This window comes from Grampus griseus (genome assembly GCF_964374135.1).
Source record: "Grampus griseus genome assembly, chromosome: 1".
In the NCBI taxonomy this organism is placed as follows: Eukaryota; Metazoa; Chordata; class Mammalia; order Artiodactyla; family Delphinidae; genus Grampus; species Grampus griseus.
In genome coordinates this window covers 55,915,873-56,060,051 of record NC_139017.1, presented here as the reverse complement: position 1 = coordinate 56,060,051, position 144,179 = coordinate 55,915,873, and the positions used below count along the sequence as shown (strand labels likewise).

Sequence of the window (144,179 nt, the reverse complement as noted above, 5' to 3'; positions counted from 1 at the left end):
GACCCATGACGGACATCAGATCTGGCAACAAGAGCCATCAGCTTGTGTCTTCTGGCATGGGGGAAGGAGTATTTCACTAGACATGTCCAGAGCCTAGAGGAAATTTTTTTTACTTCCCTCGCTACAATTCTACTCTCACTAATAAACTTTCTGGTTTTCCAGGTTCCATGATACCAGAAGAGGGACTCCCAGACAGAGAGTCAGAGTTTCCAGACACTAGAAAGGAATATATCACCTAACATTATGGCTGTTACGTTAGTGTCCTACAAGTTTGGTCAGTGTGAACTGTCATCAAGACACTCATCATCTTTGGGAAATTGAGAAATTCCAGTTTATGAAAAGGGCTGAAAAACAGTCACTGGGCATTGATGATCCACCAGGTACTCTACCAAGGAAGGCCTGCCAGAGCAGCTAGCTTCTAAGCCATACTTCCACTCGGTCCCCACACTGTTACACACTTCTGCTTGTCAAATCACCTGTCCCAATTTTGGTTACACCAGAGTAGCCATATATTGCAGTGGCCTCAGTTTGAAACATGACCCTATTATGTACTAAATCACCTTGAGCAAATAGCCAAGGCTTATGTGCCTGTTTCTTCATATGAAGTAAGATGCTAACTGCATCTACCTCACAAGGATGTCATGAGACGCTAACATACAATAAAATACTTCAAACAGTGCCCAGCCTCTAATTGCTCAATAAATAATAATTATGAAAAAAGCAAGTTCTAGGTAGGACTATGATAAAATTAGTTTAGTCCCAGTCTCCTGACTCATTTTGGTAAAATATGAGGCATAATTTAAAGAATTTGTCAAGATTTTGTAAATATTTCTTACTTCTCCATTTTTGTCAGTTTCTTTTGGCCACAAATTTGTTTCCACGTAGCAATTAACAGTCATTCCATGAAAACAAAAAGGGCTTCTGGGCTTTATTTCTTGAGGTCATTAAGCATGGTTAAAGAAAGCTGAAGAGGTAGTTTCTCAGATAGCTTTGTAAGGAGAAAAATAGATGGGGTAGTGGCAACTGTGAAGAAGAAAGGAATATAGGAGGAATCCCATAAAGCTGAGGGAAGAAAGGTGTTCAGAGGTGTTACTGGATCTCAAGATCTTATGAACCAGAGCTTCTGACTTAACTAAAGGTCGGCTTGATGCTTGCTCTCAGCTCTGCAAAGAGATAGTCGTCAATCCTTCAGTAGCTAAAGTTGTTTGTAATACAAATAAGCTCTTAGTTAATACCCAAAAATGTGCAAGATATGCTTTTTCAAGGACGTTCTCTTAGGAGATTGAAACCCATTGTATCTGATATATTTTTTGGATGATTTAGAACACTGATAGAATTTTTGAAAATTCACTCCAAATTCCAACAAACATTTCTGGGTCTTCAGCATCTTATGAAGGTTCAAAACCAAGTTGATCTCTTGCTTTGATTTCAAAATCTCCACTAAGCATACTTGAAAAGTTGTTTTCTCTTATCCAACTATATTGGGTGGGTTTTTTTCCTCCTACTCTTTGGCAGCACAGCCTAAGAGTCCAGATTTTGGGTTGGACTGTCAGGGCTCAGTTCCCAGATCTACCGCTTTTTGATGAGTGACCTTTGGGCAAGCAACTTAATCTTTCTCTTTCTTCCATTTCCTCATTTGTAAAATGGAGATAATAATAATAATACCGATTTATAAGTCTCTTATAAGAATTCGATGGCTTCCCTGGTGGCGCAGTGGTTGAGAGTCTGCCTGCCGATGCAGGGGACACGGGTTCGTGCCCTAATCCGGGAGGATCCCACATGCCGCAGAGCGGCTGGGCCCGTGAGCTATGGCCGTTGAGCCTGCACGTCTGGAGCCTGTGCTCCGCAACAGGAGAGGCCACAACAGTGAGAGGCCCGCATACCGCAAAAAAAAAAAAGTCAAAGTATGGTGAGCATGTAATTTTATTTTACTTTTTTTAAATTAATTAATTAATTTCTATTTTTTTGGCCACTCCATATGGCATGTGAGATCTTAGTTTCCCAACCAGGGATCGAACCTGTGCCCCCTGCGGTGGAAGTGCGGAGTCCTAACCACTGGACTGCAGGGAATTCTCAGCATGTGATTTTTAAAGATATTGAATATTATAACATAGATTTATCTGCCTAGCCCCCTTCTTCTGGTTCCATGTGGTCTTGGAGTTATTAATCAAGGTCCCCATTTTCCCAACCACAGGGGTGGGTACATGCCGCAGGTTGGGCCATACCCTTCCTCTCCTGGACTTTCCTGCATACTGTGCTGAGAATGGGATTGAGAGGGGGGAGCTTCTCTTGCTTTTGCACTATGGACTATCAGAATGTAGCCCTGGACTACTAACCACATCCTCCCTCCCCTTTCTGCTACAGAAGAGAATGATGCCACGAGACAAAAAGTAACAGTCCTAAGAGATGCAGAGAGAATAAATCTCCCCCTGCCTAAATAATCCAACACAGTTACATGAGCCAATAAAGTTACCCATTTAGTGATTTGGACTTCTACCACCCACACGTGCACACAAAAATCCTAGATTTTCCAGCATAATTTCAATTTCAAACATTCTGTTTTATTGTTCCCACAAATACTACCACTACTACTAAACAGCTACAGTGTATACTGCTTTGTATGTTCTAAGCACTGTTCTAAGCATTTCATATGTTGTAACTCATTTAAACCTCCCAACTATGCTATGAAGTGGTATTATTATTATCCTTACCTTACAGATAAGGAAAGTGAGAAACAAAGAGATTAAGTAATTTGCACAAGACCACATAGATAGAAAGTGGAGATAGGATTCAGATCAAGGTAGTATGAATCCCGAGTTCATGCTTTCTGTGCCTCATGGTGTGTCAAATGGCCACTGATCATATAGATGTTGGTAGGAATTAAACTCTCTGTAGTGTACCCTAAGAAGAAGATAGGGAGTGGCCCATATGATACATGTATACTAATTTAAGAATGGGGAAGAGGGAAGGACACATAGGCCAATGACACTTCTATAGCTACTAAATGGAAAGCATGCCAGAAAATTAGTTATCAATGATTTTCCAAATAGATAAGTTCCTTAGATATTCTTCTCCCATATTCCATTCATTCCTCATGCCATTTTATGTTCTCTAACCCTTTTCCAATTTTAGAGAAGTCTGGCACAATTTTCATTCATTTCTGGGATTCCTGAAACACTTGATACCTCTACTATTTTACCTCCCTTTTACTCTGAAACCCACTGCATTTTGGCTTAATTGCCATACCCTCTTCCTTATGAAACAGCCCTGGAAAAGGGTGCCAAGAGCTTCCTGCTCACCAGGTCCGTTGAGCACGTCTTAGTAGATATGTTGCTTGATAGATACTTCTGTTTTTTTAACCCGTTTCTCTAGCCTTCCTTGGCATCCTCTCCCTTGGTGTTTGGGCCACCACCTCTCCTCATTCTCTTCTTCCATGCTGGCTGTTCTTTTCAATCTCTTTGTAACATCCTTTTCCTTTTTACCATTAAATACTGATAATCCTATTCAACTTTTTAAATTCAGGTCAGTGTTATTTCCTCCAGAGAGGCTTCCCTGTCACCTACACCCATAGAGTTCACCAAACCTTCATCTGGTATGTATCTGTTGCCCCTCTTGTGCTGTATTGTTATTTTACTTGCTACTTATATCTCTCCTGCTTTGGGTTGAAAATTCCTACAAGGGATGATGTTTTATTCTTATCTGTACCCCAGCACTTAGCAAGTTTTCACCATGGAGTGGATTCCCAGTAAATGTTTCTGAATGAATGAATGGGCTTGTCTGGTTTTCAATTGTGGAATATCTGCCTATTATGACTCAACTTGGCCTTTTTTTCTGTAAAACAGGAGAGACATTACATTATCATAAAGATGCCTGGAGATATAAATTACCTAATAACTCAAAGGACACTTGGATACCCAATAATGAGCATCCCATACCTAGTAAGTCTGAATATCTGTTTTCCTGCTAAATAAATCACTGGTGATGTGTGTGTACTTGTGTGTTTACAGGAAATTAGAGAAAAGTAGGCTTTTAGTACCTGACACAAAAATCAAAACACCTGATTGCTAGTCTTGGCTCTATGACTTAGCCCAGTGACCTTGGACAAGTTATTTAATCTGAAGCTTGAATTTTTAAAATGATAATTAAAATTTCTAGCCTGCCTACCTCATAGAGCTGAAGTGTAGATAAGATGGAAGAAATACGAAAATGCTTTAAAAACTGTTTTATGTTGTTACATTGGTTGCAGAAAATATAAACACACTCAGATTATGTCAGGTAGTAAATGGTTTATTGAAAGGATACCTGGGGAAATTTTTAAAAACAAAATAAAGCAGAAATCTCAGCCACTAGTTTCAGCCAACCAGGGAAGTGGAAAGTGGCACAATCATGGGGTCACACAAGAGTAAAGGGAACCTGAGTATAGCTGAAGTGGACAGAGACTGTAATGTGGTTTCTGAACTGGAAGTTTCTTCAGGGTCTGGCACAGATAAAGCAAGAGCTTGCTAATCTCTCCTGAGTGCTCTGCAATTGACATGATGTCTTTTCTCTCTGTCTCTTTTTCTTTCCCGGTGACTTTCTGCCTTTGATCCTATCAACTAACTGACCCCCTAAGTCTATAAATCAAACAACAGATAGATTGTTGCTAAGGTCCTAATGGCAAAGCTCTCTGCTCCAGGTTCTCTCATAAGAAGCCAGCCAGCCAACAGTTGGCTGTTCTTGGGTCAGAGGCACTCCCCTGGTCCAGTTAGTGGTGGCCGTGGGTGATAGAGCCAAGAAGAACAAACACACTCATTTATGTACCCAAGGCTCTTGCTTTAGCTTAGCCACAGTAGGATGTCACAGTAGGATTAGGCTAAAGGGTCAAAGGGAGAAAGGAGTGTTAAAGGAGCCCAAGGACTAGGGGTTACCCGGTGGAAGCCTGCCCAGAAAGCAGCTGGAACCATGAAAGAAATGGCTGATGCCTAAGATGCCACCTGAAGCAGTTAGAAGGGGGTTTGATGAGAAATAACCTGGCTTCTTTTCCTTCCTGCTCTCCAAACTCCTCCCCTTAGGCAAACATACCAGGAATCCAGCTGACACAGGAAAGTAAGTCTTCCCTGCGATACAGAGAAAATCAGAGAAGGGCAAGAAATGGATCTGAGGGCAGAGAGGTTCAGGACCAGCTCTGTATCTTATCATTAACTGAGTCAAATCTTCAGTTTACTTGGGGATGGCCAAGAGAGTCAACACTGTTATAGTGTAGATCTAGTACGTTGGAATGAGCAGAACTGGCTTTGAATCTTAGCTCTGCTATTTATTCTCTTTTATTTGGGTTGAGTTACTTAACCCTTCCAAACCTGTGTCTCATTCTGTAAAATTGTGATAACAATACCCATCTTCCAGGATTATAAAGATTCAACATAATGAACATAAAACTTTCAGCACAACATCTAGACATGGGGAATGCTTTATTGTTACAATGATGATAGTGACAGTGGTAGTGGTGGTGATGGTGATAGTGGTTGTCCCTGCCACTAGGATATGTTTAATTTTTGCATCTCCAATAGCATGTCTTAGAAGTTTTTAAGCTGATTAAAAATATAGGCATCACTGGACCTCTGAGTAACTTTATCAATATCAAGGTTACCTGCGGTTAAAGAGTCTAAATTGGAAAAATGCCATGGAGGTTTCTGCATCTCATCAAAAAAAAAATTATGAGGTGCTTTACACATATAAAATGCTTGCCTATGTACATGGTAACAGTCATACCACAATATTAACCATTTAAGATAAAGTACAGGGGCTTCCCTGGTGGCGCAGTGGTTAAAAATCTGTCTGCCAATGCAAGGGACACAGGTTCAAGCCCTGGCCCGGGAAGATCCCACATGCTGAGGAGCAACTAAGCCCATGCACCACAACTACTGATCCTGAGCTCTAGAGCCCGCGAGCCACAACTGCTGAACCCACATGCCACAACTACCGAAGCCTGTGCACCTAGAGCCCATGCTCCGCAACAAGAGAAGCCACGACAATGAGAAGCCCGCGCACCACAACAAAGAGTGGTCCCCGCTCACAGCAACTAGAGAAAGCCCGCGCACAGCAACGAAGACCCAACACAGCCAAAAATAAATTAATTAATTAATTAAAAAAAAGAAAAAGTACAAAGCATATGTAGCTAAGGGACTGTATCTTTGAAAATGCAAATATATTTGAGTAGACCAAGCAAGCAATTTCAGGGGAATTATGTGACTGTGATTGTGAACAAGTGATTCATCCATTGTGATGGATAGGAAGTTAGTGGATAGTCTAATTGTATTTTGGTGATTTAACCAAATTTTGGAAAAGTACTCACACTAATTTCTTTGTCATTATCTGGAATGTCAAGTTCAAAATATCATAGGGTTTATTTATTTATTTATTTATTTTAACTTAAACCTCCTTTTATTAGCAAATTCCCTGAGAGGAGAAGACAGTGCTTTCGGTTCTCTATTCTGATGTTTCTATGACTTCTAAATTTTTCAAATTTTAAAAATTGTGTAATATATAATGTACATAAAATAATGAACGAAATTGTACAGTTAAAGAATAATGATACAATGACATGTATGTATTCACTACCCAGGGCAAGAAGCAGAATATTTCCACCCAGGAACTCCCTTATTACTACCAAAGTGAACACTGTCCTCAATTTTAATTAATGTATTAATAGTTCCTGTTTTCTTTATATTCTTAATCACTTGTGTATATATCCTTAAATAGCATATTATTTAGTTTTGAATGCTTTTGAACTTTAAGTGGAATCATAGTGATTACATTCTTCTAAGATTTGCCCCTTTCACTCGACATTGTGAGTCACTCATGTGAACACAGCTCTAGTTCAATTTTGCATCTATATCGTAAGTTGACCTACAATGTTCTTTTATTGTATTGTCTTTATTGTGTTTTGAAATCAAGACTATAGCTTTCTTTTAAAATGAGCTGGGAATCTTTTGTTCTTTCTTGGTTTCTGGAAAAAACTTCTACGAAGCAAGAATTAGTTGCTCCTCAAATGTTTAGCAAACTCACCCATAAGAATATTTTGACCCGTTTTGTTTTTATTTTTGTTGGGGGGAGGTCTTAACTACCATTTTAATTTCTTTAAACTTAATGTTTATTCAAGTTCTCATGTCAATTTTGAAATTTTATAGTTTTAGATATTTTTGTATTTAATTTAGATTTTCAAATTTATTACATATGGCTGTTGTAATTCTTCACCATCTTTTAAGTGCTCTCATGTCTTCAAGATTTCAAAAATATTTTGACCAGCTTTTCTAGTTCTCAAAAGAGGGTTGATTTGAGCTCCCTAGTCCATCAGTATCAGAAATAGATGTTTCATTCTATTTTGAATCTGCCTACTCTTGATTCATGCTTTAAAGTTTTATTTCTCCCTAGAAACATTAAAATTACTTACAGATTTTCTGTGTTGAATAATTCAACAACTGAAAATTCCATGGATCTGACTCTGCCATTTCTGTTCATGATGCCTTATTATCTTGGGTGATTATTGCTTATTGACATTATTATTATTTTTCTTGTTTTTACTGTGAATTATACTTTTTTATTTGAACTCTCAATGAAATTCTTGAGGCCTGGGATGCAGGTAGATTCCTCCAGAAAAAAAATTGCCTTTACTTCTGTCAGGTGTCTAGAGCAAACTAGTCAAGAGCCACTTTAAATGAAATGATTGGCTTGAGATATTTTTGGCCTACTCAAGAAGTGAGAATTCAAACTATAAACCTGCAAAAGGGTTGGCTGGTGGTAATCAATTTTCAGAGGAAAATTTCTCCCCTCCATTCATCACCAAAGTTTAAAATATGTAATTTTTTGCAGTCCCAAGGAGGGAAGAAGCATTCATTTATAGTTCATCCTAATACTGAGGGTACAGCCCTCTGGATCCTGGCTTTAGGAGGGAAAACTCTCATGTTAGACTTTATATTTTGACTCTTGCTTTGTCTTTTGTGCCCCTAGTCCTTCTGGGCCATGGAAACTGAGTTTACGAAGAGAGGAAAATTCAGCAAATGTTCTCAAGGAGAAAACTCTCAGAGTTTCTTGTAAAGCTCAGAGCTCCTGGCTTTATTCAGAACTTGGTCTGAATATTCTTCACTTTCTTGCCAGCTCATGTATATATACAAGATCATTTTTAAGAAAATATTTAACCAACGAATTTTGTTGCTTTCAGCAGGAGGGTCTAAGTCACTAATAGTATTGTTCTCTGTTTATATGATTAAAAAGAATCATATTATATGCATGGTTTCATAACCTGCTTTTTAATATTCATAATGTAAAAAGAACACTTACCTAACTTAAGGAATATGTGTCTGCAATCATTATTTAATTATTTATTCATTCAACAAATATTTCCCGAGGCCCTAATATACAGACATTTTTTTGTCCCCAATGATACAACAATGAATAAGACACACAGTTGCTACATGTACTAAACTTAAATTCTAAGGGAAGGGAAATATTAAACCTATTATTGCACAATAAGCTATATAGTTACAAACTTTTCTTATCAAGAAAAATTAGAGGCTACTTTGAGAGAGCCACTCAATTTAGACTGAGAAATCAGGGAAGGCCACCCTGAACAAGAGACATTAGAAACTAAAGGATGAACAGGAATTAGCCAGATGAAGAGTGAGGGGAAGAATTTCCAGGCAGAAGGAACAGCAGGTATGAAGGCCCTGAGACAAGAGGGAGCATGCCATGTTTTGGAGATGAAATAAAGCAAGAGAAGCTGTAGTAGAGATCAAAGGGGAAAAGAGTGAGACATGAGCTGGAGAAATTGGCTGGGGCCAGAGCATACATGGCCTTCTATTCTGCATTCGTCAGCTCTGGATGCCACAAAAGCCTGGGTGGCTGAAGCAAGAGAAACTTATTTTTTTTATTTTTTTGCGGTACGCGGACCTCTCACTGTGGCCTCTCCCGTTGTGGAGCACAGGCTCCGGACACGCAGGCCCAGCGGCCACAGCTCACGGGCCCAGCCGCTCCGCAGCATGTGGGATCTTCCCAGACTGGGGCACAAACCCGTGTCCCCTGCATCGGCAGGTGGACTCTCAACCACTACGCCACCAGGGAAGCCCAAGAGAAACTTATTTTCTCCCAGTTCTGGAGGATGCAAGTCCAAGATCCAAGTTCCAGCATGGGCAGGTTCTGGTGTGACTTCTCTTACTGGCTTGCAGACAGCTGCCTTCTTGCTGTGTCCCTATGTGGTAGGGAGAGAGCTCTGGTATCTCTTCCTCTTCTTATTAGGGCACCAGTTCTGTCAGATCAGGGGTCCACCCTTAATCCTAATTACCTCCTTAAAGGCACTATCTCCAATACAATCCATGGGAGGTTAGAGCTTCAGCATATGAATTTGGGGCGGGGGGGGGTACACAATTCAGCCCATAGCATATGCCATGGATGTTTATTTCAAGTGTGATGAGAAGCCATTGAAGAGTTTTGTGCCAGGAAATGACATGATCAGTTTATGTTTTGAGAGAATCAGTGTGCTTCTTGAATTGAAGACAGAAGAGGAGAGATCAGTTAGGAGACAATTGTAATAGCCAAGATAAAATATGGCAGCTGGGACCTCTTTGGTGTAAGGAGTAGAGAGGATTCAATGCATTCTAATACAAATTTAGGAATAATCAAATAATTGTCACCATTTAGTGATTGTTTGGATGTAAGGAAGACCTAAATATTGAGGAGGTGTCTAGATTTATGGCATGGGCACATGACTGGATGGTGGCATAATTTACTGAGGTGAGAAACACTAGAATTGCAGGTTTGGAGCAGGAAGAAGATAAATGTAAGTAAGTCTGTTTTGAAATGCTGAGTTTGAGATGTCTACTAGACGTCTAAGTGAGATATCAAGTAGCAGATAGATCTGGGATAATGATACAAATGTGCAAGCTGGTATTTGAAGTCATAGGAGTGGATGAGATTGGACAGGAAGAGGGAACAGAATAGAGAAGAACAGGGGGCCTAAAACTAAGCTTTGAAGAACATAATTTCCTCACAACACTCTATGATGAAAATTTTTAAACATAAGGAGTCACACTGTGAGCATCCATATACCTACCACCAAGATTCTACGATTAGCATTTTACTATATTTGCTTTATCCCATATCTATTTATCTGTCTGTTCTTCTATCCATCTATCAAGGCATCTTATTTTTTGATGCATTTCAAAGTAAGCTGTAGATATTTGTACCTCTCACTCCTAAACACTTCAGCATGCACATCAACTAGAGTTCAAAAGTTATTTAAGGTTCTTTTTTATTTTTATTTTTTTAAACATCTTTATTGGAGTATAATTGCTTTACAATGTGTTAGTTTCTGCTGTATAACAAAGTGAATCAGCTATATGCATACATATATCTCCATATCCCCTCTCTCTTGCATCTCCATCCCCACTCCTTATCCCACCCCTCTAGGTGGTCGCAAAGCACCGAGCTGATCTCCCGGTGCTATGCAGCTGCTTCCCACTAGCTATCTATTTTACATTTGGTAATGTATATATGACAATGCTACTCTCTCACTTCATCCCAGCTTACCCTTCCCCATCCCCGTGTCCTCAAGTCCATTCTCTACATCTGTGTCTTTATTCCTGTCCTGCCCCTAGGTTCTTCAGAACCATTTTTTTTTTTTAGATTCCATATATATGTGTTAGCATACAGTATTTGTTTTTCTCTTTCTGACTTACTTCATTCTGTATTACAGACTCTAGGTCCATCCCCCTCACTACAAATAACTCAATTTCATTTCTTTCTATGGCTGAGTAATATTCCACTGTATACGTGTGCCACATCCTCTTTATCCATTCATCTTTTGATGGACACTTAGGTTGCTTCCATATCCTGGCTATTGTAAATAGTGCTGCAATGAATATTGTGGTACATGACTCTTTTTGAATTATGGTTTTCTCGGGGTATACGGCCAGTACTGGGATTGCTGGGTCATACGGTAGTTCTATTTTCAGTTTTTTAAGGATATGGTTCTTTTTTAAGTTGAAATTTACATATAATGAAATGTGCCAACCCTAAATGCACTATTTGCTGAATTTCAACAAATGCATACTTGCCTATTTAATGCAAATTCCTATCAATATTTAGCCATTATGATTACCCTAGAAAATCCCTGCAAGTCCCTTTCCAGTCAGTCTCTATCCCCTCTTCCATAGAAGCAACCATAATTCTGATATTTTTCCACCAAAGATTGCCTTCTGGAACTTCATATAAATGGAATCATACAGTATATACTCTTTCTTGTATGTAAGGTTTCTTTTATTCAGCATATTATTTTTGAGATTCATTCCTGTTGTTGCATGTATGATTAGTTTGTTCCTTTTTCTTGATGAGTCTTATTTTATTGTATGGCTACACCATGGTTTGTTTAGCTTTTCTTCTATTGATGGACACTTAAATGCTATTTCCAGTGTGATACCATCATGAATGAAGCTGCTATGAGCATTTCTGTATAAATCTTTGTGGACGTATGTTTTCACTTCTCTTGAGTAAATATCTAGAAGTGGAATTGCTCGTGAGTCAGAAGGTCGATAGATGGTTGCTCTGGTTTAGTTTAGTTTCGTTTTTGTTCTTTTGTGATAGAATCTTTATTTTACATGTTAGTATCATAGCACAAGAATCCATCCCAGGCATTGTCCTGATCTGAACCCCCACCCATTATATTTACACAAGTACTGTTCCATGATCATTTGTGTTAAATATATGTAAATATAGAAAACTCCTTCTGTATATCCAGCTAATCTAGAAGCAAAATGATGTTTATAGACTTGCAATCCTTCCCCTAATTGAAATTTGTTTCTGGATTAAATATGTCTGAATTCTTTTGAGGTCACATGACGAGGAAAATCCAATTTACAGTCTGCAAAAGCTACTCAAGGAGTCAAGAAACTCCCTTGCATGGACAGGATTTTTGGATCCTTCTATAATAGTATTTTTTAAATAATTTTTTAAATTATGAGAAAAAACACAAATTAATTTACCCCCATAACCATTTTTAAGTGTTCAGTTCAGTGGTGTTAACTATACTCACGTTGTTGTGTAACAGATCTCTAGAACTTTTTCATCTTGCAAAACTGAAACTCTATACCCGTTAAGCAACTCCCAACTTTCCCCTCTTCCCTCCCCGGCAACCACTACTCCACTCTATGTTTCCATGAATTTGACCTAATCTAGATACCATGGAACCATACGGTATTTGTCTTTTCATGACTGGTTTATTTCACTTCACATAATATCCTCAAGGTCCATCCATGTTGCAGCATGTGACAGGATTTTTCTTTCTTTCTTTCTTTCTTTTTTTAATTTACTTTTGGCTGCGTTGGGTCTTCGTTGCTGCACACCGGCTTTCTTAGTTGCGGCGAGTGGGGGCTATTCTTCGTTGCGGTGCACAGGCTTCTCATTGCGGTGGCTTCTCTTGTTGCAGAGCACGGGCTCTAGGCGCGGGCTTCAGTAGCTGTGGCACACAGGCTCAGAAGTTGTGGCTTGCGGGCTCTAGAGCGCAGGCTCAGTAGTTGTGGTGCACGGGCTTAGTTGCTCTGCGGCATGTGGGATCTTCCCGGACCAGGGATCAAACCCGTGTCCCCTGTATTGGCAGGCGGATTCTTAACCACTGTGCCACCAGGGAAGCCCTCCTTCTTTCTTAAGGCTAAATAATATTCCATCTGTGTATATACCACACTTCCTTTATCCAGTCATCAGTAGAGGAACATTGGACTACTTCTACCCCTTGTCTAATGTGAATAAGACTGCAATGATAAATAAATTTTTTTAAAAAGACTGCAGTGAACATGGGTGTGCAAATATCTCTTTGAGATCCTGCTTTCAATTCTTTTGAATATATACCCACAAGTGGGATGGCTAAATCATAGATGTTTTGTTTTTATAAGAAACTTCCAAACCTTTTTCCAAAGCATTTCACACTCTTACTAACAACACATGAAAAAACTAGTTGCTCCATATCCTTGCAAACTCTGTGGTCAGTCTTAGAACACCAACATTTAAATATCTAATAAAATAGGTACACCGGGGCTTCCCTGGTGGCGCAGTGGTTGAGAGTCCGCCTGCCGATGCAGGGGACGCTGGTTCGTGCCCCGGTCCAGGAAGATCCCACATGCTGCCGAGTGGCTGGGCCCGTGAGACATGGCCGCTGAGCCTGCACGTTCGGAGCCCATGCTCCGCAAGGGGAGAGGCCACAGCAGTGACAGGCCAGCGTACCGCAAAAAAAAAAAAAAGGTGGACCGACTAAAGGAGACTATGGAGTAGTAGAGAGATGGGAGAGAAACCAGGTGTGATTACATAAGAAGGCAAAGGAAGAGAAGGTTTAAGAAAGAGGGACTGATCAAGATCTTCTCATGTACTTTTGCTCTGCCTCAAATACATCTTCCACTCTATAATTAGTAATTTTTCAGCAAGCAAATTTTATCATTTCCCTCCTTTGCCTTTCAGACCTCACATTGCTATTAAAATGGAGTTGCCAGGTTTTGCAAGCAGGATGTCCAGTTAAATTTAAATTTCATATAAATAACAGATAATTTTTTTAGTGTAAAGTATGTTCAGTGTAATATTTGGGACTTATGCTAAAATATTGTTTATCTGAAATATAAATTTCAGGTATATATCTGAAATATACATTTAATTCAACATCCTGTATTTTATCTAGCAAATCTATCAAAATAAAGTTCAAAAACTCCTACTTTGGCCTCCAATGCCTACCTGCCTACCTCTGCAGCATCTTCTTTGCTAGACTGCTTCTGAATCTCTACACTTTCTCGTAGTCAAACAAGAAAATTCTACAAACTTTCTCACAGGCTTCTTCTGCCTCAGTGCACTTGCATATGCTGTTTTCTCTGGCAGAAACATTTTGCTTTCTCTCTTTGCCTAGCTAAATTCTATTCATGTAGCTTTCAACTTAACTGTCAGTTTTGGTTTTCCCCTTGGCCACGAAGCGGCATGAAGGATCTTAGTTCCCCGACCAGAAAAAGAACCCATGCCCCCTGCAGTGGAAAGGCAGAGTCCTAATCACTGGACCAACAGGGAATTCCCTAACTGTCACTAGGACTTCTCTATTCATCTCAGGCTAGGTCAATTCTCATTGTTATATATGCCCTTTGGCCTTCCAGCTTGTGGTTATTTAATTATTTATATGTATTTTATCTTCCCTGCTAGGCCATAGGCCTCCAAGGAAGACACTGCCTGTCTTGTTCATTGCTGTATCACCATAGCATAGTGACTGGCATAAAACAGGTTATCAAATATTTGTTGTGATTGCTTGTGATAAAGTGGATGCAAATTAATTTTGTTTTGTGACTTTTATATCATCAGTTGAGAACATTTGATGCTCAATTAGATGCTGCAGAAACGAGGTTACAAATCTCTGCAGAAAAGAACCACAAATGAACACTTCAAGTACAGGAGTTGAAATACTTTTGCAAAAAATTTAAAAATAATTCTTTTTCCATGTAATTTTACCAAAGAGGAAATGCTTGATTAGGAAGATGCCTGTTAGCAAAAGGAATTCAAGAAAAAACAAAAAGCACTTTGCATTTGTCATAATTTTTAGCTAAGAGAGATATTTATATGGAGGCTTTCCCCTTCAGAAATCTGTGAAATATTAGTTTTTAATGTAGACACTAAACATTCTTGGCAGAATGAGAAAAAAAATCAAATTGAAAGCTTGAGAGGAGTGCTGATTATTTGAGTATAATCAATGAACTGAGTAACAGAAGGAAACGTAACTTAATATACCTTCACTTCAGTTTAAGTGAAATGGATACAGATGTACTCTTAAGTTTTGAGACTGTAATGACTAGAGTCATGAAATCAGGGCCCAAAGAAAGAAAAAACATGGATAACTCCATTAAACTGAGTAAAGGTCAACTATATGAGAAATGAGAAAATGGATTATTTCTGCAAACCCTTGATTTCTGTACCCTTCCTCTTGTATGTTAAACTATCTCAGTGGCTAACTTAAGCAGAAAGGGAATTTTCTGGAAGAACACTGAGTGGCTCATAGTTTTGATTGTAAGGAAGGGAATTGAGGGAAGATAGATGGCCAGAACCAGAGCTAAAGTCAATCCTGAAATGGCCTGGTAAGGGTACTACTGCCATGACCAGTAGATGCTGGACATAACCCCAGGGATTGCTGCCATTGTCCCATCAGATTCTGGGTATCACAGGTGTGAGTGGGATGAATTCTACTTACTTCTGTGTAACTCAGTCCAGATTCAAAGTTCCAAGTAAGAGCATCCAGTCTACCAAGCTTAGATCATTTTCCCTCACCCTAGGATTGCTGTGGGGCAGAGGTGGGAGGAGGTGGTGGGTGGAGGGCAGAAGACAAATATCTGGACTTTCTGGCCTGTAGTGGGAGAAAAGATTCTGCCACCCACAAAAATTCCCAAATGGAAAATTCCCAAACAGTGTAAGGAGGGGAGGGTAAGATGATGAGCAGCCACAAAATTATAAATATCCATTATATATGTCTATCTTTCAGGGGTATGAGGAGATATAAGAGAATCTTGCTCTATCTGACAGCTACTATTGTGTCATTTCTACAATTGTAGGCAGTAGGTTACTAAATCACCAATAACTTGATTTAAACATATCCATATATACATGTACACACAAGCATACAAATTGATCGATTGACTTTTTTTTCTAAGTTTACTATTCATATAGAGAAAGGGAAAGCTTTTTCTTTTTTCCAGGTCAAATAAAGGGAATATATCATAGCCCCTAACCTCAGAGGATAAATTTGACAATAATGTATTCTGATGAAATTACATTGAGAGAAGGCAAATTCAGCCATGTGGAGAGTCATGAGGTCCCATTTAAAGGACTCCTTTAAAAGATGCTCCCTGATCAGCTCGGTGCTTTGTGACCACCTAGAGGGGTGGGATAGGGATGGTGGGAGGGAGGGAGACACAAGAGGGAAGAGATATGGGGACATATGTATATGTATAACTGATTCACTTTGTTATAAAGCAGAAACTAACAGACCATTGTAAAGCAATTATACTCCAATAAAGATGTTTAAAAAAATGTGTTAAAAGGGTAGATCTCATATGAAATGTCCTTAACACAAAAACAAAAATCAAAAAAACAAAAGAGCCTAAGGAAATATGTGGTGGTATGTCTATTACCTTGATTGTGGTGATAGCCTCATGGGTGTACGCATATGTGCAACCTCATCAAATTGTATACATTAAATATGTGCAGTTTTTTAATATACCAATGATACCTCAGTTAAGCTGTTTATAATTAATTAATTAATTAAAGTTATGCTTAAAACTATTCCAAGATTTCTGGAGGACAATTAGGCACTATTATAAAATCTTCAAATATATGCATAACTATTATCTAACAATTCCACTTCTACAAATTTATCCTAAAAATGAAACATATGTTGAAAGATTTAGCAAACTTTTAGTTGTGAATAATTTCAGTGGTGTGATATATCTCAAATAAAAATGGAAATAAAGTCTCAACAACAGTGGAAAAAAACAAACAAAAAAAGATGTTCCCTTATACAGCTTCTTGCTGAAAAGGAAGATCTAATCTGGGGCATTGCTCTCCTCTTCACATTGGTTCCTGAATGAGCCCTTGTGCTCCTTTGATTTTATCTCATATTTGTAAATCAAAAGCATTAGGAAAATCTGCCCACCTCTGAACTCAGTTTCCCATTTAGTCTTGTAGAGTCATCTGTATACATGACAATTACTCACACGGGATTACTTATAAATATTATGTCGGTGCTGTTGTTGTTTTAGATTACTAATTCCTTGGAAAGGCAGGAGCTCTGTCTGTTTAATTAATTGCGTTTAACACCAAACATTGGTCATTACATGTAAGGTTTTTAAAGCTGCTGTTGGACATTATAATAATAAAAGACTTTCGCTGGCTACAGCAAATCAAATCTCTCTTCACATAAGACAGGTCTGACAAACAACAGTGTGGGGGCCAAAAAGAGCCCACCACCATCTCTTTATCTCTGTTCCTGTAAATAAAGTTGTATTGGAACACAGTCATGCTCGTTAGTTTACATACTGTCTATATCTGATCTCGTGCTATAATGACAGAGTTGAGTAGTTGTGACAGACTGAAAAGACTGTAAAGCCTAAAATATTTACTATCTGGCCATTTACCAAAAAACCTTGCTGACCATGGATCTACTTCAGTGGTTCTCACCTCATATAACAGGATGGGATCCTCTGTAAAATCCCAAAAAAGAAAAAAATCCCTGGCCCCACACCAACACCCCAAAAGGGGTCAAAAGGTCTATGGTGGGACTTCCTTGGTGGCGCAGTGGTTAAGAATCTGCCTGCCAATGCAGGCGACACGGGTTCGGTCTCTGGTTCGGGAAGATCCCACATGCCGCGGAACAACTAAGCCCGTGCACCACAACTGCTGAGCCTGCGCTCTAGAGCCCGCGAGCCACAAGTACTGAAGTCTGCACGCCTAGAGACCGTGCTCCACGACAAGAGAAGCCACCGCAATGAATAGCCCCCGCTCGCCGCAACTAGAGAAAGCCCGTGCGCAGCAACGAAGACCCAACGCAGCCAAAAATAAATAAATAAATTTCTTAAAAAAACCAAAATGTCTATGGTCAGAGCTGGAGATAGACAGCTTTTAAAAGTTCACACAAAATTGAGAATCATCAGCCTAATGCAATACACAGTACCTAGTATAATTTTAATAATTTTCATTCATTGGCTATTAGATATCAGGCATTGCTCTAGACACTCTACATGTATTTTCTCATTTATCTCCATAAAAACCATCTTAGATACATTTTACAATCCTTATTTTATAGTAAAGGAAATGGAAGTATTCTAAGGTTAACTTGTACAAGCTAACACAGCCAGTAAGTGGAACAAGAGTTCGCACTAGGTTTTTCTACCTATCCAAGATTGACAACAGAAGAAAAATACCCAGGTGGAAAGAGACTCTGACTCTTATCCCCTGAGATGTGCTTTTTCTCTGGGAGAGCTGTAGGTATTTCCCATTACTGATGCTACACTGACCTGCATAAGAATGAGTGGCTGGGGACTTCCCTGGCGGTCCAGTGGTTAAGACTTCGCCTTCCAATGCAGGGGGTGAGGGTTCAGTCCCTGGTTGGGGAGCTAGGATCCCACATGCCTGGTGGCCAAAAAGCCAAAACATAAAATAGAAGCAATATTGTAACAAATTCAATAAAGACTTTAAAAATGGTCCACATTAAAAAAAAAAAAAAAAAGAATGATTGGCCTAAGTATGGCTGTAGAACTCTCCTGTTGATAGAAGGTAGCACAGCTGAGAAAAGACTGGAACATTCAAATAAGATGTTACTCAAACCTAGAGGGTATCAAAAGGGAAATAAACTCATGGAGTAACATGAAGCTAAGTATTCATCTTCAATGAGGAGCGCACCATAGGAACATCTTTCTTTCTGGTTCGTGACCTGCCTCCAATTTGTAGAGCTCATCTTTAATCCCTAACCTCTTGGAACATCGTAAAGAACTCTGAAGACTTCCCCACGTCCAGATTCTAGAAATTAAGGCATAGAGCAAAAGGAAGTTTCCTTTCCATCTTGCCTAAAGCACAACTTTCAAATTCTGGTTTCCTGAATGATTTATACACCAATGTTCAACTTTTTCTTAACTGGTTACTCATGACATGACAAATCTAATAATTTCTAAGAAATATTGAACGTCCATTTTTGCTAGATGATATCATTTGGTTACAATATGTATTTGACCTCAGTGTATCTATAATTGCTTATTTAGGCAGAGCTCTAAATGATCTTCAAATCATTAACCCTATAAACAAAGTTTAATCCTTTCATACTAATCTTGGGTCTGTTCAAGTTCTGGTACTTGTTTTCTGCTAATTCTCATTGTGATGTGACTCAGATAATTTTGATAATCAGTTTTTTTAAAAAATTCTAGTATCCTATTTATTGTTGCTAATTTATACCCCCAAAAGCATTGATATTTTATGATGCAAGGAGTAATCAGAAAAAGAAAAGCTTCAGATTTCATTGGGTAGATTTAAAATTGTACCCTCATAAGGGTGCCTTTTATTCATAAGTATGATACTCTAAAAATGAGCGTTTATTATTGTTATGGGCTGAATTGTGTCCATTCATCCCACACGCTCCCACCACCAAAGTCATATGTTATAGTCCTAACCCCCAGTACCTCGGAATGTGACTGGATTTGGAGATAGGGCCTTTAAGGAGATAATTAAGGTAAAATAAGGTCATATGGGTAGGGCTTAATCCAACATGCCTGGTGTCTCTATAAGAAGCGATTAGTACACAGACACAGTGAAGACCATGTGAAGACAGAAGGAGAAGATGGCCATCGACGAGACAAAAAGAGAGGTCTTGGAAGAAACCAAGCCTGTCTACTCTTTGATTTTGGACTTCTAGCCTCCAGAATTTTGAGAAAATTTCTGATGTTTAAGTTATCCAGTCTGTGGTATTTGTTACAACAGCCCTAACAAACTAATACAATGATGAAAACCAACAATATTCCAGTGAGTTTTGCCCAAGTGAAAAGTGGAGCTGCTTTCTCCTATGACACTGTTTAAAGTAATGCCTAGAATGCCCCTCTCTGCTGAAAGTTGTCTGATGTCTCTTTCATAAAGGGGTGCTGTTTACTATCACCCTGGAATACGTCTCAGGAGATCGGTTAAAATTCAGATATTCTCAATTCATAGAAGGTAGGCCAGTTCAAAAGCAATTTCAGGCAGGACTCGGAAACATTTTCTTTAGCTCTTTTAGAATCAAGTCTACAGGGACCTAGTTCCAGAAATCCCAGAACTAACTTGGGCTACATCTGCCATGATCACTTTGGATTGTTTCCCTGAATCTAAGGCAGTCCCTTAGGTTTAGTTTGCAGTTACTGACTTGGGCCTGTTTTGGGACTGGACTCTAAAGATTAAAGGTAGGTCAGAAACTATTGACTTCCTCATATTTCCTTGGGACATCTTTATTTCTTACTCTACAGATTTATCTTAATGAACACTGGTAAGAAGAGTGTAGACTGGGGGAGAAAGTAGATTATGGAGAATCTATGTATAGGAAAAGAGGAGGGTGGGAAGGGGAGGACTAAATTGGCCTCCCACACTTACTTTACCTAAAGCAATTGAGAAAATCCAAATGACTCAGCTCCAGTACCCCCTATTTTGTGCGTGTGTTCCTGTTTGAGGATGTCATTCCCTCCCCATACATAAATGATTCACACTGGAGAAGTCTCAGGGCCTAGCTGTACTTTAATAGAGTTAATCCAAACTCTATTCTCATATCCTCCAATTAGCCCTGTATTAAAAGCTGATTGTACTTGTATGCCTCCGGGTACAGATCTAATACATTGTATTGACATCTGTTAAAAGGTATGTTCTATGATATTAGAATAAAGATTCCTACTAGCTTTTCCTTTTAACTTTCATAGAACTTTATACTTTTTAATGCAATAATCACCAAGCTATTTTGTACTCTAGTAGTTGACATGTACTTCTCATTGTATTCCTTGTACTAGATTGTTAACATTTCTTCAAGGCAGGGACACATGACTCATTCATTTTTGAATTTTTTCCTCCTATTCCACTCCTTCCCACTCTCTGACCCCCTCCTCAATAACATGGCGTTTATCTATAACAAAGAGTTGTGCAGATACATGATCTAACTTTTCTTAGTCTCTGTTTCAGCTGTCGCAGTAAGTGGGTTGGTATCTTAGGTCTTTTCTAGTCCTATACGACAACTAATGCTTTAGGTTGATAATTACACATTCCAGAGCAATTTGAAAGCATGTGGTAACTTAAAAAATCACTTAGCATAAACGAAAAAGCATAGGCTATTCTAAATAAATAAATAATCAAAGGAAGAACATTATAGTACAGGTATATCAGAAAATACATTTAAAAGATTCATAAGGCCTTATTAGCATTAATTTTTTTTTAGGGTTCATGCTAAGAGCAAAACTGTATTTGGTTACTTGTCATCCTTAATTGACTGATCAAGAAACTAAAGACTGGGCTTCCCTGGTGGCGCAGCAGTTGATAGTCCGCCTGCCGATGCAGGGGACACAGGTTCGTGCCCCAGTCTGGGAAGATCCCACATGCCGCGGAGCGGCTGGGCCCGTGAGCCATGGCCGCTGAGCCTGTGAGTCCGGAGCCTGTGCTCCGCAACGGGAGTAGGCCACAACAGTGAGAGGCCCGCATACCGCAAGAAACAAAAACAAAAACAAAAATACATCTTTAAGTAGGAAAAAAAAAAAAAAAAGAAACTAAAGACTATAATGACATACCTAAAATGGGTTTTTAAAAAACATTTGAGTACTTACTATGTGCCATGTGCTGTTCTAAATCCTTTACATGAAATGATGCATTTAATTTTCATAGTATATCAGTGGTGGAGGCCGAGGCAGAGTCTAAATTTCTAGAACTAGATAATAAAATATAAAATAAAACCAAATTGTTTAAATTGTGTTAAAGCTACAAAATAGTGATTTCTAAGCACAAATGACTATGAGACATTTAAGCTGTTTGTCTTTAGTAATTCATTCTTAGTTAGCTTAGCTTAAGGTACTTCTCAGGCACTATTTTGCTGTATTAATACAAATTTCACTGGATGAAAACAAATTATACAATTTTAAGACTTTAGAAGCTAAATATAATTTAAATTTTAACATAATTATTTAATATTCATATTAACTCTCAACATCCTAAAAACTGTCACTATTATTTAACAATAACATAGCAAAAATTTTAAACAGCAAAATCAGGAAAAAAGAGCTTAATTCACCACCTAAAATTTTTACAGAGTTAATTTGGGAATAAAACCCAGAATATCTTTTTTTTTTCACTGAATAACCATATTATCTTTCTTCTAAATAGACTCAGTCTCAAGGGATAAATTATTCACTGTAACTTATATGTCTACCTTATCTGGGGAGTTCAAAGCATAGAAATGACTTTTTGTAGATTAGCTTTTATTGCAAACACTTAAGTGTTTTCTTCAGAGCTGCTCTTCTCCTTTTTTTGCCAAATTTTTGTTTAATTATACCATTAAAATGAATTTTGGGAAGCCCCTCCATTTTAACCTTATTTTTAACTGAAATATTTATGAAATAAAAACAAATTTAACTTAAAAATCATATTTTTTTAAGGGAACATTGAAGGGGGTCTACCTGTTGAGGTGTAAGTATTAATAGTTCAAAGAAATTATATTATCTAGGTTGATTCTATTGAAGGTTTCCTCACCTAAACAGGGAAGTTGGCATGTTTGCCTAGCAACAGCCGCTAAAACCTTCTGTTGTGGAAGGTTCCCTAGGAGTGAGAAGGGAGGAGGAGGAAAAACTGGAGGAACAGATTAATCTGTTTTTTTCCCAGCAGGGGACTGAGGCCTGGCTGAGGGATAGCCTTTAGATTAGCACACACTAACCTAATCCCTCCATGGTAGCTAGAAATTTGCTCTTTGTAGGACTGGGGTTACTATTTAGCGGGTTGAAGAGATGGTTACAGATTTAGCCCACTTCAAAGAGAGTAAATTCCAATCAGCAGAAATACATCAATAGGTCTTCTAAAAGAAGCTGAAATCTGAGTAGCAGGAGGGTGTTAGCAACTAAAAAGAACTCTTCCCTGCTTAGAGTTTAGGAAGGTGTGTGATATATTATTTACAAATAATATAGGAACACTAGCTGTTACAGTAATTGAATTTATCACCTTAAAAGCAGAAGCTTCTCTAAATATAGTACTTCTCTTGGTATTGGGGATGTATGCAATGAAGAAAGGACAGGAAAGCGAAATCTCTGCTCACTTGGCCAGACCTGAAGAAAAAACAAAAAAAAAGCAGGGGGAGGGTGATAATGAACAAGAGTATTAGCTGGGTGCTTACTTGAGGACCATCTCTCTCCTCTATTCTAAACGATTTATTTTGAAATTAGGACTGTATGGTATGAAAAGAATTCCATTTCTCTCCTTTCTTAAAAGCAAGGGTTTGGCTAAACCGAATTGTCTTGAAAGGGGACTCCCATTTTACCCAAAATGAAAATGGCTTCTTTTCCATAATGGAGAAGAAACTTCAAATAATCATAAGGTTAGCTTTAGATCCAATAGCTCTTCTAAGGGCTGAATCTTTTTCTGTCCTGCCCCAGACAGCTCTTAATTGGTCTCATAGGCCTGGAGAGACGTTTTGGGGCAGTGAGTGTCCAGGCCTTTGGGCTGTTTACCCCTGCTGGGAGGCTGAACTCTTTGGGGTAGTCTGTGAGGGAAATGACTAGGGCAAAGCTGGTGTGATCAAGAACCAGGATAAAACAGGATACGAACAAATTCTTCTGGGGTGGAGGAGGAGAGATGTGAAAAAGAAACAAGAGCAGAGGGACGAGGCTAAGAGAAAGCCAAGGGGGAGAGGTAAGCGCGGGATTGGATGGAAACGTCAGAAATTTTCCAATTCACCATCTGGCCACTTGCCCGCTGGGCGCCGAGGCGCTGGTGGACCAGTTCTTCTGCTCAGGGGGTGGTGCGCTCCGGGTCCAGGCGGTAAGCGACACCACCCTCCCTCCCGGGCGTTGGTGGCCGGTGACTCAGAGGTTTGCTCCCGCGCCCGCCCCGCCCGTCTGCTTGCCCCGCCCCTGGAAGGAGGGGCCTCACTCTGGTGTCCGCCCCAGTCTCTGGGGCGGGCCGGAGCCCGAGGAAGAGGAAGGGGACGAGGACAACGAGCGACGGGGCGGAGGAGGAGGAGGAGGAGGAAGAGGAGGCAGACCAACAAGATGGCCCCTGCTGCAGGAGCAGCCTCAGCAGCAGGTGGGAGGCCGGAGGCGGCGCTGGCGGTGGCAGCGGCGGCCGTTGTCCGGCGGCCTGGGACAGAGTCAGAGTCGACGGTGGCATTGGCGGCGGCGGTGGCTGCCGCGGCGGTGGCGACGGCCGCGGGGACTCGGAGCTGAGAGGAGCTGCTGCTCGGACCAGCGCGGTGAGCGAGCGGCAGGCGGCGGCGGCGGCAGCGGCGTGGGGAGCCGGGCGGCTGCGGCCCGGCCTCCGTCGGAAACAATAGGCAGCCGCGGCGGGGCAGGGGCTGTCCTCGGCCGCCCTCGGCTCCTCGGCCGTAGCGTCCGCCCGCCCGGCCTCAGGCCCCGCCGGCGGCCGAGGGGCTTGTCAGTGCCCGGCGTCCTTTAGGCCTCGGGCCTCCGCGTGCCGCCTGGAGGGCCTGCCGGGGTGGGTAGGCCGTGGGGGAGGTGCAGACGCCGCCCTGGTCGAGGGGAGGGCGAGGGAGGCTTCGGCCAGAGGGAGGGGGCCACAGGGCTGCCCAGCCCCGCTGTTCGTCCGAGGACCTTGGCGGGAGCAGAGTGCGCTCGGGAAATGCTTTTTGGACCCCCAGTCTGTGGGGGTGGGGGAAGTGAGGGCGTCTGTAAACAGGCGCCGCCTGCACCTCAAGGCTGCTCCCTCCCCCTCCCCCCTTAAGCACTCCGGTTCTTCGGCCAAGTGGGTTTTACGATGTCTGTTTCCCTGGAGCTACTGCAGATCGAGCCCGATAGTCTTTTTTTCTTCCTGGCGGCGCTAGGGAGGTTGTGTTTGCAGGTGTTTTTCAAAAAAATTTAAGTGCAGCAACACCAACAATTCTGCCAGGTAAAATGTGATTATCAAGGGATGGAGAGAGATAGAGGGCTGAAGGATGTTCCTCTTTAAACATTTCTAGGCATCAGTTCTCTCTAAACATCAGTTTTGCCCACGTCCCGGTGAGAGTGGAACTAGGGCTCTTTTGGAACAGTAGATAATGTAACTCTTGACATCCCAGAATAGTCCCTGAAACTGGAAACAAAGCCGCTTGCTGGCAACGCGAAGACAAATTGTAATGTTTGAATAGAACTTTTTTCTTCAAAGGAACCGTTGTGAATTATTAATGTGCCGCATAAGAAACAATGTTAACTAGCATAAAATGGACCTAATGAAGCATTTTTTCAGGAGACAGAAGAGGTTCGTCTCCAGGCTAGAACTTCTTGTCCTTTTTTATAATTTTCAAAACTAGGAACAACTGTTCTGTATTGAATGTTTAGGCTGAAAAAGAGACAGCTCCTCATTATAGTTGCCCTGCATAGTGATTTCTGAAACTTCAACAGTTAACTACTATTTCTCCTAAACTTAATTTCTCAAGACATCTACCATGTACCTTTCCAAGTGAAGGGGGAAATTATCCAAGTTATTTCTATGTCAGTTTCTATACGTATGGAGAATTTATATTAAGATTGTTTGGATGTCTCCAAAAGACTGCTTTCCACTGTTTAATATTAAATTGCGTGGTCCGTTTAGTTTGTGTTCTTAAAAGGACCTGTGCTGGGCAGATAAAATGCCAGTTAATATCTTTCACCCATTTTTAAGGTGAATTTCTAATTAGAATTGTCCGTATCTGTTGTAATTCAGAGCGTTTTAAGGTTATATGAAGTTTAATGGGAGGCACTGGGCCTTGGTTCTTCCACAAAAGTTGACAGTAAGTAGACTAGAAATTGGATAAACGTGGAGGTTGGACTGTTTTATTGTTGCTTAAGATTGAAGTATAATGGATGAATATGAATGACTTTCATTTTAAGCCTAGTATAAATAATGTGGATGTTTTGACTTTTTAGGTAGGGGGGAAAGAACAACTTTCACATGGCTTCTGCTGATGTGAATTTTCTGGGAATAAATTTCAAAAGGGACTTTTTTTTAAGTATTCAAAGTCATGATTTAATCAATCAATTTTTTTGGCTGAATTTTGTTAGTTGGTACAGAATGCAAGTAAACTCTATCTCATAATGATAACTTAAATTTATCTGTGACTCTAAACCTATTAGAATAATTGTAGTAATGTATGAATTTGTAAGTGGTCAGTGTGCTTTGTTGTGAAAACAAATCTTATGTTGTGTCAAGGACTAATTTACCTCATCATTTTCCTAAAAACAAAGATTTTTAAGTGTTAAGGTTTTGTGTTTGAAATTAGATGCTGACCCAGCAGTCATTGAGTCTGGGTCCCAATTTATGCTTGATATTGAATTCTGTTTTTATTTGTGTCAGACTGTTTTAAGATGTGATCCCTCAGTTGTTATGTCTTCAATATCAGTGTTTATTCCGATTATGTCAGTTCAGATTTTCTCAAGTAATATTTAAGAATTTCCTTCCAAGAAGTTTTGGGACCATAGCTTAAAAATTAGATTTGTATTTTCTCGGTAATATTAAAAGTTAATATATGTTTGTTTCATTTGGAGAAATTTGAAAGGGTTTTTTTTGTACATAAAAAATTTTAAATAACAATTTTTCAAAGTACATTTGTTAAATGAGTAAATGAGTAAAAATATTCTCATTTATTCCTCCTAATTAGTCTGTAATATAGGAAGAATCTGAGGCTTAGGAGAAGCTAAGTAGCTATAACTAGCAAAAAGGCCGCTTAATTAATAGGCAAAAAAGCTTACTCAAACCGAAGTCTTGTGACACAAATTAGATGCTTTACTATTGCTACTGCTGCCATATGTCCCAAGGTTAAACTTTGAAGCATCTCCTGTATTTACGGATTCCTTTTTTTTTAAAAACCATGAACTGTGTTTTGTAATACTGTGCTTGCCTTCAGCTCTAATATCTTTTCTATTATCATTATTTGTACACTGCCAAATTATTCACTTATAAGTTTGAGAACGTATTTACTCTTGTGAATTAACAAAAGAAGCACTTATATTTGCTTTTAGCAGATCTGAATGCCGTAAATATAGAAACTCATACCGTTTACATAGGGCAGATTTGTGGTATTGCTGTAATTGTTTCATGGCTTTAATTTGTTATATAAGCAGTTAGCTAAGTTGTACCTTTGAAATAAATACTTAGGAAAGTTTTATTTTTTTATTTTATTTTTTTAATTATTTATTTATTTTTGGCTGCGTTTGGTCTTCATTGCTGCACGCAGGACTTCTCTAGTTGCGGCGAGCGGGGGCTACTCTTCGTTGCGGTGCGTGGACTTCTCATTGCAGTGGCTTCTCTTGTTGTGGAGCGTGGGCTCCAGTAGTTGTGGCATGCGGGCTCAGTAGTTGTGGCTCACGAGCTCTAGAGCACAGGCTCAGTAGTTGTGGCTCATGGGCTTAGTTGCTCCATGGCATGTGGGATCTTCCTGGACCAGGGCTTGAACCCGCGTCCCCTACATTGGCAAGCAGAGTTTAACCACTTTGCCACCAGGGAAGGCCCTTAGGGAAGTTTTAAAATGACTTTAGTAGCATTCGGTAGTGTTAAGTCAGGTCAGCTAACATTTGGAATTCTTCATTTATAATTTTTTAAAGCCTTAGACCATTTAGAATTATGCGGTATTTTCTATCTCCAGATTTTAGAGCTTGAAATGGAGTTTGGTGGGGTCTAATCAGTCCACTCTAACATATATCTTGCCAATGGTTGGCACCCAGTAAAGTGAAGAATAAACTGATAAGTGATCCTTGTTTGGTGGACACTTCGGAGCAGGATGTTCCTTGGCAGGGTATACTGACCTGGTTTAGTTTTGGCTATGTCCATGCTCAGGAGTTGAGGTATTCTTTGGGATTGGATTCAAGTGGATTTAAATTCTCAAATTGACCTGCATCAGAACAGTCACAGATTTCAAAATCAGCCTGTTGGTTAGGATCTTCTTTAAGATCACCTTCTTTTTTGTTTAATCCTGGAGTCTAGACTGGATTTGGACTAGCCTTGGAGGTTATAGCATAATATTAATTTTTCAGCCATTTATATAAAGGAATTTTTCTTACTCCAAAGTTTTTTAATGTTGATTCTATACGTTTTCTCTTTTTTTAAATATTTATTTATTTATTTATTTTTATTTGGTTGCGCCAGGTCTTAGTTGTGGCGTGCGAACTCTTAGTTGCTGCATGCATGTGGGATCTAGTTCCCTGAGCAGGGATCGAACTCCAGCCCCCTGCATTGGGAGCATGGAGTCTTAACCACTGCACCACCAGGGAAGTCCTGATTCTATACATTTTCAAGTGTGAAGTTTACTTAATCTGAAGTGATGTTGTGCTACATCTCCAAGACAGTTAGCTTTAGCATATTTATTTATATCCATTATTGGTCAGATTTGTGTCTGTTTACTTCTTATATTCTTATTTATTCTTTATGTAATGTTAGACATTTCTTATCAGTTCACAATATTTTCCTGATTGAGGTTTGAGAAAAGAATTCTAGTAAAAAATTTGAGTTCATCTTACATGCACAGTTGAACTGACTCAAATTATGTTCTGCCCTAGAGGAATAAATGTCTTAAGGTTCATTTATATTTATTTGAGATTGTTTATAAATGTATGTTTGATGTTTGTCAAGCATTTTAGCACTGATATCAGTACACACCCATTACTGTGCATATAAGGTAATAATTTAGTTTGTAATGCATTTTTTCCTAAATATCTCCAAGATCTAAATAGCATTTGAATGTGGTAGCAGTGTTTTTGAAGAAGAGTTCTACAGTGGTCTATATATCTTAACATAAATTTTTTTTTAAATGGAGGTTTAAATTGCATAACATAAAATTAACCATTTTAAAGTGAACAGTTCATTGGCAGTACATTCACAATGTTGTGCAACCACTACCTTTATCAAGTTCCAAAACATTTTATCACCCCAAAAGGAAACTCTTGTGCCCATTGAGCAGTTACTCCCCATCCCCCTCTCCCCCAGTCCCTGGCAACCACCATTCTACTTTCTGTCTTTATGAATATTACCTAAAATGATTTTGAGCCAAGATTGAGCAAGAGTGCTATGTATAATTGAAATTGCAGGAAAAAACTTTGGGATATGATTGTTAGGAATCAAAAACCACCTCATTCTTTACATTATTCTCTAATTACAGTAGGCATGCTGCCAGGGATTCTTTATGGAAGAAAAGTTGGAAGTCACAGCAGTTCGAACTTTTCATCTTGATCACTCCAAAGAAGTTGTACTTAAGCTCTCAGACTCATTAGTATTTCCTCGTTGAGTTGTGAGAATTAACTAAGTTTTAATGTTCTATACAAATGTGAGCAATGAATAGTCTTATCTATAGCTTGTTTGGCTTTTGTTTTTTCTTAATATATAGAAGAAACTTGGAATATTAATAGACAAGGACTTATATGAGGTTATATTAGAAAATGATTGTTAGATTGAAACTCTTTAATCTGTATGAATCTAACTGTATTACTTTTTTTGGTTTTTTTTTGTTTTTTTTGTTTTTGGCTCCGTCGGGTCTTAGTTGCGGCACGCAGGAATCTTTTGTTGTGGCGCACAGGCTTCTCTCTAGCTATGGCACATGGGTTTCTCTCTAGCTGTGGCACGCGGGCTCCAGAGCACACAGGCTCAGTAGTCGTGGCACATGGGCTCCAGAGTGCATGGGCTCTCTAGTTGTGGCGCGTGGGCTCTGTAGTTGCAGCGCGTGGGGTTATTTGCCTCTTGTCATGTGGGATCTTAGTGCCCCGACCAGAGGTCGAACCTGCATCCCCTGCATTGGAAGACGGATTCTTAACCACTGGACCACCAAGAAAGTCCCCTAACTTTATTACTTTTATTCAGCTAATCTTTGAGCCTGTTTAGAGTTATGATTTGCCTGACACTCTGCTTGTTGAATAAATCTTTGAATCCTTGGTCTTGGGTCTATACCTGACTCTCTCCAAAAACATAGACACTGTTAACAGAAGCAATTGGTTTGTAGCTTTTTTAAATTGTTTGTTTGATTGAGGGAGAAAATAAACAGGCTTTTTTTCTTTCATCTTTGACTTAAATTCAAAATTAGGTACTTCCCCTAATTAAATTTAAATCTTAACATTTATGGTGAGAAGTGAAATACAGATTTTATGTTACTATTAAAGATTTGTAATATTTTACAGATACAGAAGCTCTAAGTCGGGAAGAATTTAAATTTTAATACTAATTTCCCCCCTTTTAGGAAAATTTTATTTAACTATTAAATTTAGTTATAAGAACAACTTAAAAAGTGATGGAAAGAATTATAACGAATATTTAGAACTCAATGCAGTAAAATTCCTGCTTTTCTTTAATACTGACTTTTTTCAGGAAATATCAACTCTGTAAATATTAATATTTCTATGTTTATATACATCTGATTAATCTTTAACAGTAATTTATTAGAAAGCTAGTGTACTAAATTAATACATTTAATCATAAAATAACATCTTTAAATGAGGTTAAGTTTAGAGATCTATGCTTGAAAGTATGGTTTAGTGGAACATATGTGAATGAAACAGGATCATTATATTCTTAGCTTTATTATAGAACAGTATGTCATCTAACCTGATCCCAATTTAGAATAAGAAGTAGACAAAAAGACCTTTATCACAAAGTTAATGAACTAAATCATCTACACTAAGGCACTGGCTTAGAACCTCTCTTGCTCTGTACATAATTCAAAGAAGCTTGATATTTTCACAGCAGAATTTAATCTGTTTTCTAATTTCACAGCAGATTAAAACATGCAAATTAGATGTGGGAGTGAAGGTACTCTAGGTAATATGGACAGCAAGAAGGGTAATGAGGTAAAAATCACATTAGCATGGGACAGTTTAATACAGGGACATTTTTTTAGACTCAGAGTATATCATTAATTAATTATTGTATTCTGCTATATAACCTGTTGTTCCTGATGATAGATTCATTGTGGGAAAATTCACTTATGTTTTTGATTTTGGGAATCATAAAACTATATAAAGAATATATTAGAACATACACTTTGGAGTCAGATGTATCTAAGTTCCCATCTTTTATCACATAAGCTTTATGATTCTTCATCTCTAAAACCAGAAATGGTAATATCTTCTTTGAAAGGATTGTTTTGCAATTTAAATGAGTTAACATATATCTATAGTATAGTACCCATTCAATAAATGTTGTTTTCTTCCTTAAATTTTGTTTAACAAAATCACTTTAGAAAGATATTCATCTAGAATATTTGAAAATTTTCTGCTGTCAATTGTTAGTATTCAAGATACAATTAAACTTTGTGTATTTATGGAGTTGGTGGTCAGAAATGAAATACCGTTCTCATTTTCTTTCCACATCAGTCTTTCATTAATATGGACCTGTGCTGTTTAATATCAGCCACTAGCTACATGTGACTACTTAAATTTAAAATTTTTAATGGATTTTTTTAGAGCAGTTTTAGGTTTATAGAAAAATTGCACTGAAGGTATAATTTCCATATATACCTTCCCCCACAGTTATTTCTGTTAACATCTTACATTTGTTATAATTGATAAACCAATATTGACAAATTATTAACTAAAGTCCATAGTTTACATTACAGTTCACTCTTTGTGTTGTACAGTTCTATGGGTGAGATTGTCTTCTTTCACTTAGCAATGTACATTTAAGGTTCTTCCATGTCTCTCTGTGACTTGATAGCTCATTTCTTTTTATTGCTAAATAGTACTCTGTTGTATGGATAAACTTAAGTTTTAATTAATTAAAATCAAAATTTTAAATTCCTCAGTTGCACCAGCCACATTTCAGGGGCTCAATAGCCACATGTGGCTAGTGGCTACCATATTGGAAAATGCAGATATAGCACATTTCCATCATCTCAGGAAGTTCTATTGAAGAATGCTGATATAAACCAAAGTCCCGTTCTCCATTTATATTCACTCTCACAGAGAACTTACCATTCACATGGCCTCAATTTGTCCTAAGCCTACCTTTTCAATGTTTTTGCTTGTGCTGCCAGCAATCCTAAACTTGACATAATTTAAAATCCTTTACTCCCTCCAAAGAATCAGCCTTTCCAGATACTGTCCATTATAATATGGTTTCTTCTCAGGGCATCATCTTTTATTCCACGCTTCTTGTCCCTAAAATCTGGAGTCATCTTTTTCTTTCTTATTTTTTCTCTAAACCTTTTGAATACTTATCAGAGATGAACAGGTCTCAGAGCTAATAACTGGCAGAGTTGAGATTAGAATCTAGAACTCCTTTTTCTAGTTCTCTCTTGGGATCTCCACTAGTTGGGATGCTTTTACAATTAATTTTAAAGTTGCGGTCACTTTTGAAGAGATTATTGGGGACTGTTTGATTATGTACTATGTAATTTAAAATACTATAAATCAAAACTATAGAGGCTATAGCTATAGATTTAATAAATACTAATGTACTCATTCTTTAAAAAAGTAGAACTTGAAATGAAGAAGTTTATCTTATTTCTTATCTTAAATAAGAAATTTATCTTATTTCTCTATAATTCAGTTATTATGGAAAAATATTTTTTCTTCTGTGTGTGACCCACTTTACATAATAAAAATTAATTGCCTGTACTAATATGAATTGCCTGGTAAGGGTGAATAGAATTTAACTGAACATTGTTGCCATCCAAAATTCTCTGTTGGTACTGATTTACATTTGTATTCTATTCAAATTCTTTGTAAAATCCAATTTGGTTACCACATGAACTTGTACTTTCTTAAACATTATTTAAATTATCATGTTAAAGTTTCCAGAGCTCTTTTGCCTTTATTTTGGGGTAAGCTTTACCTCTACTTTTGCTGAAAATAGCTATACTGTGTAAGGTCTTGATTTGATCTTCTCTGTATACTGGTTATGCTTGCTCAAAAGTTCATTTTTGTGGAGACATTCTGTTAAAGAGTAGTTGTCTTCCATGTTTAAGTACTGTATTTAAAAAAAAAAAAAAGCCTGAATTTTAAACTTCATTTTGAAATGCTTTCCCTGTAATTACTGCTCTTAAAACCCATGTTTTATATGTCAGCTTTTACATTAATTACTGTTTTGATTAAAACTGTCACTCTTTGCTCGAATCTGTCCTCTCTTTAAATTTATTAAAAACTTTTTTAAAACATAAGGCTCTCCATATATTTAGAAAAGCTGAGTTATGAGTTATCTGAGTCAGTTTTTTCAGAAATGTCATTTTATTATGTAGGTTTGCAGTTGACAAAATCTCATAAGGGCACAAAAGTCCCTTCCAATATATTCTCTTTCTACTGCGTTAGAAAAAATGAGGGCAGGAGAGAGAGAGGGTTTTTTGAAATAATAAAATCCTTAGGATAGAAAATGTAATATTTAAAACTCTTTAAAAGCATGTAAGAGTAACTTGGAATATCACAAAGCTTAGAACAGATAATGTCATGAAAGCATCTTTGAATATTGAAGTTGTAGTACCTATTCCCATAGTGATTGACGTGCATTATTTAATTCATTGTTCTCAGAGTGTTAAAACTTTAAGCATCTTAAGTGTATCATGACAAAATGGTGAGGGGCAGAGGGGAAAGAATGGGTGGGGAGCAAAATCCTGTCAATAGAATCTCCATTTTTGAGAGAGATTTCAGGTTCACTTGTTGATTTTTTTTTTTAGTATTCTTTTTTGTTTTTAAAAGACTTGGTTGGTTGGTTGATTTGTTTGTTTTAGAGCAGTCTTGGGTTCACAGTAAAATTGAGAAGAAGGTACAAAGATTTCCTGCATACTCAGCTGCCTCCACACATGCATAGCCACCCTTATTATCAACATCCACTGCCAGAGTGGTACGTTAATTACAATTGATGAACTTACATTGATGCTTAAAGTCCATAGTTTATATTAGGGTTCACTCTCGGTGTTATACATTCTGTGGATTTGCACAAATGTATAATGACAGGTATCCATTATTATAGTACCATACAGAATATTTTCATTGGTTTAAAAATCCTCTTTGCTCTGCATATTCATCCTTCCTCACCCCAGCTTCTAGCATCCACTGATCTTTTTATTGTCTCCATAGTTTTGCCTTTTCCAAAGTGTCCTATAGTTGGAATCATACAATATGCATTTAAGTTTCTTACATGTCTCTTCGTGATTTGATAGCTCATTTCTTTTTTAGTACTGAATAATATTCCATTGTCTGGTTGTACCACTGGTGGACATCTTGGTTGGTTGCTTACAAGTTTTACAATTATGAATAAAGCTGCTATAAATATCCATGTGCAGGTTTTTGTGTAGATACAAGTTTTCAGCTCCTTTGAGTAAATATCAAGGAGAGTGATTGCTGGATCGTATGGTAAGAGTATGTTTAGTTTTGTAAGACAATGTCAAACTTTTTCAAAGTGGTTGCCCGATTTTGCATTCCTATCTGCAATGAATGAGAGTTCCTGTTGGCGCCACATCTTGGTCAACATTTGGTGTTGTCCGTGTTCCAAATTTTGGCCATTCTAATAGTGTGTAGTGGTATCACATTGTTTTAATTTGCATGTCCCTGATAACATATGATGTAGAACGTCTTTTTATATGTTTATGTGGAATATATAATATTGTATAGTTGGACTCATGCAATATGTAGCCTTTTCAGATTAGTTTCTTTATCCTTATCTTTTTAATCTGTCACTTCACTTTTAGCTTTACCTCGCTTATAGGTAGTTTTAAGAATGTGGTTAATTTTGGAGGTATACTATCTTCTAAAGATTAAGTACCTGCATTAAAAAATTGAACTCGGGCTTCCCTGGTGGCATAGTGGTTGAGAATCCGCCTGCCGATGCAGGGGACACGGATTCGTGCCCCAGTCCGGGAAGATCCTACATGCCACAGAGTGGCTGGGTCCAAGCCAGGGCTGCTGGGCCTGAGCATCCGGAGCCTGTGCTCTGCAACAGGAGAGGCCACAACAGTGAGAGGCCCGCGTACCGCAAAAAAAAAAAAAAGATTGAACTCATCTTGTGATGATAGATTCAGCTCTCTTACCTTTTATGTGAATTGTCCAACACTATCTTTAGAAATATGAAACTTGCTACAATCAAGTAGTGATATTTTTCAGTCATTTAAAATTGTTGAACAAATATATGCCATACAACAGCATACAACAGTATGGACTTCCTCTTATAGAAAGAGTTTAGAATGTATTGGGAACATCAGAGGGGCAACCTAATATACACTGGGCTATAAAAAGATTTCTTGAAAGAGCTTCCTGAGTTGAATGTGACTTAAAGGATGAATAGGGGTTTAACATCCCAGATTTAGGGGAATACTTGAGCCAAACAAGACCTAGAGTGAAAAAGAATATCTTGTATACAGGGAAACCTTCATACTTTTGTTGCTAGAGTATAAAATACGAGGCAGATGGTGGTGAAAAATAAAGCTGGAGAAGTAGGTGGGGGCCACATCCCGGGGATCTTGTATGGCATGTTCAAGCACTTGGGATTGACTCTGCTAAGGCAACATCTAAGGGGTTTTTAAAATTTTTATTTATTTATTTAGTTAGTTAGTTAGTTAGTTTTGGCTGCGTTGGGTCTGTTGCCACACGCGGGCTTTCTCTAGTTGTGGCGAGCATGGGCTACTCTTTGTTGCGGTGCATAGGCTTCTCGTTGCGGAGCATGGGCTCTAGGCATGCGGGCTTCAGTAGTTGTGGCACATGAGCTCAGTGGTTGTGGCTTGCAGGCTCTAGAGTGCAGCCTCAGTAGTTGTAGTGCACGGACTTAGTTGCTCCACGGCATGTGAGATCTTCCCAGACCAGGGCTCGAACCTGTGTCCCCTGCATTGGCAGGTGGATTCTTAACCACTGTACCACCAGGGAAGTCCCTAAGAGTTTTTGTTGATGTTGTTTGTTTTTTAACTTGAGATAACAAAATACATGCACTAAAGGGCAAAAATCATAGCGGTAGATCTTGATTACTTTTTACATATATACACTTGTGTAACCACCACCCAGATCAAGATATGCAATGTTTCTAACACCCAAGAATTCTTTCTACTCTTTCCCAGACAGTACACTCTCTACTGCCTCCCAGCTTTCCTAAGAGTTAATTCTGACTTCTAGCACTGTAGTCTGTTTTGCCTCTTCTTAAATGAAATCATGCATCATGTCTTCTTTATGCTTCCTCTATAAATTAAATTCTACAGTAGGTGCTATTTTGTATCTGGCTTTGTACATTGTAATATCTGTGAAATGTGTCCCTGTTATATGTAACAGTGGACCAATTGTTTTATTTTTATCATTGCTGTATAGTATTCCATTATATGAACTTATCACAGTTTATGCATTTTGTTGATGGACATTTGGGTTGTTTGCAGTTTATTTTTGGCTTTTTATGAATAAAGTTGTTATGAACATTACTGCATAAGATTTTTGGTGGACATACTTAGTCATTCCTCTCATATAAATACATAGCAGTGGAATTTATGGGTCATTAGTAGACTTTGGTTTAGCCTAAGGAGATACTCCCAGTTTTCCAAAGTGAATGTACCAATTCACACTGCTGTCAGCATTGTATGAGAATTTCGTATGCTCATATCATCTTTAATACTTGGTATGGTCAGTAAACTTTTTTTTAGCCATTCTGGTAGGCATGTAGTAGATTCCCATTGTCATCGTAATTTAAATTTCCCTTGTGAGTAATGACATCTTATGACTCTTAAATAAGCGTATTATACACTTATTGGCCATTTTGATACCCTCTTTTGTGAAAGAGGATCTTTCAAGTCTGTTGTCCTTTTTTTAAAATTTACTTATTTTATTTTAATTTTATTTTTGGCTGCGTTGGGTCTTCGTTGCTGCGTGCAGGCTTTCTCTAGTTGCAGTGGGTAGGGGCTACTCTTCCTTGCGATGTGCGGGCTTCTCATCATGGTGGCTTCTCTTGTTGTGGAGCACGGGCTCTAGGCACGTGGACTTCAGTAGTTGTGGTGCGTGGGCTCAGTAGTTGTGGCTCATGGGCTTAGTTGCTCCATGGCATGTGGGATCTTTCCGGGCCAGGGCTCGAACTCGTGGCCCCTGCATCAGCAGGTGGATTCTTAACGACTGCGCCACCAGAGAAGCCCTATTGTCCTTTTTTTTATTGAGTTTTTTGTCATAGAAGAAAACCATAAGTGAATGACCAGCAGCTGTGAGGAGTGTGGATGAAGGCAAGAACAAAGCTAGAGACAGAGATCAGTTAAAAGGTTACTGTGTGATCCAGGTGAGAGAGACTGTATGCTGTATGAGAGCAGGGACTTTGTTTCATTCAGGGCTACATCTTTAGATCCTAAGACACTGTCTGGCACATGGTAGGTGCTCAGTAAGTAATTTTTGAATGAATGAACACAAACTTCAATCAGGGAAGTAGAGATGGAAAGGAAGATACAGATTTAAGAGATAATAGAAAATTTTAATAGAGGTAGAAGAGGACGGAATCTAGGATGATTACCAGATTACCAGGTGTGTACATTGAGTGTCAAGTTGTATAGTGATGTAACTAAAGAAACGAAGGCTACAGAAGGAATTACAAGTTAAAAAAAATAGGGACAAGTTAATTACCATGTGACCTTGCACATATTACCTAAGGTTTGTGCTCAGTTTCTTCAACTCTAAAATTAAGATATAATGATATGTAATATCTAATAATAGGGTCATTGTGAGGACTGAGATAATGCATGCAAAATTTAGAATAGTGCCTGTCATATAAAATATACTCAAAAAAGATTAGAGATAGAAACAATTGAAAATCCCTGTCTTCATGGAGCTTACATTTTAGTAGTGGTGGGTCCACACTGTAACAAAATAACTAAAATAAAGCATATTGGATGGTGAGAAGTATTGTGGAGAAAAATTAATCAGGAAAGAGATGGGAAGCACAGATTGTGGTGGTAGTGTGATTAGGGTTGAGGGATCAATTTTAAATAAGGTGATCAAGTAAGGCCTTCCCTAAGGGAATTCACATAGTAATATGTGTAGGGAAATGGGAAAAAGGTTCAGGGTTAGGAGAAGAGCGGGACAAATTGTTCGTAATTTAAGATAAGAAAGCAAGGCTCCCTATTTTACCAAAGAATAGAGTGTAATAATAGTAGATTTATTTGTTTATTGTGGAAACCCACAGCAGTTAGGCTTGTCCCATTCTTTTATCCTCTCTTCCCTGTAATACACTACATAAACCTAAGGACGAATTTATACCTTAAAAGATCTTCGTTACATATATTGGAGGAAGTGTTTTATGTTTAATTCTGACATTGTAGCAACAAATCAATAGGTTCTCTAACAGTAGCTACTACTTGGGAACAGCAAAATATCTTCCTACAATTTATATAACTGTTTCAAACCACTTGATATGTGTAAATGACATACATTACTATAGGCTTCTGTGTTTGGACTCCATGTAGCAATTCGTTCATTCTTTTAAAATCAAAATGAAATATTGTCTGGGATGACAGTCTAGAAGTAGTTCTAAAATGGAAAATGAGTCTATCCTTTTTTTTTTCTTTTTAAGCATTATTTTTCAAGTATGCGCAATTGAAAATCATTGGAAATAGTTGGAATTCTTTCAGGCATATTCCATAAAAATAAACAGTGATAAAAAAATGTCCTTAAACCTTGGCCAGTAGATTATGGGGACAGTTTAATAATACTAACATTATTGTTATTTTACTATTATTAAATATGTTAGATTATATCTTTAACACAAAAATTCCCTAGGTCATAGTATACACTACATATCACCCAACCATTGCAAAAGAAGTATGCTCCATATGCAGCTTGCCTATTCTGAATAATCTGCATGTTTTCTCTTTGCTGTCCTGTTCTAGAATCAGTCAGAGCCCTATGGTATCTACCAAGTGCCACAAGGAAGTCTAGGACACAAGCTCCCTCAGAAAAAAAGCAGAAACAAGTAAAAGTAAAGCAGTAGGGGCTATTAGTGTGACACATGTGCTGCTTTGTTTTCTTGAGTAAAGAGGGAATTCTTTGTTCCCAGTTTTTGTTATTGATACTTGTTTTTTTTCTTCCAGTTCAGCACCAGAAATCTGCTACATTCCAAATCCAAGTGTCATCACTACTCCAAAATTGAGTTCATGAAGGGTAGCTTTCTAACTGTGGTAGATTGAACTGGAGTGTTTTGTAACAGCTTAGTGATATAAATGTAGAACAATCTAACAAATATGTTGAGTGAAAGAAGCCAAAATACAAAACACATACTGATGATTCATTACATAGAATTTTAAAACAGGTAAAAGTAATCTATAGCATTAGAAGTTAGGATAGTAGTGGCCTTTGAGGAAGAATAAAGAGATAATGATTGGGAGGGATGGTGAGGGGACTTTCTGGGGTGCTGGTAATGTTCTATATCTTGGGTATACAAGTATGCTCACTTTGCTTACTATGTTCATTGAGCTGAACACTCTTGATCTGTATACTTTTTATGTGTGTATGTTATATTTCAATACATTAAGTATCTTAAAATATTTATAAGATTAAGATTAGGGCTTCCCTGGTGGCGCAGTCGTTGAGAGTCCGCCTGCCGATGCAGGGGACATGGGTTTGTGCCCCAGTCTGGGAAGATCTCACATGCCGCGGAGAGGCTGGGCCCGTGAGCCATGGCCGCTGAGCCTGCGCATCTGGAGCCTGTGCTCTGCAACTGGAGAGTACACAACAGTGAGAGGCCCGCGTACTGAAAAAAAAAAAAAAAAAAAAAAATACAGCTGCTGAAAGTTGGAAGACAGTGGGAAAAGTACAGGATTTGGAGTTGGACAAGTGTAGGTTCAAATTACGACTAGATCACTAAATTATCCAAGTAACTTTTCAGTTTTCTTTCTTTCCTTCATCGATAAAGTAGAGGGATATCTCAGAAGGTTGTTTGAGGATTGAATGAGATGATTTGTAAGTGCTTAGCACTCAAATCGCACTCCCCCCTCCCACAGTTTTGGGATAGAGGGGGAAAGATTTGAGGAGTATATAAAGAAGTTGTAGGTAGGTGAAAACAATTATAACTTGCTGAAGATGACTAAGGTGATACTGGTAAGGGAGGTTAAGTTTTTCTTTATATCGTAACCAGTAAAGACCAACAACTTGGGAGTATTTGAATCATTTTCAATATTAAGAGTTAATAGTGCTGCCCTGGCACGTCGACATGGAGGACTGTTACACAGATGACAATTTATATTCGGTTAGAATGTAATACGAAGTTTCAGATAGATTTAAATTGAGCCTAAGTAGTACTTTTTTTTTTTTTTTTTTTTTTGCGGTACGCGGGCCTCTCACTGTTGTGGCCTCTCCCGCTGCGGAGCACAGGCTCCAGACGCGCAGGCTCAGAGGCCATGGCTCACGGGCCCAGCCGCTCCGTGGCATGTGGGAGCCTCCCAGACCGGGGCACGAACCCGTGTCCCTGCATCGGCAGGCGGACTCTCAACCACTGCGCCACCAGGGAAGCCCAGTAGTACGTATTTTTAAGTCTAAAGGATTTGTTATCCATGCTGTGCTTTGAAAATATTACCGTTTTGGTACATTTGAATGCTCTTCCCTGTAGTTGCTGATAATTTATGCTGCAAGAATAAGGAGCTAAATTTAGGCATGTTGTGTTTGTGAAGGTACTTATATATATTAGTAATTTTTAGGCCTTAAAAAAAGAGAATAGATTCATTCTATGAAAACTTTGTAATTCAACTGAGGGAACCTTTCACATTCCAGTGTCAGTTTTTCATTCAGTATTACTCGTTTCTCAAAAGGCTATGATGAAATTTATAAATGTAAAATTGTGTCTTGATTATATAAACAATCAGATATCTATTATTGATTAACAAACCACCCCAAAACTTAGTGGCTTAAAACAACAACCATTTTATTTGCTTACAATTCTGAGTTAGTGCATGGGGCTAAGTTAGCCACAGGTGGTTCTGCTGCTGGTCTACACTGAGGTCACTCATGCAGCTTCATTCATCTGGCAGCTAAAATTGGGGCTGATTGTTCTAGGGGTCTGAGCTGGGACAGTTTTTCTCTGTTCTGTTGGTCTCAGCTCAGGTCTAGCTCAAGCCTTCTCACATAGTGGCACCATGTTCCAAGAGTGGAAGTTGCAAGGTTTCTTGAGGCCTATGCTGTGAAGCTCTCCAAACATCACTAATGCTATATTCAACTACAGTATTCAAAATAAGTCAAGGCCACCCAGATTCAAAGTGTGGGGGAAAAGATTCTATCTCTTGATAGAAAGAGCAGCAAAGTCAAATTACAAAGGGGCATAGCTACAGGGATGGGAGGAATTGTGGCCATCCTTGCAGACTACCACAACAAATGATTAAGAAACCTAAAGAGAAGGTCTTAAAATAGTAAAGTTAGACAAACCTGGGTTGGAATCTCAACTCTACCCCTTACTGGCTGTGAGACCTTAAGAACATTGCTTAACTTTTCTGGGCCCTGATTTTCTCAAGGGTGTGATAATATTTTGCAAGGTTATTATGAGTATTAAAAGTTAATGCAAAAAAAAAAGATAATGCATTTTAAGTTTTTAGAATGTTTTGACCCATAGTAAATTCTATTGTTATTTTAGAATTTGCCATTCCTTTAAATCTAGATTTGCTTGTATTGCTCACTTATTACCTGAACCTGTGATAATCTCCTTCAAAGATAAGAATGCCAGCATAGTTTGCTACTAATAAGTGGTGTCCCAGAGGCCCTCTGAAAGATAACGAAAATTGAGAAGTTTTTCCTCTGTTTGCCAGCTTTGATGTATTAAGACTCATTTGCTCATATTAGAAGTTGTCTGCTTAAAATATAAAACGAAAACCTAGGTTTTATATTTGGGTACCTAAGCCTTGAGTTATCTCCCCACCTCCCTCTTCCAAAGTGGAAATGTGTGTGTTCATTGTAAAAAGGAACTGTCAAGATTTTTAAAAATTGCATTTACACCTCATAAACTAATTAATATTAAACTGTTTGGGATATAAGAATACTTGGGTTTTTAAGCTTTTAATGTCTTTTGTTTATAAGTTTCTGTTTTGTAGTGTTTAGGGAAGAAATCATCTAAAATTGGCATCACTTGCTAATAATATTAAATTCAGAGTTTATATTTTGGCCACAGAGAATTTGTCATCATGTTGCTGATGTTAGGTATCTTTTTTCCCCAGTGCTTAAGGTGGAAAGTAAGACTATTGATTTGAGACTTTCTTCTTTTTTAATATAAACAGTTAAAGCTATAAATATCCATCTAAGCCTTGCTTTGGTTGCATCCCATGAGTTTTGGTATGGTGTGTCTTCATTTTCATTCATTTCAAAGTATTTTCTAATTTCCCTTTTGATTTCTTCTTTGACTTACTGGTTATTTAGCAGTATGTTGTTTAATTTCCCTGTATTTGTGAGTTAAAGTTATTTTCTGTTTGTAATTTCATTCCATTGTATGCAGAGACTATAATGTTTATGATTTCAATCCTTTTAAATTTATTGAGACTTGTTTTATGGTCTAGCATATGATCTATCTTGGAGAATGTTCTGTAAGCACTTGAAAATAATTCCCCTGTTGTTGTACTGAGCATTCTGTGGATGTCTTTCAAGTCTAGTTGGTTTATAGTGTTATTCTTGTGTTATATATTTTTGTTTATCTGTGCATGTTACTTTTGGAAAGGCCCTAGGTTCCTTCCCTAGCAGCTTTCTGTTAGCCCAGTTGACTTTCTATTGGCAAAAACATAAATATTCCAGCTTGATAGCTTTGCTAATGTATATTGTCTGGCTTCTTCTGTATTAGAACCATAGAGAAAATAGCAAGAGAGGAAGAAAACCCAAGACATTCTCTGATTTTAAGGAACTTACAGTCTAGCAAGTAGTGGCTTTCTCTGTTGAGGATACCTTTAACATGGATACCACATAAGAAATTGTCACAGTAATCCAGGTAAGAGAGATTGGCAGCCTAATGTAAGGATTTAGGAATGGATGGGAAGGTTTCAAGAAACATTAAAGAAATAAAATGAATGGGACATGATGACTGATTAGTTGAGGGGGGGAGCAGGTTTGAGGAAAAGTGAATAGTGAAGGATGTTCCCTATGCTTCTGTCAACAAGTAAGTCGCTCAATCATTAACATAGGGAACAAAAAGTTTGGTAAAGTTGAGATGGTTTGAGACCCCAGTTGGACATGGATGACTAGTAGCCAACTGGTTATGTGACCCTGGCACTCAGAAGAGAGGCTTGAACTTTTGGAAGTCATCAGTATCTAGTTGGTAGTCGAAAGTTGAAAATAGTTGAAGTCACTGAGGGAAATTTTGTAGAGAAGAGAATTGAGGAAGGAATTCTGAAGAGCCACATATATTCCAAGGATGGGCAGAGAAGGAGAAGCCTTCAACAGGGACACGTAAGGAGTGGCCTGTTAATTAGTGGAATACCTGGACAGTGTGCTGTTATAGAAGCCCCAGAGGGACAGCATTTGCAGGAGTAACTGGTCAGCATTATTAAATGCTGTATAGAAAGAAAGGAGATAAGGACTGAGATGTGACTGTTGTATTTCATAAGAAGGTTGTTGATACACTTGTTAAGAATAGTTTCAAAATCGTGGTTGGAATAAAGTGATAGTTTGCAAACTGAAAGGTGTGGGAGAAGAGAATAGAGACTAGAAGAAGACAGGAACAGGGACAGGGATTGAGTGACTTTTTTTTTTTTTTGATTAAATAAGACAGGGTGGAGATAGAAATGTGGTATGTTTTTGGTTTTGTTTCTAGTTTTTGGGTTTTTTTAGCTCCTCTGCAGAAACATTTAAGCATGCTGGTGAGGAAAGAACTAGTAAATTGGGATACATTGAAAAAACAGAATATTAGTGTTGTCCCTTAAGACAGCAGTCCCCAACCTTTTTGGCACCAGGGACCAGTTTCGTGGAAGACAATTTTTCCGCAAACTGGGTAGGGGGGGTGGGTTTGGGATGGTTCAATCACATTACATTTACTGTGCACTTTATTTCTATTATCATTATATTATAATATATAATATATATATTATATATTATATATATATATATTATATATATATATTATATATATATATATATATAATATATATATATAATATATATATATATATATTATATATATTATATAATATATATATATATTATAATATATATATTATATATATTATAATATATATATTATATATATTATAATATATATATTATATATTATATAATATAATATATAATATATATATAATGAAATAATTTTACAACTCACCATAATGCAGAATCAGTGGGAGCCCCGAGCTCGTTTTCACTTGCCACTCACTGATAGGGTTTTTTATTTTTTTTAATTTATTTATTTTTATTTTTTGGCTGCATTGCATCTTCGATGTTGCATGTGGGCTTTCTCTAGTTGCAGCAAGCGGGGGCTACTCTTCATTGTGGTGCACGGGCTTCTTATTGCGGTGGCTTCTCTTGTTGCGGAGCACAGGCCCTAGAGTGCCTGGGCTTCGATAGTTGTGGTGCGTGGGCTCAGTAGTTGTGACTCGCAGGCTCTAGAGTGCAGGCTCGGTAGTTGTGACGCACTGGCTTGCTTGTTCCACGGGATGTGGGATCTTCCTGGACCGGGGCTTGAACCTGTGTCCCCTGCATTGGCAGGCAGATCCTTAACCACTGCACCACCAGGGAAGTCTCTGATAGTGTTTTGATATGAATCTGAAAGCAGTTGATTTATTATGGTTTCTGTACAGTCAGACCTCTCTGCTAATGATAATCTATATTTGCAGCCGCTCCCCGGCGCTAGCATCACCATCTCAACTCCACCTCAGATCATCAGGCATTAGATTCTCATAAGGAGCGTGCAACCTAGATCTCTCGCGTGTGCAGTTCACAGTAGGGTTTGTGCTCCTATGAGAATCTAATGTTGCTGCTGATCTGACAGGAGGTGGAGCTCAGGTGGTAATGCAAGCAATGGAGAGTGGCTGTAAATACAGATGAAGCTTCACTCGCTTGCTTGCCACTCACCTCCTGCTGTGTGGCCCAGTTCCTAACAGGCCACAGACCAGCACCAGTCTGTGGCCTGGGGGTTGGGGACCTCTGTCTTAAAATGTCTCAGTTTCACTGGATTTCTCAGGAGCTTTATAGATTAGTATTTAACAATCTGAAATATAAATTTATGAGACAAGTTAAGTTTTCTTTTCATTGTGACCATTTTCCCCTACATTCAAGATTACTGAGGACTTGCCAATCAGATTTGTCATTGTGTTTCAAGATAACTTCTGGGGATAGGTGGAGCAAACTTCCTCCTTAAAAAGGAGCCGTTATTCTAGCAGGAGGATGGATTTCAAAATGTGACCTGAGAAACTATTTAAAGTCTTGTTTAAATATTTGGCCTAGCCTTCAAATTTTATTCATGTATCTTTTGTATTGGGAGTGAGTTATCTTTATGGTTTAGAAAAGAGCCTTAATTAAGCAGGCATCAGTTTTCTTTCTTTTTTTTTAAGCTTATTTTCTTTTTCTTTTTTTTAGGATATTTAATTTTTAGAGTAAAATGAATTAATACATAGAAAGAGCTCAAAACAGTTCCTATGCATTGTTATTGGTGTTGTTATTGTTTTTTAGCAAGTGTTATTATTAAGAAGAGATCAATTTTCACAAAGAAAACAATTTTCAGACACTTGCATTTAATTTGAAAGCAGTTGACATGATAACAGATCAACTAAAATGCTTAGCGTATTCCAAAATGTCTGATTTTGGTTATTAGTTCTTATTACGTCCTTGATGTTTGGACTGCCACTAAATGGTGAGGACATATTTACATACAGTGTATGTAATATTCAGCAGAATATTAATGCAAAAACTGAAAAAATAACCTTTTCATGTTTTGCTATAACAGGTCACTTTCCCTGCCTACTACCTCACAGTTCCTTTGAAGATGATGCTTTTGAGTCTGGCCTTTTCGTTCTACTACCTCTTTAATAACTGATGTCCTATTCAGTGGAGTACATTTTACACACAGTGTGGAACTTTGCTATATGTAGAAGAGAAACCTGGAGCTTCAAACTATGTACACAAAGTTAGAAACTGTCCTTCACTTGCAGTGTTTCAACTTCAGATCAGGCATTTTCTCTGTGAATGGTTTTATTCTTCCTTACTGTTTCTTCTTCTAAATTTGGCATTAGGTTGGAGGTAGACGTGTTTCTTTTTGTCTTTCTGAACACTAGGAAAGTAAGCCACCTAAATTAGCCCTTTGTAGCTTTCTCAACCCTTCTTTATCAAGTTCTATTTTCCAGGTGTTTCCTCCTCTAAATCAGAAGCCCTTCTCTTTATACTTGTCCCAAGTATTTGTCAATATTTGTACTGACATTAGTGTATTAAGTTATTTATATCTAGGATGATGTGTACAATATAGGGTTACAATTCAATCCGTTTATTTTAGGAAGAAGTATTTTTACAATCAAAATTGGGTCTTCACAGGGTATTATTGCTGGAAAAACCTTGAACATCCAAAAATCACACTGTTTCATCTGTAAATTAATTAATACTCTGCTGAGAATTATAACACTGAGTAGTGTTATAATAAGCCTTCATTTATTTTTATTCTTTTTGTTTTTATTTTCTGCTTTAACTTTATTTTTCAAGATAGTTAACATTTTTCTCTTCTCTGATGTTTCCCTGCTTGTTGGTTGCTATGGAAGTGTCCCAGAGAAATGGCAAATTAAGTTAAGGCCAAAAATAATAGTTAAACGCATCTCATGGGGTAGGATGGGATCAAAGGAGATCCAAGATTTTCTTCGTAGAGACAATAAGGTTTTGTTTGTTTGATGTAATATCTTACTCAGGGCAACTTACACTTTAAATTCACATAAGAACTGAGTTTTAGTTTCAGCTCAAAAATTTATTAGCTTTGGGCAAGTTATTTAATGCTGCTGAAGCTCAAAACAGGTATAAAATTGGTATAAAAATGCCTCAGAGGAGTGACTAGGCCAGAGTAGATACTTGATGAATTTCAATTTTCATATTTCTTCCTCTAAATCAGAGACACATAAAATGAACCTTAATAGAGGAGATGGCAAGTAATAACTTTTTAACAATTTTTAAACTGTCAGTTTGTAACATTTAAATGAAATCTTCAAAGCAAGTATAATTTATTTAGTAGGGTTATTGCTGTGCTCATAGAACAATCTGAAAGGTGTCTTTATATTTTTAAATTATTACATTAGGGCTTCCCTGGTGGCACAGTGGTTGAGAGTCCGCCTGCCGATGCAGGGGACGCGGGTTTGTGCCCCGGTCCAAGGAGGATACCGCGTGCTGCGGAGTGTCTGGGCCCGTGAGCCATGGCTGCTGAGCCTGCGCGTCCAGAGCCTGTGCTCCGCAGCGGGAGGGGCCGCAACAGTGAGAGGCCCGCGCACCGCAAAAATTACATTAAAAATTTGAAAACTAAGAGTTTATAAAAAGCGTTTAATGACTATTTAACAGTTTTATTAAAGTATAATTTACATACTGTAAAATTTACTTATTTTAAGTGCACAGTTCAGTGATGCTTAGAAAATTTTCAGAATTGTGCAACCATCAACACAATTCAATTTTAGAACATTTCCATCACCCCTAAAAGCTCCCTTACCTTAATGAGTATTAACTTTCACCTGTAAGTGGCACAGATTACAGAATTTAAAAGTACCAGCTTGTGAGTTAGGCTGGACTGAGTTTGAATCATAGTCCTGCCACTTACTAGCTTTATGTCTTTGGGTAATTCTCTGAATTTTGGATTCTTTATCTTTAAAATGGAGATAATAATTACATTACAGTATTGTGGTGAACATTTACTTAATTAGATACAGTATATAGAGCACTGAAAGTGCTGACACCTAGTTGGTGCTTAACAAATAACTGGTTACTGGTGGTGATTTGTATTGTGGTTTAGATTTGTGGTAGACATTTAAATGAGAGAAGCAACTGAAAACACCTAGCATAAGGCCTGACACATGATTTACTTTCAGAAACCCAAGCTCTGTTACGCATCGTGTCATCATAATTTTGTCTGTAGTAGCTCTTTGGGAATTGGTTTAATCACGCTTAAACCTTAAGGCTCACAACATGTAGTTGTTTGTTATTTTGCAGAGGCATGGATAACAAGGCAGCTACGAGACTTAGAGTTTGATGTCTGCAAACTAGTCACTTAGCTGGTGGAATGAGTCACTGGTCTTATTGTTTACTGTTCATGGAAATAATTTTCTTACTCTGATAAGATCTTATTTCTTTGTAAAAAAGAAATAAGCTCTGAAAAAAGTCTAATGATCATATTGATTAATTTTATTAACATAAAAGTATAGAGATTTTTCTTTTGAGTTTTAATCAGAACTTAGAAGTTGGGATGACGTAGTAAAATGTCAAATGTCAGATTCTGTATTGTAGCTCCTATCAATGACATGAAGAAGGCAAATAAAACAACCTTTTAAATGCTGTCTATGCACCCACCTACTGGTGTAAAAATGTATATTTTTGGGGGGAAGTTATATTTTTTTAATTTGGGCTTTCTTCAAGGTTGGACTGATTGCTATTTAATTTGTGTGTATTCTGAATTATCTATTATGAATTATGAACAGTAAGATCACTAATTGTTGTCATTTACATAGGAAAGTAGACCTTATGGTAAACTAATGGGAAAGTTAACCATTGCTCTGAACACTGAACAGCAGAGTCAGTCTTGGATTTTTTAAGACATAAAGAGGATTCATCATTCATGCTCTGTTTATGATTAGGAAGGTTCCAGTAGCATTATTCCTAATGAGCTAGATTTGGGCTGACCCCTAACACATAACTATTTATCTGCAGACGTTGAGCACATGTGCATTAATTAATAAAATTTTTTTTTTTGACAAAACCTTACTCTGAAGAAGTTTAAAGAATCTGAATGTTGGTATTTAGTAATTTTATCTCATATGTTTACTCTTGACTGAAAGAATGTTTGTTTATTACATCCACAAAGCCATATGTCCTGTGTGGTTTAGATATGTTTTGTGGTTGAACAACTGTCTTTGAGAAGCTTGGAGAATGTTTGGAAAGATGACTTTGGAGAAAGATGTTTAAAGAATGAGGAAGTGGAAATTCTTCTTAGACCTAATAACTACAATTGATGACACTTTGTAGCCTTTAAAAAATCTTTGGTTTATGACTTTGATGATTGAAATAGAATCATCAAAGAGCGACTTACTGTTCTTAACCATCAACTTTCCTAGGCGAAATCAAACTTTTAAAATACTATTTTCCCCTTAGTCTCTCAAACCTATCTTTATGGTTAGACAAATGCTTATATTTTTAGTGACGATATGGGTGCTGATTCTGAATGTTAACTCTATCAAGTTTGTTATATATCTCTAAGAACTATTTTACTGGAAAATTTAAGAGGTTAGAACTCTATACTTCATTTTACTAGGTTAATACAGATGGAAATGATACATAAAAGTAATAAATTATACTAGTTCTTTGAAACATAAATTCTAGAAAAGTTATTAAAGCGTTTTTAATTAATTTTAAAAAGAAATAAGTTTTGATGATTTGGCTGTCCAAATTTGTAAAAGGTCAATTTTATAAGGAAAAATATTTTGAATAGCCTTATAGTAATTTATCTTAGAGCCTAAATTGTGTTCTAAATGTGCTCTTCTCTTATTTTCATTCTTTCAAATTTTTTGCACTTATATAAGTAATTCGTGATTATATACATTTTGTAAGTTGCCCAACTGTGTAACTGCTGTTAAGTTTGTTAGGTATCTTTCCAGACCTTTTTCTTCATCCATTTATATTCATTAATACCAAGACTAATACATAGGATTTTTTTCCCTAACACAAATGACATCGTATTTATTGGTCTTAAAGTTTTGCTTTTACTTAACGTTTCTACATGCTTAACTAATTCTCTTTTTAATTATTCCATATGTTTTCATAGTATAGGCATACCCTGTATTAGAAACAGTAAAGTGGGTCACCTCCTGCCTCTTCAGTGCCTTCACATTACTCTTCACATTATGACCAAATACCAAACTATGAGTTAAAAGATCCTGTAGTTTTTGGTTCCTTCTAATTCTTTAGTCTCATCTCATATCTTTCTCTTTTGCTCTCTGTTTATTTTGTTTTGTTTTGTTTCTGGCTTCCCTGTTGCTTTGGTTTTTTTCAAGCTCCCCAATTGTATTATATTCTGTCTAGTCTCAGAACCTGTGGTTATGCTTTTCCTTTACCTAAAATCTACATACACATATTACGTATTATTCTTTCCATAACTTTTATTCAGCCTTTGTCTTCAAATCTTAACATAAATATCACTTCTGCAGGGAAGCAATACCCTACCCACAACCTCACCCCCATTTGGTTAGATTATCTCAGTTAAATGTGCTTATATCTCCCTGTCCCTTACCTGCATATCATTTACCATAACTTGCAGTCATGTTATTTAGTTGTATCATTATTGTTTGTGTAGCTAATGAAGGAAATAATGTTATCCCCATGCAGACTTGGAATGATTTGCTAACTATTTTTTATCTCCAATACTGGGCATGTAATAAAGACCAATAAAAATTTTTTTGCAAGTAGCTAATGTTTAATTTTTACTGGGAATGGAAAAAAGATTTCTGGGTATAATTTCTCAGAAAAACTGGTTTAATGAAGAAAGAGAAGAGTTGTAAATAGTAGCATTAAAATCCTTTTTTGCCACTTAATATATATTTGTAAATAAACCAATTTGGATAAAGAAACTAAAAGGAAAGTATAATGGCTTATCTGTGGAGGTGGGGTGGGAATGAGGACTAGAGAGGTGGGAGACAGCCCTGGGAGGGAGATATTTCACTGTAATTATTAAAATTATTTTTGACCCACGTGATCATATATTACTTAATCTTTTTTTAAGAGTCTGATGAGATTGTGGTGTAAATACAGAGAAAATATATGTTCTTATAAATTATTGCTTTTATTTTTTCTATATTCTTAAGTTTTCGACAGTTATTTTATTTCAATATGCCTGGATCAGTGATTCTTATCTTCCCTTCCCCTCCCTCTCCAAACAAAACACATCTTTAAGAATCTGATAAGTCATGGATCTTATTCCTAGAAGAATGAGCATGTTGTATATAAACAGCTTTATGTAGCATTTTCAAGGTTGATGGATACCTTAATCTGTGCCAGATATTGTTAACTGTAGTTTTAATATGCAATGATATTTTTTAATCTTTCAGATATTCAGTGATGGCTTTATGTTCAACGTAATCCAGTGGGGGAGCAGGGGATACTAAAAGTAGGATTCAGGAAACTTTCTGATCCTGGCTCTGCCATTATTAAGCTGTATGACTTTGAGTGAAGCTCTTTTACTTGTCTTTGGTATCCTCCATGTCAAGTTGGTATAGTGGAAAGTGCATACACTTGAATGTCAAGTACTGGACTGAAGTTGATGTGTTTTGACTTTGCCACTTACTACCTGTATGACCGTGGACAAATTCTCTGAATGTTATTTTATTTCTCTGTGAGAAGAAGGAAAATGATTCCAACTTCTTTGGGTTTTAAAGATTAAATGAAAAGAGGTGTTTGAAAAAGCTTAATAACACTTATTACTGATAGAGATAAAAATAAATGTTAGTTACCTCATCCTGAAAAATTAGGCTAGAACTAGATGTTCTCTAAGGTATCTTTTATCAATGATTTAGGATTCTGTTTTAAATAGTTCTTGTTATGACAGAATAATTTGGAAAATTTGTTATAACAGCACTGATCTGAAATCACGTGGGAGAGCAGTGAGGTATTTTAAGTCTGTAAAACTGATGTTGACCATATTTTCTGCCTGTTTTCTGTATTCTACTGTGCTGGATATGTAGTAAATCTCCAAATACTTGCTGTAATTCTAAGATTCATGAAACACTAATGTAGGTTAGACTTTCTTAACCTGGAGTCTTTAAATACCCAAGAGATCTATGAATAGATTTTCACAGGTCTCTGAACTCTTTGAAATGCAAAATTTTTACTGTGCCTAAATTGTAGTGAGAAACAAGCTATAGCTTTCATAGTGAACAAGGCAGATTAGGTCTCTGTCCTCATGAAGTCTACATTCTAATATAAGATAGACATTGAGTAAACAAATAAAAATATAAGAAAGTATAATTTATAGATGGTAGAACTATTTTGTAGAGAATTTAAGTACAGTGATGGACTAGAGAGTGACTTAAGAGATTATTTTAGCGTTTTAAGTGGTCAGGGAGTTCTGAGGAGTTGAAATTTTTGGTGACATCTAAATGATAAAGAATGGCCTTGAATTCAAAGATTAGACAGAGAGACTAGCTAGTACTAATATCCTAAGATAGGAACAAGTTTCACGTGAGTAGCTGAAGGATAGTGGAGTGATGGAGACAAGTGTTAGAAACTGAAGTTGGAGAGAGAATTACAGGTCTTATCATTTACGGCTTTGTAAACCAGAATATAATATCCAAATTTTATTCTCAGTGTAATAGGAAGCCATTTCAAGATTTTTAACTGGAGAATGATGAGAAAAGGAAACTCAAGATAGAACCCTGATAACTCACTTCAGCATTTAGGAGTTTAAGAGATCAAAAACAATAAGCCAGTGAGTTGGCAAGGATGAGGGGAGTGTGGTTCATCGACACTTTCAAGAAGGAGGGAATAGTCATGTTTCATATCTTGTTGAGAAGACAAGTAAGATTAGAACAATGACCTAATCATTAGATTTGTCAACAGCGTTGTCTGCCAGAAGAACGAAATTACTGTGAAGTCAATAAATAGCTATTAGGGGACTTCCTTGATGGTCCAGTGGTTAAGAATCCACCTTAGAATGCAAGAGATGCAGGTTCGATCCCTGGTCGGGAACTAAGATCCCACATGCTGCGGGGCAGTTAAACCCACATACCACATCTTAGGAGCCCACGTGCCACAACTACTGAGCTTGCACACTCTGTAGCCCGTGTACCACAACGGAAGATCCTGCATGCCACAGCGAAGATCCCGTGTGCTGCAACTAAGATCCAACACAGCCAAATAAATAAATAAATAAATATTTAAAAAAAAATAGCTATTAGCAGCTTTGTGACACTGGTCTTTTCCTTTTTAACTTTCAAAAAAATTTAAAATTCTTTAAAATTTCATTTTTGTGACATTGGTTTTTGAATGAACCTGCAAGTAATTCTTCCTTTTTTAACCTTTAATCTGTGGGTGGTGATATGGTTAAGCGTTCGGGTTTTGAGCCAGACTGTCTGGGTTAATATTGCATCTCTATTTCTTTTTAGCTTATTCAGCCTCACTAAACGTCCATTTCTCATGGAGTTGACAGTTGAACACGGGGGTTAGGGGTGCTGGCCCTCCGCTCAGTTGAAAATCTGTGTATAATTTATAATCGGTTCTCCGTATATGCGGTTCCTCCTCATCTGCACTTCCACATCCAAGGATTCAGCCAACTGCAGATCATGTAGTACTGTAGTATTTACTATTGAAAAAAAAATTCGTGCATAAGTGGACCCTTGCTATTAAAACCCATGTTGTTCAGGGGTCGACTGTATCTGTAAAATGGGATAACAGTAGTTACCTACCTTTTATAATTTTGTTCTATGTAAAGCAGTGAGCTGTATAAATAGTAAAAATTATAATGATTGTGCAATAAAACGTTTATATTTTCTGCTCTTTGGGGTTTCTGTAATTTTATAGTGTTTAAGGAAATAAAGTGCTGTGTTTTAACTTTGTTTTATGATTAATTAACAAATTTTAAGTGCTCTACAAGGCCATACTGGTAAAAAGGAAAGAACCATTAACTCAACTCAAGTAAAGGTTAACTTAAGATCAGATTCTTTGTAGGCTTTTTTTTTTTTTTTCTTTGCGGTACGCGGGCCTCTCGCTGCTGTGGCCTCTCCCCTTGCGGAGCACAGGCTCCGGACGTGCAGGCTCCCGACGCGCAGGCTCAGCGTCCATGGCTCACGGGCCCAGCCGCTCCGCGGCATGTGGGAGCCTCCTGGACCGGGGCACGAACCCGTGTCCCCCGCATCAGCAGGCGGACTCTCCACCACTGCGCCACCAGGGACGCCCCCTGTAAGCATTATTTTAAACTGCCATGCTAATCTATAGAAAAGTTCGTATGGATGACACTTTATCAACTTAATCAACTTCAGCAAACATTTCTGACTAATATCCAGTCCTCGTTCTGAATATTGTCTTTCAAACACTTTTTTTCCTTTATTTTGGAACATTCTGCAACCCCATGTACAATTGTAATTGTAGCATTTGACTGTACAGTTGAGTGATTAGATACTGTATTTTCTTTTTTAGCACTCTGGATGATAGTCTCATTAAGTAATAATTTGATATAAACATACTTGTAGCTACTCATTCTGTTTGCAGATGCATTTTATTTAAATTATTTATAATTAAAACATTATAGAAATCAAAATGTGGGCAATTTCTTTATTCACTTTTTTATTATTGCAAGGGCGATTTGGACATATACTCAGATAACTTTAATTTTAGATCCTAAATGTGAAATTAACTTGGTAACTGTTTAGGTTCTTAAATTTTTTTTCCACTGTCCATTTATCTGGTAGCACACTTCGCAGAAACCCAGACAAAGCTGAGGTTACTCAGAAGGCAGATACTATGAGTATGCTGTTTCACTATTTCCCTAACAATTCAGAGTCTGGCACACAGTAGTAGTAGTGCTTAGTAAATATTTGTTGAATGAATGGATAAAATTTTTAGCATACCTAATAGAAATTGTTCTCTCAATAATGGGCTTGCATTTAAGGTTGAGTTACTTCAATAAAACATTAATTAAATGTAATGCTCGAAGAGTAAAATGTGTAGATAATTTACTTTTCTAATAATTACAGCTTAAGTGACATTTTTGTTTCCATCTTTGTAAGCAGTCTCTGCTGAGCATAATCAAATCGTTAAGAACTTGTAACACTATGTTACTTTATTCTGTACACCAGTTCTCATTTTTAGAAGCTACAGTTAGAGTAAGTACTGCAGGTATTGTTTAAGATGTGTGCTAGAAACTTCAGATTAGGTTTTGTATGTAAAGAAAATTTCTGTTAGATGCAGGTGATAAGTTTTGTGATTTGGTTTTTATCCCCTACCAAAAGGAGAGGGTAGACAGTGAAATTTGACTGTATATGTGTTCTGGTTAACTGTATTGACCTATCATTCTTAAATTTGGGAATTTAAAAAATCTTTTGAAGTAAATACTTTTCACTGTGTTCTAAAACAACATACTGTAGCAACAAGTATAAGCTGTAACAGAGGCTTAAAAGATCTTTACCAGTAAATAAAACTCTTAAAAATAAACCTTAGGGCTTCCCTGGTGGCACAGTGGTTGAGTGTCCGCCTGCCGATGCAGGGGACGCGGGTTCGTGCCCCGGTCCGGGAAGATCCCACATGCTGAGCGGCCAGACCCGTGAGCCATGGCTGTTGAACCTGCGCGTCTGGAGCCTGTGCTCCGCGACGGGAGAGGCTACAACAGTGAGAGGCCCACGTACTGCAAATAAATAAATAAACCTTAAAAAGAATCCCACGGTTTCTTTTTATCTCATTACCCACACTAAATGTGATGATAAAGTATTAAGGTAGATTTTATTTTAGGCCAATTTTTTTAAGACTCTTTATTAGGGTGTAAAATACACCGAAATGCATACGCCTAAGTGTAAAGCTTGATAAATTTTCACAGCTGAACATATTAACATGTTCAGATCAGAATATTATTAGCTATCTTAAAAAGGCTAATTTTAAAATATAAAACAATCATAGACTTAGATAAACTTGAGAGACTTACATCTTGGATCTAACTTTATTACTAACTTGTCACCCTCAGCAAGTTATCTCCTCTTTTTGGGGTCTACTCCCCATCTCTAAAATAAGGGGATAAGACTAGATGTTTTATTATGGCTCTCACTTTGTAAAAATGCAAAGAGGTGGACTATGTTGATATAAATGTGGTATAAAATCTTATAGGTAGTAAGGTGAGAATGTACAGTTTAATTGAAAAGGAAGATGCTCATTTTTTTTTTCTTTGTTTTTCAGGTAATATTTCACACTATGTGCTGACTGTATTTACAGAAGATATTTAAAAAAAAGAAAAGATAAACTTTTTTCAAAGATTTTGATTCCAGTGGAATCTTTGCTTTAGATTTTGTGTGTGTGAGTGAATTGTAACTCCAGAAACAATGCCTGTACAAGCTCCACAGTGGACGGATTTCCTCTCCTGCCCAATTTGCACTCAGACTTTCGACGAAACAATTCGAAAGCCCATCAGTTTGGGTTGTGGCCATACTGTCTGCAAGATGTGCCTGAACAAACTCCACCGCAAGGCTTGCCCGTTTGACCAGACCACTATCAATACAGACATTGAACTCCTCCCAGTAAACTCAGCATTGCTGCAGCTAGTGGGTGCTCAGGTAAGTTGAGTAATTTGTTATCCTTTTAAATTTCTGTATGTGTGTTTTTTCCTCCCGAGGGAAACTTGTTAAGATCTGGTAATATTGCATTCTGTTTTGTTTTTTTTTTTTTAACATCTTTATTGGAGTATAATTGCTTTACAGTGGTGTGTTAGTTTCTGCTTTATAACAAAGTGAATCAGCTATACATATACATATATCAACATATCTCTTCCCTCTTGCATCTCCCTCCCTCCCACCCTCCCTATCCGCCCCCCCAGGTGGTCACAAAGCACTGAGCTGATCTCCCTGTGCTATGCGGCTGCTTCCCGCTAGCTATTGGTTTTACATATGGTAGTGTATATATGTCCATGCCACTCTCTCACTTTGTCCCAGCTTACCCTTCCCTGTCCCCCCTCAAGTTCATTCTGTAGTAGGTCTCCATCTTTATTCCTGTCCTGCCCCTAGGTTCTTCCTGACAATGTTTTTAAACAAATTTTCTTACATTCCATATATATGTGCATACGGTATTTGTTTTTCTCTTTCGGACTTACTTCACTGTGTATGACAGACTCTAGGTCCATCCACCTCATTACAAATAACTCAGTTTCGTTTCTTTTTATGGCTGAGTAATATTCCATTGTATATATGTGCCATATCTTCTTTATCCATTCATCTTTCGAAGGACACTTAGGTTGGTTCCATGTCCTGGCTATTGTAAATAACGCTGCAGTGAACATTGTGGTACATGTATCTTTTTGAATTATGGTTTTCTCAGGGTATATGCCCGGTAGTGGAATTGCTAGCTCGTATGGTAGTTCTATTTTTAGTTTTTTAAGGAACTTCCATACTGTTCTCTGTAGTGGCTGTATCAATTTACATTCCCACCAACAGTGCAAGAGGGTTCCCTTTTCTCCACACCCTCTCCAGCATTTACTGTTTGTAGATTTTTTGATCATGGCCATTCTGACTGTGTGAGATGATATCTCAATGGTAGTTTTGATTTGCATTTCTCTAATGATTAATGATGTTGAGCATTCTTTCATGTGTTTGTTGGCAATCTGTATATCTTCTTTGGAGAAATGTCTATTTAGGTCTTTTGCCCATTTTTGGATTGGGTTGTTTGACTTTTTGATGTTGAGCTTCGTGAGCTGCTTGTAAGTTTTGGAGATTAATCCTTTGTCAGTTGCTTCATTTGCAAATATCTTCTCCCATTCTGAGGGTTGTTTTTTCGTCCTGTTTATGGTTTCCTTTGCTGTGCAAAAGCTTTGAAGTTTCATTAGGTCCCATTTGTTTATTTTTGTTTTTATTTCCATTTTTCCAGGAGGTAGGTCAAAAAGGATCTTGCTGTGATTTATGTTATAAAGTGTTCTGCCTTTGTTTTCCTCTAAGAGTTTTATAGTGTCTGGCCTTACATTTAGGTCTTTAATCCATTTTGAGTTTGTTTTTGTGTATGGTGTTAGGGAGTGTTCATTCTTTCACATGTAGCTGTCCAGTTTTCCCAGCACCACTTATTGAAGAGGCAGTCTTTTCTCCATTGTATATTCTTTTCTCCTTTATCAAAAAGAAGGTGAACATATGTGCATGGGTTTATCTCTGGGCTTTCTGTCCTGTTCCACTGATCTGTATTTCTGTTTTTATGCCAGTACCATACTGTCTTGATTACTGTAGCTTTGTAGTATTGTCTGAAGGCAGGGAGCCTGATTCCTCCAGCTCCGTTTTTTGTTCTCAATATTGCTTTGGCTATTCAGGGTCTTTTGTTTTTCCATACAAATTGTGAAATTTTTTGTTCTAGTTCTGTGAAAAATGCCAGTAGTAGTTTGATAGGAATTGCATTGAATCTGTAGATTGCTTTGGGTAGTATAGTCATTTTCACAATATTGATTCTTCCAATCCAAGAACATGGAATATCTCTCCATCTCTTTGTATCATCTTTCATTTCTTTCATCAGTGTCTTATAGTTTTCTGCATACAGGTCTTTTGTCTCCCTAGGTAGGTTTATTCCTAGGTATTTTATTCTTTTTGTTGCAGTGGTAAATGGGAGTTTCCTTAATTTCACTTTCAGATTTTTCATCATTAGTGTATAGGAATGCAAGAGATTTCTGTGCATTAATTTTGTATCCTGCTACTTTACCAAATTCATTGATTACCTCTAGTAGTTTCCTGGTGGCATCTTTAGGATTCTCTATGTATAGTATCATGTTATTTGCACACAGTGACAGCTTTACTTCTTCTTTTCCGATTTGGATTCCTTTTATTTCCTTTTCTTCTCTGATTGCTGTGGCTAAAACTTCCAAAACTATGTTGATTAATAGTCGTGAGAGTGGGCAACCTTGTCTTGTTCCTGATCTTAGTGGAAATGGTTTCAGATTTTCACCATTGAGGACGATGTTGGCTGTGGGTTTGTCATATATGGCCTTTATTATGTTTAGGTAAGTTCCCTCTATGCCTACTTTCTGGAGGGTTTTTTCATAAATGGGTGTTGAATTTTGTCAATAGCTTTTTCTGCATCTTTTGAGATGGTCATATGGTTCTTATTCTTCAATTTGTTAATATGGTGTATCACATTGATTGATTTGCATATATTGAAGAATCCTTGCATTCCTGGGATAAACCCCACTTGATCATGGTGTGTGATCCTTTTAATGTGCTGTTGGATTCTGCTTACTACTATTTTGTTGAGGATTTTTGCATCTATGTTCATCAGTGATATTGGCCTGTAGTTTTCTTTCTTTGTGACATATTTGTCTTGTTTTGGTATCAGAGTGATGGTGGCCTCTTAGAATGAGTTTGGGAGTGTTCCTCCCTCTGCTATACTTTGGAAGAGTTTGGGAAGGATAGGTGTTAGCTCGTCTCTAAATGTTTGATATAATTCACCTAAAAAGCCATCTGGTCCTGGGCTTCTGTTTGTTGGAAGATTTTTAGTCACAGTTTCAATTCCAGTGCTTGTGATTGTTCTGTTTATATTTTCTATTTCTTCCTGGTTCAGTCTCAGGAGGTTATGCTTTTCTAACAATTTGTCCATTTCTTCCAGGTTATCCATTTTATTGACGTATAGTTGCTTGTAGTAATCTCTCATGATCCTTTGTATTTCTTCAGTGTCAGTTGTTACTTCTCCTTTTTCATTTCTAATTCTATTGATTTGAGTGTTCTCCATTTTTTTCTTGGTAAGTCTGGCTAATGGTTTATCAATTTTGTTTATCTTCTCAGAGAACGAGCTTTTAGTTTTATTGATGTTTGCTCTTGTTTCTTTCATTCCTTTTTCATTTATTGCTGATCTGATCTTTATGATTTCTTTCCTTTTGCTAACTCTGGGGTTTTTTTGTTCTTCTTTCTCTAATTGCTTTAGGTGTAAGGTCAGGTTGTTTATTTGAGATGTTTCTTGTTTCTTAAGGCAGGATTGTATTGCTATAAACTTCCCTCTTAGAGCTGCTTTTGCTGCCTCTCACAGGTTTTGGGTCATCGTGTTTTCATTGTCATTTGTTTCTAGGTATTTTTTTGTTTCCTCTTTGATTTCTTCAGTGATCTCTTGGTTATTAGGTAGTGTACTGTTTAGCCTCCATGGGTTTGTATTTTTTTACAGATTTTTTTCCTGTAATTGATATCTAGTCTCATAGCGTTGTGGTCAGAAAAGATACTTGATACGATTTCAGTTTTGTTAAATTTACCAAGACTTGGTTTGTGACCCAAGATATGATCTATCCTGGAGAATGTTCCATGAGCGCTTGAGAAGAAAGTGTATTCTGTTGTTTTTGGATGGAATGTCCTGTAAATATCAATTAAGTCCATCTTGTTTAAAGTCTCATTTAAAACTTGTGTTTCCTTATTTATTTTCATTTTGGATGATGTGTCCATCGGTGAAACAGGAGTGGTAAAGTCCCCTACTATGATTGTGTTACTGTCGATTTCCCCATTTATGGCTGTCAGTATTTGCCTTATGTATTGAGGTGCTCCTATGTTGGGTACATATATATATACAGTTGTTCTATCTTCTTCTTGGATCGATCCCTTGATCATTATGTAGTGTTCTTCTTTGTCTCTTGTAATAGTCTTTGTTTTAAAGTCTATTTTGTCTGATATGAGAATTGCTACTCCAGCTTTTTTTGGTTTGTTTTTTGTGGTACGTGGGCCTCTCACTGTTGTGGCCTCTCGCATTGCAGAGCACAGGCTCCGGATGCACAGGCTCAGTGGCCATGGCTCACGGGCCCAGCCGCTCCATGGCATGTGGGATCTTCCTGGACCGGGGCATGAACCCATGTCTCCTGCATCTGCAGGCGGACTCTCAACCACTGCGCCACCAGGGAAGCCCCAGCTTTCTTTTGATTTCCATTTGCATGGAATATCTTTTTCCGTCCCCTCACTTTCAGTCTGTATGTGTCCCTAGGTCTGAAATGGGTCTCTTGTAGACACATATATATGGGTCTTGTTTTTGTATCCATTCAGCCAGTCTATGTCTTTTGTTTGGAGCATTTAATCCATTTACATTGAAGGTAATTATCAATATGTGTGTTCCTATTACCATTTTCTTAATGTATCCATTCAGCCAGTCTATGTCTTTTGGTTGGAGCATTTAATCCATTTACATTGAAGGTAATTATCAATATGTGTGTTCCTATTACCATTTTCTTAATTGTTTTGGGTTTGTTTTCGTGGATCTTTTCCTTTTCTTGTGTTTCCTGCCTAGAGAAGTTCCTTTAGCATTTGTTTTAAAGCTGGTTTGGTGGTGCTGAACTCTCTTAGCTTTTGCTTGTCTGTAAAGGTTTTAATTTCTCCGTCGAATCTGAACGAGGATCTTGCTGGGTAGAGTAATCTTTGTTGTAGGTTTTTCCCTTTCATCACTTTAAATATGTCCTTCTAGTCCCTCTGGCTTGCAGTTTCTGCTGAAGTATTAGCTAACTTTATTGGGATTCCATTGTATGTTATTTGTTGTTTTTCCCTTCCTGCTTTTAATATTTTTTCTTTGTATTTAATTTTTGGTAGTTTGATTAATGTGTGTCTTGGCCTGTCTCTCCTTGGATTTATCCTTTATGGGACTCTCTGCGCCTCCTGGACTTGATTAACTATTTCCTTTCCCATATTACGGAAGTTTTCAACTGTAATCTCTTCAAATATTTTTTCAGTCCTTTTCTTTTTCTCTTCTCCTTCTGGGACCCCTAGAATTCGAATGTTGGTGCCTTTAATGTTGTCCCAGATGTCTCTGAGACTGTTCTCAATCATTTTCATTCTTTTTTCTTTATTCTGTTCTGCAGTAGTTATTTCCACTATTTTCTCTTCCAAGTTAGTTATCTGTTCTTCTGCCTCAGTTATTCTATTGATTCCTTCCAGAGAATTTTTAATTTCATTTATTGTGGTGTTCATCATTGTTTGTTTGCTCCTTAGTTCTTCTAGGTTCTTGTTAAATGTTTCTTGTATTTTCTCCATTCTATTTCCAAGATTTTGGATCATCTTTACTGTCATTACTCTGAATTCTTTTTCAGGTAGACTGCCTATTTCCTCTTCATTTGTTTGGTCTGATCGGTTTTTACCTTGCTCCTTCATCTGCTGTGTGTTTCTCTGTCTTCTCCTTTTGCTTCACTTACTGTGTTTGGGGTCTCTTTTTCGCAGGCCCCAGGTTTGTAGTTCCCGTTGTTTTTGGTGTCTACCCCCAGTGGCTATGATTCGTTCAGTGGGTTGTGTAGGCTTCCTGGTGGAGGGGACTAGTGCCTGTGTTCTGGTGGATGAGGCTGGATTTTGTCTTTCTGGTGGTCAGGTCTGCGTCTGGTGGTGTGTTTTGTGGTGTCTGTGACCTTATTATGATTTTAGGCAGCCTCTTTGCTGATGGGTGGGGTTGTGTTCCTGTCTTGCTAGTTGTTTGGCATAGGGTGTTCAGCACTGTAGCTTGCTGGTCATTGAGTGGAGCTGGGTCTTGGCGTTGAGTTGGAGATCTCTGGGAGATTTTTGCCATTTGATATTACGTGGAGCTGGGAGGTCTCTGGTGGACCAATGTCCTGAACTCAGCTCTCCCACCTCAGAGGTACAGGCCTGACGCCCGGCCGGAGCACCAAGACCCTGTCATCCACATGACTCAGAGTAAAAGGGAGAAAGAAAGGGGGGGAGGGAGGGAGGAAAGGAGGGATAGAGGGAGGAAAATAAAGTTATTAAAATAGAAAATAATTATTAAAAAAAAAAATTTTAAGTAATAGAAAAAAAAAAGAGCAACCAAACCCAAAACAAATCCACCAATGATAACAAGCACTAAAAATTATGCTTAAAAAAAAAAAAATGGGGCTTCCCTGGTGGCACAGTGGTTGAGAATCTGCCTGCTAATGCAGGGTACACGGGTTCGAGCCCTGGTCTGGGAGGATCCCACATGCCGCGGAGCAACTTGGCCCGTGAGCCACAACTACTGAGCCTGCGCGTTTGGAGCCTGTGCTCCGCAAAAAGAGAGGCCGCGATAGTGAGAGGCCCGCGCACCACGATGAAGAGTAGCCCCCGCTTGCCACAACTAGAGAAAGCCCTCGCACAGAAACGAAGACCCAAACAGCAAAAATAAATAAATTAATAAACTCCTACCCCCAACATCTTAAAAAAAATAAATAAATGGAGATACAGAACCCTAGGACAAATGGTAAAAGCAAAGTTATACAGACAGAATCACACACAGAAGCATACACATACACAGTCACAAAAAGAGAAAAAGGGAAAAAAATATATATATCGTTGCTCCCAAAGTCCACCACCTCAAGTTGGTATGATTCGTTGTTCATTCAGGTATTCCACAGATGCAGGGTACATCAAGTTGATTGTGGAGATTTAATCCGCTGCTCCTGAGGCTGCTGGGAGAGATTTCCCTTTCTCTTCTTGTTCTCACAGCTCCTGGGATTCAGCTTTGAATGTGGCCCCGCCTCTGTGTGTAGGTCGCCTGAGGGCATCTGATCCCCGCCCAGACAGGATGGGGTTAAAGTAGCAGCTGATTAGGGGGCTCTGGCTCACTGCGGGGGCAGGGTTACGGAATGCTGGGTGAGCCTGCGGTGACAGAGGCTGGCGTGATGTTTCACTATGCTGAGGTGCACCATGTGTTCTCCGGGGGAAGTTGTCCCTGGCAGTGACCTGCTGCACAGGCTCCAGGGAGGGGAGGTGTGGGTAGTGACCTGTGCTTGCACACAAGCTTAGAGTCTCATGCTCATCTCTGGGGTCCGCGCTGATAGCCGTGGCTTGCGCCCATCTCTGGAGCTCGTTTAGGCAGCACTCTTAATCCCCTCTCCTCGCGCACCAGGAAACAAAGAGGCAAGAAAACGTCTCTTGCCTCTTCAGCAGCTCCAGACCTTTTCCCAGACACACTCCCGGCTTGCTGTGGTGCCCTAGCCCCCTTCAGGCTGTGTTCACGCAGCCAACCCCAGTCCTCTCCCTGGGATCCGTCCTGCGAAGCCGGAGCCTCAGCTCCCAGCCCCCGCCCATCCCGCGGGTGAGCAGACAAGCCTCTTGGGCTGGTGAGTGCTGGTTGGCACTGATTCTCTGTGCGGGAATCTCTCCACTTTGCCCACCGCACCCCTGTTGCTGTGCTCTCCTCCGCGGCTCTGAAGCTTCCCCACTCCGCCTCCTGCAGTCTCTGCCCATGAAGGGCCTTCTTAGTGTGTGGAAACCTTTCCTCCTTCACGGGTCCCTCCCACTGATGCAGGTCCCGTCCCTATTCTTTTGTCTCTGTTTTTTCTTTTGCCCTACCCAGGTACGTGGGGAGTTTATTGCCTTTTGAGAGGTCTGAATTCTTCTGCCATTGTTCAGTAAGTGTTCTGTAGGAGTTGTTCCACATGTAGATGTATTTCCAATGTATTTGTGGGGAGGAAGGTGATGTCCACGTCTTACTCTTCTGCCATCTTGAAGCTCCTCCTGTCTTCTATTTAAATAGATAAAATTTTGTTCAGTACTGTGCAGATCCTTTATCTCAGTACGTTAAGGAGATTTGTTATGGTGGTGCAGTGTTTCTCAGTCACTGTACAGTAACATTCGTCCAGTCTGGTGGTCAGACTTTCTCAACAGCCTTAGCTATCAGATCATTAGAGAAACCTAAGAGGTAAGTCACAAAAACTTCTTAATAGTGAAGAAAATATTATTCACAAAATAATTGCATTTTACTTAATAGGAAAAGTGAAGCTGCTTCAGACTATTTTACTTAGTAGACACTAACTGAAATGAAAGATCGAGAAAGTGACGAAAACTATAGAACACAGCCTTTGGGAACCATTTGTCTAGAGTGGAAGCAAATACCTCTAAGTATCTAAATATAAAAGTTACTCTAGTAATTCTGAAGGTAATACTCTGAAAGTTTTGTGTCAGTATTCTCAAGGTAGAGATCAATAGTATCTTCAGAAGTTTTCACAAAGCCAAGGGAAGTAGGCTTTTCAGAGTTAGGTATGATTCACTTAAACAACCCCTCACTGTTAATTTGCATAGTGTGAGTCTGAAGTATCATATGTTTACCATAAATCATTTTCTAAATAAATATACTGGAACTTTGGACATTAATATTTATATTAATACCACTAATATTTGCTAGATTAGTCTTCCTATAAGTTGATAAAAAGTAGGGAAGGTTGATATTATGTATGTAGGAGATAAAGAGAGCAGTTTTAGAACAGCTTATTCAAAAGGAAAACTTACTGGGAATTCCCTGGTGGTCCCGTGGTTGGGACTCTGTGCTTCTACTGCGGGGGGAGTAGTTCAGTCCTTGGTTGGGAAACTAGGATCCTGCATGCACATGGTGCAGCCAAAAACAAAGGAAAACTTACTTTATTTACAAATCTATCTTGATGATGTCGCCAATACTACAAAATATTAATATTTGTCAGAGGGAAATTGCATTTGATTGTTTTTCTTCTCTTCCTGTACTTAAGTTTTCATTTGATAATCATTTCTCTTTTTGTTTTGAAAATTCCATTATGACATTTTGGAAATGTTTTTAAAATAGACTTATTGGGGATAACAATTTTAGTAATATAATATTTTAATAACAAATAACCAAGACTTACTTTTCCTCATAAAGTTGTCTAAGGATGAACTAATTCTTTTTCTACAAAATGAGTAAGACCTTGTCATGTCTTAACTGTAACAACTAATGTTTATGAAATTTGAGGATAGGACATTTTAATCCATAATAGCCATTATTTTAACCCCACAGATCTCCATTAAAAAACTGTTAGAAGTAATAAATGAATTAAACAAAGTTGCAGGATACAAAGTTAACATGCAAAAATCGGTTTCATTTCTGTACACTAACAATGAACAATCCAAAAGGAAATTAAGAAAATAATTTCACTTACAGTAGCATCAAAAAGAATAAAAGACTTAGGAATAAATTTAGCGAAGGAGGTGAAAGACTTGTACATTGAAAATAAAACATTGCTTAAAGAAGTTAAAGAAGACATAAATAAATGGAAAGACATCACCTGTTCACAGACTTAATATTACTAAGATGACAGTACTACCCAAAGCAATCAACAGATTCAATGTAAACTTTTTCAAAATCCCAATGATGTTTTTTGAAGAAATAGAAAAACCCATCCTAAAATTTATATGGACTCACAGGGGACCCTAAATAGCCAAAACAGTCTTAAAAGCAGAACAAATTTGAAGGAATCACACTTCCTGATTTTGAAACTGCAAAACTCTAGTGATCAAGACAGTGTGCTGCTGGCATAAAGATTGGCATTTAGATCAATGGAATAGAATAGAGAGTCCAGAAATAAACCCATATATATGGTCAAATGACTTTTTACAAGATTGCCGAAACCATTCAATGGGGAAAGGACAGTCTTTCCAACTAATGGCGCTGAGCAAACTGGATATCCAAATGCAAAAGATTGAATTTGGACCACTACCTCACACCATATACAGAAATTAAATCAAAATAGATCAAAGGCTAAAAGTAAGAGCTAAAACTGCAGAACTCTTAAAACAAAATATTTGCATAAATCTTTGTGACCTTGGAGTAGGCAGTGGTTTTTTTGTTTATTTATTTATTTGGTTGTGCCAGGTCTTAGTTGCGGCAAGAGGGTTTCTTTAGTTGCAGCTCGAGGGCTCCTTAATTGCAGCTCACTGGCTCCTTTGTTGCGGCACACAGGCTCCTTAGTAGTGGCACGTGGGCTCCTTAGTTGTGGCATGCATGTAGGATCTAGTTCCCTGTCCAGGGATTGAACCCGGGACCCCTACTTTGGGAGCATGGAGTCTTAACCACTGAACCACCAGGGAAGTCCCTAGGCAGTATTTTTTTAGCTATGACACCAGAAGCACAAGGAACAAAAGATAAATCAAACTAAATCAAAATTTAAAACTTAGTGTTTCAGGGAATTTCCTGGCAGTCCATTGGTTAGGACTCCGCGCTTTCATTGCTGAGGGCCTGGGTTCAGTTTCTGGTTGGGGAACTAAGATCCCACAAGCCACGTGGTACGGCCAAAACAAAACAAAAAACTTAGTGCTTCAAAAGACACTGTCAAGAGAGTGAGAGAACAACCGACAGAATGGGAGAAAATAATTGTAAATCATGTATCTGTAAGAAACTTGTATCTAAGAACCCTTACAACTCAATTATTAAAAGAACATGGTTTTTAAATGGGCAAAGATCTGGACACTTCACCAAAGAAGATATGCAGGTGGCAAATGAGCAAATAAAAGCTTGCTCAGCATTGTTTGTCATTAAAGAATTGCAGATTAAAACAACAATCAGAGGTACAAACTACTATGTATAAAATAAATGCTACAAGGATATATTGTACAACAAGGGGAATATAGCCAACATTTTATAGTAACTATAAATAGAATATAATCTTTAAAAATTGTGAAAACAACAGCAACAGTGAGCTACCACTACACATAAATTAGAATAGCTAAAATTCAAAACATTGACAGCACGAAATACTGGGGAGGATGGGAAGCAAGAGAGACTCTCATTTATTGCTGGTGGGAATGCAAAATGGTACAGCTACTTTGGAAGTTATTATATGATTCTGTTTATATGAAATGTCCAAAATAGGCAAATCCGTAGAGACAGAAAATAGATTAGTTTTTTCCTATGGCTGGAGGGGTTTGGGAGGAAATATGGCAGGGGTGACTCTGGGGTTCTTTTGGGGGGGCTATGAAAATGTTCTAAAATTGTGATGGTTGTATAACTGAGAATATATTTAAAGTCATTGAATTATATACCTTAAATGGGTCAATTACATGATATGCAAGTTATATCTCAATAAAGCTGTTACAGAAACAAAACAAAAATTTAAAAATGCAGTAATTTTGTGTGTATGTATATAAAAGATCTTTTGAAAGAATTCAGTAAATTTAATGGGAGTTTTGATGTTACCAGTGTTAGAATAGGAGTGCATAAAACATACTCAATAAAACATTTGATTATAATTAATTAGTGAGCACTCAAACACACCTTTTTTTTACCTCTAGGTTCCTGAACAGCAGCCCATTACTTTGTGTAGTGGGGTTGAAGATACAAAGCATTATGAGGAAGCCAAGAAGTGTGTAGAAGAATTAGCACTGTACCTGAAACCACTCAGCAGTGCTAGAGGTAAATCCGATGAAATTATCCATGCTAAGCACGTGTTCATTAAAGATGCTTTTGTTACCATAAAAACTGTGAGCTGTAAGTGAATGTTAACGAAATTCATTTATTTATTGTAAGCCAAACCCACCGGTGCTAAATAATATTACAAACCACATCAAATAAAGTAGTGAGTTTAAAGTTTATGTACTATTTATTGGAAACGTTTCTTGAATGAGTTGCAAAAGTAAGTATAAACACACTAGTGGTTTCAGAAGGGCTCTCTATCATTTGACAACTCTAAATTGTCAGCCTTCTATCCAGTTTTGTGTGGTATGCTGTTGGGGGTACAATAAAATTGGAAGTTGCCATTACTATCTTGCCATTATGGCTTGTTTTTATTAGGAAGGTGAGCTTAACCACTAGGAAATATACCAGACCTGTTAGGACCTCAAGATTTGGGTGTTTTTTTTTGTTTTTTTTTTTAACATCTTTATTGGAGTATAATTGCTTTACAGTTGTGTGTTAGTTTCTGCTTTATAACAAAGTGAATCAGCTATACACATATATATATATCCCCATATCTCCTCCCTCTTGCGTCTCCCTCCCACCCTCCCTATCCCACCCCTCTAGTTGGTCACAAAGCACCACGCTGATCTCCCTGTGCTATGCGGCTGCTTCCCACTAGCTATCTGTTTTACATTTGGTAGTATATATTAAGTCCATGCCACACTCTCACTTTGTCAAGATTTGGGTTTTTAATTATTAATATTGACTGGCCTTTTTTTCTTTATTTCTCCATGATTAAAATGAATAATATATTTAATGTCATGAGTGTTACATTTGCATGCAATAACAACTTTTGTATACTTTTAAAATGCAAACTAGGCTTCACTTGTGTAATTTGTATTGTTTATTTTAAATATTCTGATAGAACCCAGAACTATTCCACATAGCCATAAGTCAATCAGCCCATCAGAGGAAGTTTTTCTGGACTCTAAAATTACATTGGAAACCTAGAAATAACTATATTTTCTGTTTTAAAGGAGTGGGTCTGAATAGCACTACTCAGAGTGTTCTGAGTCGCCCAATGCAGAGGAAGCTGGTGACTCTGGTCCACTGCCAACTAGTAGAAGAAGAAGGCAGGATTCGTGCCATGAGGGCAGCTCGATCTTTAGGTGAACGAACAGTTACAGAGCTCATTCTCCAGCACCAGAATCCTCAGCAACTCTCTTCCAATCTTTGGGCAGCAGTCAGAGCTAGAGGCTGCCAGTTCCTTGGACCAGGTATATAATTAAAGTTTGATATTTACTATACTAGTAATTCTAAAAGTATTTATAGTATAGGAACTATAAGTGATATACAAAGGCTAGTTCTTTGCAATATTCTGTTGTTATCAAGTAATATCCCACTTGGTATCCCACAGTCATGGCTTGGGTAATTCCATGTCAGTTTTTCAGGATACTTAAAACTTTTACTGCCAAAAGTTTATTCATTTTGATAGAGGTTTTCCCTAACTGTATTAATCTTTTATCTGCTTTCTTAAATAAAGTATATGGAATGTAATAAAAAATTGCCCCCAAATGGTTCAAAAGTATAACTGAATATTGGTTGTTGTTGTGTTGCCCATTAATGAAGTGGTACCTGTAGAAATTATTAAATGTTTCCCTTCTAAAAAATGGCTTTATCTTATCTCTGTACATGATAAATTTTGGTTTTGCTCAACTTTTCCTAGCAATGCAGGAGGAAGCTCTAAAGCTGGTTCTCCTGGCCTTAGAAGATGGTTCTGCTTTGTCAAGAAAAGTATTGGTTCTCTTTGTGGTGCAAAGGTTGGAGCCACGGTTTCCTCAAGCCTCTAAAACTAGCATTGGGCATGTTGTCCAGCTCCTTTATAGAGCCTCCTGCTTCAAGGTATGAACCTATCAGCTTAAAAGGAAACGTCCTTTCCCCAAACTTAGGTAGTAAGACTTTGAGTTTAATAAAGTTGCCTGTATCTTTCCATAAAATTTTAGCAGTTTTTCTTTTCTCTTTTAAAGAATATAGATGGTGTCCTGTTAAAGTTAAATCTTGTATTGAATTTTGTATGTTAGATATTGTACAACATAGATTAAATCATGGCTTATAGATTTTTGTATTTGAAGAAACTAAAAAGCCATGGCAGTTTTCCATCAAGACTGCAAACAGAATTGGTCTAAAGAGAGAGAGTCATTGAAGCAGGAGTACATTTTATTTGGCTATTTGCTCCTGATATAATTCCATATATACAGTACTGGAGCTCCATGTGCCATTTTGGTTTTAGTATATACAGTAATGCTGGACATGTCCTTTGTATGCCAAGTTGAATCAGCACTACTTCAAACACTGGTGCCCACTATGTATCACTTATTGTTCATCCTGTTTTCCTAACTTCTTAATGTCAGGGCTTCTTGCTTTTGACACAACACATAACAAGTACTTCATGGGCCAGGGAAGTATGTCTCTAAAAAATTGTTAATTCATACAAGCTATAAGGAGGTCACCACATTCCCTCATCTGACACTGAAACTAAAAAACTCCCACATTAGCCATCCTGCTATATTCTAATCTCGTTATTTTTTGAGAAGGATAAAATGGTTCACAAAATCAACAGAGCATATAGATTTAACTTAAAAAAATTTTTTTTTAAGTTCTAGCTAAATGCCAATATTATTCTGTTTCTTTCTAGACTCAGATTATATACTGAAAATGGGGTGTGGATTCCACATCTGTACCCACCCCTCTTGTTTTTCATACGTCCCTCTAGAGCTCTCAGAACCTCAACTGGTCCAGATTGTCCCTGAATAACTCACATTTGATGTAATGGTTCTAATAACCTGACTGTACAGTGTAATCCGGAATACATTTCAGAATGTCTGTCTGCTTCCAGTGTTACTTCTCCATTAACAGCGCCAGATAGATACAGTATAGGAAGTTTAAGAAATAAAGGGAAAGAAATCCAGCCTTCCTCTGTGAAGAAGAATAAGGGGCTCAAAAACGCCAGAATACCCCAAGTGAAACTTTCTCAATCCTAATTAAAAGTGTTAATAGTAATTTAAAAAAGATTGGAATATGTAAAAATCCAGTTATTTTTCACTTGAGTCATGATTATGTCGCTTTATTTCATTGTCCACCTGCTTTCTTCTTTTGGTGGCAGTTTGTACTATACTCTCAATCATGAAAAGATTCATTTTCTCTCATCACAATAGGTCCATACCCTAAACTGTATTCACTATTGCAGAGTTTCTATTAAGTGTCTGCCAATACCCATTTCATCTTCTTCATGGAACTCAAATCAGCATTTTCCTTTCTTTGCAGGTGTTTGTGTCCGTATAGCTGTGTTCTAGCTGGGTCTTTTTAGCATCTCTTTTTTTTCCATTGGAAAAGCCTTTTCAAGCTGCAGGATAATTCTAGGCATTTTAGTACAGTTCCAGGACTTCAGACATTGCATTTCTTGGAAATCTTTGAGTGTTTTTAGTTAAAGAGAGTTTTGAGAGCCAAGTCCATGGAAACAGTACATCATATAGAAAGCATATACTACATTTTAATGAGATTTAATGTATATTGAGAGGGTGTTTCATACATATACATATACATTTGGTCTTTTGACTTGCCTTTGAATAGGGGCAAAATATATTTAGTTTTTGTGACTATAGTTCTTGATTTTTTTATGTTTGGTCTCTCTATGGACTTACCTAACAAAATTTAAGTTAGACCTTCTTATAATAAGAATGGAATACAAGTAAAAATATATCAGTATGACCTGGAAGTCCTGACTAGGATAGTCTATTGTTTCTTTGATGGGAGGGGAAAAAAAATGGGAATTTTCTATAGAGGAATTTGAGTCCTTATGGGAATAAAAGATTAGCAAGGCAAAAAACGTTGTAAAATATGTTAGGATATAGGTGATCCTAGACTAGAATTAATTGTTTTACTTTGATTCATTAGGGCTTTGGCCTGAATCCAGCTTGACTTAAAATGTGAATTATTAGGGGTGATACCACTAGCACCTACCTCAACAACTTTAAAGAATTAAATGAGTTAATATGTCACTATAACAGTTAATAAGGTAACTTAACACACTGGCACATACTATGTGCTCAATAAATGTTAGTTATTTTTATTGCTAAAAAATATCATCGTCATACAGCATCTTAGAATTTTCACTTTCAGGTGGTGACCTAACCTACAAAACTGCAGGGAGAATTAAACCAAGTACAAATTAGTCATCTTTAGAATCACACCAGCATCTGAAGCTCTTTCAGTTATTGAGTACCAGCTATCTCAATACCAGGCAAGCCCAAGAGTAATAATCCATAGATATGAAGAAGCAGCATGGTGTTTTTCAGAATACTTGTATGAGTATTTTCTTCTTTTTTTTTTCACATCTTTACTGGAGTATAAATGCTTTACAATGTTGTGTTACTTCCTGCTGTACAACAAAGTTAATCAGCTGTTTGTATACATATATCCCCATATCCCCTCCCTCTTGAGCCTCCCTCCCACCCTCCCTATCCCATCCCTCTAGGTCGTCACAAAGCATCAAGTTGATCTCCTTGTGCTATGCAGTAGCTTCCCACTAGCCATTTTACATTTGGTAGTGTATATATGTCATTGCTACTCTCTCACTTCATCCCAGCTTCCCCTTCCCCCACTGTGCCCTCAGATCTGTTCTCTATGTCTGTGTCTTTATTCCTGCCCTGCCACTAGGTTCGTCAGTACCGCTTTTTAAAATTCCATATGTATGTGTTAGCATATGGTATTTGTTTTTCTTTTTCTGACTTAACTTCACACTGTATGACAGATTCTAGGTCCATCCACCTCAATACAAACAACTCAATTTTGTTCCTTTTTATGGCTGAGTAATATTCCATTGTATATATGTGCCACATCTTTTTTATCCATTCATCTGTCGATGGACACTTAGGTTGCTTCCATGTCCTGGCTATTGTGAATAGTGCTGCAATGAACATTGTGGTACCTGTATCTTTTTTTTTTTTTTAATCTTAAGGAATTTATTGATTGATAACAGGAGTCTAGAAGTAGGGACGTTCCTGTCTGGCTAATTCACCAGATCAACCACATCCACAAAAACCCAGGCCTCTCCCATCAGTCTTTTCTGCATCTTAGGTGGATCAGTTGCTTTTCACATGGCTGCCCAATGGTGGAAGAAATTCCCAGCTCACATGATCAGACTCTAAGAAGCAGAGGAAGAAAGTTTGACTTCCTTGTGTCTCCTCTTAAGAAACCTTTCCCAAGAGGGACTCCACTCTCCCTCCAACAGATGTCCCATTGTATCTCATTGTGAATGTGACACACTAGGTCACATGACACTTCCTAAGTAGTCTCCAACTCGGATAATGGAATTGCCAGCATTGGCTTAGACCGGGGTTTATTCACCTTTTCTGTGCCATGGGCCCCTTTGGCAGTCTGATGAAACCTAGGGACCCCTTCCCAGAATACTCTATTTAATTGCATAGAATGAAATGACCGGATTACAAAAGAAACCAACTATATCAAAAAATATACTTTTTAAGTGGTACAGGAATAAACTTGCTTCTTTATTAGTGCACTAAATAACAAAATCTAGCAGCTGATCTAATAACAACCATAATTTTTAAGTAGTGATGAAGGTAAACAGTGTTCTGAGATACCTGTAATAACTGTTTTGTGATATGAAAATATTTGTGATTTCCATTGGTGACAAAGTCACAAGTTACGGCTAATACTGTGGTTTGTTGCTTACATTCATAATAGAAGGAAATGTTACATTTCAGTTGGAGTTTAATGAAAAGTTTTTTTTTTTTCTTTTTTCCCAACGCAAGATTGTGAATCCCATGCATTCCATGCACGGACCCTTGGTAGGGGTGGTCTGTGGACTACATTAGAAGCCCCTAGCTTAGATTAATTAAGATTCACATATTGAGTCTGGGAGTGGGCATGTCTTCACTGAGACAAGTGGCTTCAAAGGAGTGTGGATATCTAAACTAAATCAGGACTAACTCAAGCAAAAAAAGAAGTAAGAGGGTGGGAGAGTAGGGTAGAGGAGGAGTGGAGTGATCTTGACTCCAGGGTCTGCTCCGTGTAGGGTCAGCAAGGGCTTCCTTCAGAGGGAGAACACTTCTCATCACTGGAGGAACAGACCTTGTCAAGGGGACTCAGACATACTAGGATTCCTGCCAACCTTGGCATCTTACATACCCCCCCCCGTTTTATTTACTTTTGTTTCTTAGTTGGTTTTCTTTAAACATCTGTATGTATTTCAAGGTACAGGTATAAAACTTGCCCTTTACAAATATTCAGCCTACTGGAATATATCCCTTCTATCCCACTCCTTAGAAGTGACCACAGCTCTCAGCTTAATGGATGTCTTTTCAGACTACTTGCTATGCACATGTGAAATCCCACCAGCTTACAAACTTTCTTGTGTTGGCAATGCAGAGTACCAGGCCCCGCCCTCCCCCATGCTGGTGAATGAGAACAGCCTCACTGTGCTAGATGCTAAACTCACAGTGTCCCCTTCGATTCCCCAAAGACACTTGAAGTTCAGGCAGGGGAGGTGGCCCTCACACCGCATACCTCAGAAATGGCAGAGCTGAGATTTGAACCCATGTCTATCAGACCCCAAAGTCCATTCTTTAAATGCCATACGTGTTGGTTTGCAGAGCTGTACCTGATGGTCCAGTCATTTTTTCCCTTTTTTTTTTTTTAAGGAGTGGGGTGGGCATATTCCTGGAACCTGGCTTGGATGGTGCCAACTTGAAATGGACGTTCACATTGAAGTGTTCAGGTGTCTCATCAGTAACACTTGAGTCTCCTAAATCATTCACAGGAGACTCCAGACGTATATTCAGAAGGCAGCATTGGAAGCATGAGAAGAATTTACAGTAAAGCTAAAAAGCAAGGCAAAGATGTCCTCTATGAGTTCCATAATTTAACATTATCTTGGAGGTACTGCCCAATGCAGTTAGACAAGAGAAAAAAAAAAAGCTTATATAGATGGGAAAGAAATGAGAAAGGTAATCTTACTTGGGGAGATCATTAATCAGATGAAAAACTATTATAAGCAAAAATAAAATTCAATAAGGTGGCTGGATACAAAAGTTAAAATACAGAAACCAATAGCACTCACGTTTATGCAAGCTGCATCTCGTTAGAAGACATACAGAAGAAAAGATTACATCACAATAGCAGCAACACAGGTGTTTTGGAATTAATTTTTTAAATGCGAAGTCTATAGGAAGGAAACACCTAAATGCTCTCTTCTCAACATCTTATTATAAAAATTTTAAAACATACATAAAAGTTTAAATAATTATATGGAGAACACCCATATACCCACCACCTAGATTCTCCAGTTAACATTTTTTGTATTACACATATCAGTTCATATATAATCCTTATATTCATTCAAAAATCCGTTATTTTTCTGTTTAATTTTTTTTCTTATTGGTCAGCCATTTTATACATATCAGTGTATACATGTCAATCCCAATTGTCCAATTCATCACACCACCACCCCCACCCCTTGCTGCTTTCCCCCCTTGGTGTCCATACGTTTTTTCTCTCCTTCTGTGTCTCAATTTCTGCTCTGCAGACCAGTTCATCTGTACCATTTTCTAGGTTCCACATATATGCTTTAATATACGATATTTGTTTTTCTCTTTCTCACTTACTTCACTCTGTATGACAGTCTCTAGATGCATCCACGTCTCTACGAATGATCCAATTTCGTTCCTTTTTATGGCTGAGTAATATTCCATTGTATATATGTACCACATCTTCTTTATCCATTCGTCTGTCAATGGGCATTTAGGTTGCTTCCATGACCTGACTGTTGTAAATAGTGCTGCAGTGAACATTCGGGTGTGTGGGTCTTTTTGAATTATGGTTTTCTCAGGGTATATGCCCAGTAGTGGGATTGCTGGGTCATATGGTAATTCTATTTTTAGTGTTTTAAGGAACCTCCATACTGTTCTCCATAGTGGCTGTATCAATTTACATTCCCACCAACAGTGCAAGAGGGGTCCCTTTTCTCCACACCCTCTCCAGCATTTGTTGTTTGTAGATTTTCTGATGATGCCCATTCTAACTGGTGTGAGCTGATACCTCATTGTAGTTTTGATTTGCATTTCTTTAATAATTAGTGACATTGAGCAGCTTTTCATGTGCTTCTTGGTGATCTGCATGTCTTCTTTGGAGAAACGTCTATTTAGGTCTTCTTCCCATTTTTTAATTGGGTTGTTTGTTTTTTTTGATATTGAGCTGCATGAGCTGTTTATATATTCTGGAGATTAATCCTTTGTCTGATGATTCATTTGCAAGTATTTTCTCCCATTTGTAGGGTTGTCTTTTCGTCTTGTTTATGGTTTCCTTTGCTGTGCAAAAGCTTTGAAGATTCATTAGGTCCCATTTGTTTATTTTTATTTCCATTACTCTAGGAGGTGTATCAAAAACAATCTTGCTGTGATTTATGTCAAAGAGTGTTCTTCCTATGTTTTACTCTAAGAGTTTCATAGTGTCCAGTCTTACATTTAGGTCTCTAATCCATTTTGAGTTTATTTTTGTGTATGGTGTTAGGGAGTGTTCTAATTTCATTCTTTTACATGTAGTTGTCCAGTTTTCCCAGCACCACTTATTGAAGGGGCTTTCTTTTCTCCATTGTATATCCTTGCCTCCTTTGTCATAGACTAGTTGACTATGTGTGTGTGGGTTTATCACTGGGCTTTCTATCCTGTTCCATTGATCTATATTTCTGTTTTTATGCCAGTACCATATTGTCTTGATTACTGTAGCTTTGTAGTATAGTCTGAAGTCAGGGAGTCTGATTCCTCCAGCTCCGTTTTTTTCTCTCAAGACTGCTTTGGCTATTCACGGTCTTTTGTGTCTCCATACAAATTTTAAGATTTTTTGTTCTAGTTCCGTAAAAAATGCCATTGGTAATTTGATAGGGATTGCATTGAATCTGTAGATTGCTTTGGGTAGTATAGTCATTTTCACAATATTGATTCTTCCAATCCAAGAACATGGTATATCTCTCCATCTGTTGGTATCATCTTTAATTTTTTTCATCAGTGTCTTATAGTTTTCTGCATACTGGTCTTTTGTCTCCTTAGGTAGGTTTATTCCTAGGTATTTTATTCTTTTTGTTGCAATGGTAAATGCAAGTGTTTCCTTAATTTCACGTTCAGATTTTTCATCATTAGTGTATAGGAATGCAAGAGATTTGTGTGCATTAATTTTTTATCCTGCAAGTTTACCAAATTCATTGATTAGCTCTAGTAGTTTTCTGGTGGCATCTTTAGGATTCTCTATGTATAGTATCATGTCATCTGCAAACAGTGACAGTTTTACTTCTTCTTTTCCAATTTGTATTCCTTTTATTTCTTTTCCTTCTCTGATTGTCCTGGCTTGGACTTCCAAAACTATGTTGAATAATAGTGGTGAGAGTGGACATCCTTGTCTTGTTCCTGATCCTAGAGGAAATGCTTTCAGTTTTTCACCATTGAGAATGATGTTTGCTGTGGGTTTGTCGTATGTGGGCTTTACTATGTTGAAATAGGTTCCCTCTGTGCTCACTTTCTGGAGAGTTTTTATCATAAATGGGTATTGAATTGTGTCAAAAGCTTTTTCTGCATCTATTGAGATGATCATATGTTTGTTTTTTCCCTTTCATTAACATCTTGGATTAGTGTGATACATTTGGTCATATGGTTTTTATTTTTCAAGTTGTTAACATGGTGTATCACATTGATTGATTTGCGTATATTGAAGAATCCTCGCATCCCTGGGATAAATCCCGCTTGATCATGGTGTATGGTTCTTTTAATGTGCTGTTGGATTCTGTTTGCTAGTATTTTGTTGAAGATTTTTGTGTCTATATTCATCAATGATGTTGGTCTATAATTTTCTTTTTTTGTGATATATTTGTCTGGTTTTGGTATCAGGGTGATGATGGTGGTCTCATAGAGTGAGTTTGGGAGTGTTCCTCCCTCTGCAATTTTTTGGAAGAGTTTGAGAAGGATAAGTGTTAACTCTTCTCTAAATGTTTGATAGAATTTACCTGTGAAGCCATCTGGTCCTGGACTTTTGTTTGTTGGAAAATTTTTAATTACAGTTTCAATTTCATTATCTGTGATTAATCTGTTTATATTTTCTAATTCCTCCTGTTTCAATCTTGGAAAGTTGTACTTTTCCAAGAATTTGTCCGTTTCTTCCGGGTCGTCCATGTTATTGGCATATAGCTGCTTGTAGTAGTCTCTTACGATCTTTTATATTTCTGTGGTGTCAGTTGTAATCTCTCCTTTTTCATTTCTAATTTTATTGATTTCATTCCTCCCTTTTTTTCTTGATGATACTGGCTAAAGGTTTATCAATTTTGTTTATCTTCTCAAAGAATCAACTCTTAGTTTTATTGATCTTTGCTCTAGTTTTCTTCGTTTCCGTTTCATTTATCTCTGCTCTTTATGATTTCTTCTTTCTACCAACTTTGCATTTTCTTTGTTCTTCTTTTTCTAGTTGCTTTAGGTGTAAGGTTAAGTTGTTTATTGAAGATTTTTCTTGTTTCTTGAGGTGAGCTTGAATTGCTATGAACTTCCCTCTTGGAACTGCTTTTGCTTTGTCCCATAGGTTTTGGATCATTATTTGCATTGTCACTTGTTTCTAGGTATTTTTTTTATTTCTTCTTTGATTTCTTCAGTGATCTTTTGGTTATTTAGCAGCACACTGTTTAGCCTCCATGTGTTTGTGTTTTTTATTGTTTTTTTCCTGCAGTTGATTTCTAATCTCATAGTGTTGTGGTCAGAAAAGATGATTGATATGATTTCAGTTTTCTTAAATTTTCCAAGGCTTGATTTGTGACCCAAGATGTGATCTATTCTGGAAACGTTCTGTGTGCACTTGAGAAAAAAGTGTATCTTTCGCTTTCAGGTAGAATGTCCTAAAAATATCAATTAAGTCTTTCTGGTGTGTGTCATTTAAAGCTTCTGTTTCCTTATTTATTTTCTGTCTGGGTGATCTGTGTATTGGTGTAAGTAGGGTGTTAAAGTCCCCCACTTTTATTGTGTTACTGTCGATTTCTCCTTTTGTGGCTGTTAGTATTTGCCTTATGTATTGAGGTGCTCCTATGTTGGGTGCATAAATATTTATAATTGTTATGTGTTCTTCTTGGATTGATCCCTTGATCATTATGTAGTGTCCTTTCTTATCTCTTGTAACAGTCTTTATTTTAAAGTCTATTTTATCTGATATGAGTATTGCTACTCCATCTTTCTGGTGATCTCCGTTTGCATGGAATATCTTTTTCCATCACCTCATTTTCAGTCTGTATGTGTCCCTAGGTCTGAAGTGGGTTTCTTGTAGACACCATATATAAGGGTCTTGTTTTTGTATCCTTTCAGCCAGTCTGTGTCTTTTGGTTGGAGCTTTTAATCCATTTACACTGAAGGTGATTATCGATATGTATGTTCCTACTACCATTTTCTTAATTCATTTGGGTTTGTTTTTGTGGGTCTTTGTCATCTCTTGTGTTTCCTGCTTAGAGAAGTTCCTTTAGCGTTTGTTGTAAACCTGGTCGGTGGTTTCGAATTCTCACAGCTTTTGTTTTGTCAGTAAAGCTTTTGATTTCTATGTCAAATATGAATGAGACCCTTGCTGGGTAGAGTAATTTTGGTTGTAGGTTTTTCCCTTTCATCACTTTAAATATGTCCTGCCACTCCTTTCTGGCTTGCAGAGTTTCTGCTGAAAGATCAGCTGTTAACCTTATTGGGATTCCCTTGTATGTTATTTGTTGCTTTTCCCTTGCTGCTTTTAATATTTTTTCTTTGTATTTAATTTTTGATAGTTTGATTAATATATGTCTCTGTGTGTGTCTCTTTGGGTTTATCCTGTATGGGATTCTCTGCCCTTCCTGGATTTGATTGACTATTTCCTTTCCCATGTTACGGAAGTTTTTGACTATAATTTCTTCAAATATTTGTTCAGACGTTTCCTTTTTCTCTTCTCCTTCTGGGACCTCTATAATTCTAATCTTGGTGCGTGTAATGTTGTCCCAGAGGTCTCTGAGACTGTCCTCAATTCTTTTCATTCCTTTTGTTTATTCTGGTCCCCGGCAGTTATTTCCCCCATTTTATCTTCCGGTACACGTATTCGTTTTTCTGCCATTTATTCCTTCTAGAGTTTTGGGGGGTTTTTTTTTTGCTTTTTTTTTGGCGGTACATGGGCCTCTCACTGTTGTGGCCTCTCCCGTTGTGGAGCACAGGCTCTGGACACGCAGGCTCAGCGGCCATGGCTCACGAGCCCAGCCGCTCCGTGGCACGTGGGATCTTCCCACACCAGGGCACGAACCCGTGTCCCCTGCATCGGCAGGCGGACTCTGAACCACCGCGCCACCACGGAAGCCCCTTCTAGAGTATTTTTAATTTCAGTTATTGTGTTGTTCATCATCGTTTGTTTGCTCTTTAGTTCTTCTAGATCCTTGTTAAACATTTCTTGTATTTTCTCCATTGTATTTCCGAGATTTGGGATCATCTTTACTGTCATTATTCTGAATTCTTTTTCAGGGGTTGCCTATTTCGTCTTCATTTATTTGGTCTTGTAGGTTTTTACCTTGCTCCTTTGTTTGTAATGTATTTTTTTGTCGTTTCAATTTTTTGTTTTTTTTTTTTTTGATGACTAAGGCTGTATTCCTGTCTTACGGGTTGTTTTTCCTGAGGGGTCCAGCACTGGTGTTTGCAGGCCGTTGGGTAGAGTGGGTCTCAGTGCCTAGATGAGGATCTCTAGGAGGCTTCACCCCGATTAATATTCCCTGGGGTCTGAGGTTCCCTGTTAGTCCAGCAGTTTGGACTCGGTGCTCCCACCACAGGAGCTCAGGCCCGACCTCCGGCCCAGTTGCTGGGGGTTCCTCCTGTCCCCTCAGGGGACTGGTGCCTGGTAGGTGCCCTCTTTGTACCAAGAAGCGAATTCCACATCCTTCTAGTCCGCCATCTTGACTCCCTCTCTTCTCTTCAAAGTATTTTCATATCTCTCTTTGGTCATATAAAGTATAAGCCCAGTTTGTTTCTTACCTGACTCATGAGATTACGTGTGTCTTCCTAGGTCACCAAACGTGATGAAGACTCTTCTTTGATGCAGCTGAAAGAAGAATTTAGAACGTATGAAGCTCTGCGGCGAGAACATGACTCCCAGATAGTGCAGATTGCTATGGAAGCAGGCTTACGAATTGCACCAGACCAGTGGTCCTCTTTGCTTTATGGGGACCAGTCTCACAAATCTCATATGCAGTCCATTATTGACAAGGTAGACCCTTTTTTGTTCCTTACTTCTGGACTAATCATGGAGTTTTGGTAATTCATTTATTTAACAAGTGTATATTTAAGTGAATCCTGTATGTCAGGCTCTTATAAATTATATTCTCTGTAGCTGAGTGTCATGTCATAACTAGTCACATCATAGTAGCAGTTTGTTCATGTAAAGGTTTTTTAAATTGAGGTATAATTAACATTGTTCATACAAGGTTTGATTTAATTAGTTTTAATGCTTTATCCAGTGCTGTCTCACATTCCTGTGACAGTCTCCTATCTCTATTTTTTCATTGCCTTTCTTCCTTCTTTTATTGTTTTCTGAGTTTTGATCACTGTATTAGTTGAATTCATTTTCTAAACGCCTTTATTGTCCTCCTGGAACAGCCATTTAATGACCTGGAAGATGCATACATTGAGGTTTCTTGTGGTTCTTAGCCAGAAAAATTTCACATTATAAGTTACCAACCATTCTATATTTGATCAAATTTTCAGTAAACTTATTTCTACTTTATTTGTTGTCTGTTATGATGAAAAGATCACTTGAGTACACATGAATTTTAGGTCAGGCCCCACTATTTCTGACTCTAAGAGTTATATTTAATTCTTTTAAAACTATAGAATAATACTTAAACTGGTTTTGTTGCAGTTCAACATGAAATATGTGAAAGTGCTGTATAAAAATCTTAAAAGTGCCATGTAAATATATTATGTTCAATAATTTTTTAAAATTTTTACTATTTACCTTAATTTTTACTATTTTATCTTAAGTCCTTATAACCATAGAGATGATAATACATTAGAATCCACCTTACATTTAATTTAAAGAAATAATGACGGGACTTCCCTGGTGGCACAGTGATTGCGAGTCCACCTGCCAATGCAGGGGACACAGGTTTGGGCCCTGGTCTGGGAAGATCCTACATGCTGCGGAGCAGCTGGGCCCGTTGCCACAACTGCTGGGGCCTGTGCACCTAGAGCCCGTGCTCCACAATGGGGGAGGCCACCACAGTGAGAAGCCCGCACACCATGGTGAAGAGTATCCCCCACTCGCTGCAACTGGAGAGGGCCCACACGCAGCTGCGAAGACCCAGCGCAGCCAAAAATAAATACATTAAATAAATAAATTTTAAAAAAATGAAATAATGTTAGTATGTAAGAGTAGCCTAAATAAAATAATATTTAACACTTACTGAGAGCTTAGTGTGTGTCTGGTGGTTTTATTTTATTTTTTGATTTTAGTGCATTAATACTTTGCTCAGAATATTTTAGTTTAGTTTATGTTAGTTTAGTTTAGTTTCGTTCAGTTCAGTTTTTGGCCTCACCACGTGGCTTGCAGAATCTTAGTTCCCTGACTAGGAATTGAATCCTGGCCACAGCAATGAAAGTGCCAAGTCCTATCCACTGGACTGCCAGGGAGAGCTTCCTATCTGGTGGTTTTAAATAATTCATTTAATCTTCTCAACAGCCCTGTATTATTCCTTTTATACAGAGACAGAGGGAGATTAAATACATTTCTCCAGGATCACGTAGGTAATAACTGACAAAGCTGGATTTGAACTTGAACATTCTGACTCTAGAATCCCTGCTCTTAACTACTAAACCTCTTTCCAGACTATTCTCCCCCCACCCCACGCCACCCTTTTTTTTTTTTTTTTTTTTTGCTATTCCTAAAGGTAGAATTCTTGAAATAAGTAGAAGGTTGATGTCAAAGGAGAATTAGGAAATGTTTTATAACTGCATGGTGTGTAATTGTCAGTATAATGTGTATTATTTGTTCTGTCCTATAGATACCTTTATCAAAAGTTCACGTGCAGCTCCTAGGCCTGAAATTATGCAGTGGACTGATTATAACCTTAATCATGATCTTTTAAAGGAGTGGCTTTCTACCTCTGAAGAGAAACTTGACTTGCTTTTATGAAAATTCTACAAGGAGGTTAAATTAACCTTCTTGTCTGAACTGGACTATATAACTAGATGTATATCCTGCAATAATTTTCTCACACCATGAGCAGTAATTTGAATTTAATATCCTAAACCTTCTTACAACAATCTGGTAAATGAAGTTAGTAGTGTGACATCTTATTATTATATAGAGCAATAGAACTTCGTGTGATAATGAAAATGTTCGGTATACATGCATTGTCCAGTATGGTGATCACGAGCCACACTTGGCTATTAAACACTTGATGTGTAACTTGTGTAACTGATGAACTGAAATTTTTATTTTACATACTTAAAATTTTTAATAGCCATATGTTGCTAATGGCTACTGTATTGGACAGTGCAAATGGAGAATTTATTAAAAGTGATAAGAAAAACAATAACCCTAGTAAGTTAATAGGCAAAGAAATATGAAATAACAGTTCACAAACAGGAAGTATATCTAATTGATGGACTAGAATTCGATGCCAATAATAAATACATTTAAAGCAGTGACATGCCAAATATTGCCTGTTAAACTATAAAGAAACATATACTCTCATTCATTGCTGATGGTTTGTAAAATGCATTACAGGTCTTTTGAGAAACAGTTTGTCAGTGAAGCCTCAAAATATTTGTGTACTTTACCAAACCTGCTATTTCCAGGAATTTATTTTAAGGGAATAATCCAAACTTTCAAAACGGTTATGAATGCAAAGGTGTTAATTGCTAAATTACTTACAAAGGATAAAATAAAGGGATGGTTAAAGAAGTTAAGATACATCTGCTCAGAACACTGTTACATGGCCATTAAAATTGTGGTCATATCAGGACAGATACTCTCTTCAGCTATTAAGTAGCACTTGATTTCTTTCAAAAAAAATGTTAGTGAAATATTTTTGTTAAGTCTCAGTGGTAGATACATGGGTATTATTATTTTAGACAGTTACTTTGAAGTATTTCATAATAAAAATGGTTAGGTATTTTAAAAATACCTTTGTTGGGCTTCCCTGGTGGTGCAGTGGTTGAGAGTCCGCCTGCCGATGCAGGGGACACGGGTTCATGCCCTGGTCCGGGAAGATCCCACATGCCTTGGAGCGGCTGGGCCCATGAGCCATGGCCGCTGACTGAGCCTGCGCGTCCGGAGCCTGTGCTCCGCAACGGGAGAGGCCACAACAGTGAGAGGCCCGCGTACCGCAAAACAAACAAACAAAAACCTTTGTTATAATATTAATGGTAGGCAAATCCATAAGTTTATAAATAGCTGATTATAAGTATATGAAAAACATGCAAAGATGAAAAATTGAATAAAGACATGCCAGCATTTTAATGATTAGTTGTGTTATTCCATATTTTTTAAAATGTATGCTTTTTAAAAATTTACCTTTTAGAATGACCTTTGGGGGAGAAAAAGTTCCACATGTATATATACATATATATATATACATATTTTAAGTGAAAGTGAGTTTATTTAGAGAGATACACATTCCATAGGCAGAATGCTGTCAGTCTCAGAAGTGAGAGCAGCCCTCATCTATATTAATAAACTACATAGAGAGCTAAATGTTTCCAAGTAAGAACCCTTAGTTAGTATCACATAACCAGTTTTTTTACTTTACAGGTCATATGTACTGACCAGCTTAGGGGAGTTAGTGCAAGTATGTGTGTCATTAAGCCTTAAGAAAATACACAACCTGATAGCTTCCAAGAATCCCAAACCAATATAGGATTTTTTGAACTGGAATGAACTTCTCAAATTATTTAGTCCATACAACAGATGGAGTTCAGATAGAGTCTGTAAAGGTTATATCTGATGTCATAATCTTTGGTCCGTAACAGAACTTGAATTCAAACACAGTTTGAGTACAGTTTCATTGTTCGTGCTGTTGTATAGCATTATCTCTAGACAGTATTTCCAAACTTCAGTTATTTGGAAAGACCCCAAGAGCCAAACTAACACAATACTGTAAGAACTGGAGATGTAAAGAGTATTTCCAAATTGCGGATGTGAGAAAGATCTCACATTTGAGGAATGTGATGACAGAGGGAAGAGAGAGTATACAATATATCAACCTGTGGATGCAGAGAAGTGCAGGGTTTGTTCAAGTAACAAGTGATCCAGTCTGGCCAGAGCATGGGATGTGTGTGAGGATAAAAATTAAATATAATTAATTGCAAAAATGGTTGTGATATTGTAAATAATCTTTATTTTAAAAGGATTTATCTGGTCTTTGAGGGAAGTTAATATTTATCTTCTTTTAAGTTGCAGACCCCAGCCTCTTTTGCACAAAGTGTTCAGGAACTAACAATTGCTCTCCAGAGGACTGGAGATCCAGCAAACTTGAATCGACTAAGACCCCATTTGGAGCTATTAGCAAACATTGACCCTAGTCCAGGTAAGCCCAGGGAAAATTAACGGACTATCCTATATGTGCCTTAGTGCTATTCAGTGAGTCTTTTAATTATCTTTTGTTACATTTCTCTAGAATTTCCTGGTGTAGTAATTCCAAATCTTTTCTATAGTATTTAAGTTTCTGGCCCCAATCTTTTCTGTCTCTTTATTACTTCAACTAATATTTATTTAATACTTTTTACTGTGCTGCTCACTTTACCAGCAAAATAGGATCCCTCTGGGATCCTTTATGTTTCCTCCCTCTCTCATCACAAATTGTGCTCTATTTTTATCATTTTCATCTCTTTTGACAAAACTCAAGTTTTCTCATTTTTTCTGTATCATATGTCCTTAGTTGCATTTTTTTGGTCCCAACTTTACTTTCTCTACGATAATCTTGTTCCATCACATATCCTCCCTTGTGTGTCTACTTTGTCCAGCCATTTCCTGTTCCTTCTCCTTGACCTGAAAGTCACCCAACCTTCATTTTTCACTTAATATTACATCTAGGGTGTGTTAGCTTATATCCGATTGCTGTCCCTGTGTTTATTCCTTCTACTGAACTAAAATTCTTTTTTTTTTTTGCGGTACGCGGGCCTCTCACTGTTGTGGCCTCTCCCGTTGTGGAGCACAGGCTCCGGACGCGCAGGCTCAACGGCCGTGGTTCACGGGCCCAGCCGCTCTGCTGCATGTGGGACCTTCCCGGACCAGGGCACAAACCCGTGTCCCCTGCATCAGCAGGCGGACTGCCAACCACTGCACCACCAGGGAAGCCCTGAACTAAAATTCTTAACATTCACTAGTAATTTCCTAGTTTCTAATTCCAAAGATTTCTTCTCGGTCCTTAAATAACTTGATTTGTCTTTAGCATTTGATAATGTTGTTGACCACTTCCTTGATATAGAAACTCTCCTGATAACCTTATCTTTCTGTAGTCTTATGATTCTCTTCTGGCCTGTCTGAATGCTGGTTCTGTTGTATTTTGACCACTCTTTCCTCTTCTGCCTCCTAAGGAGTAGGCTGGTTGTGTTCTTGGAATTTTGTTTTTTCTGCACTCTTCTGTTGATGATGATGGTCATTCATTCTCAGCACCAGGTATTATTCCTTTATAGATAATAGACTCCCAAATATCTCTATCACTGTTATCTCTTCATCACTCCAGACCTACTTTCCCAAATGCTTTCTGAGATTCTGTATCCTCTCCTCTCCTCAGTGTGTTTCAAAACAAACTCATCTTCCCTTGATACCTGCTCTTCCTTCTGTCTTCCCTTTCTCTGTAAATGACCTCATTCTCTGAGGTATGTAAGCTTAAAACTTGAGCCTTTTGTCTTACTTTATATCTTTTCCTTTCACTTGCTCTACATACCATTTCAGACAACAGGATTTTTTTTTTTTTTTTTAGCTGCATTGGATCTTCATTGCTGCACACGGGCTTTCTCTAGTTGTGGCGAGTGGGAGCTACTCTTCGTTGCAGTGCGTGGGCTTCTCATTGCAGTGGCTTCTCATGTTGCGGAGCACGGGCTCTAGGCACATGGGCTTCAGTAGCTGTGGCACGTGTGCTCAGTAGTTGTGGCACACAGGCCCTAGAGTGCAGACTCAGTAGTTGTGGTGCATGGGCTTAGTTGCTCCGCAGCATGTGGAATCTTCCCGGACCAGGGCTCGAACCCTTGTCCCCTGCATTGGCAGATGGATTCTTAACCACTGTGCCACCAGAGAAGCCCTAGACAACAGGATTTATCTGTTCTTTCACAATATCCCTCTATCCCATGCCTATTAATACTGCCTCAGTTGAGGGCCTCATTCCTTTTCCTGACTAAACTTAGCCTTTCATTTTTCTCTACTCTTTTAATTCTTCCTTCTAGTCTACTTACTGCTGCAAAATGAATCACATCTCAGATCTTATTTTACACTCATAAACTTTTAAGTGACACCCCTTTGCTTATAGAATAAGGTTTGGAACTCTTGACCATGACATTCAGAGTAGTAAATTTATTTCCAAAATCGCTTAATCAAACCAGGTAAAATCTTTTTTTATGTTTTTATTTTATTACTTTTTAAAAATTATTTATTTTTTTGGCTGTGCCACATGGCATATGGGATCTTAGTTCACCAACCAGGGGTCAAACCCAGGCCCAGGGCAGTGGAAGGGCAGAGTCTTAACCACTGGACTGCCAGGGAATTGCCCTAAGATCTATTTTTAGATCACAGTGATTTTTTTTTTCCCCACTTCTGTGCTTTGATCATTCTGAGCAATCAAAAGAGCACTTCACAAGCTCACTACCTCATCAGCACCGATCTGTCTACCTAATTCTGTGCCAATATATTCTACTCTCCTTGTGTAATAGTGGATAAACCATGTAACAGTGGATAAACTTCTAGCTAAGGCCACCCTCTCTCCTCATGTACCAATACCATCTTGTCAAATATATCCTTCCAGTATCATCTGTTTCTTATGTCATCAGTTTTCTTTCTCTACTACAGTAGCTCTATCAACATACATTTTACTGTTCCTGTCATCAAAACCCACTTTTTTTAAAATTAATTTATTTATGTATTATTTTTGGCTGTGTTGGATCTTCGTTGCTGTGCATAGGCTTTCTCTAGTTGCAGCAAGCGGGGCTTCTCTTGTTGCGCAGCACGGGGTCTAGGCATGCAGGCTTCAGTAGTTGTGGCACACGTGCTCAGTAGTTGTGGCGCACAGGCTTAGTTGCTGCGAGGCATGTGGGATCTTCCCGGACCAGGGCTCGCACCCATGTGCCCTGCATTGGCAGGCGGATTCTTAACCACCAGGGAAGCCCCAAACCCACTTTTGACACCATTTGTCATCTACCTACGATTCCAGTTCTCTCCTTTTTATAGCACTCTCTTGAATGCAGTCCAATCAGGCGTTTATCTCTACCACTCAATCAAAATTGCTTTTGTCAAAGTCACAAGTGATTTCCATGCAGCTAATTCCAAATGTCAATTCTTGGTTCTTTTTGTGTTTGACCTGTTAGCAACATTTAACGTTGTTTACTCTCTACTCCTTGTACCACTCTTTTAACTTCCAGGCCACCACACCCTCCTAGTTTTCTTCTTACTGTATTGAACCCTCCTGCTTAGCCTCTTTTGCTGATTTCTTCTCATCTCCATAGCCTCTAAACTTTTTTTTGTTTTTTTCCCATAGCGTCTCACCTTTTTTTCCCCATAGCCTCTAACCCTTGAAGTGCTTCCAGAATTTAATCCTTGTGTCTCTTTTCTATTTATACTCATTCCCCAGGTAATCTCACGTAGTGTCTTCAAAGTTTCATGGCTTTAAATAAAATATGACTCACACATTTACTATATTTTGTCAATTCTGAAGCTCACATTTTTTTTTCAGATTTTAGCATTTCCGAAACTGGGCTGCATTTGTATAATCAATGACAGGTGATAATTAGCAATCTTTTCCATTTTGGTAGCACATAAAATAATGGTATGTGTTATAGTTCATGGTGTTTTAGAATCTGTATAACATAGTGTATACAGCCTAGACCTTCTTCCTGAATTCTTTTTTATATCCACCTGCCTGCTCAATATCCAGTAGTTCTACTTGAATATCTAATAAGAATTTCAAAAATAGTCTGTCCAAAAGTGAGTTCCATCCCCTGTCCCCCGCCCACCCACCCACCATTCCTGTTAGTGGCAGCTCCATCCTTCCATTTCCTCAGTCCAGACACCTTGGAGATACCATCAACTCGTCTTTCTCTCATAAGGTACATTGGATCTATCAGTATATCGTGTAGGCCTTACCTTTAAAATCCATTAGGAATCCATCTACTTACCATCTTCACTGCTACCCCCCTCATCCCTCTTCATAGATTATAGAATAGCCTTCTGTTTTCTCTCTGGTTCTAACATAGGAGCCAGAGTGATCCTATTACCCCTCTGCTCAAAAACTCCCCAGTGCTTTCCATCACTCAGTAAAAGCCAGTCTTTTCTATGACCTACCAGGCCTCACATGATCTGGTCTTCCTTTACCTGTCTCCAACTTCTTTTACTCTTTTCCCACCTCATTCATTCCAGATTTCACCTCCATGAACATGTCAGGCATACTCCCATATTAGGTCCTTTGCACTTATTCTTTCGTTTTCCTAGAATGTTTTTCTCCTCTATATCCTAATATATCTACAAGGCACACTCAAACCCTACTTTCAGGTCTTTAATCAAATGTAACCTTCTCAAGGAGGCCTTTTCAGGCTACCCTGTCTGAAATTTTACACATACCTGTCCCACTCCCTTTCCTTGCTCTATTTATTCAACTCAGTATCTAAATACTTTGTATTTTGGTTGTTTATCTTATTGATTATCTGGCTTTTCTCCTTGAATAGAATAGAGATTTTTGTTTTGATTGCTACTGCTTCCCTCCCAACTAGAATAATACCTGGAACTTAGTAGGTGTTCATTAAAATACTTTGTTGTATGACTGATCTCTTTACTTTCTCTGCATCTTTATCCTTTTTTACTGTTGAAATTCCACCTGTCTTTCAAAGCCTAGTTCAAATGCCATCATCCAGAAGTTTTTTAGAGTGTTCCAACAGGAAATCATTTCTACATATGTGTTCTCGCTTCATTTTATATTTCTTTTAGAGAACATTTCATATTTAGCCTTACAGTTAATTTTTCCTTTATAAAGTCACAGTACTTAACTAAACGAAGAGTGTGTATAGCACAGCTGCTTTATATAATAGCTCTTCTACTAAATTTTTTAAGCTTTCTGTTTAGCAATACTTGCTTTACAAATAATTTCAAAATAGACATTACAAATTGGCTGACTGTAGGCAGTCCACAGTCAAGTTTGTTTGATCCACAAAGTGTTGGTCTGCACTATACTCTAAATTTTTTAGGTGCAAACATTCAAAAACTAGAAATTTTTACATAAAAATCTCAAATTTCAGTTTTCCCTAGGAAACAGTGGTGTATCTGCCAGTGTCAGCCTTGCATCTTCACATAACAACAGTCAGCTAAAGTTGAGTAGTAACGATAATCTTAGATGTGAGACATACTCTTTAACACAATCCCTGTCACTCTTTATTGCTATTTCCAACACTAAGGGTCTGATTACGGTTGCCATTTATTATCTGTCATATAAAATTCCTTTATGTTACCTTCACTGTCCCTGAAGTTATTTTAGATTGTAACCCCTGCTTTAAAAGGATATATTTATTCCTTTAAGATGATGTTTAGGTGAATAAGCTATTTCATGAATAGCTGTATGAAGCTTAACTTGATTTCACTGAAGTGCTGACACTCCTTTACTAATTTAATACTGGGCAGAACATTGAATAACATAGTCTGAAATTTTTTTAAATTTGTTGTGTAGATGCTCCTCCTCCTACTTGGGAACAGCTAGAAAATGGGCTGGTTGCTGTGCGTACAGTGGTACACGGGTTGGTTGATTATATCCAGAATCACAGCAAAAAAGGAACAGATCAACAGCAGGTAAAGGAGATGTTTGAAACTTAGAAGTAAGCCACTGTGTCTATCCTTACAGATAAAAACAAAGCCAACAGGATGACATGAATATTTTTAGACTCTGTAAAAACTAGAAATTAAACTAAAATAAAAAGCTATTTTTAACTCCCTGTTCCATTAGACATCATGAAGAATGTAACAAAAATTATAAGATTTATAGTTTAGAATGGTTAGCAGCCAGTTTATTGGATTAGCCTAGTAATTTTATCTGACAACATTGAAATTAAATAATCCTTGTTGGTCTAATGTGCTGGAGTCAGTTTTCACATTGGATATAGCAGCATTTGATTCTTGCTAAAGGTTATTCCATTTGTATAAAATCATTCTCTTTGGTTACTCTTGCATTTCAGTGTGACAATAGATATCACTTTTTAGTGCTAATGCTGTATCTCTCCAGTACTGTTCACATATTTTGTAAATGCTTTTTCTGCATTAGCATTCAGATATTTTTCATTCATAATGTCGGTTATGACAGTGGGCCAAATTTTCCTCAAGTATTTTTAGATGAAATATATGGCGGTAAAATATAATAGCCTGTGTTATGGCTAGAGTTTTAAATTTTACTCCCAATTATTTCATTTTGCCCTCAGAATTTATGTTAGGTTCAGTACATCTTTTATTTTGTAGTAGTAAGCTTGAGAAATTAAAACTTTGTTATTAATTTATCTGGCTCAGTAAATATTAACAATAGATTATTCAGTATTCCTTTTTTCTTTAAAAGTAAGAAATATTAAAAGTAGAATAATATGGATATGCTTTTCCTAATCTAAGCACAGATCAGAGCTTTATTTTATGATTAAATTTAGAAAATTAAAAACTTACTTTTAACTCCTTGTTCCATTAGACATCATGAAGAATGCTCATCATCAAAAATATTAACTTTTAAGTTCTGCCTCTTGTAGATTTGTAGTGTGTTATAAGGAAACATAAGGAAACATAATTGTAAGTGTAGCTATATTGAACATTGTCCACAACAAATATTAGGAGACAGTTTAAATATTTGAAAGTCCTAATCTCCAGTGGTGTGCTTGTCCACTGTAAAACGTTGGAAAGAAGATCTTAGAGCTCTCATGAGATTGAATCAAGAATTTATGTGATGTTACATGTTTGATATTTAATATCAGCATATCAGAAAAATCAGGACTACTTTTTTTTTTTAAGTAATTTATTTTGCACACTTTCCAGGACTTTTGTCTGGGCAGTCTAGATAAGTGTATGAGTTAGTCTGAATTATTCATCTAGATTATTAAGATCCTAAAATGGCAATACAAGATTTACATTTTTTTTTAATGGCTAATGTTTTAATTTTGGTCGTAGCCTCCACAGCATAGCAAATATAAAACATACATGTGTCGAGACATGAAGCAGAGAGGAGGATGCCCTCGTGGGGCCAGCTGTACATTTGCACACTCACAGGAGGAACTGGAAAAGTAAGTGTGAAAGTCATCAGACTCAACCTTCCAGTAATTTGTTAGAGAATAAGATAGAATTATTAGGTAGAATAATTTGCTGCCATTGAGAAATATGAAAAGGTGTAGTTGCATTCCCTTTGATGAATAGGAAATGTTTAGAAAGTAATACAGAATTTTAGAAAAGAAAACCAAAGCAGTTTCTTCACCTTTCATTACATTGTGCCTACAAGTAGGAAGCTACTTGTGGTTAAATGAATCTAAAAGTGAGTCATTTTCGCTATCCCCCCCACCCCCCCAATTAAAAGTCTGAGAATTTTCATCAGCTTTAACTGATTGATTTTAACTAATTGAATAATGCATTTCCAATGGAAAAATTTGCCCTTTGCTCTATTCAAGAAATTATTTATTGCCTGGCTCATTTTCACAGATTATTTCAAGGACCAGATAATTTCAGTGATGTTAAATTGCCAACACATAGTAGAAAGAAAGGAAAAGCTTCTTAATTGTTTTATAAAACCAGTATAACGCTGACAGTAGATTTGACAAAGCACAATTAAAGAAAACTACAAATTCATCTCACACATTAATATTTTTAAAATCCCAAATATTAAAACTTAAAATTCAGTAATACATTAAAATAGACACCATTAGTAAGTACAAAGGTAGCATAATATAATTACTCTGGGTTAGAGAAGAATGGGTATGATAACCACGTGATCATATCCGAAGATGCCAAAAGACATTTGAATAGTATCCAATGTCCGTGATAGATCAAGATCCCTTAGTAGAACAAAAACATCATAGATGTTTTCCCAACATGATAATTATATTTCAAATCAAAAGCCAGCATGATAGCATGATGCTTAATTGGTATTAGTTTATTAGATTCAGTCTTGTTACAGACAAGAGTAAGGGAAAATTTTCTACTAGTAAAAAATGTTATTTAACATTCTGGAAGTTGTAGCTAATGTATGTAACCAAGAGAACAAAATAGCCAAAATCATTAAATGGGAAAACTCAAGAGAAATACTAGAAACAAAAGAAACAAGAATTTAGTAAGGTAGCAAATCAAAAAATTAGTTTACAAAAATGAAGTACTCTCATATAAACTAGAAAGGGAAACATAACCAGTTAAAAAGTAAGGTGACATTAAAATCCCCTTTGCATTAACAACAAAAACAAAAAAGATAAACACCAAATAATAAGCTAATAAGAAATATCCAGGATCTCTTGAATTGAATTAGTAAACTACATAGGAACATAAGCGAAGAGTTGAATAAATGAAGAAGCATACTGTGTTCTTGGATAAGACTTGGCATTATAAAGGTTTTATTTCCTCTTAAACAGCAAGTTCAGTGAAATCCCAGTTAGAATCTTAACGTGATGATTTTGGGAACCTAACAAAATCATTCATTTGGGAGAAAAAATATGCCAATAGCCAGGAAAATTTTTGGAAAAAAGGGTCTTCAACAGGGACTAGACTAATAACTATTAACCTGTTTTATGAGCTAAAGTAAGTATAAAGACTGTGGTATTAGCATAGGAATAGATAGCCCAATGAAATACAATAGAAAATCTAGAAAGAGTTCCAGATACATATAGGAACTCAGCATATGTGCAAAAGGTGGCATTTCACATCAATAACAAAAAAACATGATGATGAAACAACTATCCATTTGAAAAATAAGGCTGGATTATTACCTTTACACCAAAACAAGTTATAAATTTATCAGAGATTTAAATATTTAAAAAAGAAACTGTAGAGTACTTAGAAATATTTGTGGTTGTTATATAATTTTACAGTAGGAAGGATTTTTAAAGAATGACACCTAGCATCTATAAAGGAGATCAATAAATTTGATGACGTGAAAATGAAAAACTAAGATAATGGCCCAAACACCACAAACTCAAAAAAAAAAAAGTGGGGAAATGACATAGAAAAGGCTGATATCCATAACATAAAATGAGCTCCTACAAATCTGTAAGAAAGAGAAGAACCAGTAGATATATGGATCATGTAAATAAGCAGTTCACAGAAAAAACACTAATGGCCAGCAAACATGTGAAACTGTGTTCAATATCATGAATTGTTAAAGAAATATAAAGTAAAATAAAACTTGATATTTTTGAACTGTCAAATTGTCAGAGGCTGAGGCTAGCCAGTGTTTAATGAAATATTGAAAAAAGCCTTTTTTTGTTAATTGGTAGTAGTTATAATAGCTTTGGAGCATTATAAGAGTTTCTAACGTGCATACATTAGACTTAATAATTCTGCTTTTGGTTATTCACACAAGTGCAAAGTACATGTACATAATTTTCTGTTATTGCATTGTTTTAATAGCAAAAAATTAGGGACAACCTAAAATGTACTGACATAAATATTTAAGATTATGAAGTAGAGGAAAATATTTACTATGCAGCCGTATATGACCCTATTTCTGTAATTTATAATCTTACAAATGTAAGAATATTAAGCCAGTGTATGGAGTGGAAAAATCTGTATTATATACCAAGCTGTTAACAGTGGTTATACCTGATGGGTAGTCCGCCCGCCGCCCCCTACCCTAAAGTGTGTGTGTGTGTGTATACACAAGTTTTCAAGTTGATAGCTAGAGCCAATGTTTCAAGAGAATTTCTAGAAAATGATGTGCTTGGAATCCTTTCCTTTTGTATCCGCTTCTTAAATACATTTTAGTTCTTGATTTTTAAAAGCTTTTCCTTTTACAGTTTTGGTTTTTGGTGTGTGCCTTTGCTTTTTATATAGGTTTCGTAAAATGAACAAACGTCTGGTTCCCAGAAGACCCCTGAGTGCCTCTTTGGGTCAACTTAATGAGGTGGGCCTGCCTTCAACAGCTATCCTTCCGGATGAAGGTGCAGTGGATCTGCCTAGCAGAAAAACCCCTGCTCTGCCAAATGGAATTGTATCAGCAGGGAATACAGTAACACAGCTGATTCCACGAGGGACAGACCCCAGCTACGATTCTAGTCTGAAACCAGGAAAGATAGATCACCTGAGCAGTAGTGCCCCTGGATCCCCTCCCGACCTGTACGTTGTTTTTCCTAACATTTATTTAAAGTTTCTTTATAGACATAAAGTAGAAGGAAGAAAGAATAATCGGTGCTTTGTTTGGGGGGCTTATTTTGTTGTTTTTTATTTCTATTTCCTGTGCCAGTGATTTTTGAGAAACAATTAACATAGGTGACATAAGATCAAAGTTTGCAAATGTAGAAGAAATGGCTATTGGAAAAAAACAGTTTCCCAAATTGTGGCAGTTTTTTTTACATTTAACAATTTGTGTACATTAGAAGTATTTTCAAGACCTTAAACTTGACTTGCAGAATCTTGTTCCCGTAGGCTAGAATCTGTCCCTAAGAGTATTTCTGCCTTGCCTGTTAATCCACATCCTGTACCTCCAAGAGGGCCAACAGACCTGCCCCCTATGCCTGTCACCAAATCACTTCAGATGGTACCACGAGGTTCTCAGTTATATCCAGCACAACAGGCAGATGTTTATTACCAGGATCCTCGAGGAGCTGCTCCACCATTTGAACCAGCACCTTATCAGCAGGGTAATGATCTTTCATTTATGTCACTCACTTTTCTTAGAAGTTATGAGAATGATTTCAAGAGTGATCATATTTTCAGTAATCTCAAAATAAATAAATGCTTTTTTTAATACTTGGAAAAAACTGAGGTTACATGACCAACTAAATAGTATGAAATAAATGAAGTAGCAAAGCTATGAAGAGTAATTCGCCCTGACTACTAAAAGCAGTTGTATATTAAATATGTTTACATATTTATAGAAGTAAATCATCCAAGTAGACAATGGAAATTTGCTGAGGCTGTATATATTTTCCTGACCAAAATTTTCTTCAAGTACGAAAAAAGAATTTAATATTACAGTGGATAGAAATTAAACACAGTACATTTTTTTGCTTTCAGTTGTCACCTAATATTTTTTCTAGGCCTTGTAATATATATGAAAAAATGCAAATACATACTTTTAGAGAGTTTATAGTATAGAATCAGTATAAGTAAAGAATAGAAAACTATATGTGTGAGAGTATATATATCTATATATGTGTTTAAAATGAAGTGTTCAGTTGTGGTAGTTAATATTAGTGTGGTAGGAATTAACTGCAGGACTCAAGGAAGATCATTGAGAACTTGAGGGATCAAAAGACTTTGTGGAAGGATGCCCTAAATAGAGGTATTGGGAATAGAAAGGAAAATTTACAAATGGATTGTAAAGATGAGGGTCTAGAGTCAAGGAGGAGTAAGGAGACTTGTTGTTAATCCAGGTGTGACTACTGAGGTCTGGATTAGTGTGATGGGAAAAAAGAAAGTATTTGAGAAAATAAACAAATGTGGAAAATTAGCCAGTTTTAATGATAATAACCAGGTATGGAGAATGAAGGAGAGGACTTGATTGAGGTTTCACATAATGTAATTCATGTGAAAAAATAAGCAACGATTTTTAAACTAAAGTGTTGACTCTCTTTGTCAGAAACAGTATAGTGCTATTGTTTTTTTTTGTTTTTTGGGGTTTTTGCGGTACGTGGGCCTCTCACTGTTGTGGCCTCTCCCGTTGCGGAGCACAGGCTCCGGACGCGCAGGTCCAGCGGCCATGGCTCACGGGCCCAGCCGCTCCACGGCATGTGGGATCTTCCCAGACCGGGGCACGATCCCGTGTCCCCTGCATCGGCAGGCAGACTCTCAACCACTGCGCCACCAGGGAAGCCCCTCTATCGTTTTTTAAACTGGGATAGATTCAAGGTGTTCTCCATTTCCTTTTCCCAAGGCTATATTAATTTTGAATCAGCAATGTCTTTCACTGCTTTCATTTCAAAAAAAGTAGTTTTAAGTTGTCATGGTGTCATTAATACATATAAGAATAGGATAAAAGTTGATCTGTCTTCCTTTTGACCATTCATTGCAGGAAAAACCCAACTGCTTTTGTTGAGTTAACCTTAAATATGCTGAATCAGTAAGGGTTCAATTGCAGATAGCAGAAATCATTCTGGCTATATTAGCAGAAAGAGGTTTAATACAGAGAGTCCTACAAAATCAGTAGAAACATTGGAAAAGCAGACTTAAGCTAGGCCTCCAGGAATGAGTCCCAGAGCTGGTTGCTGAAAGAACCTGTTACAATGAAGCTGTAGAAATAGGAAACTTCTGCCCTAATCGCCAACTTGAGGAGCTCATCAGTTGAGGCAAACGTCTTCAAATTGGGAAGCTACTGCCACGACTGTTGTTTCAAGAACTCTAGGGGACTTCCCTGGCGGACCAGTGGTTAAGACTCTGCACTTCCACTGCAGAGGGCACGGGTTCAATCCCTGGTGGGGAAGGAAATAAGATCCCACATACCACACGGCACAGCCAAAAAACAAAGAACTCTAGAGCTATGCAGTTAGCTACTAGATCTGTACCAGCAGAATGGATCTCTTTCCAGTTAACTCAATTTCACATTCAAAATTTATGCAAATGAGTGATTTGTAGAACCTAAGCTTCAGGGAAATATAGTTTTTTTGCTTTTCAGTGTTTGCAGTATGTTAAGGCACACCAGAAAGATGGTCAAACAATTGAGAGAGCCAATTTACTGTTGTAGACTATAAGTAGATTGGTGTTTTCAGTAACTTTTAAGGATAATTTTTGCTTGTTATTTTTCGCAAAGCTAGCCTGACTACATAAGCAGAGGGAAAACATCTAAAGAAAGGAGTGGATTTTTAATTCTTTAGTGTTGAAATATTTTAAAAGGAAAAGTCTTAAATAGAAAAATAGATTGGCTCATTGTTGCTTTTGGTTCCTCTTTTGTATTGTACAGGTATGTACTATCCTCCACCACCACAATGTGTGTCCCGCTTTGTCCGACCTCCACCATCTGCTCCTGAACCTGGTCCTCCCTACTTGGATCATTATCCACCGTACCTCCAAGATCGTGTAGTAAACTCTCAATATGGCACACAGCCACAACAGTACCCACCTATGTACCCACCACACTATGATGGCCGTCGAGTATACCCTGCTCAGTCTTATACAAGAGAGGAGATTTTCCGAGAAAGTCCTATACCCATTGAGATTCCACCTGCAGCAGTACCATCCTATGTACCAGAATCCAGAGAAAGATACCAACAGATGGAGGGTTACTATCCAGTGGCTCCCCACCCAACTCAGATCAGACCTTCGTACAACAGAGTATGCTGGGTTTTTGGGGTTTTTTCTTATTATATAGATTTACTTGATTATTGCTTGCAGTGATTTTTTTTTTAACCTTTTGCCATGGTAATAACTCTTTGATCCATCAGTTCTTTTTTAAAAGAAAGCATCTTCTCTTTTTTCACCTTTTCATAATCTGCATAGGTTGTTTTTTTTTTTAACTTTTAAAGGGGAAAAAAATTAATACCCCACCCCCGCTAACCCATCTTAGTTTCTGAACATTAGATGGTTTTATTAACATTTCTAGATTTATTTAGAAATTATGGTCTCTGACAAAGAAAAAGAAACTTAAATTTAGCTCTTTGGGAAATCCTGAGACTTTTTGGGGGTTTTGTTTGTTTTGTTTTGCTTTGTTTTATTAAGTCTTGCTATTTCGGATGTTAAGATGAGTATACAAGCTGCTTATTTAAAATATGTGCTAAGTGAATCAATGTGTCCTGAAATTCTTTTTCAATTTTTACTCATCTTTGCATTTTCAGGAGCCTCCTTACAGCCGGCTTCCTCCCCCTCCCCAGCCCCATCCTAGTCTAGATGAGCTACATCGAAGACGGAAGGAAATAATGGCACAACTAGAGGAAAGGAAGGTTATCTCTCCACCTCCTTTTGCACCTTCACCAACATTGCCTCCTGCCTTCCAACAAGAGGAAGTAAGCACATCTTTTTTAGTCTCTTTATCAGTTTTTCCTTAATCAGTGATTTATTGTGTCCTATTTAAGTCATCTTCACCTATTCCCAAGGTCATGAGGATATTTTCCTCTAACAGGTGTATTATTTCATGTTTAGATCTACAGTCCATCTAGAATTGATTTTTGTATATAGTGTCTTAGGAGTTAAGACCCATTTTTTCCCTAAAGGGTATCTCATTGATCAAGCATCATTTAATGAAAAGACCATCCTTTCCCCAGTACCCTGCAGTCACCTTTATCATAATCTGGTCACCTTTGTCATAGTCAGGTGACTATATGTTTCTGAACTCTATTCTGTTTCATTGATCTATTTCTCTATCCTTGTACCAACACCACATTGTCTTAATGTAGTAGTATTGTACATCTTAATGTGGTGGTGTATGTTTTCCAGTTTTGGTCTTCAGGATTATCTTTGCTGTTCCTGGTCCTTGGAAATTCCAGACACATTTTAGAATCAGCATGTGGATGTCCACAGAAATATCTGCTGCAGTTTTTTGTGTGTGTGTGTGTGTGTGTGTGTGTGTTACCTGGGCCTCTCACTGTTGTGGCCGCGGAGCACAGGCTCCGGATGCGCAGGCCCAGTGGCCATGGCTCACGGGCCCAGCCACTACATGGCACGTGGGATCCTCCCGGACCGGGGTACGAGTCCATGTCCCCTGCACTGGCAGGTGGACTCTCAACCACTGCGCCACCAGGGAAGCCCTCTGTTGCAGTTTTTATTAGGATTACATTGAATCTCTGGATCTGGGCAGCCCAGTATGGTAACCACTAGCCACATGTGGATAATGATGCTTAAAATGTGGCTAGTTCGAATTCATGTGTGCTGTAAGCACAAAACATACATTGGATCTGAAGGTTTAGTACCCCCACCAAAATATCAATATATTTATATTAATTACATGTTAAAATACTACTTTGGGTGTATTAGATTAAATAAAATGTATTGTTAAAATTAATTTTACCTGTTTTTATTTTTTAATATGGCTACTAAAATGTTTTAGATTACATATGTGGGTCAATTATATTTTCATTGGACAGTGTTGCTTTAGATCCGTTTGAGGAGAAGTGACATCTTTCCAATATTGAGTCTCCAAGAACATGGTATACCCTCCACTTCCTTGGATCTTCTTTAATTTTTATCAATAATGTCATATCTCATATAGTTTTCAGTGTCTTGCACATCTTTCATTAAACTTATTCCTAGAAAACTAATGTTTTTGAAGCTATTTAAATGGAATCCTTTTTGAAATTTCATTTTCTATTTGTTATTATTAAAGAGAAATTAAGTAGATTTTTGCGTATTTTGACACCTGTGTTCAGCAGCCTTGGTAAATTTCCCTATTAATTCTAGTATTTGTTAGTGGATTCTTTTGGATTTTCTGTGCACACAGTCATGTCCTTTGTGAATAATGACCATTTTACTTTCTCCTTTTTAAGTCTTTTCTTTTTTTTGTCTTGGTTGTGTGAGCTAGATCCTCCAGTAAAAATAAAAGTGATGATAGGTATTCTTATTTCCAGTCTTTGAGCAAATGGAGCTTCTAATAATTTACCATTGTGATGTTTGCTGTCATCCTTTTTGTAGGTAATCTTTATCAGATGAATGAAATTTCCCTATATTCCTAGTTTTTATAATTGAGACTGTCAAAGGTTTATTTAACTCAGTAGTGAGGAAAACAGCAGGATGATAAAGTTAATTCAAAGAGTAAGAGAGACAGGCTAATATAGGTAGTGAAAGGCAGGAAAAAAACACTGAAATAGAGTTGCTAGAATAAACTGGTTAATGTACTAGAGGGTAATAAACCATAATTTGAGGGTTATCAGTATTTCCACAAGGCAGTACTAATAGTTAACATGAATGAGTGTTGTCTTATTATCTTTTTAATGTCTTCAGGGTCTATAGCGACCCCGAAGACATTTTTCCACTTCTGATAATTTTTTTCCTTCGTCAGTCTTGCTAGGGATTTACCATCAGTTTTATCTTTAAAGAAAGCCAGCCTTTTGCTTTGTTGATCTTATTTATTTAATTATTTTGGTTTGTTGATTTTACATAACTGCCTCAGCTCAATATGTGTGTGTGTGTGTGTGTGTGTATTTATGTATTTATGTCAAGTAGGTTTTTTCAGTAGAGTTGCAGTTGATATTATGTAAGGAAAATGTCTTACATCCTTTATGTGTAGAATTATGATTCTAAACAATATTTCTAGCTGATAAATTATGAATAATAAGCAATGAAAATTGAAATATATCACATTGCATATAATAAACAGTAAACTTTGGGGTCTACAAAAGTAATCTACTAAATAAAGGTTGTTCATAGTATCTGGCTTTCCTCTCTAAACACTTTAGATGAATTTTCCACAATAATGTAGGTGAATTAGTAAAGCTATAACATCTTCTATTAATATAATTTTACGTGTAAAGTATCAACACTACATGATATTTTTTCAAAAACTTACTGTTAGAGACATCCCAGAGCCTTGTTATGCCATACCATTTTTTGAGAAATATGGAAAGCAGTATGACACTGTGAAAAGTGAGCTAATTTTGGAATGAAATATAATTATCTGTGAGGTTCAGCTTTGTGGCTCAGTGTGTGATCTTTTGTAAGTTATTTAGCCTTCATTAACCCTGAGGCTCAGGTTTCTCTATTTGTAAATCAAGCATAATAAAACCTACCTCACAGTGGTGTGGTGAAGATTAAATGAGACATAAGGCATCTGGCACAAAGCAGGCATTCAGTAAATAATAACTGTGTGTATTTATTACTTTTTTACTTGTAATAAAAATTATAATAATGCCTGGCTGTTATGGAACTTTATCTGTTGACAGAATTATTTTAGTTACTGACATACAAAGCTATATAATTAAACTTCAGTTCTGATTATAAACAACCTACATATAATTATACTAAATTCATACATTATAAAAATACATAATATAGAAAGAAATTTCTCCAAGATCTCATTTTCTATATCACTGTAAGTTTATTATATATTTTAACTTTTAATATATATTTCAACTTTTCTGTGCATGAAACACATCATTATAATTTTTAATCAGATCATTTAGTAATAATATATTCAGATTTTACGTTTTGCATTTTTTTTGTTTTTATTTAACCAGTTATCCTGGATGTCTTTCTGTATCAGTATATAAATTTATCTCATTCTTTTTTCTCTTAATAAATTTATTTATTTATATTTTACTTTTGGCTGCGTTGGGTCTTCGCTGCTGCACAGGGGGTTTCTCTAGTTGCAGCGAGGGGGGCTACTCTTCATTGCACGGCACGGGCTTCTCATCACACGGGCTTCACATCTTATCTTGTTGCGGAGCACGGGCTCTAGGCGCGTGGGCTTCAGTAGTTGTAGCTTGCAGGCTTAGTTGCTCTGCGGCGTGTGGGATCTTCCCGGACCAGGGCTCAAACCCATGTCCCCTGCATTGGCAGTCTGATTCTTAACCACTGCACCACCAGGGAAGTCCTATCTCATTCTTTTTTTAATTGCTGTATAATACATTGATTGCAGGGGAAAAAGCACTCTTGTTAGTAGGTCATGTCTTTAAAAAGCTAGCTGTTCTACACAAAATTTGTAAGCAGAGGAAAAATGTAAAAAGGAGCTGGAATTTTTAAAATAGAAGTAGGACAAAAAAAAAGGAAAGAGGTTATAAACAATGGAAACAGGAGTTGTGGTTGAAAATGAGTGGTACTGTGAACAGCATATCCCTCTGCCAGTGCAGAAGACCAAAATGATGACTCAGAAAATAGAAGGTTGTTTTAGTATAGGCGGAACCATAGAGCCATTTAAATGTACCAGTACTCCCTGAATTATTAGTATGTCAGTATATACATCTGTGATAAAGTGAGAGCAATTTATTAGTGTTCTAGCACTCCCTATACTGGTATAACCTTGGTCTGATCACCCACATTGTCTCTCATGGACTTGAAGAACATATGAGATAGTGTATACATAAAAGTACTTAGAAAACTGTAAAACATTACACAAATGTGAATGTAAGTAAAAATGCATTAGACCTAGAATGCCTATTTAGTTATTACATAATTTCAGAGCTCATCCTGAGAAAAGAAAATTAGGAATCTTATCCTTTTCACTTCATTGACTCAACCCTAAGGACCAGAATTTATTCAAGATATGAATTATTGCTATTAAAGAGATTTAGGCAAAAATGTTATTATGTCATCACGTACTATATAGAACATTTAAGATTACATTTTAAAGAATTTCTAATGCTCTTGTTTACCTGGAATGTTATTGAAAGAAACATTAAGGAGGGTCTAGCAAAACTAGGGCATAATACATACTTGCTTAAGTTTTAACTGAATCTGATGAGAAAGAGGATGGGCAAATCTCTTCAAAAATCCTACTTTGATTCTTTGAAGGATATTGAGATACTTTTTTGACCCTCTGTTAACAAAGTGTAAAGGCTGAATATCATTTTTCATTTGTTTTATATTTTTCATAGTCTACAAAAATCTTCTAGTGACACAAATCAAATAACTGTTACTATGTTGCTTCAGCGTGATGTTCTAAAGAAATTCCTGCTCTCTCTGTGCTGTTACTCATAGACCCATTTCCTATTTTGTTTCTTTTTTCCTTTTTCCATCTGCAGTTTTTGGATGAAGACTTGAAGGTAGCTGGGAAATACAAAGGAAATGATTATAGCCAGTACTCACCCTGGTCATGTGACACCATCGGCTCCTACATTGGAACCAAAGATGCAAAACCCAAAGATGTTGTGGCAGCAGGGAGTGTGGAAATGATGGTATGTGTAATAACTAAGCCATAATTAATACAAATCAAGATAAACCAAATAAATTATCCCCAGTTATAGTGTAGACACAAGTAACTGAGCTTTGCTTAAGTTTCAGACCATATTCTGTACTATGTGATTGAATTATATTTAAACTATATGTTTTTTTATTTCTTTCAAGTATATATAAAAATCTTTTCAAACTTGTCTAGACAAAGAAGAGCGTTTCTTATTTTTCTGTGAAGCTAGCAATTAACCCAACAGCTGTTTAGAATTAAAAGTAAATTATTTTGCATAACTAAGATCTTGAATTTCTTGTCCAAATAAATTATAACTCTTTTACAACTCTTAAGTTTAAACAGTAAAGTTGAATCTAGTGAACAATACTAGTGTGTGAGTCAGAATTACAGTTACTTAGCTTCAGATGAGCTGTGGTATCCTGAAATGTATTACACTTATGCCATTTTATTTTTTAACAAAAAATAATGTAACACCATTGTATCTAATACTCAAGCTTAAAATATATCACTATTTTATCTTAATTGCTTCTTTATCCTTTAAAGAAATAAAACTTTACATAAGTAATTAAATCCTCCTCGCTTTACCTCCCTAATCTCGTTTTCTCCCTCCCTCCTTCCCTGGAGATAACCTCTATCCTGAATTGAGAGTTTATCATTTCATGAATAATTTTATACTACTTCTAAACAATTTTGTTTTGAATGTTTATAGACCTTATACATATTATAAACCTCAACTTGCATTTTCATTCAGCATTGTTTTTGAGATGTATCCAAATTTATACCTATAGTTCAAATTCATTCATTTTCACTGCTTTTATCAGGTACCATTGTATGATAACTAATATCATACAATAAATAAATAAATAAATATATAATTGTTTATTGATTTTCATGTTGATGAACATTTAGGCTGTTTTTAATTTTTTTATTATTATGTACAGTGCTACAGTAAACATTCTTGCATATGTTTCCTTGTGCACATTGCATGAAAGTTATGCTTAGGAGTAGTATTGGTGGGTTAAAGGTATGCCTTGACTATTCTTTTTTTTTTTTTTGACTATTATTCATTTGCCCTTGTTAATTCTAACAGAGGTTCCCTAGGTTGTTATATAGATTTTCAAAGACAGATTTGCCCAGCTGGTTGAGAGAAGACCAATTCTTGGTAATAGAAAAGGAAGACTTAGATGAGTGAGGTGATATCTATAGCATAAATATGATTAGATGCCAGACAATTAAAAAAAGAAGAAAGAGAAAAAAAGGAATATAGAGGAGAAAAAAGAGAAAATGAACCTTTTGTTTTTCTGTGGTAGGATTAAGAAAACATTGTTTTTAGGCCATAAAAAAGTCTTTCTGAGAGAATAGGAATGAGATGAGGAGGTAGAGGTAGATAGGAACCTTTGCTTTGTACCTGACTTTCAGAAAGAGTTATTATAATAAAGTAACATAAACATTAGCAAAATAAAACTCATTTACTTAAATTAACAAAGAATAAAAGTGTTTTCCAGCCTAACCTAGATGTAATCGAACATTTCCCAAATGGATAAAAGTCTACCCCAGTGTTTCTCAAACATGAATGTGCATGTAAATTACCTGGGGAATCTGTTAAAATTCAAGTTCTAATTCAGTAAGGCTGGGATGAGACCTGAAATTCTGCATTTCTAATGAGTTCTCTAGTGATGCTGATGCTGATGCTGCTGGTCTGTGGACTATTCTTTGAGTAGCAAGGGTCTAGCAATTAGATTTCCATTTATCTTTCTGACTGGAATGCCTTTTAAAAGCCTATGTTGGGGGCTTCCCTGGTGGCGCAGTGGTTGGGAGTCCGCCTGCCGATGCAGGGGATGCGGGTTCGTGCCCTGGTCCGGGAAGATCCCACATGCCACGGAGCAGCTGGGCCCGTGAGCCATGGCCGCTGAGCCTGCATGTCCGGAGCCTGTGCTCCTCAGCGGGAGAGGCCACAACAGTGAGAGGCCCACGTACCGCGCAAAAAAAAAAAAAAAAAAAAAAAGCCTATGTTGGCACTTATATTTTTAAACAGTCTTTTTCTAACTATTGATTGTTGAAAATTAATTTATTGGTCATAATGGGCCTTTTTTTAAAGAAATGAATTAGAATAACTAAATACAAGAATACATTACATATAGTAAGGATAAATGTTTGTCATGAAAAAATATATATATACATATACATATATTATATACATATATATATATATGTATATATATACATATATACATTCAAATATATATATTTGAATGTATATATGTACTGGGTCATGATGTAAAAAATATTATAGGAAGTGATCAGAGGTTTGAAAAGCAATGTTTTATATGACAACTAAAGGCAACTAATGATTTTAATCCTATCAGTAAGAACATTATACTCTATTTTAACCTTATTACAGAGCTAGAGGAAATTATGTTAGAGATCTAAGTGTGGGGTGGATTTCTCATTTTACTTTTTACCTTCTCATTTTACTTTTTACCAGAATGTGGAGAGTAAAGGAATGAGAGACCAGCGATTGGACCTTCAGAGAAGAGCAGCAGAAACCAGTGATGATGACCTCATCCCATTTGGAGACCGACCAACAGTATCTCGATTTGGTGCCATTTCTCGAACTTCCAAAACAATATATCAGGGTGCTGGCCCAATGCAGGCTATGGCACCTCAGGGAGCTCCCACAAAATCTATTAACATTTCAGGTAAGAATCTCAGAGGTAAGCTGATTTGGAGTGTTCATAGTCACAACTCCCAGCACCACCTACTCCCCATTTACCGTCAGTGCTTTTCATAACCTTGCAGGGCAGTAGTCTTCAAACTTTTCTGTGGAATTATCCCTGTAGAAAGGTAATTATAACCCAGGGAATTGTAGGGGTACAAACTAAAATTAAATATCTGTATGTGAAGGTAACCTGTGTGTTATTTTTAATAGTTTCATTGCTTTTGTTAAAATAATACATCTCATTTTTTTTAAAAATCAAACAAAAGAAAAAATTACAAAGATTGACTTTTTATTGGGGGAAAAACAAACATCAATACCCCTCCATCTTTCAAGATAACTGTGTACATAATATGCCTACGCCTTTTAGATTATGGCTACCTAAAAAAAAGAATCAAATCTATGAATTGCATCATTCCACTGTAAATTACTCTCTTACAGATTATGGTCCGTATGGAGCCCACAGTGGCTGGGGAGGTTCTCCATATTCACCTCATCAAAACATACCTTCTCAGGGACACTTCAGTGAGAGGTATAAGTCATTCTTTTTACTTTTACAAGCCTTTAAAATTACTCAACTTACTTTGTTTTTCTGGTCATAACATTTTTTTAAAATAAAATTTTAAATTTATTCCATACTTTCTTTCCCACAAAAGGGAGAGAATATCTATGTCAGAAGTGGCCAGTCATGGAAAACCCCTTCCATCTGCTGAGAGGGAACAGCTACGACTAGAATTGCAGCAATTAAACCAACAAATTAGCCAACAGACCCAGCTACGTGGACTAGAGGTACCAGCCTAGAGATATTTTTTCATTCCAGTTTTTGAAGAGTTCTCAAAAAGATTTTAAAAGGAGGAACTTTTGAGGTAAAATGAACATAAAACTTTAAGGTTTGTTTCCTAAGAGTTAGTACAGTTGTCCATTTTTCAAAGAATTTAAGTACTTCGAAGTTCTGAGACAATAGGAAATTTAGAATTTCTATTACGTGAGAATAGAAAACATATTTTATATGTTTTATATATTATACATTATATATTACATATATATATATAAGCTCCTTTTATATTTTTATACTGTATAATATTTTAGATAATCTAAAATTTGTAGATTATCTAAAATATTATATAAAATAAAAAATATAAAAGGAGCTTATATTCCTTGATGGCACATTTAAGTTGAAGGTATATAGTACATAGTTTTTTAATCAACAGATGCTTTTAGCTTAAGATTTGTTTTTAATTTCTTATATTTTCTTTAATTTTTAAAAATTTCTCTCACTTCTTTTACTCGTCAGCATCTTTAGTAGCTTAGAACTTTGACCTAAAAAATATAGTCTCTGTATAATAATACCACCTTTCATTACTATAGTTCTTTCAGTTTATAAATTACTATCACATATCTTATTTGACCCATACATGTCCCTAACAATTAGATTAGGCAGGTGGTATTGTCCCCCACCCTTTTTGGTTGAAGGATATTAGTTTCACAGAGGTTGAAACATGAACCCAGTTCTTCATACTCCAAATTCAGTGTTCTTTCCACCATGCTACCTGATACTTACGAGAAACAAAATGTCAGAAGGCAAAGAATTCTTAAAGTCCTTTAAGTGCCACATCAGGAAGACTAGGTTTTGTTTATATTATCCTTTGTATTGGAACATAGACTTTGAATATGGAAAGCTAAAGACATTCTAATGATAAATGCATTGCTCCCTTCTAGAGAAAAAGATGCTCTTAGAACGTTTCTTTCTAGATGTATATCTTTCTACAAAGATCTATAATAATAAGTAAGCTATTGCTTTGGAAATAAATTTCTAACTGATTCAATCTTAGACTTTCTTATTAGCAAGACCAGTAGGAGGGATTTGTGTGTGTGTGTGTGTGTGTGTGTGTGTGTGTGTTTGTTTTTGAACATGTGTCTGGCTTGTGCTCTTATGTAAGCAAGAAGGTTTAGAAATAAAAACCTGTATAGTATGCATGTTTGTCTCCTTTTTCCCATTGCTTTATTAACATTGGTCCAAAACTTCTTGCTGATTCCTATCGTAAGAAAAAAGAATGCTGTGTTTATTATGTTCACCTTTAGTTTATTAACTTGTTGAAGATTTGGACCTTTAACTCCATAAAGCATTATTCCTTACCTTGCTATTTCATGGCTTTTTGTCTTTGTTGAAATTTCTAGACTGATTTTCTGTTCCAAAAGAATTTCAGCACTATTTAACTCACTGTGGTTAAAAGTCCCTGCCATTACTGAGGTATCATGAAAGAAATGATAGAATTTACATCAGAGAAAATTCAATTAAAAAACAAAAGGAAAAAAATAGAAAAGGAAAGAAGCACATTTATAGTTGACTTCTCTTTCCACTAAGAAGATAAAAAGAGCAACTTATACCAAAGATTAAATTACTATTCACTAAGTTTAAATGCCCCATATTTTCCCTTTTGTATTCAAATGGTACTCAGAGAAAGAAGCAGTGCCTTACGTTTGCATCATTTTTATTGCCAATCCATGAGTAGTAAGTTGCTTGGGCGGGTCTGGCTTCGGGCCTTGTCACTCTGCGCGGCGTGGCGTGTGTTGAGCTGTGCGCTTGGCTTTTGCACTAGGCTGTCGGTAGCAGGCTGGCTCTGCAGAGGGAGGCGAGCGCCTTGGCAGGCCAATCACAGCCCCCACCGCCGCCGCCGCCCCCACCGAAGTGGCCTGGAGCGCCCTCAAGTGAGCAGCTGAGCTTGGAACTGCACCAGGTGGAAAGGGAAATCGGGAAGAGAACCCGGGAACTGAGCATGGTAAGTGCTATGGTGGGAAAAGAGAGGAAAGCTGAAAGGAAAGCCTCTGTGTAGTTGTGTCGCTGAACTCGTGGTTCTGGAGTTCTAGAATCATCTAGAGCTGTAGAATCATCACCCCAAGGCACTGCACTGAGTGATTAATACTGACAGTGAGTGTCCTGAAGATGGTCTGCCTCCCTGTTTTATCATTCTTCTCCTCATTCTCTTTTGGTTTGAGTGTGTTCTTTGTCTTAGTTTTCTGCATTACAAAAAACTTTCCGGGAAAACAAGGGGGTTATCTGGAAGTTACTAAATTTCTGTTAAGCGTATTGATTAAGGAAGCAGAGGGGATGGTGTTTTTTGCAGTGCCCTCATGTTAAACAAAGATGTATTACCAAATAACATTTCTAGGTTTCACAGCCCTTCTGTTATTGATGACCTATTTTTTTGTCATGAGTGAGATGCCATCTATATATTATTTCTTGTGGAATTATATCCATAGATATGCTTAGGGTTTGTTTCATAGTGCATGAACACTCATTTCAGTAAATTTTTAGTCTTAGGAGATTGAACCATTCCCTCAGATTGCATGGTAATTGGTTTTTGGTTTTTTTTTTTGCATAGTTTTCACATTCTTTGTAAGCAAATAGATGGGATATTTCATTTTTCTGTTTTCAATAAGTGTATCATAGATACTTATTATATTTTGACTTGCTTTTTCTGAGTCATCAGTTTTTCTGTGAGATTTTTCCATGTTAACTTGAGGCATTTGTCCCCTTGCTATCCAGCTTGGATAGTGAGCAAGTGGGCCGTACTCCATTATGTTTTTGTGTATCTCTCTCGCTCTCTCTCTCTCTCTCTCTCTCTCTCTCTCTCTCTCTCTCTCTCTCTCTCTCTCTCTCTCTCTCTCTGGCTGCATTGGGTTTTCGTTGCTGTGTGCGCAGGCTTTCTCTAGTTGCTTCAAGCAGGGGCTACTCTTCGTTGCTGCGCAGGCTTCTCATTGTGGTAGCTTCTCTTGTTGTGGAGCATGGGCTCTAGGTGCACAGGCTTCAATAGTTGCAGCACATGGGCTCAGTAGTGCGGCACGCGGGCCCTAGAGCACACAGGCTTCAGTAGTTGCGGTGCATGGGCTCAGTAGTTGCAGTGCATGGGCTCTTCGGGCACGCAGGCTCAGTAGTTGTGGCGCACTGGCTTAGTGGCTCTGCGGCATGTGAGATCTTCCTGGACCAGGGATCGAACCCGTGTCCCCTGCATTGGCAGGCAGATTCTTAACCACTGTGCCACCAGGGAAGTCCCTATGTATCTCTTTTAATCTGCCTGTTTCTTTGGTCATTTTACAGAACTAAATATGATTTCTGATCATCATTTTGTATTATCTATATCTGTTCTCTCTTCCATTAGCACCATTAAATAAAAGATAATTGAATTTATTTCCTTTTCTTTCAAAGGAGAACCAGTGTTCTCTGGATATGAAAAGCAAATTGAATACAAGTAAGCAAGCAGAAAATGGACAACCAGAACCACAAAATAAGGTTCCAGCTGAGGACCTTACATTGACATTCAGGTAAAGAAAGGGACATTTTCATAGTCTTATACAGTCATGACAGAAGTACCCTCATACATATAATTTGATTTTTTTTTTTTTTTTTTTTTTTTTTTTTGCGGTACGCGGGCCTTTCACCGCTGCGGCCCCTCCCGTCACGGAGCACAGGCTCTGGACGCGCAGGCCCAGCGGCCATGGCCCACGGGCCCAGCCGCTCCGCGGCATGTGGGATCCTCCTGGACCGGGGCACGAACCCGCGTCCCCTGCATCGGCAGGCGGACCCCCAACCACTGCGCCACCAGGGAAGCCCTATAATTTGATTTTTAAAATATTATTTTGTATACATTGAGAAAAGAATATTTTTGCATGAGTTTAGGAGTTAAAACTTATTTTAGGTCAGACCCAAGGTTGAATTATCTGTTAATACCTAAGAAATAAAATTTTCTGCTTCCATCTCCTTTTTCCCCTTGTTTTTTAATTTATTTAAAACTAGTGTTAACATTTTGATGTATACCCTTCTGGTCTTTTTTTTTTCTTCTGGTTTTTTTTTTTTGTTTTTTTGTTTTTTTGTTTTTGCAGTACACGGGCCTCTCACTTCTGTGGCCTCTCCCGTTGCGGAGCACAGGCTCCGGACGCGCAGGCTCAGTGGCCATGGCTCACGGGCCCAGCCGCTCTGCGGCATGTGGGATCTTCCCGGACCGGAGCACAAACCAGTGTCCCCTGCATCGGCATGCGGACTCTTAACCACTGCGCCACCAGGGAAGCCCTCTTCTGGTTTTTTGAAGTGTGTAGGCATTTAGCCACTCCCACCCACCTATCCGCCCCGCCCCCGCCCATCCTCCTGGTTTTTAATTTGGTCTGTCCCATGTCATCCATTATTCTTCTACAGGTAGGGAAGGATACACATCAGCTATTGTGAACAACCCTGCAATAAACAATATTATAGTTAATTCTTTGTTTGCATATCTTGCATCTTAGAGTATTTTGCAACTTAGGGTGTTTTGAGGCTTTTGATGCATAGTCCCAAGTTGCCCTCCTGATGATATACAACAATATCTAATGCCCTGTTGCTTTCAGGCTTAGGTTTTTGGCTGTTTAAATCCATGCGTTATCCTGGGTTCAAAGCAATTTCTTGTACTAGTAAACCTGCTAAAAGCAGGGGTCAGCACTTTTTCTTAAAGGCCAGATAGTGAATATTTAAAATTATGAGTTTTACTATTTCTGTGAAAACTCTCAGTTCTGCCATTGTAATGTGAAAGTAGCCATAGACAATATGCAAGCAAATGGGCAGGCCGTGTTCCAAGAAAAATTTGTTTACAAAAACAGGCAGCTAAAAAAAACAAAGTTTAAAAAAAAAAAAGGCAGCTAACTAGCCTTAGTTTGCCAACCCCTATGCTAAAATAAAGCGTGGATATAGAGCTGTAAATTAAAGTTTGAATGCCATTCATGTATGCCATTCCATACTGCTAAAAAGAAAGGCCCTGTTGACTTTATTCTACTAAATAATCATTTTTATCTCTCTCCTTTTTTAAAATCCAAACTCTTTTTTTTTTTAAAAAAACGTTAACAGTGATGTGCCGAATGGATCAGCCTTGACACAAGAGAACATCGGCCTCCTATCAAACAAGACCAACTCTCTGAACCTGTCAGAGGACCCTGAGGGAGGAGGGGACAGTAATGACTCCCAGAGATCAGGAGTTACATCCAGTTCTGCTCCCTAAAACATGAGGAGTCCTACTTTTATCTTCTGTTCCTAACCAATTTGTGGGGCATAGGGGTAGGAGAACAGATAGCTTCTAAACATTTTCTCTGAGAGTGGTCAGAGAAATCCAGGAAAAGCACCGGAGGCAATGTGCACAAACACCACTACTAAAAACAAACCCTGCACATAGTTCACAATAATGCATTTTTTAATTTAAAAGAAAAAGAAAAAGAAAATTAGCAGTATCTGCAAGCAATTCAGATTAAATTTGTTTTTGTTCTGTGAATGAACTTTATTTTAATAACTTTGGACGCCTTGGATCCAGGGCTTTAAAAAAAAGAAGAAGATATTATATATACACTCTGTTTGATTAATTGTATGATCTTAATGAAGTAGGTTTTTCTTGTATTTTGGTATTATTACATACCCAGTGTGTATAATTCCTTACCCTCAATCCTTTCCAACTCTCACAACCCCATAAATTACAACAGACAAAAAGCACTGGCCTTTCTGAGAATTCTGTGGTGCTTGAGAAATAGACAGTAATAGACTAGTTATTAGAAAATGTGCAGCACACCAACATTCTAAGAGCTGTTATTTAGAAACCATAATCTGCTTTCTCTTTCTGGGTCACTAGCTTCATGTGTAGGTAGGTTTTTCATATGGCATTAAAACTTTTGTAGTTATTGTTCAGGAGGGCTTTATTTCTTGTTTTTGTGTTTATTTCAGCTTTTCAGAGAGATAATTACCAATTAATTTTTGAAGCCCTCATTTCCGATATTATGGATGGACCCCTTTCATTCTCTTAATGTAATCAGAAACCTGAGTCAATTTTAGATTGCTTGAGTAGATTTAAATGGAGATTACTTTCAGGATAAACTGTAGTTTATTAGCACTGAAAATACATACTTGGTTTATTACCTGTATTGAGGTGATGGTTGGAAATTTAGAGCTGTGCTTTTCCAAATTGAACCTCTGCTGAAATCATAGAATGTTCAAAAACCAGGACAATCAACCATGTTGTAAAACTGCAACACTTGATTTGAACTTAAAATGAACAGAGCCACATTAGTTCAATGGATGTATTATGTTTTACTCTCAAAAACCAAAAGTATAAAATTCCCGTATACTGGAGCCCTTGGCTTTCAGAGATTGGCAAATACGAACTGCCTGAATCTCAAGGATAGTTCATGAATTAATCAGTTGCAGCTTTTCAGAATCATTAGCACAAGTAGATAGTAAGTACCTAGAAGTCAATTTTTGTAGTCTTGGCTTTACAATATTGAAAAGATTCTTCATGAAAATGTTGAAAAGAATAAGGAAGGATTTTTATTACTTAGTTCTGCTGCACATATTCTGATGCCACATGTCTGTACTGAACTAAGACCATATAAAACATGTTTAGTGGGGGTTATTTGATATAGTCACCCACCCTATCCCTGTGTTTGCCTGATTTTCTAAAAATTTCCCTTTCTGGATTATACTACTAAAACAGAAAGCACTGGTTATGTAATAAGTTACTGCATTGCTTTGGTTGGGTAAAAGCAAGAGTTTGTATTTTTCTTGTTTCTTATTTTCTTAACCCTTAACTCCTGCTGAGGTCATAACAACCTCAGTCTAAGCTCTGTGTCCATCATATTGTTAAATGAAACAAATGGGGGGGTGAGGGTGGGGGGAGGGTAATACAGTCCTGCCATTGCCTACCAGTAGGAGAGTCCAAACAGAACACTCTTTTGAGTAGCAATTATTTAATTTGCCCAGTCAAGGCACCGTGTTTATATACTATTTCACATTGAATTTGATTATGCCCTACAGACCTGGCTGGTCAAGGATTTGATATACACATATTGGCTTGGGATTCGAGCTTTCTTTTTTATTTAAATAAAAATTTATATATATATTATATATATACATATATACATAGCTATATCTGTATATATATTGGGTATGTTTTATGGATTTTTTCGCATGAGCGCAGCTGTTGCGATAAAATGACTGATTGGGAGGTAGAAGCACTGAATGAAGATGAGGCATTTTATCAGTTGATATCCATATTTTCCTTTTTTTTTTAAAATACACTTGCTTTTTTGCTTTTTTTATTTGTTTTATTTTGCTTAAAACCCTCTTACATTTACTCTTTAAGTACTTACTGTTTTTTTGGGAGAAGGAGAGAAACTTTTATGTCTGACAGAGTCCGAGATTTTTCATTTCTCTCTATAGCCATAAAAGACAACATTCTTGGCCTCTAACCTTCTGTAGGCAGATTTGGGCAGATGTTATTTCTCCTTTGGACATGTTTAATTCCTAAATTTTAAGAGCAGTTGGTTCAATTTGGAACTCAGAATGATTCTGGTACTGAAAAGGAATTTATGGGTATTGATTTTGTTGAAATTTGGAGTAAAAGTAAAATTCCATTTTGGGTATCTGTTGAAACCCCTAATAACTCAACTTCTGTTGTTCTTGTTCATTTTCTTCAAATATACTCATTCTTCCTTTCACCATTTTGATTTTGTAAGCTAGGCAGAAACAGGGATTAATTTATACAGTATTCCTATTCTGAATAAAACTAGAGAAGCCACTGTTTTGAACTGACTTAAAATACTCTCTTTCTCTTTTTAAGGTATTTTCATGGAGTGAAGATGGGGGGAATCTCAAATTGTAGCCTTAACCCTAGCTGTACCTCTCTAAGGCCTCACACTCTAGAGGAGATCTGAGTGGGTAGAACAAGAGAAAGGTATACTGTCCCACTGTGCCTGTAATTTACCTATTTTAAATTGGTTACTCTGCCTTACCTCACAGAAATTCTTACAACTTTCGCAGTGCTCACAAGCAGTTTTAGGAATTCAATAAAACCTCCATTGTTTTTTTCTCTTTCTTTTCCTTTTCTCTGTTGTATACCTTGTGATATGATGAGCTAATAAGGGTTGATGACCTGTTCAGGCAAAACTGCTTGACTTTCTAACTGCTTTTTTGTTAAAATCTATGAAAAATAATTGACTTTTCTAGCTTTTTAAATTTATTCCTTTAGAGACAGGTAGAAGATGAAACCAGTCAGATAGGAAATACAGTTTTTATGCTTTCTACTTATTCAAATGTTAATTTCTTCTGAAGATGACTGTTTGCTTTTCACTGAATTAAAAGACAAGACTCAGACATCTCAGATGAAAATGAACAATTCTGAGAAGGTTAAGGTAGGAGTAATAAGCATTGTGTTCAGTCTGGATAACAACACCAGAATTTTATTCCAGCTAGGAATATAAAAGTACTTGGACTTTTTCTTTCTTCAGTGAGTCTCTGGAAGAGGGTAGAAGTACCGAGAATAAGATATCTAGACTCAATTTTCTGACTTATATGTAGTTCTTTTGCCTTACTTATAGATATTGTCATAAGTTCAGTAGGTGCCATGACTTGGGTAATTTACAGAGGCTGAAGTGACCAAAGATCCATTCCTTGTTACTTTTCTAATCAAAAGAAAAGTTAGTTATAACATAGGTTTCTAGTAATATTCAAATAATAAGACACTATTTCTAATGCCAGCTACAAAATACTCAACTACTCAGAATGTATAAAAATTTATTTCATACAGCATTAATGTGGTTGATTCCCTTCTCCCATTTTATTTCCCTTCCCTTCTCCTAGTCTTTCCCATGTATTTATTTATTTATATATTTTTTTTTGCCTAAAAGACATAAAATTGGTATGATTCTCATTTGCTACCTTGAATATGTAACTCCATCAGACTTTCCATTGGTCTTTAGGGTTGGAGCTCAAAGTTTTTGATTTTCTTTTTTTCTCTGTCCCTTCTGTATCTTGCAAATTCCCCTTGATTTACCCACTGCCCTCCCCAATCTGCAACAGTGACAGTTTGCTGCCTCAAAACAGAGCATTCAAATGAATTCGCTTAGCCAATAACTTCTGTGAAGTTGCCTTTTCTAATGGTGTTATTACTCAGTGATGCACAAATGTGGTATTTGCCCTACTGGTAGGCAAACAAAGGTCTGGTTAGGAACGGTAACCTGCTGTTTTCTTTAAAGGAGAGCCAAAGACTTGTGCTTTACTCTGTTTTGGTTTGGGAGGAAATAGTAGCCATTTCGATTGTGAAACCTCTTAGTAGTTGTGAGTTGATTATACTGTGTAGGGAGATGTATCTAAAGTTAACTGTTAAAGTTAGCTGGCCTTATAAAATGTAAAAGTAATGAAAATTCTTCAGTTTTTCTAAACCATGAATGTCATCTTTTACAGTATTGTGTGTAAGCAGTTCCTCCTCCCTTTTGTTGAGATTATCTTGTCATGATAGCATGTTGTATTTTTGTTATTTTACTTGTGCCTAAAGGACAATCTCCTATCACTATGGTCAAGTAACTATAGTCAGTACATGTTAGATTATATTCAGATTCAGAGAAAAATAGATTCTTTTCACTAAAGAGTACTCGGTTGTTATTGCTTATGTACAAATGGTTATAGATGGAGATCTAACCATCTTTTTCTACTTTTTTTTTTTTTTTTTGCTCATTTTAAAGAATTGAGTAAAGGTTTCATGTATAAAATCTATCTGTAAAAAGCACTTGTAATGTCTTATATATCATTAAAAGGAAAGGCTCAGTTACTTTTTAGGGGAAATTAATAACCTGTCTGGAAATTAACTGCAGTGTTTACTTAGATTTTTACCCTGAAAGAGTCCAATTGTGTTTATTTTTTATTGCCGATACATGGTTATAATGTTTGCAAGGTGATCTCTTCCCTGAAAAGTCTGCCTATCCTTTTAGATAAAAATTAGAGTTACTAAACTAAGCAGATTTTACGTTCAACGTTAGGGATTGAACAGGCAAGCAGTCTACTACTGTCATCATTTTACCTGACTGCCCATTTTGCTGGCCCACATTCATACCTTTCTACCTTGGACAGCTATGATTTTTATATTTATTTGTTGTTTCAGCTCAGCTTTATGAAATTTTCCTGCTGAAATTACTTATTGGGAATTACAGGTGGATTGCAGTTAATATTTTTTAAAATTCTTATTTCAACTTTCCTGAGCCACTTAGAAAAAGAAAGTTGTTTTTGTCGAAAGATACTGTTAATTGTAGTAAATGCCAGCTTACCGTTTGGTTCTTAAGATTTTATTTCTTTGACTGCTAAAGGTGTTTTCACTCGCATTAGATTGTAACGCTAGCTATAATGTTAATGAAGAATAGGAAACTGCCACCACCAAGAAGAAGTAACACCTTTTAATAATAAATATGTTCCCAGTGGGTAGATTCTCAATACTGCACTGAACAAAGTGGGTAAAGAGCCCTTTGAAATCCTATTGTGATAAAGGGACTAACCTCACCACTGGAATCCTTGTTTTCAGAGCTTCTGAATTTTCAGCCAAACACTGAACTTCCCCTAAACTTTATTCCTGAGCAGAACATCCCTAGAGTAATAACCATTATTTTCAAAAGAAAATAAGGCACAGTAACCCAAGAGAGAGAACTTAAGCCTCACAACAAATTGTGTCCAAAAATATGTATTTAGAAAAATAAAATCCTGTGGAGTTTGTTATCCTAATGTATGTTGTATACTAGATAAGGTGACTTATTTTCTTGTATTGAGGTCTCATTATTTCTAGTTGGGTTTTTTTGTGTGTGTTGTTTTGTTTTTAATTTAAACTCTAAGTAGACAGAGCTCACAGGTCTTTGGCATCCATTCTAGGTTGTGCACTCAGAGTCATCTTATAACTGGAAACTGTCAGGTGGGCCCCTACCCCAACTCCAGATGGTGTATGAAAGGGTCAAGAAAAGAATGGAAACAAACTATTGGGTGGATAATTGGTAGCCTTTTTTTTTAACCTGATTTTTAAAATCACCATTTATTAGTGTAATCTCTCTCCACTGATAGGCTGCCATTCTCACAATAATATCTGAACTACCCTGTAAAATACTCCTCTGATTTCAAAGCATTTAAGCTTTTGCTTATCATGTTTACATCCTCTGTTCAACTAAGACACTGTTCTGAGAGCTACTTTTTCCAGGTGTATTGTTGCCTAAATTTCCTTTATTCCCCCTTTCATCCTTTCTCTTCTTCCCACCTTCTGGGAATGAAAGGAACTGGGGGGAAAAAGTTTTTCTTTTTTTCTTCTTTTTTTTTTTGTTTTATTCATTGATCCATAGGCTTCATTATCTTACTTGATGATGAATCTGTGAGTTTTTAGAACAACAGAAATGGAAAAAGTGAATCAAGATAATGAACAAAACCTTTCACCCACTTAAAACATTTTCCAGTTGTGAGATTCCTCTTCTTGTGTGTGGTCTCTTCCCCTTGTTACCCTTCTTACCCTTTTTCCCTGACTATGGTCAATTTGGCTCATACCAGTCTCCCCGAGACATTCTGCAGTCATTATCACCTTTTTGGGTGGATTTTATTTTGTTTTATTTTGTTTCTGTTTTTTTAAGTAACTTTTTAACATTGATGCATATTTGCTTGGGATAGAGCTTGTGTAATTTACCAATCGTATTGATTGTATGTGATTGTGCCCTGCAGAGGTATATTTAACAAGTCAAAAATAATCTAGGATAATAAAGGAGCCCATGAGATTTGAGTCAGGTTATAAATGACTTCATGAAATCATTTACAGTTTGAATAGTGAGAATTTATATCTCCTGTTCTTAAATTAGTGCTAGACAAAATACCATTTTTTTTTAAGTTTTCTTGCATTCCTATTTTTCTCCCCTTGCCTTTTAGCTCCCTTGTTCTTTCTTGCCTGCCTCCTGTTCAGAAATAAAAATATTGAGCCTTAAAGAGACAGCTCATTTCTAAGTTGCTGAAGTTTGTGAAATTTTACTTTTTCCAAGTGTTTCCAACTTTTCTTTAAAAAGTGAAGACATAATGAGTTGGAATTTCACAAGCTGTGAAATTAGCACTTGGCAAACTGTGAAATCTTATTTGAAGACTTTATCTCCTGGAAGTTCTTTTGGAATAGGAAAAAAGAACCCTGTTTTTGAAATAGACCATTTCCCTCTCTTTTTAAAAATCTGTTTATATTTTGAATTTTTAAACAGACTTCAAAAAAGTGAAGTGGAAGAAAAATAGTAGTAGGAAGATGTTTAGGACAGCAAAATGCTGGGTCTGAATAAGTACATACTCTCCTTGTTGCAGAGTTTTGAGAGGATGAGGGCCATCTTTTTAATTTGTATTATCTGTGTGCATGGTGTCTATATCAAAGATGCCACATTTTGTTAAAATGCTATTCCTTTCTTTATTCTCTTGGAAACTGACTCAGCCTCATGTTGCTCCAAATTAGTGTTTAAGGCTCCCACAAGTTGCAGATAAAAGGACAAGTAGAAGGAGGTGATTCGCCTTTTGGTTTGTAAATATATGCAAGTGTCTACAAGGTCTTTATCTGCTTTCTGTCAGCATTTATATTAAATGATAAATTGATGAGAAACGCGTAGTCTTTTTTTGTAAATGAGCCTGTGCCCTCTTATTCTAACCTTGGGATTGTTTTCTTACACCTTTTTTATGGAGTGAGTTTGTTTGTTCATTTTTAGGTGAAAAAAAGAGAAGTAGGTAATATATACAAACACACATACTTGTAGTGTCAACTTTATAGATATCACAGGAATTAGTCCAACACCACAGTTCAGAATACTTCATTTGTTATACAGTGATTGCACATTAGGAGTAAAGGTAATGGTTCTGAAATCCTAGAGTCAGTGTTCAGTGAGACTCCATGGTTAACATTCAAAGTTCTAGTTTTTATGCCTTCTCTTAAAATCAGAACCTTTTTATGCTTAAGCAACATGGCCTCGCTCTGAATACCTTCCTGATGCAAATTTTTTTGTCTTTCCGTTCTTACTCACTTTTCCTGATTGTCCTGAAATCCCCACCAGTTAGTCATTCCTGGCATTTAGAGGATTTTCTCTTAGAGACCACTGTAAAATATACCCTATTCAAGAACTCAATGGCATGAAGAAGAAAAAAGGGCAGAAGAGGGGAATATTCTAGATTAAAAGGAACTTTAGAGATACAAAAATCACATGCAACGTGTGGACTTTGGATCCTAATTCCAACAAACCAAACATTCTTTTATATAATATAGTTAGGAGAATTTGACTTAAGTATTGAGTATTAGATAAAACCAAGGAATGACACTTTTGTTCAGTGTGATAATAGCAACATTGTTATATAATAAAATGTCCATGTTTTTAAAAGACAATAACTGACAATGGCTAGAGTTTCCTTTAAAATAACTGAATATTTTTAAAAGAAAAATAATATACATTACCAGTGAACAAACATCACTCCTTGTACCATCAGTCAGCAATTAGTTGTCCATTAGTACCATATCTGACCTCAAGAGAAGGGGCCACAGTAAGAAAAAGTTCAGAGGGTATGAAGGATGGTAACTATTCCAACCATTCTTGAATGTCATAAAAGCTAGAATGGGAATTCCAAAACCACACTTGCTGTCTTTACCACTTACCTAGGCCTACCCTGCTTACAAGCAACAGGGTACTTTGTGATCCCTTACACTGAGACTCATTGATTAATATGAGTTTGAGGGCTTCCTTGGTGGTGCAGTGGTTAAGAATCCAACTGCCAATGCAGGGGACACAGGTTCGAGCCCTGGTCTGGGAAGATACCACATGCCACAGAGCAACTAACCCCGTGTGCCACAACTACTGAGCCTGCGCTCTAGAGCCTGCAAGCCACAACTACTGAAGCCCCCACACCACAACTACTGAAGCTCATGCGCCTAGAGCCTGTGCTCCACAACAAAAGAAGCCACCGCAATGAGAAGCCCACGCACCGCAACGAAGAGTAGCACCTGCTCACCACAGCTAGAGAAAGCCCGTGTGCAGCAACAAAGACCCAATGCGGCCAAAAATAAATAAATTTAGTTTTTAAAAAACATGAGTTTGATTTTTTTGTGTATATTAGCATCTCAATCCCAGTAATCAGCTAATCTGCAATGATCAATTTGTAAATCACTCTGCTTTCCAACATTGTGGCTCATTTAGTTAATGGCTGCCACCCTTATTTGGAACACCTAGCACATCAAAAGTAAACTTTCAACTACTCACTGAACACTTAGTACAGTATTTACTAAAGTAATTTACTGAGTACTCCCTATATGGCACAACACTGTAGGGGACAAAGAGGAAAATACTCTCTACCCTTAAGGATCTCAGACTCCACTTATGAACTTGACATGTATACAGTTTAAGGATACATAACATAAATCATCTACAAAGCACTAGACAGAATTACCAAAGGATTATGCAACCATAGCTGTCCTCAAAAGAGAAGAGCAAGGAGCTGTGAGGCTATACACAAGGAAGATTTAGCCTTGCTTGGCTAGCCAGCAAAGGCTTTCTTGAGGAAGTGGCATTGAAGGTAAGAAACAGCTTGGGGGGACTGCACAGGGGCGGGGCAGGAGACTCCTACTAGTCAGAGAAAAAACGATGGGTGAACTCTGCGAAAGAAGAAAGACTTATGGAAACGAAGAAGGTCATTGAAGTTAGAGTAGAGAGAGTGAGCTAGTGGTTTTGGATGCAGAGCCAGATCACAAAGTTGCGTTTTATTCTTAAAAGGAGTCCAAGGAAGGGTTGTAAGCAGGGGAATTAAAGGGATCAGGTTTGTGCCTCTTCATTCACGTTCGTTCATTGAGAAGCTTCTGTGTCGGTGCTTCTCAAACCTAACATGAATGCAGTTCACCTGGGGCTCTTGTTAAAGTGCAGTTACTGTTTCAGCAGGTCTGGAGTGGGGCCTGAGATGATCTAACAGGCTCCCAGGTGATACCAGTGCTGTTTGTCAGAAGACCACACTTTCGAATAGTAGGGTTCTTTCTACGTGATAGACAATTTTAGAAGCAGAAGGATCCAGTTTTCTGCCTATCAGACTTAAACCTTTTAGTGAAATGAGTGAGATTGTAAGGCATAATTAGCACTGCTTGGAGACCACTTAAAGGCAAGTGTCTAAGGCTGGGAGAAACAAGGTAATTCAGGGAAGTTTTTGCATTTGAGGAGGGCCAGGTCTTGAAAAGCTTTATGTACCCTTCTGAGTTGTGATTTTATCCTTTAGCAATTAAAAACCAGTATAGATTTTAAGCCCGAGAGTGATGTGATGATTGTGATTTGAAGTGGAATAGGGCCTAAGGCTGAGAGCTCAGTTATGAATCTGTTGCAGTAGACTTACAAGAAATGATGAGGGCTTGCACCAGGACAATGGGAATGAAGAGGAGGGGAGGAATTTCTGAGAACAGCACGAGCATAACTGGCATTTCTAAACACCCAAATGGGCGCCATCAAACGGATGCCACCAAAATCAGGTGCTTCCCGTAATTCCCTTGACCAAGCGCAAGACCTGATCCCATATTATCAAGTTAAAGGGAAAAAATTACCTTTGCAGTGTCAAAGCCCTTAAAAAATACAGTTTTATGGAAAACCTACAGTAACCTTAGTTTATCATCACCTTGCTATCTTCCCAGGTCTGAAAGTGTTCAGGTTATTATGAACTAAAACATGCTAATTTTCTTCAGTCCCTATGCTTAACCATTATCATCTAACTGGGCATTTTGTTATCGTGACAGCAAGCCAGGCAGCCTGATGAAATCCTGGCCTTAGGGCATGACGCAGGCTGCCTTTCCAGAGTGGGCTGGCCCGTTTCTCTCTGAGCATCTCCAGGGTTTTTGTCTCTAGCAGCATTCCCTGGTTAGCTGAACCTCTGTAGCCATACCAAGATGTGATTCCTGAAACTTGTTTCTGTTCAAAGTTAGAACAGCCTGTGCCCAAGCAGTATCTGTTGGTTTACAGCACTGGCCACTTGGGAAGGGCCTGAAACCAACGATGTCCTGATGGGATAAAAGCTGCCAAACTACCTTCATTTCTAGCCCCTCATTTCCTCCTCAACCCTCAAATGGACTTGGTCAAATTTGCTAGAGCAGCCCTCCGCAGAGGTAGGTAAGAGACACCAGTCACACAATTGACCTGTACTTATCAAAACACACACCCTTGGCCTTAGCTTTACTGTGAGTTTCTTCCCGTTACTTCTTGGTCTGTCCAAGCAACCCCTATCTCTCCAGGGAACTTTCTCCCACTACCTCTACCTCTGCCTCTGCTGTCTTCCCAATTTCTCTCTTACCACCTACAACTTCCTGAACTAACGTAGAAGCAATGAGCTTTGACTCCATGCAACTCTCTCTTGCTCAACCTCCCAAGAATACCCTTGTCTGGTGTTTCTGTTCATACATGGTGTCAATTCCTCTGTATAAGTAAGCATTTTTACTTTACTTGATAATCTTAACTTTCCACTTGGGAGGAATTTAAAGTTATTTTCCTGTTAATAAGTCAGCAAAACTACTCTGAACCTGGGTATCTTCAAACACAAATATTTATTGAGTACCTGGTACATTCAAGACCCAGTGGCATGTGCACTGGACATGTTCAATAAATATTTGTTTTGATTTGGTTTCCATTTGGTTTCCCTGAAACCAAAACTGAACTTTCTAACAGTTGTGAGAATTTGGACAAATTCCAATGAGATGCTTTGAGAATCTCACCTGAAAGCTGCCAAATGATAATGCAGGATTTACTTCGATAAACTTTATTTCACCTTAATTAAAATGTCGTAACCACCAAGTAAACTAGAAACCTAAGAGAGCTGAAGACAACTCTGTTTTTTGTGCTAGATGTTTTGCTGAATTTCTGTGGAAGAGTTAAGCTTTGAGTTACTCAGTAACCACAGCAGGGGCTCAGCTCTACTGTTTGTCCTCTGCCAAGGTCTTACTCTTGGATCCAAAGAAAAGAACAGAACAGCCCAGGAAGTGAGGCAGTGGTGGGGATCAGCTCAATTACCTGCTCACAGGAGTTACTACTGAGACCAGAGGCAAGGCTAGGGAAAGAGGAATTTTTTATTTTATTACTGATGTTGAAGGAAGTATTAAAAAGAAAAGAGAGGGTGATTGAATGTTACATTCTTTCCTCTCCATGGCTCCTCAAATCTACCCCTAACACAGCAAAGCACAGAGGCCTCTGAGATCCTTCCAACCTTGTTTTTGCTCAGAATAGAGAGAAGTAATGGTAATTTTTATCTGATAAAAGTTCTTAAGTTTACCTCCAGTTCCAGAAATGGTTAGAAGTTTCCATGAAGAGTTTGATTTAAAAATATACAATTATTACAACACTTTACAGAATACCAGTGACAGTGGAGGGGAGGGGAGAGAGAGAGACCCAGATTAGTTCGCCCAGTGTACAAGCTGTTTTTTCCTTTCCTCATCAAATCAGTCTAAGATGAACCAAAAGGAAAGGAATTTGGGGTCATCAAAATCTAGACAATGAAAGCCAAGGGGAGCTGTGTGCAAGAGAACCAAAGACTGGGCTGGTATTAAAGACTCCAAAAGACCAATTGAAAGTCTCATTTGGAATGTGCGTCAGAGACAAATGCTTTCTAATTAAATATGGGCAACCAAAGGAAAAGGTGGCAGTCCCTGAGTTTGCTTCTGGGTCCTGGATTTTGAAGGACACCTGGGCAAACTTGATAGAGACTACCCAGAGGAGACGAACCAGATGGTGACATATCATAAACACTACCCCAAGAAAAACAGTTGGACACTGTAAGTTTTAACCTGGGAAGGCAGGGACATTTTCTTGATAGCTATCCAGACAAGGCTTTGAATCTCACCTTTGCCAGCTTTGTGATTTGGGGCAAGTTCCTAACCCTTGTAAATAGCAGTTGTTTCGTCTGTAGACTGGGCATATTATTATCTTCCTGGTAGAGCTGACGAGAATTATATAAGCTAATGCCTGCAAAGCACTTAGCATAGATCCTGGAATGTAGTAACTGGAACCTATCATTTTCATATTCAAAGATTTAAAGATTTTGGACTTCACTGGCGGTCCAGTGGTTAAGACTCTGCACTTCCACTGCAGGGGGCACAGGTTTGATCCCTGGTCAGGGATCGCGTGCTGCGAGGTGCGACCAAAAAAAACAAAACAAGAAAAGATTTAAAGATTTTGACCTAAGCTAGTGTGAAGTAATGGTTAAATTCTAGACAATGAAATATTATACAGTCATTAGAAATAATTTTGCCAGTCAGGGCGCACCTCAACACCTCTGTTCCATCAGTTCCACCTGAACTGGGCTTCTCTCAGTCTCCTTTCCTTCTTTGTCACCAGCCAGGGGCTCAGGCTGTTTCTAGTTCCTCTTTGGTGCTGCCACCACCTTTGTGTCATGCCCTGGTACTCCTCTCTCCCCAAGCCTCTGTGGGACACAACCCTGATGCCCTTGTTGCTCACAAAGTCCAGACCTTCTTGACTAGGTGATAATAATATTGACATTGAAAAATAGAAAAATAAGAAGGTTCATATTGACAAATCTCACTTCCACCCCTGTCTGTCTGCACCTGCTCCATCATCCCCACTTTGTGATACAAAAGTTAGCATACTATAAACACTGCTCTGCAGCTCGCTTTTTTCTACTTAGTGAGCCTAGAGATCCTTCCATATCAGTACAAAGAGAACAGCCTCATTCTTTTTGACAGTGGCATAGTTTTCCATTGTGGGGATGTACCTTGGTTTAACTAGTCTGCTATAGATGGAAGTTGTTTCTAGTCTTTTGCCATTGCAAATCAAGTTACAATTGGTAACTTAATTTATACCTATGCAGATATGTCTGTAGGATACACTTTCTGAAGTGGGATTTCCAGCTCAAAGGGTAAACTCATTTGTAATGCTGGTATTGCCAGATTTCCTTCAAAGGGTTATAGCATTCTGCACTCCCATCAGCAATGAGTGAAAGGGCATTTTCCTCACACCCTAGCAAGAGTGTGTTGTCTAACTTAGTTGATGTCTTTGAATTCTAATGGTTTCAGTGGTAATCCTTTTTAGGGAATCAGGTGGGAACTAGGAAAAGAACAGTGCTTAAAAAGTCTGCAAAGAACCACTGAGGAATGCTAAAATTAGCAGGTGAAAGTCTGATGAAAAACGACGTATCTTATATTCTCAAAGTATCTTCTTTCAGGATACTTGTTTAATAAAAAGGGAAATATCGTAATTTTACAGCAGAGAAAGAAACTTGGCAGTCCTGATCTTAACCAAGTGATCAAAATTAACATCACTAGTAATGGGGCAAATTGATATCATGTGCCTCCTGATACGATGCACTAAGAAGGGTACAATATTATTTCTTTAGTATTCCTACCAAAAAAAGTATAACTTGAATCTAATCCTGAGGAAACCTCAGATGTACTCAAATTGAGAGACGTTCTTCAAAAATAACTGGCCCGGGGACTTCCCTGGTGGTGCAGTGGTTAAGAATCCGCCTGCCAATGTGGGGGACACAGGTTCGAGCCCTGGTCCAGGAAGATCCCACATGCCGTGGAGCAACTAAGCCCGTTCACCACAACTACTGAGCCTGCGCTCTAGAGCCCAGAGGCACAACTACTGAGTCTGCGTGCCACAACTACTGAAGCCCGCGCGCCTAGAGCCAGCGCTCTGTAACAAAGAGAAGCCACCGCAATGAGAAGCCCGCACACCACATTGAAGAGTAGCCTGCGCTCGCCGCAACTAGAGAAAGCCTGCACGCAGCAACGAAGACCCAACGGAGTCATAAATTATTTAATAAATTTATTTTAAAAATAAAAATAACTGGCCCATACTCTTAAAAAATTACACAGTCATGAAAGACAAAAGAGAGCAAATCTTCCAAACTAGAGGAGACCAAAGAGACATGACAAATGCAATGTGACCCTGGACCAGGAAATGGGGGGTGGGGGGGAGTGGACTTTTGGGGGCTATGAAATGTTTCCCAGTGTGTGATCCAGGGATCCAAGGAGGTCCACAAAACCTTACAGTGTATTCATGAAGGCAAAACTATTTTATATAAACTATTTAAATAATTAGATGTAATTTAGCAAGACTATAAAGAGATCCTGAGACCAAAAATTTTGAGAACAACTGCTATAAAGAACATTAGTGGGACACTTGGCAAATTTAGAATAAGATTTATGGATTTGAAAATGGTACTATATTACTGTCAATTTCCTATCTTTGATCTTATACTGTGGTCATATAAGGGAATATCCTGGTTTTTAGGAACCTCAGTCTTCATAAGGGTAAAAGGGCATTATATCTGCAAATTATTCTCAAACAGTACAGAAAAATAATAGGGAGAGGGAGTCAGAGAGAAACAGAGAGAGGGAGAGGGAGAGAGAAAGAAGAATACCAAAAGCAAAGCAAAAAGCAAATGTGGTAAAATGTTAACAATGTGAGCATTTGGGGAATCTGGGTGAAGAGTATACAAGAATATTTTGTACTATTTTTGCAACTTTTTTATTACTTTAAAATTATTTTAAAATAAAAAGACTTTGTGTCTTAGTCTTGCAAATTAAGAAATTTTTACATTATCACCTCCTGATCTTTCCCTCTCCTGACCCCAGTTCCATGGACACCCACCTGTCTGCCCTTCCCCTTCCCCTATACACACTTTAGTCAGATGGCCAGTAGCATTGATTGGGATGTTTATCTTCATGTCTGGGGTCTGCTGTGAAGCACGGTGCTCCTTGAGGACAAAGTCATCTTTATAACCCCGGGCCCAGCACCAACCATGCCCGGTACGTATTGGCATTTATTAAACATTTGTTAATTAAATGATCATATGACTCAATGAATGGATGAAGAAATTAAACACAACCCCTGATGTATAGTTCTTCACTACCTGGCCAGGTGGTATCTGCACCCTTATCTCTTTTCCCACAGATGTTCACCAGACCCCCTTTACCCCTTGGGCAGGGTCCCCTCACCTGCCTTCCTCCAAGGACCTTCTTTACAAGGCACAAGTCTCACAACTCCTACAAGCTGGAACAATAGGTCTGAACAGCATATTCCCACCTCAGGATCTTTGTATCTCCTGTTTCTTCTGTGCGAAAAGCTCTTCCCAAAGATATTTGACTCCCTCCCTCATTTTACTCTGGTCCCTTAGTGTCAGTTTATTAGGGAGGCCTTTCCCACCTCCTTTCTACAACAGTAGCCTCCTTACCTCCTCCCATCACTTTCTATCCCCTTGCCCTGTTGTATTTTCCTCTGTAACCCTTATTAACACCTGACTGACATGTTATAGATCTATTTTTTATATACTGATTCCTTTATGTGATCACTGCATGTCTTCCTGTCTGGAGCTCCCAGCCCCTAGAACAGTGCCTGCTGACTCAGGTAGTGCTCCTGTGTTTGCTGAACACAAGTGGTTGAATAGGAGACTTTCCACTTGTCTTTAATCTGGAGTGACAAGGAGCCTCCAACCATTCTGGGGTTTTTAAGGACAGTTCCTTGTAATTTCATACTGTACACGGGCCCTCGAGATGTCCAGGGTCTAAATCAGTCAAGAACTTAGACGCAGCTTCAGTCTAGGTAGAGATTTCCTGTCTAATGAATAAAGAACTCTTTAGAATGCCTGTGACTGTACCAACTTCAAGAAGTCTTCAGTCACACAGAAGGTGGCATACTTGTATCCTGTGAATACAGTTGCAGCAATCCTTATGATACTGTTTTTGGCTATTTAGGAAGAGGGAAATAAACATAAACCTGCCCTTTTCTCCATTAGTTTGACTCCATTTCCCCAATAACTAAAATAAGTAAAAATAACAATATGAATAAATAAAAATAATTCATTCTGTTTGCTTCTTAGAAGTATGTCAGTAGTTGCATGTATGTTTTTCACCTGCCCCACCCTGTCTCCTGATTCCCCAAGAGAATTTTTCCAAGTATTTCCCACCCAGCTCATCCACCCTAGAAATGTCCTTGGCAGCACCCTGAGGCCCCTGCTCCTGTGCCCCCTCCCACCACTTCAAGGCTGAATGGGGAATGAGTCCACTGTACACACAGGTGTAACCATTGTGTGTCCTTGACTGGGTCACTGACACATCAGCTCTTAGAGGCCTGAAAGTAGCACCTGTTTCAGAATATTTCTCTTCTCTCCCCTATGATTAGATAACGTGGGCTCTTTTTCTCTCTCTTTCCCTAAAAACCTGTGAGAAAGAGGATATTGCACTGAGAGGTAGAAGACTACCTCTCATTCTGGACAGTCAACTTGGCTAGTTATATACTATTTTATTTATGTAGAAAATAGACTATCTTCTACCTCCTGGTTTAGTTAACCAGGAAAAAAGAAAAAAAATTCCTGCAAAGTTCTCATCAGCTAGGTATTTTCTAAGTTTGAATTTGTGAACATGTTCTCCTTTTCCTTTTCTATAAAGATGAAGAAGAAAGTGAGGGAGTATGGGTAGGAAAGGTGGACCTTCTTTCTCTGGACCTGACTGAACTTTAAAACTTCTCTACTAATTAACCAGCACTGGGCTCTACACTTTGCTTAACCCTGGGAGCCGGTCATCAGCCTTTGACCTCAGGCCTCCCCTCCTCACCAGCTCCATCCCCCATCCTAGCCTCTGGAACCTCATCCAGATTTAGAGGAAAGAACCAGTTCAGAGAGATTGCCTCAAACCACACTATCTCCACTCGCCCAGACCTGTGGAAGATTAGCAGCCATGCTTTCCAATGGGATAGGAACTGTAGCTGCTGGAAAAAGGTAAGAGGGGTGAGCTTTCCCTTTGCATGCCCTCACTGGGTTTTCTGACCTCTGAGGGACTCACCAGGATGACCTCGACACCTTCGAGAAGACCAGGCCCTCTCCGTGGTAGTTTTAATCAGACTCGTTTGGAAGACGTCATTCCAAGTGCCCTCCCTCCCACTCCCTTCTAGGGGTAAGGCCTTACCCTAAGCCACACCTTGTATTCTTAACCCAAGAAACAGGGGATGTCTTCCCTTGTACAGAGATGCTGCATCAGTGTCAGCCCTCACAGCAGTCCAGGAGATGCTCCAAGGGGAATTGCTGGGCCTTCCATACATCTGAAAAGAGGACAAATTTAATCTATGAGGACCTCCTAACTCCCTTTTTGCTCCTCCTTCCACTCAATTCCCCCCTGCCCCACCCCCATCACATCCCCCATCCCCCCACCCAAGGTCTCAGTGACCTTTGACAAAGGACTGCAGCCCTCAACATCACACACATTCCCTTCTTGATCTGGTTTTTTACAGGAAGCTAGAAGTGAGGCTGTGGCTTGACCACCTTGGTTTTTCTTTGTGCTTAACAGAACTCCTAGGGCCCCCTCAGCCTCCGCTTGTATTTCCAAATGTAGCTGAGGGACAAAATGGGAAACAGAGGCAAGTAAGCTGAGGAGAAGAATGGCAAGATTCTCTCTGCTTCCTCACCCTGCCTTCCATGGCTCCCTCAGTGCCTCTGCTCTCCCATTCTGTGCCTCTGTTCTTAAAAGGACTGCAGGGTTCACTTCAGATCATGCAAGAAGCCAAGTACCCCTCAGCTGCCCCCAGCTTCCAGCCAGCCCCACGCTTGCCCAGCAGACCACTTTGGTGAGTCCTTTCTTCACTGCGTGCATAACCTGCTTTTCTGCTGGGGGAAGATTGAGAAGACTCAGTACCCTCATGCAGACTCCCCTCTCTAGACCTAAGGGCCCCAAGTCAGCCACAGGAAGTTCCTGGCCCCTCATGTCTTATCTACAAAAACATTACAAGAGCGTTTATCTCTTGGTTTACTTAATTGGGTGTCCCAATTCTCCTAATTTGCCAATTTCATGATCTCATTTTTTAAAAAGTGAAATTAGTTTTATTTACTTTAGCGAATACACGTTGGAAGTTACTAAAACTTCTAGGAATCAGAAAATGCTGAGGGCCTGAACTAAGGCAGCGAGAGAACAAGGAAACAGAATGCATAGAATCTAGGGTGTGACTAATAAGAAGGGTAAGAGGGAGAAATCCAGGGTGGCTCTCAGGTAACTGTGGGTCCCATTTGCTGAGTTGAAGGACACAGAAGGAGAAACGTGTGTGGGTGAGAGTTATGAGTTCAGTTTGTTCGTATTTCACTAAGGAATCTGCAGGACATCCAGGTGGAATTGTCCAGCAAACAACTGGTCTGGAACTCAGTGGAAGGATTCGGCTGGAGCTAGAGACTTCCGGTGTTTTCAGCACATTGATTGTGGCTAAAGTAAATAAAACTAATTTCACTTTTTAAAAAATGAGATCATGAAATTGACAAATTAGGAGAATTCATTCCTTCTTAGCCCTCTCATGTTGCTGAAATCCATCTGCTGAATCAATCAAAATCCTCCCAATCCTTTAACATCCAGGTTAAAAATCCATCTATTTCTGAGTCCTTCCCTAATCAGCTTCTGTTAATGTCTCCTCCAACTGACCTAAGTTTTCATTGGGCACTAAAGTTCTCTGCCATTTTTCTTGTGTGCATGTCCCATCTCACCAATTGGAAACTTTGCATTCTTTATATCTTCCAGCATGAGGCCTTGGGCACACAATACTTCTAATAACCTCAGTTACTTCAATAGTTGATTCTAATTTCAACATGACTATGGCCAGGCAAGTGAAACTATCCACTTGTAAGGAGTCCAGGACTGGACTTGTCCCGGGCCCTTGTACTTTTCAAAGATTTTGGCCCTCCTCCTGGCCACAGCAGGTGGGATGGTAATCTATGCTTTACTGGGGCAAATCTGTGGTGGGCAGTGGGACAGGTGATTTCTCAGCCTAGCTTAACTCGGCTTTCTGTCCCCCTATAGGAGTGTATGTCTTCTCTCCTTGCTGCTTATTGGCCTTTGGAGCTGTGTGACCTGTCATTGGAGCCCTGGGGAGGACATCTGCACAGCCAAGCCTCGGGACATTCCCATGAATCCCATGTGTATTTACCGTGCCCCAGAGAAGAAAGCAACCGAGGGCGAGGGCTCAGAGCAGAAGATCCCCGGGGCCACCAACCGGCGGGTTTGGGAACTGTCCAAGGCCAATTCCCACTTTGCCGCCACCTTCTATCAGCATCTGGCAGACAAGAAGAATGACAAGGACAACATTTTCCTGTCACCTCTGAGTATCTCCACAGCTTTTGCTATGACCAAGCTGGGTGCCTGTGACAACACCCTCAAGCAGCTGATGGAGGTACAACCCAAAGCCCTTCTGCCTAACCTCCTTGCTGGAACACCCAGGAGAACATCTATGTGTTGGTCTAGAGCCCTTTAGAGACTTTGGGTGGTATCCCAGTCTCTTTGTGTTTCTTTTTCTCTTTCTCCTTCCTACCCTTTATTCTTCTTTTATCCATTTATTCATCTGGAAAGCATGAGCTGAGCATTTATGCTGTGCCAGGCACTGTGTTTGAAGGGACTCACAACTATTGGTCAGGGGCTGAGGGGCACTGTGCTCACCACCCATGTTAGCCAGGCTGCTTTACCAGACCCACCGCTATTTTCTTTTGGCTTCTACAGGTTTTTAAGTTTGATACCATCTCTGAGAAGACATCTGATCAGATCCACTTTTTCTTTGCCAAACTGAACTGCCGACTCTATCGAAAAGCCAATAAATCCTCTGAGTTGGTATCAGCCAACCGTCTTTTTGGAGACAAATCCCTTACCTTCAATGAGACCTACCAGGACATCAGTGAGATGGTATATGGAGCCAAGCTCCAGCCCCTGGACTTCAAGGTGAGTTGCAGATGTCATCCCTGACCTCAGAGTTCTTCTTCTCCACTCAGAAATTAAAGAGATAGAGAAGCAGGATCCAAATTAACACTGCTGTGGTAGTTGAAGGCAGGTGGAGGTGTTATAATACTATAAGTCAGAGCCCCTGGGATATGTATTCTTGCTTGAAACCTGAGAAATCAATGTAATCTCTGGATTGTAGAAGCTGCTCTGAAAAAGTTATATAAAAGTCCTGCAACAAAGAAATCTACTGACTTTATTCAATCAGTATTTCTCAAACTTTTTGGACCACATGGGCATCTCTCCTGCCCACCTCCCAACTCCTGTGTCACTCATTAGCTTCCCATAGAACATATCTCATGAATACTCATAAGAGTTCAAATTTCCAGAGTCAGAGAAGATAATATTTTGTTTTCTTTTCTCAGACTATATTTCTCCTCTTCTGTTTCTTTATTTCTTCCTCTTTTTCTTTCCTTTCTTTCTCTTTCTTCTGTTACCATTTATTAACGATATGAAAGATTCACAACACTACACTAGATATGTGAGGTTTCCCCAGTCTGGGTTAGAGAGATGGCTTAACCAAATTGGTGGGAAAGAGCAGAGGGATGATGGACGAAATAAAGTGCTTCACAGGGAAATGGAGAAGCCAATTGAATAGCACAGTTGCGTAGGTTTGTTTCCTGTTCTCCTCAGGGAAATGCAGAGCAGTCCAGAGTGACCATCAACCAATGGATATCCAACAAGACTGATGGGCGTATCACTGATGTCATTCCCCCAGAAGCCATCAATGAGTTCACTGTCTTGGTACTGGTCAACACCATTTACTTCAAGGTACTCAAAATGTCCCTGGGGAGACCTCAGGGATGACTTGTTTTCCCTCCAGCTTACCTTCTTTCATACCATTGGGCATGTGTCAGTAGATCTTTTTGAGAAATGGTACATGCATGGTCTGGGTAAAATACAAATTTGCTGAGTCTAGAGTCATGTCTAGGGCTGTGGCTACTGGGCTGAGGTCCAAAGGGGGCCTGGTAGTGTCTCTGGGCCCAAGGCAAAGTGTACACACTCACAGACCCAGCACGTTCAGCAGCAAGGTGTGCGTGGTAATAAATTCTCATATATATGTGACGATTTCTCCTGTCCCTAATTAACTCCATTTTGAAATCTGGAACAAAATGACAGAGTCTATAGACAATCCTCAGTGATGAGATTTTCTCCATCATCTAGAGCAGCTTCTGCAGTGACTCAAAATTCCTCTTGCCTGAAGCTTCTGAACCTCCTGATGCCAGACTAACCTCAAACTTTGCAGAAGCCTTGTTACATGATCATGCAGACGGCTTTGTCTTTCTCAGAGAGTCAAGAGTTCTAAAGACTGTTCCAACTTTATTACATTTAGGAAGGTTGAGGGAGAAGGTCCTGGGAATAAACAGACCATTGATACTCAGGAGGGCCTTCAGCTTAACGCAGGTTGAATTGTGCCCTTCCCGGGTCATGCTCCAGATACACTCTTCTCCCCGACTGGGCCCAGGGGGTTAGCCAGTCACTGCTGTTGGCAATTACTCTGTTGCTTAGGGGGTCCCTCACCCTAAGAATGGAGTAGGTTGCATTTCTACAATGTGTACTGCCCTTTACAATTTATGGAACACTTTGCCTTTTATTAGTCCTCCTGACCTTCATAACATCACAAATGTGAACTTGGGCTGCTCAGACAGATTACTTAATGTAAATTCTGACTCTTCCATTTCTGACTGCAAACTTGAGTAAGTTACTTGAGACTCTTCTATGCCCCGACTTCTGCATCTATAAAATGGTAATAATGATACATCTACCTTACACGGTTACTGAAGGGATTAAGTTAATGCACATAAAATGCTTGGAGCAGTGCCTGGCACACAGCAAGCATCCTACAAATATTAGTGATAACCAGCTCCTAATCTTACAGATGAAGAGCCACCACTCAAAGAGTTAAATGACTTGTGCCAAAATCAAAGAGCCAGAAGATGACAGGGAATGATAATTACAACTCAGAAATGTCAAAGGAGTGTCTTGCATCCCCTCCTTCTTTGAACAGAAAGTTGGCCAGGCCTCACTCTCTGCCCAGCAGGACTCCCAGATGACCCCCCTGGGGTTATTACCTCTGTCTGGCTTTATTCATCAGGAACAGAGCCCAGCATTTTGGAGGATGTCCTTTGAGAAAGAGGCTGGTGGGAGGCAGAAAGCAAAAGGCAGTTAGATTTAAACTCCAGAAGAGACTTGCAAAGAGGCCAGTAGGTTGTTCTTGTTTTTATTTTTCTTGTTATAAAAGCAAATAGTCACTGCTGAAAACCTAGGAAAATCTAGGAAATACAGAAAAGTTCACAGAAAAAAAATGACTCATGATTCTATCACTCTGACACAGTCAGTGTTAAGACGTTTGCATGCATATCCCTCTAGCCTTTGTTCTTAACAATTACACTTACATATTAATATAATAAAATATTGTGACTACTTCCCATGTCAATATTCTCCTACGGATGTTTTTGGTCTTCTTGCTTTGTGATTCTCCCACCTGGCGTCTTCTTCCAGGGCCTGTGGAAGTCAAAGTTCAGCCCTGAGAACACAAGGAAGGAACTTTTCTACAAGGCCGATGGGGAGTCGTGTTCGGTATTCATGATGTACCAGGAAGGCAAGTTCCGCTATCGGCGCGTGGCAGAGGGCACCCAGGTGCTTGAGTTGCCCTTCAAGGGTGATGACATCACCATGGTGCTCATCCTGCCCAAGCTTGAGAAGAGCCTGACCAAGGTGGAACAGGAACTCACCCCAGAGGTGCTGCAGGAGTGGCTAGATGAGCTGACAGAGACACTGCTTGTGGTCCACATGCCCCGCTTCCGCATTGAGGACAGCTTCAGCGTGAAAGAGCGGCTGCAAGACATGGGCCTTGAGGACCTCTTCAGCCCTGAGAAGTCCAAGCTCCCAGGTGAGTGCAGGAAGGACTTTCCTCCTCTCTCTGTCCCCAAAGAAGTCTGACCAAAGGTGGAAGAGATGGGGAAAGAGTAGAAAAGGGCGAATCAGGACACCTGGATTCTAATCCCAGTTCTACTGCTAACTCAGGGAAATCCCTTCCCTCTCAAGGTGTCAGTTTTCTCTTCTGTAAAATGGGACGTTGGCTCTTGGATCTCCACAGGCCCATATGGCACTGGAACCTTTTGAGTCTGTAACTGATAGAAGAGATGGGACCAGGTAGAAAAGAACTTGAAAAGCATCAGAAAATTCAGAGCAAGGAGACAGATATGATTAAGAGCCAGGGACATCCGGGTCCCACAAAATAGGCATAGCTGACATGTAATAGCCCTTCTTCACCTGATATTCCAAAGGGCTCATGTGATTTCTAAGGTCACATGGACAGATACAGTCACCCCCTTCCCAGTTTTGATACTTTGATAACGGTGTTAAGTTGGTTTGGTTCTTCCAACCCACCATCCTTTAAAAAATATGCATTAAAATCTCTCTCTTTTTTTTTTTTGGCCGCACTGTGTGGCTTGTGGGACCTTAGTTCCCGACCAGGGATTGAACCCTTGGCAGTGAGAGCATGGAGTCCTAACCACTGGACTGCCAGGGAATTCCCTAAAATATCTCTTTTTTAAAAAGGAGTTTACAACGTTAGTTAATTGGATTTACCTTTAATGGTCTGTCTTTAAACTAAGTCTGAAAACCACTCCCAAAGTGTTGCCACACTGGAAGGGAAGACATTCCTACCAGATGGAGTGAGTTTTTCTTTAAGAACAGAGTCCTCACCCCCCCACCCCAACCCCCCCCATGAGCTGAAGCAGGAGATTAAATTCACGGGAGCCAGGCTGAATAAACCCAAAGTACTTTATTATTTTTAACATGTATTTATTTTTCAGGGTATCATTAAGTGAGGGTCCAGGATTTCTTTCTATTTTTCAAAAAAGCCCCAAAGGACCTCTTAATTTAAACTAAATTCCTTTCTGTGGGTTGAAGCCAACCTTCTCCCATTTCACAGAGCTTTCTCTGGTCTTCCTTCTAGGTATTGTTGCAGAAGGCCCGAGGGACCTCTATGTCTCAGATGCATTCCACAAGGCATTTCTTGAGGTGAGTACACCTCTCTTCGCTCTCTATTCTTCTGCTGCTTTTTTTATTCAATACATCAATATCTCATGTGATTAGTAACTTTGGAGTTGTTCCTCCACTGGCTCTTACAGTGTAGACAGCAGATGTGTGAACACTAGGAGACAGCTGTGGAAAAAGGCATGATTGCAGTGTCCCTCAAACCCCAAATCTGTAGTGCCCTCCTCCACGAGGACTGCTACAATATAGCCCTGACCTGAAGCCCTCATGGTCTAATTGTTCCACCCTCCATCCTCTACCTCTCCTGGGAACATAGACATTAAGGGGAAGGTGACACAGGAAAAGCAGGCAGCAAAGGCATTCAGAGGAGGAGAACCAGGAGAGGATGAGCTAATGGAAACCCAGGAAGGAGTGTTAAGACAATGGAAAGCATTTAGTAAGAAGATTTTTTGAAAAGTGACCGAGGTGACTTTTCCCTGAGGAATTTGGACAGAGCAGTAGGGGCACATGCCTAGTTGTAATGGCTGAAGAGCAAATGGAAAGTAAGGAAGGGGAGCTGGTGAGTGTAGATTGTGTCCTAGAGTGTGTTCCAGAAAACCAGAGCTCTAGACTATACTGCAGGTAACAGAAAGTTAGATGGTCAAATAAATGTACATCCTCTTTTTGGGAAATTAACAAGAAATAATGCACATTGGAGTGCCGACGTCTGAGCAGTTCCATAGTGAAGAAAATGGTTCAGTATTGCTTCACCTAGTGTTGCCCCAACTAAGATGCCCATGGAAACCTTTACTAGAGTAAGAGTTGTATAAAGCCTTTAGAACTTCTGGTTCTCAAACACTGAGCTATATAGATCAATGGCATTAGCTTTCTGGGGAGCTTGACTCAGGATTGGGTCTGAGAATCTGTATATTTACAAAGTTCCTCAAGGAATTTTGATGCACAACCAGGTCTGGGAACCATTTATACAGATTATTCTTTGGGAGAACCAGGCTATGAGGGAAATGTGATGGGGCAATGTTAGAGAAGGTCACAGGATTGAGGAAATTGCAAAGAAAGAAGATTGTGGTCAGAGAGGAAGGTTTCAGGGCATCATGCTAGTAAATATAGTTGCAGAGTCCAAGCTCAGTGGGAAATATGTAGTTAGGAGGAAAGCGGAGGGATCAAGGGGCAGGAGGAGGTCAGAGTAATTGTAATGGAGTGAGGAAGTGTGATAGCTTAAAAAAACCGAAGGTTATATAGTCTGAGAGAAGGATAATGTAATTATAATCTCAAAAGTCCAGATGTTCTGAGAGATGGCAAGTTCAAGGTGTAGCCATGGACTGGTTTCCTTAAGTGAAGGTAATGCTCATTGGGTTTGATGAGATGAAAGACATGGGAGGTTAGAGTATTGAATGGGTCTCCTACCACGATATTTTAATTGTCTAGGTCACATGATATCAGGAGTTAGGATAGACAGAAAGGCTACGGGCTAGGCAACAAAATCCTCAATGTGGGAATATAATCCAGGAGGTTAGAGTATTGAATGGGTCTCCTACCACGATATTTTAATTGTCTAGGTCACATGATATCAGGAGTTAGGATAGACAGAAAGGCTACGGGCTAGGCAACAAAATCCTCAATGTGGGAATATAATCCATAGGACAATAGATATTAGTGACCTGTAGGACAACAGCAAGAGTAGAGGGATATATCTTAAAGATACTGAGGTCAGAACAGGGAATTTTACATGAGTACTGGATTCATGGTTTTGGAAGTAAAAACAACACTGATACCATATGGATTATGGAAGAAAGAGCACTTAGAAAGGCTGCAAGGGAAGATGAGTCCTCAGGGTTTTAACTGTGATTGAGAATCTTCTTCCAAGGACCCCAAATAGAAGTGGTCAGCTCAGACCTCCTTGAGGGCCTTGAATAACTATTAAGAAGAAGCGGAAGTTTACATTCATTTTGTCTACTTGAGCCAACTAAACAATGATGCAAGGCTCCTCCATGGCTCTTGGGAACCCAATACATACACCCCAACTGATTGCAGATCTCCTGAGAAGCCATTAAATAAACCAGAATCTGATTCGAATAAAAGGATCCTGGTCTTACAAAAGCTCCAGTCTGCTCATAAATTTAGTACTAGAATGATCATGAAATAGGTAGTATGGCCAGAAGGGAGGTGGTAAGGAAGGAGGGAGGGAGAGAACAGCATCAACCAGCTCCTCAAGACTCAGGAATCTGAAGTGCTTTCATTAGAGGCAGGGACAGAGTTTTAGTGACATTCTGGGTCCCCAAACAAAGTTTTCTAAAGATATCTCCCTCCAGACCTGTGCAGTTCTACTTATCAGCAAGTTCAAATACCATCACTTCAGTCTGTTACTCCAAGAAGTACTCATCTCATCCCGCCAGAGGACCCTCCTCTTTTCATAGGCCCTAGTTCCTGAGTGGCTGCTTACAGTAGTTGTATCTGGGATCTTCATGCTCCAGGAGTGAAACTACCTCAACTATAGTGCTCTAATCTGGAGTCAAAATGTCTTTTAGTATCTAGTACAATACCATATACAATGGTGCCAGCCAGAAATGTGACAACCTCGTATACATCCAGATTTCTGGTTTAGAGATTATCTGGATGGACCCTGGCACTTATTATTCAGCACAAGGCTTGGATGAATACAAGTGCTTACATCAATATTCAGTGGATGAAAGAAAGACTAAAAGTAGGGTTCCAGAGGGAACCCAACCTGACCCAAGTGTACTTTCACATGGAAAACAAATGGCATTTTGAGGAATTGCTGTGTCGATGGATGATTCACCTGCCTGTAATGAGCTGCAGAGTAGCTAATGTAGCAGTTTGTTTCCTATTTGACCTGCAGGTAAACGAGGAAGGCAGTGAAGCAGCAGCAAGTACCGTCATTGGCATTGCTGGCCGTTCGCTGAACCCCAGCAGAGTGACCTTCAAGGCCAACAGGCCCTTCCTGGTTCTTATCAGGGAAGTTCCTCTGAACACTATTATCTTCATGGGCAGAGTAGCCAACCCTTGTGTTAACTAAAATGTTATCCTTTATAGTTCTTCCTATTTTGGTTTGTGAATAGAAGTAAAAATAAATACAACTACTCCCATATCTCACAATTACGAATGGACTTTGCCACCTGAAACGAAGACAAGGAAAGGAGAAATGGATAGAGATGCTGTTGGGCATTTGGTAAAATGAGGCTTTCAATTGTTCTCTACCAGCGAACACATCTGGGTCAAGAAAGTGAAGAAGGGAGATATGTCACTGCTTCATCTTGAAAGATGGTAGGCATCCTGAGAGGGCAGGGGGAGCTTGAAATCTAGGTAATCCCCTCATACTAAAAAAATCCAAAAATTTAAAACAAATTAATCTCTATACAGAAAAGACAGAGATTCAAATCTGAATATTAAATCATTTAATTCTCAAACCACTCAACATGCATAATGTTCTTTTACACAGTGTTAAAATAAAGAGGAAAATGTATTTTTATACAAACAGAATTTCAAGTATACATTAATAGACTTTTCAAATTACTAACCAAGTTGCTAAGATTTCATTCACATTGTTCTTAAAGCTGTTCAACGAGAAAGCTTTTGCTAAACTGCTTTAAATATGTTTATATAAACCCATATATTTTCACTTTCTCTGAATCTCCCTCCCCCAACCCCAGTCTCTGCCCACCCTCCTGCCCTCCCCCCTCCCCCCGACACAACAGGGCTCCTGGGGCTCTAGGAGGCATGCAACCCCACCAAGAACTATTGGCTTGTCATCAGGGGAAGGACAGAATCTACAGGAGGAGAGACTGAGAACGCCTGTCAAATTAAGGGAGAGAACAAATCTGATACTTAGAAACGACACAAATCAGGATATTTGGTAGCCTGTGATTCACTTGCCTTTTATTAAAAAAAAAAGTCTCAGCCTCCCACGAAACCACCCACAAGTTTCTGATAATTTGGTAGCTGAGAAAATAATTTAACATTGGGTATTTTCCCCAGTGAAACTTCCAAAATCAAGGTAGGCATTTTGAACTTTTTCATTTGGTTGTTTCTTTTTCCCTTTGGCTGGGGGTGGGGGCAGCTTAAAAATGGTTGATTTCTGTGTTTACATTACGGAATTTAGTTAATTTTACGAGGTCACCAAGAGTTCTCCCTCCTCAACTCTCCTCCTGAAGTAATCTGGCTTCAGGGCAAGGAACAGCCACTCTCCTTAGGAATTAAAGTGCATTTTTTTCAGTAAAAGTGGGGTGGGGGGAGGTGTGGTTTACACTTAAGTGATAATGATTAAAAGAGGGTGGGGTGAGAGAAAATCCTATTCCTATATATAGGTATTTATAGTTAAGGTCATAATAAAAACAGATATTCTCTAAGGAAATAAGATGTACAAACCCAGTCCAGCACCCTCAGAGGTGCAAGAGTGCTAGCCTGGCTCACCGACTTTTCTGAGGCATCTTTATTAATGGAGTAATCGCTTCAGATGAAAGACACAAACCTCAAATGTTAGTTTTTTCAAAGGGAAAAAACAGACCGGTAGGTTCTTCTAGTTAAAAACTCTATCTCATTCCCTTTCAGGGATAACAACATTTTAGAAATTGATTGTCTGTTTTAATATGAATCCTTGATTAACAAGTTGTGAAAAAATGTTAGATAAGTTTGTTGCTTAGAAATATTATGGTAGCCTTTAGAAACTCAGGATGAGGAGGCATAGTTGGTCCTTGCTATCAATAAATATCAGCTGAGGGGAAGTTAAAATTTTCCTGTAATCTCTTTATTTGATAGCTACCACCAGAATCTTACTTTCTGTTTTCCTATAAATGCTTTACTATTTCTTGGGGGACAAACCCAAGAATTTTCCAAAGAGAAGTAAATGCTACATTATTAGCTGTATGAAGAAGTGATGAGAAGGGGGAAATTGTCCTGGATTCTGGCCTCTGAGTCCAGTGTGATCTGCTTTTCACAGTGACCAGTGGGAAGGCACAGTGCCAGGGACAGGTAGATGGGAGACAGCTGTCACCCACCATATAAGCACCATTGAGAACAGGTGGACAGATTTCTTTCCGACTATATCCATCTGAAGGAAACCATATTTCGGCTACATTGACTTTTCTACCTTAGAACCCTCTGTCTTGTCTTTTCTTCTCAGAGACAGAGCATAAGTGGGTCCCACCTGAAATTATGAGAAGCCAGGATATCTAAGGGAAATCTAAGTGGCTTTGCGGGATCTTATTAGTTCTCTGACCAGGGATTGAACCCAGGCCTTTGGCAGTGGAAGCGCCAAGGACCCACTAACCACTGGACCGCCAGGGAATTCCCTAAGTGCTCTTTCAACCTACTTCTCCCTTTACTCACTTATGCTGACGTGCCAAAAATTGAGAGTTCTGATTTTAAGATTTCTTAAAGGAGAAGCCATTGATTCCTGACTGATCTGGCAGATCTATTTAAGTTCTGCCATTAGATCACAAAATAATTCAACAGGCTAAAACAGTGAACATAGACCATAGAGGATGAAAAGTTAACGGACTGAGACATTTCTTTTGCCTATAGTTTGGGAATGTTTTTCTTTTGTTGTGAATAGGGGGATGGGACAGGGTGGTGAAACTGCAGTCAGACCAGCTTTTGTTTAGCTCTTTCAGAAAGGATTTCTTAAAGGTTTAAGAGGAATCAGCAAGCCAGTCAGTAGGACAGAAGAACTTGGCAGAGCTTCACAGTCCTGATAAAGAATTCCTGATAGGGAATTTCTTTCATTACTGGTGTAAAATATAGTACAAGTTTCTCTCTGTATATTTTTACCATTACTTCCCCCTTCTCCTCCTCTACTCTCCTTCCCTAAATCTTAAAATCCAGTGCGGTGTGATCTGCATAAAGTTCAACAGTGTTTCACAGTACTCCACCATGTTCCTCAGTATGAAAACCCTAATGGGCTACTCTCCGGATGCAAACAAGTCTCAAAGGCTATTGCTTTTCTATTCCACACAATATAAGGAAGCCTTCACAAATCTTCTAAGGCATAGGAGGCGTTTTTCTCTGACATTGCAGCATATACATGCTAAGCAAACAGCCAGGCCTTAATGTTATTTTAATGAAATTTCATAGCCTGATGCTAATTCAGTCCTCTGCACTAGCAATTTTTCCTTCCACCCACTTTTTCTTCTCAAACACACCACCTATTTGAAATTGAAATTATCAATTATTTGTAGGCAATATATGAATGAAAATTTCTACAGTGCCGGCAGTCTCTCAGATGAGAGACTGCTATATTTGAACTTGCTCTTAAACACAAATTTCTTTCATGAATTAGAAATCACTTGGTAGCTAATTAGTTTGAATGGTGATTCTCACTTTTTTAAGGATAATCAAACAGTTCTCCCCTCCCCATTATCACGTGTGAGGTTGCCATGGGCAGGTATCTTTATACCTGGGTGGGAGAATGAAAGATATGAAAACTCATTTGGGAATTACTGGGTTAAGTCTTTGATATCCTGGAACAAATATGCTGAAATGACTCACTTCACATTTCATGTAAAACTCAGAAATATTTACCCCTTAGCTAGTGCATTTAATTCACAAAGAAACACGGAAAAGTGAAAGTCGCTTTACATCGAAATCCCACTTAGAAGACAGGCTAAGAAACAATCAAATACATCACCATCACCCCAGAAAGGGCCTTCCTTTTTCTTAACAATGCCACCTGCTTACTTTACAAATAAAAATCACCCTAGGTGGCTTGGGCTTGGCTCTCTTAATAAGTTCAAGCGCTCCATTTCAGCTAGCAGAGTTAAAAAAAAATCTCCACTTAAATCACATATGCAAGGGAAAGAGGATTCTAGGAAGCAGACTTCGAAAATCTGTTTTGCTGACTTATGCATACTTTGGTATAGAGAGGAAACTGGGTGGATGGCAACATCTCTCTACTGAATTACTCTGAGGACAAATAAATGATCCATTTTACCACTTGAGCCTTGGCCCACTCTAAGTTTTAAACTCAGAGCCATGCCTGGGATACCAATAAAGGTATCTTATGACAAAAGAGAACCAGGTAGAGGTTATCCTGCCAAAGACCATTCAGGACTACCTAGAAAATGATTCTCAACCTTGGCTGCCCATTAAAATCA

The 144,179-nt window shown here is 38.2% G+C and overlaps 2 protein-coding genes across 3 annotated transcripts; both read left to right on the top strand.

Moving 5' to 3' along the window:
• The first annotated feature begins 23,708 nt into the window (after positions 1 to 23,708).
• On the top strand, positions 23,709 to 119,913 carry RC3H1 (ring finger and CCCH-type domains 1). 2 transcript variants are annotated; one of them, XM_082651990.1, is made up of 20 exons: positions 23,709 to 23,814; positions 55,674 to 56,047; positions 67,451 to 67,571; positions 68,591 to 68,830; positions 69,280 to 69,455; positions 80,655 to 80,855; positions 85,044 to 85,176; positions 90,514 to 90,632; positions 91,983 to 92,095; positions 94,842 to 95,123; positions 95,433 to 95,647; positions 97,906 to 98,276; positions 98,777 to 98,944; positions 103,610 to 103,762; positions 106,256 to 106,469; positions 106,928 to 107,018; positions 107,143 to 107,275; positions 109,087 to 109,266; positions 110,694 to 110,809; positions 112,359 to 119,913. In XM_082651990.1, exons 2-20 carry the CDS (start codon positions 55,817 to 55,819, stop codon positions 112,507 to 112,509), a joined length of 3,408 nt encoding a protein of 1,135 aa, XP_082508116.1. In that variant the 5' UTR covers positions 23,709 to 23,814; positions 55,674 to 55,816; the 3' UTR covers positions 112,510 to 119,913. The 2 variants fall into 2 exon arrangements, with proteins under 2 accessions (XP_082508116.1, XP_082508115.1); XM_082651989.1 differs by having other exon boundaries at positions 23,784 to 23,980.
• Positions 119,914 to 129,887: 9,974 nt separating this feature from the next.
• Positions 129,888 to 140,575, top strand: SERPINC1 (serpin family C member 1). Its single transcript, XM_082675170.1, has 7 exons — positions 129,888 to 130,046; positions 132,103 to 132,472; positions 132,796 to 133,011; positions 133,702 to 133,839; positions 135,571 to 135,961; positions 137,033 to 137,097; positions 139,931 to 140,575. The coding sequence occupies exons 1-7, from the start codon at positions 130,006 to 130,008 to the stop codon at positions 140,105 to 140,107; spliced, it is 1,398 nt and encodes a 465-aa protein (XP_082531296.1). The 5' UTR covers positions 129,888 to 130,005; the 3' UTR covers positions 140,108 to 140,575.
• The last annotated feature ends 3,604 nt before the right edge of the window (positions 140,576 to 144,179 follow it).

Excerpts from the sequence above, each read along its gene's own strand:
- SERPINC1 (XM_082675170.1), top strand. The coding sequence starts at position 130,006 with ATGCTTTCCAATGGGATAGGAACTGTAGCTGCTGGAAAAAG. Across the intron at positions 132,473-132,795 it reads CCCTCAAGCAGCTGATGGAG|GTTTTTAAGTTTGATACCAT; the intron begins GTACAACCCAAA and ends TGGCTTCTACAG. Across the intron at positions 135,962-137,032 it reads TGAGAAGTCCAAGCTCCCAG|GTATTGTTGCAGAAGGCCCG; the intron begins GTGAGTGCAGGA and ends TCTTCCTTCTAG.
- RC3H1 (XM_082651990.1), top strand. The coding sequence starts at position 55,817 with ATGCCTGTACAAGCTCCACAGTGGACGGATTTCCTCTCCTGCCCAATT. Across the intron at positions 98,945-103,609 it reads CTGCCTTCCAACAAGAGGAA|TTTTTGGATGAAGACTTGAA; the intron begins GTAAGCACATCT and ends TTCCATCTGCAG. Across the intron at positions 110,810-112,358 it reads GACCTTACATTGACATTCAG|TGATGTGCCGAATGGATCAG; the intron begins GTAAAGAAAGGG and ends AAACGTTAACAG.